Genomic DNA, 141,703 nt, shown 5'->3' with positions numbered 1-141,703 from the left:
TTGCCCACTGGACAATATCTAGTCCTTCCTCTCCAAAGTCCCCCACTGGTCGCCTACCGGTGATCAGCTCTAAAAGAACAACTCCAAAGCTGTAAACGTCGCTCTTCTCATCAACCTTCAGAGTGTATGCATACTCTGTTTGCAGATGAAAAAAAATATGGATAAATGAGCATTATTATGGTCATATTTGAATATTGCAATCATTAGATGTGATTAAATAACTGTCAATATTGTTTTTAGGAAGGGCAAAGTTGAAATCTTATATGTGAGATAACATTGGATTCTATGTCAAGAAAGGGAGGTTGGAAGGGTGAATATTTCCAAGTATGGAGACCAACATGACATGAGACATGGGCAATGGAGCACTTGTATGGGTAGAAAAAGCAAATGAGTTGCTGCCAATACTTTATTTTTTTTTGTTATACACACACACACACACACATATATATGCTTTTCTCTTCTAGGAATTGGAGAAAATATAAAGCAGGGATCCCAATCAGGATTCCTAAGAGACAGTGTTTCGAATCCGGAGTTTGTTATTGACAGAATGATGGGGTTGGGTCAAAAAGGTAAGGTTATTGTGTTGAAAGCAAACTGGGCATGGGTTTCCAAGGCTAGAGTTGGTGGCACCAAACGGTCGAAGGAGGGGAAAAGCAAAAGGAAGGGATGCTGCTTTCTTTCTTCGAGGAGTTGGGTCCTCAGTGTGCTCCTTCTTAGGACTGCAGCACATGAAGCTCATTGCTTTAGCCCCGTCTACTGGTGTATTTTACTCAGTATATCTCCTCCATCAAAAGAATAACTCAGAGAATATCAGAGCACCAGAGATGATTGGTCTAAAGGCAAGAGGAATATTCATGGTTTTGAGAGTCCACTTAAGGCCTTGTAATATATAACCAATAAGATATATTTTTCAAGGAATAACTAATCAGATATATAGATATGCAAACAGTTCCTCAGCTGGGATCATGGAAGCGCATGTTGCGCTGCCTTCTCTACTCATTAGCTAGAACATAAAGCACTAGAGAAGGTATGCGATCAAAACAAGTATAATTAATCGAAATTTTCAGATCAATTGGTTTGAGTTCGAGCTGCTAAATTCTAAACAAAGCTTCCAGCACTTACCTGGAGCAATGTAGCCATAAGAACCAGCGATGGCTGACATGCACTCGGAGGCTCCGGTGTCCCTCAAATATTTTGCTAGGCCAAAGTCCGCGACATGAGCTTCAAAGTCTGCATCCAATAAAATGTTGTTGGACTTGACATCTCTGTGAAGTATGGGAGGGCAGCAGTCATGGTGCAAGTAGCACAATCCCTTCGCTGCCTCTGTTGCAATCCTGAGCCTAATTTGCCAATTGAGATAGCCTCCTCTCTTCCCATGAAGCACTTCTCCCAAGCTTCCACTCCGCATGTACTCGTAGACGAGCAAATTAGTCTCCTTATTAGTGCAGAATGCCAGCAACCTGACAATATACCGATGCCTGATCTTACCCAAAGTCTGGATCTCCGCAGAGAATCCATTATCATGTGAAGACCCTTTGCTTATCCCTAGCAAACGCTTCACTGCAACCTGCTCCCCGTTTGGCATGGTTCCTCTGTAGACAATTCCAGCTCCTCCTCTCCCAATAATGTAGTTCTCTTTGAGGCATTCTACGATGTCTTCGCTCCCAAAATCTAGCTTTTGGAATGCTGTGAGCTTCCATGACTTGGAGTTCCTTCTTATCATCGACCGGGTCTTGATGACAACCGTTGCAGCAAAAACAATAGAACATGTTAAGAGGCCTAGCGAAAAGAGGAGCTTGAACTTTCCTGGGAGTTGTGATTTGACACCATGATGTTGGTCTGACCGGAGCTGAGATGCCACCGAGAAGTTGCAAGGATTTGAAACAGATCCACAGAGCTGAGGATTGGCGAGATAAGATGAGGCATTGAAGTAAGCAAACTGCCCGGTCTCTGGTATTCTACCGGAGAAATCATTGTGCGAGAAGTCTGCTGAAGTGAGACTCTTCATGCTTCCAATCTCCTTGGGAATGCTCTGGTTCAAATGGTTCCATGAGACATTGAGATAGTTCAGTATGCGAATTTGAGAGATTCGAGCTGGGATCGGTCCGCTGAGCTGGTTTTGGCTCAAGTCCAAGTATGTCAGCAAGAGGCAATCCCCCATCTCCGGAGGAATTGTACCAGAGAAGTTGTTCCTGCTCATATCTATCTTCAGCACATGCTTCAGGAGGCCCACCTGAGGTGGTACCGGCCCTGCGAACTGGTTACCGCCGAGGAGAAGAATCTGCAATGCCGAGAAGTTTCCGATGGATGATGGAATAGTCCCAAACAACCTGTTGTTTGAGAGATTCAGCTGGCCGAGTTTCGCAGGCTTCTTTGCTGGCTCCTCCGCTATCACTCCAGTAAGATAATTATTCTGCAATTCCATCAGTGACAGCTCCGGTAGGTAGAGAAATCCCCGAGGAATGGATCCACTCAAGTAGTTCTGACCCATACGAACCCTCGAGAGCGTGGTGCATTCTCCGAGATCATCCGGCAAGGGACCGAAGAGAAAGTTGTTGAGAAGAATTAATATCTCCAGCCTCCTACCGAAACAGAGACCTTTCGGGACTACTCCGGTGAGCTTGTTGTCAGACAGGTCGAGCTCTCGGAGCTTCCCGTTCCTCCCGAGCTCAGGAGGGATTGTCCCGGTGAAGTTGTTCTGCCAGAGCATCAAGGTCTCCATATTGGGAAGCTCTGCCATGAACTTTGGGATTTCGCCATGAAACCGGTTCATGAACATATGCAGCAAGACGAGCTCCTGGAGCTTGGAGAACTCTTTTGGGATCTCGCCGGTCAGAGCGTTGTTTGAGATGTCGAGGTATCTCAAACTGCTCAAGTTGCCTAACTGGGGAGGAATGATGCCAGTGAGCTGATTAGCATGCAGGAAGAGAGTGTCCAGCTTCTCGAGATTGCCCAACTGGGGAGGGATCTCGCCCTCCAAGCCGCAGCTAGAGAGGTCGAGATGGATCAGATTGGCCAACTTCCCAAGCTCAGCCGGGATTCCGCCGTCGAACTCATTGTAGTAACCCAAGTAGAGCTGCTCTAGACTACCGAGGTTACCAAGTTCGGTGGGTATGAACCCACTCAGATCATTTCCGGCGAGCGAGAGATAGCCCAGCGCCTTGAAATCGCCATAGCTCGTCGGGATGGCTCCTGAGAAGTAATTCCCGCCGAGGTCCAGGTGCCGGAGCTTCGGTAGCATGGAAAGGCCAACAGGAAGAGAGCCAGAGAAGTCATTATTGTAAGCGTCAAACACTTCTAGCTCCACCATCGTATAGAATTTCCATGCCAAGGTACCATTAAACTGGTTGTTGGAGATGTTGAGATGTCGGAGGCCCGAGAGCTTAGTGATGATAGGTGGGAACTCGCCCGCGAGGCTGTTGCCCGCGACTGACAGGTAACGAAGACCCTTGAGCTCAGCTACTGCTGGGGAGATGAAACCAGAGATGTTTGAGTTGGATATGTTGAGCTCAACTACTAAACGCTTGGCGTCGTCGCATCGGAGACCAGCCCAGGAGCAAAGGGCTGCATGGTTCGACATGTTCCAGCTCTCGAGTAAGAAGTCTGAAGCGTATAAAGACTGTTTGAGGGAAACCAAGATGGAGGCTTGCTTCCGTAGAGATAAACTCAGTGAATTGGTGGGAGAAGCAGAGGAAGCAGAGAAGAGGAAGAGGAGGAGGAGAGAGAGAAAGAGAGCCATGGTGAGCTTTGTGGGAGGGAAGAGGAGGTGGGTTCTCCGGAGGTTCTATCTTTCTAGCTGTGAGAGGTGAAGCAAAAGGGAGATGAGCAAAGCAACTTCAAGGAAACCTCCGAGAGTTGGGTCGTATGGAAATGGAGGTGGGTCTCGGCCCTTGGGCTCTCCTCCTTTTTCTTTTTGAAAAGAAAAGCTAAAGCGCTCGAGTGTGTTAAAAGTGGATCAAAGCAACCGTTGGCTCAGAGGGAGCCCTTGGTTGAAAGCCCCTCTGCATGAACACATTTCCTGAAACACCCTCCTCGTCCTCGATTGCTGGCTAAAGTAGAGCAGTCAAAATACTGGTCAGCTTAGTTCACAACTCCAAAACATGGAAGGAGGAACTACGTACCATGCATCCACTGTGTCATGTAAGCATTTTTACTCACAAAAAACAAAGCAAAAAGAAAAAGAGTCAGGTGCTCATTAATATAAAAAGGATCGCCAATCTATCCTTTGTTCATATATAGATAATGAGCATGATTTTTTTTCTGAGGTGTTCAAAGATTTTTAAGATTATTAGGCCACATGGCCTCTGCATTGAGTCTTTTCAATGCTTCATTATCAACATAACTGCAGATATTTTAGGTAATTTAGGCATGCATGGAAGTTTTTCTGATTTGAAGTTTAATGATTTAGGAGCACTGTGGGTTCCTATCATGGCAAAGAGCAGCTGTTGAAACCCCATTACTGAATCTTTATGATTCAGTATTGCGAGGTCAAAAGGCTGTTGAAAGGAATTATATAGGGAGATGGGGTCTTGATAAACCCTTTCGAGACCTCAAGCTATTATTCAACATTGACCCTGATGAGGGGTCTACGCTTGCAATCAATGATCCAAAGAATTATAATTATTCCAGACCCGAATTATGAGAGTCAAAGGCTAAATCAACTTTCAATACCAAATCATTTTATTAATGGAGGAGAGCAGTAGATGCTAGTGACTTTGCAAGGCAAAGCAAGTACTTAAATATTCTAGTGGAGCCTGGTTCAAGGTTTAAAGCTGGTCGTGGAAAAGGAAAATTAGTGCCATTAGAGCCACTCTTTGTTCACCCCAATTCGCAGACCAATATGCTTCTGATGCCGCGTTCGATGAGTTGTTCGAACCTTCTGAGTTGCGTCGGTGAATGAGGCAGTGAATTGAGTGGAACAAAGAGTTAGCATCAGAATTTTATTCTGATGTAATGAGATAACATCAGGTTATTTGGAATTATTTAAAGCTTATATGTACTTCTAGATGAAGGGAACTATTATAAAAGCCCAAGATACGAGTATTGTAACCTCTGCAAGAAATGTGTGCGCGCGCGCTCTTGGAGTTTTGAAAGTTTGGAATCTTCAAATGTATATTTTGCCACAAACAAGAGATAATCATACAGCCACCATGAATCTGTTGTAAAACAAATGCACTCTCAACCAAATTATAGTTTATGACCAGCACTAGCTAATGCCTGACTTGAAGCCTAACCAACCTGGAAGATGCAGTGAGGAACATGTCATGAAGCTTATTACCTTTCATTGCTTTAGGATTAGTTTGTAATTTCAATATAACCATTCTTCTATTTGCATGGATTAATATGTCTTTATGCCATGCTTGCTTGGATTCAGCTCTTTAATTTATTTCCTTTCCTTCACTTTGACAACACCCAAACAAAGCCTCAGCCACAGCAAGAAAAAAATAGTTCTTGTCTGTAGTTGGAACATGCAATTACTATGAACATCTGTTGGTTTATCACCCAAAATGAATTCACTTCTCCAATCGCTGTAAAAACTGCAGCAAAGAAAACAGAGGATGATGATGAGAAGAATGATAGTGAGGAGGATATTACCATTAGCTAGCAGAAAGCCGACATAACCTAGAGATTCACGTAAGAGAGCGTTATACAGTCCTATCCTCATCCACCTTGGCTGCCTTGGATTCAGACTACACAATGCAAAAGAAAAGATTGATGTTGGTGGATAAAAGGAATGTACTCATTCCCCGTCTTTAGTTAACATGGCTGGAAAAGAGAGCGTTCCTGCTGTCAGCCATGAAGAGATTTATTTGATTAATGAAGACTACTTTTGCCTTCAAAAATATATTAAAAACCCTAAAGCAATAGGTCTGATCCTAACGAAAAAAGCATGTGCATAGGCACTGGCAGGAAACAATCACCCATCATATATGTGTTCATTCATGTTAAAAAGAAGATAAAGTGAGAGGGTTGTGCACTGGGAAGCAATTTGGTTTGCCATGGATGACCATCTGAAACTAAAAATAAGATAGAAGGTGGTTTCCTCACAAGAGCAAAGCATTATTAATGCAAGGCGAACACTTCCTCACCCAAGGGGCAAAAGCTGCTTCTCTTCAAATAAGATGAGTAATACGATTAATAATCTATGATGTGCAATGATAAAAGAAAAAACTTGTTTTCTTCATCTCAACTGAAATGAAATGCAACATACTCCAAACAGAAGTCACACAACCCCCAATAGCTGCTCTTATAGGTGACTTTGTTTTACAGTAAAGACTACTTTTTATTATGTATGTTCCCTAAACAAAAGTTAGAAGTTGGAGCATCAACCAAATCACAAAGGGAAAAAATTATAGAAGAAAAGAAAGGAGAAAAGAGCAGCAAGAAGGCCATCCTCACCACAAGTCGTCGAATCAAAACAGACCAAGCACCTTTCACTGATTGAATACACAACTTTCACTTTCTCACAAAAAAGTTCTATTGATAAATCATTCCCAGGAGGATGCATAACAATGATTTTACTAATCTTTTAACTAAAACTAGTCAAAATATTTGGTCAAAAATACTCGAAATCAAGATGCGAAGAATCATTTGTATTGCCCTTACTTACGCCATTACCATTAATGCCATTTCCAGCGGCCTTCTTCCCAGCATTATGAACTTCCTTGCGAGCAAATCGTGCAAAGTCCACTGGTTCAGGTATATGATATGGTGTGGAGCTCCTCACCAATGCCCGGTTCGCCCCCTCAAAAAATGGATGCTGCTTAATATCTGTAGCACCTCTTTGGTATGCAATCTTTTTCTGTGGGTCCTTCGCCAGGAGGCTGCGAATGAGGTCTCGGGCAGCTGAACTCATGACTGGCATCCCTGGGAACTTCAATGGCTGGCCTACTACATTAAAAAGTGCATCTCGATTTCCCGACCCCTTGAAAGGGGTTGTCCCATGCATTAGCTCATATAAAAAGATGCCAAACGTCCACCAGTCAGCTGCACTCCCATGGCCCTCTCCTCGGATGCTCTCAAAGGCCAGATACCCATGAGTCCCGACGAATGACATTGAGCGTGCATTCATTGGCTCCGCCATTAGTTCTGGGAGGGCCCCTTTTTCAAGGCCAAAGTCTGATTTGGATTTCCGGTTCCTCTTAGGAAGTATGCAGGGAAAGAATGCAGTTGGTTGGATACAGCCCTGCACTGCATGCTCGCTATCAAGCATGCTTTCACTGATGTCAGCATGGGAGGAGGAGGACTTGACAAGGGTTGGGTTGATGGAGCACCACAGCGACAGGTCAAAGTCAGATAAAGAAGAGGAATTTTGTGACTAAAGAGACTGAGACAAGTGTATTTTTTTGTTATTTTTTTCTTTACTGAAGGGTGAGACTAGATAATTGACTTGTCAATGGGGGTTATCTTCACCAAGAAAGCATGATCCAGTTTGTGGTTTAAAAATACAATAATAATCCGTTTCTTTTGAAGAATGGAAATGGAGAGAAAGGAGAGGAAGATGAGAGGAACAAAACATTCTAGCATTCACGCAGGGAAAAGAAAATTCATGCTTCACACATGTACTACATAATCATGCTTTGAGGTTGTGAACAGGATTTGCCTAGCCTAACCTAAAACAGATTGTTGGTCTCAGAAAAGATCAAGCAGAAGAAGCAGCAGCAAGAAGAAGAAGAACCAAACTAAGATCCACAGACAGTTCTAACTCAGAATACGACTCCTAATCTAATCTGAACTCTATAATAAAATGCAATACCTAAATCAATTCCTATGATTGTTGAATTCTCGAGGATTTCGAACTAGGATCCACATAGACAGTTCTAACCGAAAATTTAACTCCTAATCTAATATAAACTCTACAATAAAATGCCACCCCTAAATAAATGTCTATGAACACAAAACTGTTGGATTCTCAAGGATTCCAAACTAGGATCCACATAAACAGTTCTAACTGCAAATATAACTCCTAATCTAATTTGAACTCTAAAATAAAATGCCATCCATAAATCAACATTTATGAACACAACATTATTGGTTTCTGAAGGATCAATTCAACAAAGGGGGAAAAAAGGAAAGAAAAAAAAGTTAGAGCTACTAGCCCAAAAGAAGCCACAAAATCTCAATAACATTTGAATACCCAATAAGAAATGCCTTCCCAATAATTCCATATTGTTTCTTATAAGGTATTTACCATCTCAGATTCAAGAAAAGCTTTACCATCACTGAGATATGATATATTCCTCGCCTTCTCTTAATATCATCCTAAAATTCCACTATGATACCTTTCTTGCCCTTTTTTATCATTAGAAAAAGGAAATTCCTTGCCTCTGTGGAAAGACCCACCTAAATTCCTTCCTTTCTTCAAACTAAAATAAACGAGCATCATGATATACTACCCCACTTTCTACACATTTAGAGATTATTCCACATGCACATCCCCCCAACCACCAAAACAAATTCCTAGTTCCTATAGAATCCTCTCCGCCACTCCCGTAATTGTTGGGAACCCGCCCATGCCGCTGATATTTCAAAACAAAAATCAAATGGCAGCGGAAAGGGGGCATGTGCGGGATCAACGTTCATCGCATGAACGTTGTTTCGAGACCTTTCGTAATTAGGTAAGAATTAAAACTTTTAAAAACTATTAGGAAGATCAGATCTTCACCTTGCGCGGGTAGATGATCACCGCAAATCTGAATTCATGGTTTTTGGAAGAGGGTTCGCTTGAAGCCGTTCAAACGTCCGGCCTCTACGGGTATCCACACGAAGTAGAGGACCGATCAAATCTTTCTTGTCTTCCCGGGGTGCTATCTCCCTTGCAAAGACTTCTTTTGATGGCTGATTTCCTCTCTTTCAATCAACCCTTGATTGTGCTTGAGAGGAGGAAGAAGAAGGATGAAGAAGAGGAAGAAGAACGAAGCCCCTTGCAGCCTTTCTTTTTCTCCCTGCGTTGGAGCCAAGGAAGAAGACCAAGAGGAGGGAGACGCCTCCTCTTCTTTTTCCCTTTGCTGATGGCGGCTGAACCAAGGAAGGGAGAGGGGTGGCCACGGCTTGGAAGAGGAGAGGGAGAGCTCATCTAGGGCGCCGGCCCCCTTTGCCCCTTTTTATAACCATCTAGGGCTCCTACAATCTAGGAGCCCTAGAGTAATTACCTTTCTCTTCTCCCTTCTCCACATGGAAAAGGGAGGGGCATATTCCCCTCCTCATGGTTAACCCTAATCCACATTAAGTAGGGTTTGAAATGCCCTAATGTGGTCAAGCCCTAATCCAATTAGGCTTAGCCCAAGGGTGAACCAATTAGGATCCAATCTAGGTAAGTCCTAATCCAATTAGAACTTAAATCAATTTTGACTCAATTGAACTCTTCAATCCTAATCCAATTAGGAGTCTTATTGATTCATTAGATTAATAATTAATTGTGACTTAAGAAACCCTAATCCAAATTAGGACATATTTAATTTTAGTCCTAATCCAATTAGGACTCTATTTGAATCCGAAGTCCTAATCCGATTAGGACTCTAGGAATCCTACTCCAAGTAGGAATCCAATTTTGATTCAAAACTCCTAATCTCATTAGGATTGCAGGAATCCTATTCCAAGTAGGAATTCCAGTCCTACTCCAACTAGGATTCCCAGTCCTAATCCAATTAGGACTCTAGGAATCCTACCCGAAGTAGGACTCTTGTTTTAAGTCCAATTAATTAATTCCCTTTGTTCCTTCTTCAACTTCTTATCAATCAAATTGATTACTTGTGATTTATAATCACTTTTCAACCATCGGATCGGTCAATACTTCTAGTGTGTGTGACCCCATAGGTTCTACTCTGACTGGTAGTGAGATATATTATGATCTCTATCACAATATCATTGAAAACTCCTTTCAATGGGTTGGAACGATTCCAACTCAACTCATTAGGGTTTATCGATCATCAAGATAATCCCTATGAGTCCCACCATCCACCAGTGACACCTAGCAGCATGTAGTGGCTACCCAGTAGAATAGAAAGATGAACCTCTAGGTGCAGTTAACGTGTGATACAGTCCTACTATCGTGGATCCCTACAGGACGGAGGTCATGGACAACTCGTCAAACCCCATCGTCTGTCATATGTCAAGATTTATTTGACTTGAGTTCGATAGTGGAAAACTCTTTTTCCACTTTATATTAACAAATCACATAGGATCACTCCTCTTCTATCAAGGTCGATAGATTCCTTATAGGTGCATACCCTACTCCTACAGTGAACTTACTGCAGCCAATCTACACTGCATGGACCCATATGGCTAGAGACCATGTATGTGTGCAGTCAAACTACAATAACCTCACTGTGAGTAGCCGAAGCACCGCAGGTCAAAGGACCAGTCACACTACTGCAACATCAAGCAAGTCACTGACGAGTGGATAGACATCCAAGTGACTTCTTGTCTTGGTCACGCTCAGTACCCTTGTTCTCTAACAAGCACCTGCACTATCACTTCAGTGTCCCTACACTGTGGACTCAAGTCTCGTCCATCCATAAGGAAAGTGATCTGTGCACTGATCGGATCGATCACCGTCCTCGTGATGATCCATTGATCAGGAGCATTTAGAAATTAATCACCAATGATACATGGCTCAAATTCTCAACTCTTGAGATATGTATCATCATCTTATTAATTTCTTGGATGATTCATAGACACATAAATAATATGAATGAAAAAGATGCCTTTTATTTATTCAATAATAAACAGTCAAGTACAAAATTATGTCCCTAGAATCAACAATGTGTCAGCCAAATTGGCTTCTAGGGCATACATCTAACAGTAATTACATTGAGACAGGTAATTCTACATATAGGTGGAGTGCCAAACATAGGATATGACATCAACTTCAGATCACTTATAGAGCATCTCTTCCATGGTATGAACATTCTAACCTTCTTGTGCTGGAAATGGGTTGGCATGAAGAAGGACATGCCCCAAGAGTATTTCTTTCTTCTTTTTCTTTTTTGATAGGAAATGGAGGAAGCGAAATGCCTCCCCCGTGATTCTATTGAGACAGGAATAAGTAGAGAATTAGAATGTACAAGTCAACAGAGCCTGCTGGTTGCTCTGTTAAAAAAAAGGGAAACAAAAAACTCTGTAGTTGATTGGAGCAGTCAGAAGAACACGGGGGAAGCCCCACGAGTATTCAACAGACTTCTCTGTGGACCGAAATCAGTTGAATCCAGGAAGCCCCACGAGTATTCAAGCCATGAAAGTAAAGATTCCATATCTTAAATAATATAATGTGCACAAGTTATTTTATTTACTAAAAGAAAATGTTATTCCATTCGCTAAGTCTTTCTAATTACTTCCAACATGAAACTTCCCATTTCTTGTTCGTCATGCAAATAAAGCATTACCACATAACCCACGCCAAATAGAAGATTCGTGCACAGTTGTAAAAAAAGCAAGGCAAAATTGTAATTTCACCTAGCAGAACTAATCAACAGTGAGTAGAACAGATCAACCAGAATCTAAAGCCCTTATATGCTTGCAAGTTGCCGGGTATGCAAAGATTATAATTACTGATTCAACTTAAGGATGCAGTATAGCATCAAAAGAAAAAAAGGAAAACTTAAAAAGGCAGTAAGTAGATAAGGATTACAATAGTGCAAGAAAAGGGGAAGTCTTATGCAAGCCCAAGGTAGAAACAAAAATTAGAAGATGCATACAGGAAGGTTCACTATGGGAAAAAATATTAAAAATATTTGCAATGGAATGACTTAATGCTACAATGTGCCTTCCACCTGAACCCTATATATCATTTTTTTTACATCTTACTATAATACATCATCACAGTTGCTGAAATCAATTAACATAAAATGCAGGAAATGGAAGCAGCAGAATAGAAGTTAGAAGCTCACCATGCAGCTTGCTCACTAAAATACTTGTTAGGCTGCTTCTACCAGAGAGAGTGCAGATTGCCGCTACAATACTCCATAACTAAGAAATAAAACTTGTCTGTTTCAAAATGAGAATATAAAGTTGGCAGAAAAGGGTGATCAAGGAGGCCGAGAATTTCCCTTTCAGTTTGTGCCCGGATTAGCTTATTCCTACTAACAAGTGAGGTCTTGTCCATCACCTTCATTGCAACATAGGTGCTAGCGTCCTTGAGCTCGACAAGATAAACATTGCCAATGTCTTTATAACCAAGGCGCTTGAGAAGCTTGAAATGGTTTAGGCCAAGAGGGGGTTCCTTGGAATTAACTGTCTGAATGGCCTTCTAACGAGACTCACTTCCAGTGTGCCGCTTGATGGATGCTGTGGTGAAACTGTCTAAGCTGTCACTACAGGTGCTACCAGTGCTAACTCGGATGACAGAGACACATGAATCGCTGATCCTTGCATCACCGGACTTCATGCATGATGTTGTCATTGAGGTTGACATGGGCATTGAAGTTGATGTCTCTGATTTCATTGGTATTTCCAGGTTAGGGCAGGGGCTTGGGGGGCCTGACAGTGGCCATGAATCCTTTGTTGTCAAAGCAGTACCATCTCTGGTGACTGGTTCCAATTTTTTCTTGTTCCTTGATGCTTTCTCCCCTGTCTCTGGTGTCGCTACTAGATTCGCAACAGGTACTCGGGCAGGGGCAAGAAATATAGGACACTGGACAGTTCCTGTTCCATGACCCAGACTTCTCATTGTATCACCATTATACTCTGAAATTGGATCCATTTTTTTGTTCTTGCACAATGATTTCATCCTACAGTCAATGTGAATATCTGCATCGGGCAACAAAATAGTCAATGTTACCTCACAAGCAGATAAATTAAAATGTTGCATGGTTATGGCCAGAAACAGGAACAGTACGCAATAACTGGTTTCTGAGAAAGTATCAATAAAGCAATCTAAAATATTACCAAAACTATAGCAACAAAAATTGCATTTTTACAACCATGTTATATAGTAAAATTTTTGACGAATTGATGTTCCCTTTGCATGCTGTTAATTCAATATCTATAAAATGTCCAATAATCCAAGAGTTGGGAAAAGAGAAACAAAACGGCACAATGTATGCTATTAACACCATAACTCTAATATTCTTTCTCTTTCCATGGGCTTGAGTTAAACTACTCTGTAAAACTTAACGAAAAACAATATTTTTTTAATGAATTCTATCAAGTTTTTTTTTCAGGGAATTCTATCAAACAGAGTTTAAAAAAAAAAAGACCAGTTAACAAGAAAAAAAATCACAGAGCGCAATCAATCCAAAATTCAATAACCCAACATGATTACAATATCACCCAATAAGTATTAAATAATTAGAGACAATTGAAGTTTCCCAAAGAATGCCTCCAAATGACAAATACAAAATTAATTAAAGGCATGACGCATATTTCCATGTCAAATTAATAATAATCCATTAAGCGAAGAGGGGGAAAGAAGGAATAACTTTATACCAAGCTGGTCCGTCAAAGAATTATACATAGAATCTGATATATTCTCCTATCACCGTCAGCTATTCCCGAGCAACTCCACAATCTCTAACCCTTTGTCGGATAAACCACGAGATGAAATTTCCAAGAACGAGAAGCTCCACGGACAATCCCGAATGTGATTTGGTGATGAGAGTCCGCCACGATAGCCATCGAGAATGTTGGTGGAGTCGTGGGGAGAGGAGAGGGAAGCGTGGAGGAGAGGGAAGAGGAAGAGGGAAGAGAGCGTGGAATAAATAGACATAGAGCTGGAATTAGAGCAGGGAATAAAGATGGTCAAACATAACTCCGAAATAGAGAAAGAGAGGCGACGTGGGGGTGGCGAACCGAGAGGCGAAGGAAGCGCGAGCCAATGGGAAAAAGAAGGCCTCGAACCGAACACCGAGCAGACGAAGCGCGAGGGCATTGTTCTGGCACGTGCGAGGGAAAAAATGAATGGCGATGGCATAACCGAAGATTTATGATGAATCTATACCTGCAGTACAAGCACTGAATTTGGATCTCCTATAATTTGATAAGCATCTTATACCCTTCTTATTATGTATGAAATTATTTAATTAGTTCAAATGAACAAAAATTATGTACAAGACTGCTTGCATAAATAATATTGTACACAAGCTATAATACTAGATATATTTATGGTATTTTAGACTTTTTTAATCATAATTAACACTGATTCTTAATTAATACAAACTAATGCTCTGTGAATAGCTTAATTTTTATGGATGTGATAAATAATGCTATTGGCTGTGCCTTTTCTTGGCGTCAATTTTCCTCACCATTTTGGAAGTTCGGTTATTCTTCTGGAATTGTCTTTGTTTTCTTTTCATTTATCTCTAACACCCACTATATAAAACATTAGGCTGTCAAGATGTCAGTTTACACCTAAATTAGATTCTTTGATTGGTTTCAAAGAAGAACCAGAATTTGAGATTGCTATCAGCTAAGAGGGCCACCGGTCTCAAGGTTTGTATTCAATAGGTATTCACTATTTTGTCCATTTCTTTGTGTTATTCCTTGCAAAAAAAATTTCTGTGCTTCTTTCCTCATTATCAGACTAAAGGTTGGATCTTGCTCTTCTTCTTCTTCTTCCTCTTCTTCTTGCTAAACTGGGTGATCTATACAACACGTGTACGGATGTACCCAATAAAGTCGGAAAACAAAATATCACAGAGCTCCCGAGGCAGCTTTCCGTCCTCTACCTATAGGGTACTACTGGCATGGTTAGCCACATACGTGGCCACCCAATCCGCAGCTCCGTTGGCTTCTCTAAACACATGCTTCGCCTGGACCACCCCTCCGTCCCTCATCATCATCCAGATATCGCGGATCAAGAGATGGTCGGCAGCACCGACCCTCTGACCCCCTGGATCCAACTAATAACCATGGCCGAGTCACCCTCCAAAATGACTGAACTAGCTGAGAGCACATACTGAGCATGTCGAAGACCCGCCCAAGCAGCTCTCAGCTCCGCTCCAGGGACTGTGTAGTCAAATAACTGACAGCCTCCCGCCACCACAACTCTGGAGTTCGGGTCCCTAATGACGAAACCCGCTCCACCCTTTGTGCCACCATCCAACACCGACCCATCAAAATTGACCTTGAGGAAGCTTGGGATCCTAGGCGAAAAACACCGTACGAGAAGCTGCCGAGGCAGAATGGGAACCCCAGATATCCCGAGCTATCAAAAATTCTTCTAAGGAGGAAACACCACTAATCTCTACCGCCTGCGCCCGGGCGCTCTCCGCCACGAGCCTTGGCGACATGCTCTGCTCGCCAAAGGTTCAAGCATTCCTTGCCAGCCATATCTAGTATGCTGTGCATGTCGCTCTAATCGCCTCTTGGCATGTCAATGGGTTGCCCGACCACCAATGGATGGTCCGTAAGAACTGGTCCCCCTGAGACCAACCCTCCTATAGCAGCCCCGCCGCACGCCACGCTGCCCTCGCCCAAGTGCACTGAAATAGTGCATGGTCCACCGACTCATTAGCTCTGCATGCCCTGCACTCAGGGGGCATCCTCAAACCCCGTCCGCTAAGTACTACTCTCGTCGGAAGCCGATCCCATACGACCTTCCATAAGAACAGTGCGACCCTCGGATGGAGGCCTAGGCGCCAGACCCAGGCACACTCCGGACCTGGCTCATGCTCTGGCCGGAGCACTCGGGAGAGCTCCTCCACCCTCACTCCGGTCCTACACGACGTGCTCCACACCCGGGTATCCGGACCCTCATACCCCGGAATCGGAAGAGACCGGACCCTCTTGGCTAAGTGTGCCCCAAATATGTGACCCAACCTAGACTCATCCCAAGCAACCCCGCCCGGGACGAGGAGGTCGCAGACCCGCAATCCCTCCACTGCCTCAATGTCAACCATAGTCGGCCAGAGTCTCAAGGATAGGGCACCCATCCATGGGTCGCCAACCACATCAATACTCTGCCCATCGCCTATCAACCATCTAGTATTCTCTCCGACTGTGGGAAGATATCTTGCGATCTCTCGCCACATGAATGAGCAGCGACGCCCACTGCGAATCGCCCCTGCAGTGCCCGTCCGACCATATCTGGAAGCCATGGTCTGACTCCAGAAACCCTGTGGCTCCAACATGAATCGAGCTGCATGTCGGGCAATCAGCGCCTCGTGCCGCTCCACAAGAGACAACACCCCGAGGCCACCCTCCCTCACTGGTAGGTAGAAACTCTCCCATGCCATTAAATGCATCCCATGACCCCCTCCATACGACCCCCACAGGAAGCTCCGAAGTAGCCACTCGTTCCTCATCAGCACTATTTTCGGAACCACTGTGTTGGCCATGAAGTGGACCGGCATGGAAGCTAGCACTGATTTAATCAACGTCAATCTACCCATTATAGAGAGTGAAGATGCCCTTCAGCCCTCCGGTCTGCTCTAAATCCTCTGTACCAGACCAGAACACTCAGCCACCCGTAACCTCCTGCCCGTGATGGGTACTCCCAGATAGCTCCAGGTCCCATCCTAAACCGGCATCCCCAATATCCTCCGAATCTCCTGTCTGACCCTATGCTCAGTGCTAGGGCTGAAGGAAATTATTGACTTCTGAAGGTTTACCTTCTGCCCCGACATTATGCAGTACTCCACTAATACTCTCCTGAGGACTCTGCATCTGCTGTCCGCGCCCTAGCCCGGAGTAGACAATCGTCTGCAAATAGTAAATGTGATATAGACCGAGACCCCAAGGCGGGAACAAACGCCTCCAGCTCCCGGTTAGCACAAGCACCCCGCAGAGCCCGAGATAGGACATCTAAACAGATGATGAACAAATATGGGGATAAAGGACATCCTTGTTTAAGCCCCACGGTAGACCTAAAGAAGGGGGAAGGCATGCCGTTGATCAAGATGGAAAACCTCGACCCCCGGACGCACCCTAACACCCACTCAATCCAGATCTCATGAAAGCCAAAGCACTCCAAAGCACGTCGTAAGAAACTTACCGAATTCTGTCGTAAGCTCGTTCCATGTCTAGCTTGACAACCATCTTGCTTCGTCGCTTAGAGGCCCGTCGAAGATCCCACATCATTTCTTGGGCCAGCACGACGTTATCAGAGATATTCCTACCTCCCACAAAAATATCTTGCTCCTAGCAGATGAGGCCTGGCAGCAAATGCTTCATCCTGCCCACCATTATCCTTGCCACAACCTTATAAAGGGTTGTGCACAAGCTGATGGGCCTGAAATGGTTGGGCTCCCTCGCATCCTGACACTTCGGTATCAGCGTGACAAAGGTAGCTCTCTAATCATCGGGCATTACTGCCTGACTGAAGAAATACCGCACAGCCTCTACCACTGCAACCCGAATGACGCCCCAATATCTCCTAAAGAAGAATGGTGGAAAGCCATCCGGCCCTGGAGCCTTGTCCCCTGCCAGGGCCCAGACAACCTCCTGCACTTCCTCCCCTATCACAAGTCGCACCAGGAGTGCGTTCTCCGACACTCCGAGTTGCGTATCTGCTCTCGGGAGCTGGCCGACATCCCCAAACTCCCTATCCTCCATCCATCTGGACCGAAAAAAATCCAGCAATACCTGACTAACCTCTGCCTCCCCCTCCACCTGCCGACCAGTCCCATCTCGCAAGGAACGAATCATGCTCCTCTGCCTCCTGATGACCGTCGTCCGGTGGAAGAAATTAGTATTCCGATCTCTCTCTCTCTCTCAAACCCACTGGATCCGAAACTTCTGTCTCCAGAAGATCTCATACTGGCGTAACAACGAGTGATGATCAGCAAGTAGCCCCCGTAAGCGCCTCATATCTGCCTCCGGGAGCTCACCCTCCTGATCTTCTCTGGTTTGAAGGTCGCTAATGGCGACCTCCACCACTTCCATCTTCCTAAAAATATCTCCCACCACCTCATGGTTCCAACGGCCAAGCCGCCTCTTAGTTAGTTCCAACATTCGTGATACCCTCTGCATGGCATTGCCGTGCGCCGACAGGGACCATGCCTCTTGAACAATGTCCCAGGAATGAGGGTAAGACAACCACACCTTCTCAAAGCGGAAGGGGCTATGATGGTCGGAGTCTGAGACTGTTGATAACAACAGTGGACAATGGTCAGAAGCAATGTGGGATAAATGTCTAACCTGATATGTAGGAAATCGGATGATCCATTCAGGGGTCACAGTAGCCCTGTCTATCTGCTCCCAAACCCTAGCCCCGCCAGACTGGTTATTACACCAGGTGAATCGAGGTCCAGAGAAACCAAGATCCACTAAACCGTTCCGTGATAAAAAATCACGAAACTCTCTTCGATCTACTGTATTGGTAAAGGGTCGTCCTCCTCTCTTTTCACTTGCATTCAGAATACAATTGAAATCACCTATCACCGTAGTCGGAAAACCCTGGGCAACTAGATTAGCAATCTCGTCCCATAGGACTCTCCTATTCCTATAATTGGTGCTCGCACACCCCACATAATACCCATGGAGCAGCATTAGGTTCTGTAACAATCATGATAACTTGTTGGGGGTAGTTGTGGAAGACATCCACTATCGCCACCCCCCGCTTCCACAACACCAAGATACCCCCTGAGAGCCCTCGGGAGTCTATAGCATAGGACTCCCAGTCGGCCTCCAAGCGGCGCTGCACTCGACGAAGTCCGTTGCCGGATAACCGCGTCTCACAGAGAAAACAGATCTCAGGGCTGTGGACCTGCCTAACCTCCTGAATGACGCCCTAAAAGATGGCTTGCCCGCCCCTCTACAATTTCATGCTAGAATCCTCATGGGGAAAAGTCTGAAAGGTCAGCCACAGGCTCATCCACCCCTGGGCCATCGGATCTAGCGCTACCTCGGGATACATCCCTCCACGCTAACCGTCATCCTCACTCGCTCCAGAGACAGCCCGCATAACTGCCGCTCGGACCTTCTGTACCACCGTTGGATGATCCACCGCCGGTCTACTGGTGGTCCCTGCAACCGCAATCCGGTCATCACTGCTCTCCCTACTGTCTCCCCGGGGTACCACCTCCCGGGTGGTCTGGGCCAGCTGCTCTGCCTCGAGGTGGCTGACCGACACCCGGTCCCCAGCCCCATGGGCCCCTCCGCCCAGGTCACGCTCGCCCGAGCTAGACTCCTGCGGGGGGCCTACTGTGACTCCAATGCCCGCCGGGGGGGGGGGGGGGGGGGTTCTGGCCTGGATCTCTCCCCTACCTAGGGCGAAGAACCAAACCAGAACACTATAGATGATCCCCGTGCTGGGTCCTCGATGGTATCCACCAGCCCAGGCGCACTCAATGCTCCTGGTGACCTGAACACCTCTAGTCCTAATGTCTCCGGGTCCATCACATCGTGCCTACTCTCCGGGTCCGTCCCCCTGCACGTGAGGCCAAACCAGAAGGGACCAAGCCCCGAGAGAGCGAGCCCAGGGTATGCCGGCTCACCAGTAGGCTCACTCGAAGCCGGATGCTTGCGAGGCCCACCAGGCGTGGGTGGCCCACTGGGCACGCGCGGCCCGCTGGGTGCGTGCGGCCCGCTGGGAGTGCGCGGCCCTTTGGGCGCGCGCTCCCAGCAGGCGCGCTTGCTGGGTTAAGGGCAGGCGGCCCAGTGTGGGTCGGCCTGCCCGTCACCCCAATAACGCGCGCGTCACGCGCAACGCACGTGCGCGCGCCAACCCCCCCCCCCAAACAAGCCGATCAGCCCCTTATTAGCCCGCGGCCCAGCGTCCCTGGGCTGCTTGCTGGACAGGCCAGCCGGTAGGCCGGGCTGCACAGTCAAGCTGGCCCGATGCTCCGCCGGCCCAGCCTCAAGCGGCCTGCCATCCGAGTCGACCAGGCCGTGTCGACTCGGCCGCTGCCGAGCTGGGGGCCCTGTGCTCCGTCGCCCACCCCCTCCACCGGCGCGGGTTTCGGCGGCGAATGGCGGCGGGCGACCTTGGTTGGTTTCTGCCAACCGTCGAGGTCCGGAGGAGATATGACCGAAGGGCTAGTCCGGTCTCCCGGAGAGAGCGGCCGAGGCAAGGGCGACTTGGCCTTCGGCTCAGCCGTCTTCTCCGGTCGCGGCGGCGGCGGCCCCCTCGGAAGCCGAGGTTGGTTCTCCACTAACCAAGGACCATAGGTCGGCCCTTGATCGACCTCCCCAGTTCCCGACTCCGAGCCTGCTTGAGAAACCCCCAAATCCACCCCCCCCCCTCCTCCGTCTGCTCCGACACCGACTGGCGGCACGCCATCGCCGAGTGGCCTATCCTGCCGCATCCGGTGCAGTAGTCGGCGATGTTCTCAAAGATAAAAGGCTGCCACCGCACCGTCGTCTTTTCCCGAATCAGAACCTCCGGAAGAAGGGGCTCAATGGCATCGATCGCCATCTTCTCCCGCGCGAAACCCATGGCTCGCCGTTGCTCGGTCACCCCGTTAACAGCGATCGGCCGCCCCGCTTAGGTTGCTATCTCTAGTATGGTCGCAGCCGACAAGTATTCCAGCGGGAGCCGGGGTAGCCGGAGTTTGCGCCGGGGGTGGTCGCCGTGAAAACGGTCATCGTATGGCTCTTGATCTTGCTCTTTAGGTAGCTTGATTTTTTCTTGTTGTGTCCCTTTTTTTTTATATAGTTTCTTTTTCTCTGTTTGTCACTGTCTTTTTCTATATGAGTTGTGTGGACAAGTTACTTACACTTTTTTTAATAGTTTACTATAGATTCCTATGTCTAAATTATATGTTTCATTAAGTTTTTATTGTCAGGGCACCGTTCTATATTTAACTTTCCTAAAATTTGGTTCTGAAAAAAGAACTCACTTTTTCTTTTTCCATCATATTTCCTTTGTTATGTTTATGTTATATTGTTACTACTATAAATTTCACAATTATATAGAAAAAGGAAAAATCTGATCTCCAAGATATGAAAGAAAAATGAAGAGCAACAATATCCAATTTCGACCAATAAATCACATACGATCAGTTTTCCCATGTAGTACATGTATCCTCTCACATGCATCAAACGACACAAACTAGTTATTAGTAATTCCAAAGCATAAACCTAACCAATGAGATAACATAAACCCAAGCAGTGCCATCAGCATAGAGACAATCGTTAACTTGAACCATAGACGCAAGAAATCATCGCTTACAAAACTAGATAAAGCCAAACCAGATGCATACCTCTTGTCATTCATTACATCAAAAAAGAGAACTCAGATGTAACTGGCTGTCGAGCGTTCATGCCTACTGGCAGCTCAAAAGTAAACAAAACATCCACCATTACAAACATAAAACTAAGCTCCAAAAGGACTGGGGAAGGTCAGCTTTTTCCGCATAACATCTCGCCAACTTCCTTCCAGTATTCAACTAATTTATGGTCTTGGGTTTCACCTGTTCCAGCTTGCCTGCAGCAAATATGGCGTATGCATCAGCAGCATACCGGTGGAGTAGAGGACAGCAGCAAAATATGTCAGCCCACTATGCATATGCTAGCCAGATGATGGGGAAATTGAACAAGGAACACAAAAATAACTTCAAACAATTTGATGGAAACAAAGAGATTAAAGTTAGATCCACTCACTTGCTAATGCCAGGGAGCTGGGTCACATGAGTCCAGTCACCTTTCAAGTAACTTTCAGAAAGATCAATGATCAACTGAGCGCGCTTCCACTGCAAGCCCAGGCTCCACAAGGACCACAACTTATCCGCTATCTGCTCCTTGAGATTCTCCTTCACAGACTTTGCATCAGGAAACAGAAGGAAAAAAACCTGACAATACTTCTCGAACCTGCACCCGAGGTGACCCGTGAATCGGCTGATGGCCATGACAAGTACAATCTATATGCATATTCAATTTTTGTTTGGAACCTGTTTCCCTTGTCATTTTTTCCACATTACAACAAGGCCTTTTGAAGTCTTTATTATGGGGGAAAAGGGGGATGTGGTCTCTCTACCGCTCAGCATGTATATATCAGCATTTCATTCTGGCCAGTCACTGAGGAAAGAGCAGCAGCAACCTATCTAGGAATCTAGCAAGCAAGAACACTGTGCAGGGAGAGAATTAATTCAAGCAAGAAAATCCAGTTCATACTCGGAAATCAGGTATGTTATATATGCAGCTTATTTTCCATCCTTTCTTTTCTTTTTTCTAAACTTTTAGGTATCCCATTAAGCCATTCAACTCTGCATCCAAGCTGTTTTCCCACTTTATCTTATCCTATTAAGATTATGTGTTCACCAAAGGTTCTATGACATATTTGCCCTCATCAGATTATTTCCAACAGGAGTTGGAGTATGGTGCAGCATAAAAGAGGATTTGAAGAACACTGAACATAAAGTTCCCAAAGATCTTGCCACTAGTCAATTTAGGAAGACCGAAAGAAAGGAAACAGAGCAAGTAACAGATCGGAACATTGTTTGTTTCTTCTTTTATGGTTATGCAATCACTTACGATGTGTTACTATGGTCAGAGTAACCAAATAATTTCTCAGCATCACCATTGCACTTGCATCTGATTGTAGGTTGGCTGTGGCACCATACATGCTCGCGTACTTGTATATCGAATTTGCTCCACCATGGTCAATAAGGAAGTCATGATCAATGTCGAAGGTCCGTTGTACTTATGATAGTTATGGCTATTTTTCTACTTTCCAAAGCTTTGACCTGAAGATCAAGATTGATCAATACCAACTATTCTTCCACATGGTCATGATCAATATCATGGAAATCCGAGCGAAAAAGCTTTGGCAAATACATTGCCTTCTTTTTGGGCTTTGCTATCAATTGGGATAACAGTTTGTTCCCTCCCTTTCTTCAATTTTCTTATAGCCTTCTTGGTTCATCAATTTGAGCAAATTAATATAGGATTTAGCTAGTAGCAAACTTCAACCTGCTTCGACATCAGCATCATCAAGATGGAACAAAGCCATCCAGGGTGAGTTTTTTCATGGTTTACAACCTTCACCATGCTTTGATTTCACAATCAAACAATAATGGAGTCAATAATACTTTGAACCATAACGTGACTACAAGAATTGAATAATTAGTGATACATCTTCTATATTAAACAATATCTTTCAAATCACATGGGTATACCTTTTATAGTTTCTTCAATTACAACATAAATAGAAAATAATCTTGAGCCATCCCCTGTTTCTAAAACAATTACTTATATGATATATACAAAATACGTAGAATTTATTGATATCTTCAATTATTTTAGATGGTAATTTTTTTAAAATATTTCAAAAGGAATGAAATAAAATATATTCATATTTTATTTTATATCAAATAGAAAAAGTTAATTCTTTGTATGAAAAGAATTGATAACTAAAATGAATACCATACCTGAAGTTATACGTGGACCTCTAGAGAGGTGTTACATTCAGCCTTGTCCAAATTATTGATGAGGAATTTTTTAGACATCTGGTAAGTGGTATATGCAACCTGATTAAAATTAACAATAATGATATAGGGACGCTTGGCCAATGGACCTCAAGTATTTTATGTGTTCTTGTTTATATCAGTAGGAAGAAGGCATAATTGAATGTATATGGCATCATTGAAGAATTCATACCACCTTGTTTGCACCGAAACTAACAAATGCCACCCAAGATGCCATAATAATCTATCCAAACTACCATAATAAGCCAAGTGATCCAAAAGGAGACCAAGCCATTATGGGAAACATTTTAAATATGGCAAGCTTCCATAATAAGCCAAGCATCATGGGAGACTTAAATTGACACTTATTAGGTTGTATATTATTGTTTACACCAGCTAAGACTTTAAGGAACTTGGCTGCGAAAGGACAAATATAAGAAAGGGCATGAGTTAAGGGTTTCATTATATTTGATAAGGTTGATCCGAACCAAACCCAAAATGTTCGGGTTCAGGTGAGGTCTAAGTTAGGTTGAATTTACAGTTCAAGTCAAGGATCTAGCTGTCCTTTTAGGTTGGGCAAGATTGGGTTCAAAATTGAATCAGCCCCATCCTTTCTTGACCCAAACTACACTCGAATGATATTAGGATTCAATTAGGTAAAAAAAAAAAAATCTAGATCTGACCCGAATTTTTAGATCGGGTCCAATTATCGAACCCAACCCAATCCACGAGTCTTCAAATATAGATTGAGTCAAGTCTAATCAAGTTGGCACCGTGTTGGCTCACAATTGACCAAACCAACTTGAACTTCTGATACTAAGATAAAAATGTCGAGAAGATAGAAAATTAATATCATTAAAAAATAAAAATAAAATATTTCTATTATATAATTTACAACATTTTAAGATTTAATTATAAGTCTATAAAAGACGCAATTATTGAAGAAATCTATTAAGAATTATTATTTTTGTTTACTCAGATTTTACATCATCCCTCGTGAAAGGCATTAGAGGCTATTCAATGATGCTTGACTACAAGTACTAATCTTTTGTAAATCCTCTAAGCCCACTATAAAACCACTACATACATGAATGCTATTCCACGCTCATTCCGAAAAAAAGGAGTGGGACATCCAGGACATGATTATTGGAAATAGCTAAACTAAAATCTTAATATATTGCACATAATCTACATGTTGCATTAAACAAAGGTTACAACTATCATTGCAAATTGTACAATCTACATTCTTGTTAAAAGAGATCGTTTACACGTATCTAGCAAAAGCAATGTTCATTATGGTGAATTCAAATTGAAGTTTGTAGCATGTCCATGCTAAAAAATATTTAAATGTTTTTGAACTAAAGCTAAAATCTAAACATTGTTCAGCAATATGACATAAGGAGAAAGCTCATGTGATGGAGATGGGGGAAATCTTTTAAACACCAGCATCCATAGAATGAAGAAGAAACATAGGATTAACAATACGCATTGTCAAGACAAAGACATAAAACCCAATAATAGATCTGATCCTTTTCCTTTTGTTTCTAAATCCTGCCCTAAGATAAAGCCCCTGAGTCAACCCAACAACCCGACCAACTTAAGTCCATATACAAGCATTATGAAGTTTGGCAGTCCTAATTTGAAGCTTTTTCATTTTGCCCCTTTTTCCCTTTTACAACAATAAGATCAAATATGCCACAGTCCTATAACAATTTACTGATACAATCACCCTCGTTCAATTTAAATCACTTCTTTAATTTCACCTCACTTATAAACCCCAATCCTTACAAACCACAACCATTAGATATAGGTCAAGTTGCAGAGACCAAATACCATCACCTTTGTCTCTTTATTATTAGCAATAAGAAAACCTAAAAACAACCCAAACTTCCATGGAAAGCCTTTTACCAGATTTCTTCAACCTTCCAACTATTTAAAAACCTCATGAAATCCTAACCTTAAAGATCCCTATATTTTCTCCTTTCTTGAATTATGCCTAAATCTATCAAAAAAGTTCAGAATTGCAAACAACATCTAAAGCCTATTTTCCGGAATTCCTAGGCCGCTTCATCGCATTTGTTCAAAACTCTAGCTCTAGGTCCTGCATCAACGCGGTATTCATTGCAAACCCAATCCATACAAAGTTTAAGATGCTATCTTCTTCAATGAGAAGAAACAATTATCAAACTATGAAGGTTATCTGATGCAAAATTATTGTTACAAGAGCATAATTCCAAGTATGGTCTTCCAAAGAAGAAAGATCAATCAATTAGACGACTAATTCTATAGTGAAATCAAAAAAGGGACATCCATCAAACCACAGGAAGGAATATTCACATCTTTTCCACCTAAAACTACACATCCCACATGGAAACCTTGTCCATCATACAATTTTAGATAGTGTCAGGCCGCCTTACACAAGAGTTGTGCATCCATTACTTTTAGGTGTGGTGAACGAACAAAATCAAACCTTCTGCCAATAAGGATTGGAAAGAAAGGGATTGATAAGATGACAAGGAAAGCAAGATCTTGGCTCTAAGACCTTTCAACAAGAAACCACTTTTGACAGAAAATCTTTTGTCAACGGACATTGTTCTTAGAGAAGCTAGTATAGGTCATCGTGAAAACATTGCTTCCAAAATCTCTTGATAACAAAGTAACAAACTACTTTTGATAGCGCAATCCATTCACATTGGTCCATAATGCGATGACCAGACATATATGGAGCTCCAAAACTCCCTATTTCCTCTAGGCACATCGTGTTTGAGCTTAGAGGCATCATTTATACATACATATATACATATATACATACAAGCGTGCATGCATGCATGCATGCATCCATACATGAAATGCATGCATGCATGCATGCATGCAAGCATGCATCCATCCATCCATGTATGCACATCATGCTTGCATGCATACATATAGTTTGAGCATTAGGATTTAGGGACATATCTACTAAGTATGAGATTTTACCATAAACCTTGACAAATTAACAAATATTTCATCATCATATTTTATACATGCATATATACATATAGATACATAGTACCAAGCTTTTAAATAACAGTGGAGCAGCTTGATGTCCACCGGGAATGGGCCGAGATGGGGCGAGTCGTCTACCATTCTGAGCGTTGGTATGAAAGGTGTCTTGTCCATGGAAAAAAAAAAATACGAGGACAACCTTATTCCGCCGTATTTAAGACCTTGATACATGCATCCATGCATACATGTGCATATAAATATATATACATACATATATGTTCTTGTAAATGTCTTTATTTAATCATTGTTATTAAATGATTAGATCACTAACTATAGATGTTTAAATCACTTAAAAGTTGATTAGGTGATTAAATAAAGGAACTTATGCATGTCTATATACATGAGTTGCTTCAGCTTCCAAGTTAACATGAGTCATAAAACTAAGCGTGCAAGTTGACCAAAGTCACAAATTTTCCAACCTTGTTAAACAAACTAGTTATAAAAGGTGAAAGTTAATTATATTAAAAAGAGAAACGGAGCTATTTGTTTAACTTTTGAGAAGGAAAAAAAAGCTTCCTTTGTTAGGTTGATTTGATTAAAGCAATATTAACACTATTTTGATGATCAATTGTATTGGAAGTGTAGTTAGCACTTGAATGAGGTGGATTTAAAATTTGGAAGGCCTGTGTGGTGTTCTATAACATAAGATGCATTGTTATCTGGACACAGGACATGGGTGTCAAGTGCCCATGTGTCATAAAGTGTCTGACATAGAAAGCTTTGAAAATTACAGGCATGGCACCAATTTCATACATATATATATATATATATATATATATATATATATATATATATGTATCCTCATGCGTATATATGTTCACATGTATATATGCATGCGTGCAATGACACACACATGATACACATATGTAGCACCTCACACACTAAATAAATAACAGGTCTGTTTTTGAACCACTAAGGGCAAACTTGAAGTTTCTTCTAAAATAAAGCCCAATCCTCTTGGCTCATGGTGAATCGGATCTAATAACCATTTGATCTTAAACCCACTTTCCATAAGATATGCGCCCAGATCTTTCTACATTCTAAATCCCTAAGGATCAATAAGGTTCCCGTGGCTTGCCTCCTATAGCAATGAAGATGATGGACATGCCTAAAGCAATGGGATGCCACTAAGTTTCTTGAGTAATATTTCAAAATCAATGAATATCTAATATTGGGCTATCATGTGAGAAATAAGATTCTAATCCCAAACACAAACTAATTAGATTCGTAGCTGAGGTTAAGACCCTCAATTATATGATCGTAACTACAGATATAGAAAGCTGATGATATATGATTTGTTTGTCACTCTATACGAACCAAAGTCAAAGTGCAATGTAAGGAAACAATATAGACATCAAGAAAACTATTTTGATAAGGTGATAAGGGCCTAGAAGTGTACGGAATGACCTTATGTGATAATTAGATACTAGCCAAGGCCAACAAACATAAGCATATTACCTTATTCTGTTATTATGATTGGAGGATTGCTTTGTACATAAGGTGATTCCAACTTGGGAGAAGCAATGCTACACAAACCATTGGTCCATGTTGGAAAATATGCCGGCACATCAAATTAGTAAATAGAAAGGCAAGGAAGGAGAGAGGGAAAGAAAGTAGATAGAATGAGAAGGGGAAGAAAACGAGGGAAAATCCCACAACCACCACCTTGCACAGCAATTGTTGACTACTATATGCCACTGCTGCATGGGCATTCCTACTGATCAAATAGGAAAGAAGAAAGAGACAGTCATATGGTGAGAACCTGACAAGAGTGATTTATGGCAACATAAACTTAAAAAATAATTAGGGCTAGAAGTGGGCCAGGCCGGGCCATGCCCCTACCCGAACCCGGCCTAAATTGTTTTTCGAGCTTCGGGGCAAGCTTAGACCCTAAAATTTTTGGATAATCCAGGCTCGATCCCAAGCCTGAGTCTGGCCCGAATTACCGTTTGGGCCAAGAATAGATTCAACTAGACCTGATTGATGTTTAATATGTCATAATATTGCTTCACAAGACAATGATCTAGTTAAAAATTTGGCTTTCTCCTATAACACAAGTAAATGATACATAACACATTATTCTCAGCTAAACTCATTTTAATTTGTCCTTTACTTTCTCATTATTCTCTCTAAATAACAACATACAAAAACAAATTGATTTGGGCCCGAATTTGGTCTCCATTTCAGGCCTTGTTCGAGCTCAAGCTTGGGTCGAGCCCGAGCCCGGCCAATGACATACTCGAGCCCGACCTACAAAAAAATAGGCTCTATATTTAAGCCCAAACTCTGTTTGAATATTATCGGGCCTAGCCCGAAGCTCGGCCCAAGCGCATTTCCAGCCCTTTCTATACCTTACCTCTACTCTTCCTAAGCAAGTTCATGAAAAGAGGCCATGCAATGGCATGTGGCAATTCGTCCATGATGTGGATTAATTAGTTTCTTTTTTGGTTCTAACAATGACCATTGGTTATACATTTTCACAAGTTCTGATAGGAACTTTGCAATTGTATGTTTCCATCAAGGAAACTCCAGGTCCAGTTAACACCGACGTGGGTTCGGATGATAAAATTTTGATTTTGAGAATCATGAATGGGCCCCATGAAGCAGCTAATTTGACATATCAGTGCAGCCTTAGTAGCTCTAAGGCTTCAAAATAAAATTGATATGTTTCAAGTAAGTCCCAAATTTTGCAAGATCTGAAATTCTTTTTATAAACAGGGAAAAAGAGAGGGGCTAAAGAAGAAAAGATGGAATACAGGAGGAAAATAAGTCCAAAGAAATTAGGCAAGAATTGATGAAGGGCATCTGAGACTAGCACCTTCAGCAACATCAAGAACACCTCAAATTTCGAAAATATATTTGGCAAAATCATGCAATGGTCGTACCAAAACAAAATTAGGAGAACATGGCGATGGCACAAGTAAAACATTGGCTTGGAGAGGAGAGTGGAAGAAATAAGGTTTGATATGATGACACAAAAGTGATGTTTAAGGCAACTAGAAAGTGATGAAATTCATGCAGCCTTCCACTCTTTCTAGAATAGTAAAATGTCTTGTAAATCTTCCCCCGATAATTCCAGAAAACAACAATGTGAATTCTTAAAACAAGCCAACGCTTCAAGAAACCAAATACAATCCTGGCTACTTTCCAAATTCAAGAATAAAAATGTTGCTGAAACTATCAAAAGAACTACAAAACTAATTTAATACAAGCTTCGATCAAAAGAGATATGGAAAAAAGAAGAAGCTTCCTAACTTCGCAAAATCTAATTTCAAAATGTAATCTTGGTTGTACAGTTCAATTGCTCTAATATTAGCTGCCAATCCGAAAGAGATTGATATTTGAAAATCATTCTATTTGTTTAAGATCAAAAATTAAAATATTTTCTTGCCTTTGAATTTTTAACTTTCACCACAAGCAATATATGTTACTTTCCTTGCCAATCCAAAAGAGATTGATATTTGAAAATCATTCTAATTTCTTGCCTTATAATTTAGCGTAAGCATGGAGGATCCGAATCTAGGTTTAAAAGTTTGAAGCCTATGAAATGTCATCAATATTCAGATACTTCTGAATTGGAACTGTATTGTAAGCATTGGTCAAGTGTGTGACATAATGAAAGGGCATCGTTTATGTGATATCGATGGGGAAGTCTTTTAAGAAATCAGGAAGGACATAGAGGAAGAAAAAACATAGGATTAGCATTTAAAGAGGTCGGTATTCTTGATTACTTGTCAAGAAGCAAAAGTGCAACAGCATATTCTGTCCATTTTTTGGTTCTATATTCAACCATAATATGTAGGGCTTGAGTCCACCCAACAGCCCCAACAACCTTAGTCCATTTAGTTGAAGTTTTTGTCTATTACTTTATTCTCTATAACTTTTCTTTGTTCTCTTTCAATTGTCCCTTTTATAGCAACAAAGATGAAATCTATCACAGTTTACTGATAAAATTACCCTAATAAGCCACGTCAGTACGAATCCTCTTTTAACTTTAGAGTGCTCATAAACATCAACCATTATAAGTTTTAACCATAAAATATATGCTGAGTCATCGATATCATGCACTTTGTCCCTTATTCTCAAATGTATAATGAGAATACCTAAACAATCCAAAATTGTGCAGAAAATCCTTTGCTAAATTTCTTCATCCTTTTAACTTACTAAACCTCAAGAAATCCTTTAACTAGATTTCTTTAATCACACCCTAAATCTATTCGATTTGGTATCATTGCAAATGAACCAATAAAACTTTTCTGTTATCTTCCTTATGCAAGCAAGGACAAGGAACAACCATCAAACCATGAAGGTCATTTGATGCAAGGGAAGTGTTACAGGTGCAGAGTTTCGAGAGCGTTATTCCAAATCTGGTCTTGATCAGAAGGCAGATCATTCATTGAGATGATTGATTCTACAAAGAAATCAAAGAAGGGACGTCCATCAAACCATAGGGAGGGGGCATTCGCATCTTCTTTGCAGAAATCTACCTACTTCACTCAAATAACCTTGTAAAGTTTTGGATAGTGCCAGGTCATCTTACATAAGTGTTATGCATGCATCACACTTAGGCGATGCGAATGGACAAAATTAAACCTTTTATAATTAAGGCCTGGAAAGAAAGGAATCGATCAGATTCCAAGGAAAAAGCAAAATTTTGGTTCTACAACCTTCAACCTTCTGTTCGTGCACTGACTGTTCCCAGACAAACTAGAATGGGTCATTGTAAAAGCAAAGCGTTGGGGAAGCAAAATTTTGTTCATGATGTTAAAATTAATTCCAACGGGTGTAACTAGTCTTGCCAAGAGGAGGAAAGGAAAAGCAATGTGTAATTTTTGGGGGAGAAAAGGGAAGCTACCTGATCGCCCGTTGTTACATTGAGCAGGATGCATATAACCAGGACCCTCCACGGATCGAAGCAGTGTCTTTCTTCAGTTTCTTGCAGGAGGGTGTGGGACGACCGCGGAGCATCCCACACATCGTGATCGCTGACTCTCCTGTAGGCGTCCGAGTACTTCTCCTCAGCAGATAGCTGGATGCTGCGCCGTTTTCTCCTCCCCTTGCTGCGTTTCTGCGGCTGCCTGTTTGCATCCGTGCTGCCTGTGTTGCCCGTCGTCCTTGGCCTCTTCCTGGCGGTCGCGCCACCGGAAGAGGCTTTCGCCTTCCCAGTGATATCTTTCTTGACATCAACGACGACAACCCTCTCGCCGGGACAGGGGAAGAAACGGGTGACCCGTCTGGCGGTGGTGGTGGAGGCGGCTGTCATCTTCCTTTTCCTATTCCTGAGAGACGGCGGTGGAGGAGGAGTGCCGGAGCTAAGGAGGTCTTCTCCCTTTCCTATTCTACCATCAACCCTTCTTCCTTTGTAGGCAAAGGATTCAATGAACTCGGCAGGCAACAGGCCGTCGAGGATTCTTCCTATTGGTAGTGCCCTGGAGCGACGATGATGGTAGTGGTGGAGGAGGAGGAGGAGTATTGTTGTTGTTGTTGCTGCTGCTGCTGCTGCTGTTGTTAGGGCTAAGTAGGCGCCATCCCTGTCCTACTCTTTTATCAACCCTTCCTCCTCCTCCTCCGCTGCTGCTGTTCCCCTTCCTGATACCATCGTCATGTCCTCCGCCTCCTCCTTTGTAGGCGAAGGATGCGAAGAACTCTTCAAGCGACTGGCCGTCGAAGGCAGGCTTGCTGCTGGTGGCCATGGTATTCCTATCGATCTCCTCCCCTTCTTCAAGGATTCAGCTAGGCAATTCAATTAAAAAAGAAACGGAACGAAAGAAACAAACCGCGGCAAAACGAAACTTGAATTTGAGACCAGGCGCCGAAGAGAGAAAATCGGCGGATTGGGCATGCAAGCTCGAAACGACGACCCGCCGTCACTCCCACCCTCCCCCCGTTGCCTTCTCTTCCTCTTCTTTAAAACAAATAAATTTTTTTTTGGCTGTATTCTGAGCACCGGTGTACCGAAAAAATAAATAAATAAATTTGATTCTCGATCCGATCTTATCATTTAATTCATCAAACTCAGCAAGATAACTCATCTCACCGGCCCTCATGCCCTAAAAATTTTTAAATTGCTAATATATCATTGTCCTAAGATTAAGAAACACCCATATTCATCCGATAAATTTAGAGCCGATCCATATTTCCTTTCTAAGTTGAGATGACCTGAGCAACCTGAAGAGGTATTGGAGCATCACCAGACTTGATAAAGAATTACTATTAATAAGTTTTGTAAATTGACGTACAGTCTGCAAAATAATTCGTACAAATTTTATAAAGAGGTTTGCTCTTAGTTTTCTTAACTCTATTTTTATTTCTGTTTAAGTGTCAAACGTGACCTACAAGAAGAAGGAAGAAGAAAAGGTGGTGGAGGAAACAATATATAAATAAATGAATTACTCGTCAAGTATAATTTGTTCTATCAAAAACTTAAATAGTTAAAAGATCCTTCAGTTTTTTATATTCCAATCCAAAACTTTATTTTTTAAAAAAGTTTTCTCACGTCTCCGATCCAAAATCGTGAGCCGAGAGTCGCAGCAACCATTGCATAATCATAGAAAACTCTTCCCACAAGCATGCAAAGTATCTCATCATGATATCATAACCAGGCAGCAAAAATAATTTAAATAATAGCATTCAAATTCTAATTAAATGATAAAATGATAAGTCTTACAAAACCAATAATATTCTAAAATCTTGCATCAATTTGTACCAAAAAAAATCTTTCATCAATCTAAAACAAAATCTAATCTAAATAAAAATGTCTATATCTTGTCTCTAATTACTCTCTCATCATAAATCTCCGAGTCAATCTAATTCTCCAGATATGTGAAAACAGTAATAAACCGTATAATGAGCTAAACAATCCAGTAAGTAATTAATACCTTCGCTAGACAATTCATATAACAGCATCAAATATAAATATAAATTACGATTATCAATATAAAGACAATCAATTCCGTTATGAAACACAAATCCATTAAAAATCCGTATCTTTCAAATATTCATATACGTAACCATAAATCTGATTTGAAATAAATTACATTCAACTTAACAACCTTTAACTATGGCCGCAATTATACCCCGTGATTAGGCTAGAAATATAACCGCATTTATATCTTACGGAGTGGATCATACTACCGCACTTATACCCTACGAAGTGGACTAAAAAAACCGCACTTATATTTTACGGAGTGGGCCAGAATACTGCACTTATACCATGCGGGGTGGGGAGAGAATCCTACATTTATACCCTATGATGGGCCAAAATCAACAATTGTTAGAGTACCAATGCATAACTCCCAATTGGCAGAATTCAAAATATAATCAGACTCAGAGTTCAAATCTAATACACATCAAAGTTCTTTTTATAAAATAATAAATATATCATAATTCAATTAAAATATGCATATACGATGTAAGAATGTAAATAATTTAACAATAATCTCAAAAAATATTACTTCAATTTATATATCTATATTTCATTCAAATCACCATATCGTAAAATTCATAAATCATATATAAATCCATTAATAATTTATTAGATGTAAAAATTGTTGGGTTTCCCAGTGCCCTAGGGCGCAACGGAAGATACAGGATTATAAAATTTTCTTATAAAACCCATTATATGAAACCCTAATAAGCCAAAATCATCTTAATAATATAACCAAATAATATAGAAAATATAATCTTGGTATAGAAGAATACCTATCACGCTATATCCAATATGTCTGAAGATGTCCTAAGGTGCCCAAATGTTCACCCTCCGATGTTGATCCACACAAGAATGGGTTCAAGACTCTAGCTCCACCAAAACTTGATTCTAATTGTTCAATCCTTCCAAAGAATTTAATTGGCTGATTTTCCTTCACTTCCTTCTTCCTTTCTACCTCTAAAACATTCACTAGCCTTTTTGTCCTAAAGAAGACCCTCTTGTCTTGGGTTAGGACAAAAGAGAGAGGCTTGTAAGAAAGAAGGGATAAGGGAGAGAGAAGGAGAAGCTTTTTCTTGGATGATGTTTAGAACCCCAAGGCACCTCCTTATTTATAAGAGATGGAGGGCTGCATCATAAAGGGATGCATCCCATTCACACACCTCATCATGATGAGGCATGTGCCAAAAGAGGCATCCCATCATGATGGGGTGCTAAGGAGAAGGGTGTATCAACTTCTTTCTCATGTCTCCCTCTTAAATCCTGATAATCCAAGGGCCCAAATGCAGTGAACCAAAGCCAATGGTCCAGATCTAGGCGCCATCTAATGGTCCAGATCAAGGCATCATCATCCAGGGTGCCATCCAATGGTCCAGAAGCAAGATGCCATCACCGATGGTCCAGATTCAGGCGCTGAGCAACGGTCCAGATCTTTCATCCAGAGAACCATCCAGTGGTCCAGATTCAGGTGCTGACCAATGGTCCAGATTCTTCATCCAGGAATCCATCCAATGGTCCAGATGAAGGCGCCAACCAGTAGACCAGATCCTTCATCCAGGAAGCCATCCAATGGTCCAGATGAAGGCGCCAACCAGTGGACCAGATCCTTCATCCAGGGAGCGATCCAATGGTGCAGAAGTGAAGGCCCTATCAAACCCAATCCAATAGGGTTTAACCAACTTAAAGAAAACATTAAACCTAATCAAATCAGGTCTAATTAAAGCCAAATGGGTTCCAACTCTTGGCTAACCCATATTAGGTCATGATCTAATCATATTAGATCAACCTAACCTAAGAATCATATTCGAATTTAATTTGAATCAGGAGCTATGGTTTGCAACACGTGCTAGCATGTTCATCTTGCAAACATGATCTAATCCAATTAGACCCTTAATCAATTCCCTTGTGTGTGACCCATTGGGTTCCTTATCTTAGCCAGCAGTAGGTGCAGGTGCAAGTTGACCTAACCTGATTAGAATACCTCTAATCCAATTTAGGTTCAATTTAGTGCTAAACCTGACTTAGCAATCAGAACCTTTCTGATGCTTTGATCTAATCAAACTCTTTGATCCGATCAACCCACAAGACATGATTGACGTCTAGCAACGTATCATGTCTACCCGGAAGATGAGAAATGTATTGGACAAATCCAAACATACCCTTCAGTGGCAAGTTACCGTGCAATTCAATTTCTCAGTCATACTACATCCTGAATAAGTGCATGAGTATGGATCAATATCAAACTCAATCACTTATCCAGGTCTCTCTCAATCTTTTATATGATAATTCAAACAATGAAACATTAGAAACTCTTTCTAATATTCATTTTGCTTTGATCAAAGGCTTCTTGAATCATCATAAGATTAGAGTAAGTAGGATGTTACTTCTCTTACTAGAAGTGACTGATTCCTTGTTGACCTACTCACAACCTTCGTACAAAATCCACCATATCCAGAATACCCCGTACACAACGCAATGTCGTGAATGAGGGTAAACCAAAACATAGCTTCAAGTGCACAAGGTACCATGGTGATCTCAGGTCTAAGGATCACTTGCACAACTCCCACTATGAGAACCATCTTTTGATAATTAAGTAAGACTCCATAAGATGTTCTCATGGCTGGTCATTTCAGTGAACTCATTCCTCTAATGAGCACCCACATCTTTGTATTAGTGTCTCACACAAGTGATTGTGAGATCAATCACCCTCTACATCGAGCATACATAAGATGTGCCAGTATTTCCGGTAATATTGATCCCCGACTCAATATACCAATTTGACTGGAAATATTCTAAATTAGAATTTTAGGATTTTAGGTCTCACTGGTATGATCTCATCATAACCCTAAAACCAATGTCCTAATTTATGGGGTTCATCATCCAATAATAAAACAGATAAACAGCAAATGATGAAACACAATGCCTTTATTGATATATATCAAGTGTCAAAGTACATGATTTGGAGGATTACAAAGAGAAACCTATCAAATGATTGGCTTATAGGGCATCTACTCTTTCAAAAATAATATTATATAAATAAAGAATTTAGAAAATGCATATCATTACTAATCTTGCAGATGTAATCCAACTAATAGATTCACTTAACTCCGAAAATCCTTCTTAGAATCTAATATTCCAAAATTATACTTTTCATTAGAATTTCATCATAATTATTTAAAAAATAAAAACTCTAAACTCCAACATCCTTATGAGGCTGATCGAGTACGACTGATCGAACTAGGGTACAAATGTTCAACAGAGATCGAGAGTGATCAAATCTAACAGTGTTGGCAATGACCAGGGTGGGGGCTAACGCCATTCGACGATTCTAGATCAGGACCTTTAACCTAGGTCGATCTAAAAATCACTATGAGTCATACTTATAGGGACCCATCAATTCTAGAGAGAGAAAGTGTAAATAGAGAGAAAAACTTTATAGAGAAAAAAATAAGAGAGAGAAAGATGGGAAAGAGAGAGAAAGAGAGGGACAAATGAGAAAGAAGAGAGAAGAGGAAAGAAGGAAGAGAAACCTCTCTCACTCTCTCTTCATGAATAGGGAAGTCATCTTCCCCTTCTCCTTTTCCTTTCCTCCCTTCCCCCCACAGCACCAAGGGGGTGGCAGCCATGGTGGCCTAGCCCCCGCTCGAAAGCGGCCATATGTGGCCGTAGCCCTAGCCAAACCCAGCGGCCGGTGGTAGTAGAATCGCAGGAGAAGAAGACGAAAACACGGCACCTCTATTTTGGACGATTTTCCGACAATTCGCCGGCTCAAATCAAAGTGGATCACGACTAGAGGACTAGAAGACGAAGACAAGAGGAATGACTTTGGTCCTACCTCAGTTCGGCAAAGATTTGACGACTCTTTCCGGCGAAAATCGGAGATAGAAACTCTTAGAATCTGCGGTGATATGTTGGTTGTCTCTTGGGGGGGGGGGGGGGGGGGGGGGGGGGGGGGGTGTTGAAGAAGACTCCCAGCCAAAGATTTTTTTTCCTACCTTCCTCACATGCATCGCCCATCAGGCTTGGCCCAAGAATTGGCTGAGCCAGTCAAGTGGACCGGGCCGAGTCCACAGGTTTAACCGTTCGTACATTCTCGCGATTTATATCCAAAGGCCAATTAAAAATTGAATAAAAAAGATAAAAATTATTTTGAATATGGATATGGAGTCGCAAAGCATAATTATTTGAATGAGATTAACTTTTCCAATTGAATGGGCAAAAGGGAAAATGATGCCAAATAGCTACGCAACAATGTTTTTGGTTGACTAGAACCACTAGCATATTGTTTCAACTTGATAGAAATTAGAATCCTGCTACTAGAAATAGGGAACGAAGTAGCTAGCTTCTAAATGGAACATGGATTCTTATTTATATTTGATTAAATATCTACCATATTCATTCAAGGTGGAAGTTCTGTACCTTGTACCTTCAGTATGAGAAATGGTTTATGATTTGGTAGGATTTCAATTTGCAAAGATCAAATTCAATTAGTTCAGGCACTGAACATTTTTCGCAACATGTTATGGGTAGCTGAATAATCCTAAAGTATATAATGTCGAGGTATCATATATCTAATTATATATATACTGTTTTGGCATTCCACATCTAGGGCTCATGATGGGTTGATCCAGGGCACTAGACCTCAAGCCCTAGCAAGAGATCTAAACAAAAACTGAAATGAAAATTTTCCAAATCAAAAGATCATATTTTTCTACCTGAAATCGGGCAAAATCCTATAATTTGATAAACATCTTATACCCTTTTTCTTACACATGAAATTAGTTATTTAACTTACATGAATAAGGTTTATATACAAGGCTACTTGCATAAATAAGTTTTGTATACAAGTTCTACTAGTAATGTCTATAATGTTTTAATTACAACTACGCTAATTTTTAATTAGCTTCCCAACCATTTTTAAAGATCTACTCATAAACAAGCTGAGCTTGAACCTATGAGGGACACCTGTAGCGAAGAAAACAAAAAAAAAAAAAAAAAAAGATTTGGCTTGGTTCAACTAAAGTTCGGATCAGAGCTTGGCTAAGCAGAGCTTGAACAGATGTTCTCAAGCTTGGCTTGGGTTCAAGTTGAGCTTGGATAGCTTATTTATTTTCTGCGCTGATCCTTAGCTGCCTGGTACTAGTAGGATTGTACATGTGAAGCCTAATAGTCCCACATCGGAAAGACTCGTTCCAGAGCCTGGGCATATGAGGCGGGTATCTCCAAATACTGCAGATGCGTTTTGTAAGGAAAATAAAACCGGAGAGAAGTGAAGGACGCTTGCGCGAAGTTTCAGAACCGGACAATATCTGGTAGGAGAGCCCCGTGTTTTCCCCCTCATGTGCCCCCCACGTGGGCACTAGGTGCCTCACGTGCCCGCTGCAGCGGAGGCGTAACATTTGGTATCAAAGCCGAGGACGGCTCTTGTCCAATGGTGGGAAGGGTGTAAGGCCCAATAGTCCTACATTGGAAAGACTCGTTCTAGAGCCTAGGCATATGAGGCGGGTGTCTCCAAATCCTGCAGATGCGTTTTGAGAAAAAAACAAAATCGGGGAGAGATGAAGGACGCTTGTGTGAAGCCCCGGAACTGGATAATATCTAGCAGGGGAGCCCGTGTTCTCCCCTCATGTGGCCCCCACGTGGGTACTGGGTGCCGCACGTGCCCCACGGAGGCGGGGATGACATTTGGTTTCAGAGCCGAGGACGACTCTTGTCCGTGGTGGGAAGGGTGTGAGGCCCAATAGTCTCACATTGGAAAAACTCATTCCAGAGCCTGGGCATATGAGGTGGGTATCTCCAAATCCTACATACGTGTTTTGGAAAAAAAACAAAATCGGAGAGAGGTGAAGATGCTTGCGTGAAGCCTCGGAACTGGACAATATTTGGCTGGGGAGCCCTATGTTCTCCCTCATGTGACCCCCACGTGGGCACTAGATGCCGCACGTGCCCCACGGAGGCGGGGCCGTGACAGTACATAGGTCGAATTCAAATCACACCCATGTAGTATCAACATCCAAAATTCATAAAAAAAAAATTGAGTTATGATTTGGGTTCGAATACTTCAAAATAAATAATTTCCAAACTCGTATCAAACTCAATTAATAATCAGATTAGAGTTCAGATTTGAATTTTTTTTGGTCCAATTTAGTACATGGTCTTAGTGGTGCAACTAATCAAGGGTTAACAATTTTCAAAACTTTAATGACTCTTATTACAATTGTCCATAGCGAACTGGAGTACAACATGGAAAGCTAATGATTGATTTTTTGAAAAATCTAATTACCTTAGAAATACAATTAGAATTTTATTTATATTTAGTTTGATTGAAACATAAACATGGTTGGAATTTTGGAACCAAAATCTATGTATAAAGAAAAGAAATTAATACAAATCATATAACCAATTTTCTTTATATTCCTATATTTACATTTACTACACACATGGTTTGTTTTTCAGTATTTAGTTGTTGGTTTTTCGGATTCAAACATAGCTTAATCCGAGTTTGTTTTGATAAGAAATTAGATCCTATACAGAATTCAAAATCGTTCCAATAAAATTATCAAAACTTAATTTGGATCTGTCCATGATTATTATAAAATAATCTGATTGGGTCACTAATTTTTGGTACTATCTACAACCTTACATGCTCAAATCTGCTCAGCTCAGCTTGTTTGCATCCCTGCTGCTATGTTTTTGTAATTGATTTAGAAATCATGAAAAATATAAAAAAGAGGTGATATTCAGCACAAAGAAAAACCTCATTTTATAAGATTCAACGACCGGCTAGTTTCTTGCCTCTTTTTGAAGAGTTTGAAAGTTTGAGTTGCTGCACTTCTCTGGATGATCCATACTGCAGGTTTTGTGAAAGATCAAGAGTGCACAAATTTTTTTGGCACAAACAAGGAGACCATATTCTATACATCCGAAAACCCACTAGGTCTCATCAACGGAGGCTTTTTTATGGCCTTCCAGTTCGATACTAGATTACGAATTGGTTGGTTTAAGAATGTGGACTTCTTTGGTCCGTGGGAAGGGCCTTAAAAAAAATCTATAAGCATAAAATTTTCATATTTTATTAAAAAAAATTATATGGGGCATTAAAAAGTCTAATTTTTCACTGATTAGAAATTAGAATAATTTTTTTTCAAAAATACTTTTAGGCTCTTAGATAGCATGAGATAAGATCTTCTTGTTATTAAGAGTATAACACATATTTTACACAACTTTTCAAAAAAAAAATAGATGCTCAACCAAACATAAACTTCTGTAGACTATGATATTTTTTCATAATAAACCAAATATGCAAAAACCAATTTTTCAGGCATCATATACTTCAGCTTTTTAGAAAAAATATTCCAATGAAAAAACATTATTCTCGCGAACCAAACGAGCCCACAAAAGCAAACCTTGGCCAGTTATGGAAATATATATGCATCCTACTTAGGGATGCAAATAGGTCGGATCAAATCGGCTCATAAGTGACCCTGACCCAATCCGATTTTTTATTCGAGTCCTAATGTTAAACCTAGATCTAGCCCAATAGAAGATCAGGTCCATGGCTAAAATTTCTGACCCATGGATCATTCAGGTCGAGTCGGATCCTTGTATGGCCCAGTCCTAACCTAAAAAATTTGGGTTCAGATCAAGTCTGAGTTGGATCCCTGTACTTGTTATTTCTTATATTTAATTTTTTTTTAATCCTATTTCAAGGTTAACTTGGCTTGGTTTTGGGTGGTGGTGGACAGTGAAGTGAGAAAGAAACATAGAAGGAAGAGTTGTACGGTGAAGAAAAGGGGTAGGGTGTTGCATTTGAGAGGGCCAGGTAGAGATGTATCTAGGGTCGTCTTTCCAAGACTTTAGCTTTGCAGTCACATTTGATATCGCATGGGGGTAATCTCTCTATTGGGACACCATGCCCCAGCATCAATCAATAAAGTAACTTGGTGGGCCTACATGGTTGCAGTTGAATAGGCCCATAATACTCACACTATAGTCCAGGTCGTGTGGGCTACAACATTAAAATTAGGCCTTGTAAGTTCCAAACTTTCCAAGACCAACAATGTACCAGGTTTGGGTTGGGTGGGATCATAAGGTAGGAAACCCAACATTGCCCCAAAAATCAAATAAATCAGATCGGGTTGGGTTACAATTTAGTAAATCCAACCTGGCCCGAAAAATGTAATGGGTTCAATTTTAGGATCTGACCCGATTTCATGGGTTATTTAAATCAAATCTAATCATGTCTAAAAAGGTCAGGCCGGGTCGAGTCACCAGGCAAGACAACCCATTTGCAGCCTTAATCCTAATAAAATTAAAATAAAGGGTTTTTTTTGCATAGATACCCTTCTAAATATCAGATTTTGCTCGAATACCCTTTGAAAATTGATAATTGCATGTATACCCTCGTAAAACTCTGTTATTGTACAAATATCCCTAATATAACGATTGTTCTAACAGTGTTAAAAAATCATATTTTTATTAATTAAAAATAAAATTAAAATATGAAATGACGTTATTATCCTTGCTCCCCCTCCTCCCTGGTCTATAACCCAACAGATGATAAACACAATTTTTTTCTGGTGACACTGTTTTTTTTTTTTTTTTCCTTCACTCTCTCTCTTCCCCTCTAGGCATTATCGTAGCTAGGAGCACTTAAGATTGCATTGGTGGGACTTTTACCCTTAGGATGTGTACCATTAAAAAAAACCCTAGCTCGCAGGAGAATTGCAGAGCTCCCTTAATCAGGCACCATTATTATTCAATTCTAAGTTAACGACAAAGATTAAAAGCTCGCTTAATCAAGAACTACAAAGCACAAATATCATAATTATGAGGTGCTGGGTGACCCATAACTTGAAAGGCTTGCAATTGACCTTCAGTCAGAACAGATGACCTATGACTTACCAAGCCAAATTTCATATCACACTATTTTTTATCTACATGACTGATTGGACGGAACTTGGCGTCTCCCAGCTCCCCTCTTACGAGGACAAAAAAAATCCCAGACCTTCTTCCAAAATTCAATTCCATTGCAGAAAACTGACACGGCCCATATTTCGTTCAGGGTTCCCTCACTTTCTCTCTTCAAAAGTTACAAGAAACAAAAACCAAAAAACAGAAGGGAAAAAAAAAAAAAGCCAGCTACCGAGACACCAGATGTATCAACAGTGTAATAGATCGAGAGAGAATCCTGACGAGTCGAGGTTCCTTTGGATTCTGTGAACCTATGTTTGTTGCCATCCTTCCACGCTTGAACCCTACTCTCCTTATAATATTAATCCCATCATCAGATCAATTGCAGGAGGTAAATCTAGATACAGCCAATTTGCAAATTCTATTATATATTTTTGTTATATTCATGATAAAAAAGTAGACCTTTGGTCGTAGAACCAAATACATTTCCTAATAAATACAAGATTATAAAGGCTATCATATTAATTAATGTATCTAAATTCTTTCCATCTACTAGGATTTTTTTTTGCGTAAATACTCTTCTAAATATAGAAAATTGTATGGATATCCTTGTAAAGTTACTATTTATTTGTATACCCTTATAAAAATTTATATTTGCACGTCTACCCATTAAGGATATTTGAGTCATTTTAATTTGAAACCGTTAATTTTTTAACGGCATTAGATGGCATGGGTATATATGCAAAAATAAGAATAAAAACGGATAGAATAGCAAAACAAGTATTTTTCGAGGGTATACATGCAAATATTAATTTTGGAAGGGTATTCACATAAAATTCGATATTTAGAAGAGTACCCATGCAAAAAAAATTCTAAAATAAACTAAGCAGCTGACCTTAGGCTTAATGTATAAATAAATGTTTAGCTGACTTTAAATTGATTAAATTGATGTAGAGTTGGTGGATAACCGCCGAGCTCTCCGCACCTTAAACCGATTGCTATGAGATTCGTGTAAACGTAGTCATGCGCCGATCCGGCCACTCCCCAATCCCACGAGTGAAAAAAAAGAAGGGGAAAAAAAAAATCCAAGAGAGCATTAGGGTTTTGTTTCCGGACATGTGATCAAAGGATCCTTTCGAATCCGCTGTTGAAGATCAAGAATCTCCGCCAGAATCGCCGATCCCGCCGGAGAAGGACGCCGCCGGTGACGAGGAGGAGGTCGACGCGCGGTCGCAGCCGCCGTCAGAGGGAGGGGAAAGGAGGAAGAGGAGGACGACAGCATGAAGGAGCTCGGCAAATTCCCCTCTGGCGGTGACCCCGACAAGATGGCCAAGGTTTAGTAAGTGCCCACCCCACGCTCTGCAAGAATCACTCCGTATACAAAAAATCTTTCTTTCCTACCGTTTATGTGGTCCCTTTGATTGATATCAACTGGATATTCGTCGCTTTCTTTTTATTTTTCACCACATAGGGAATCCAAGTACATGCAGGATCTCAGATTTTGATATTTTTCAATATTTTTTCTTTTTCGCTTTTAAGGAACTGCAAGGATTTTTATGGTTGGATCTTTACTTAGAAATTATTGTTGGCAAATGATCAATAATTTGGGACTACTTGTGTAAGTGTTGTTGCGAATGCTAGAATGCATTATACTGATTTGAAAGGTTTATAGGCATCGTTCAAGGAATAGTAACAAGAAATTGTGGAAGGAATGGTTATTTGGAGATTTTCTTTAGAAGCTTGAGAAATGTTCAAATAATAAGAGAAGATTCATGTCTCTTACCAAAATGAATGAATTGTATATGATAGGAATAGGTTTGATTCCTAGGAACTAATTTGCCACTACATGGCATGGGGGCTCTGGTTGGGGTGTTTCAGGTTTATGATTTGTCTTTGCTAACTTCTTTCATCAGTCTACATCATTTTTGCAAGATGAATCTTATGAGGACGGGACATTTTAAAACTGTATTACTGAGTTATTATACCATCCTTGTTGTTGAATAGATGTTCAACTAGGCAAATAGCTGATTGATAGTGTTCAGGGCAAGCTTATTATATCAGTGATTGAGGGAGGGCTTCCAATGCTGGCAGGCAAGCTTGAAGTTGGGGCCTTGAACAGAACTAATCCTCAAACCCTAGTTGTGACTGCAGGCTATAATAAAACTAGTGAGCCATAGTCAGGATGTATCTGATTCAGAAGGGAAGAACTTGTATCAGTATCTCAGTTTCAATTCAAACATGGGTTTGATTCACACTCCATATTCTGAGAAATATTTACTATCCAGAAAGAGGAAAAACGGAAACAGCTAGTCATGTTAGTTGCATAGCCATGATGATGCGCCTCAATCGTTGTTTACCGATGATATAGTGCTGAATGATAAGATGGGGCTAGAAACTGATTGATGAAAATATTACTTAGATGGTTGTATGCAGAATGTAATTGTCAAGAAGTACTGTACTGTGATCATTTTCATTATCTGAAGTCTGCTATGTGAAAGAATGCGGAGATTAACAAAGACAATGACTAGTATACCTAAAGCTAGGTGGATGAAGTTGACAGGTACTTCTAAGGTGATGTTTGATCAATCGATGCCACTAGCAATACAATAAGGCTCAATTTCACATGGCTAGATTGTAGTCACCTAATTTCTAAATATCTGTCAGATTGTTTATGGGCATGGAACTGAGAAGAGACAACTTAGATGGTATGAGCAGGTGTTATGGGTGTTTGAGGAGGTTTTGGTGAGGATAGGTTCTTGGGTTTATGTTGAAAGGTTGAAGTAAACCACCCAGAAAAAGCTATTTAGTACAATAATTTGGCAAAAGGAAATTTGAGCAAATGATATTGTTGTGTGCATGTTATATTTGTGCTTATACAAGGAATTCTGAATGTTATTCTTGTATATGTGCATGTGAATACTGTAACGGTAACCAAGCTGGTATCTGTAGGTTATAATTGTGTGTGTATTACCAATTTGGTGAGACTGGCATGAGCAAGTTACTGCTTGTGCATGTCTAGGGTAATTGCTCTGCATGTGCAAGTACACATCCCTGTGGTGTCTGTATGCAAATCAGTCTGACATGGGAAATAGACAATCTTTTATGCATTAGCACGTTTATGTCTCTATTACATTTAGTCTAATAAAACATCAACATAATGTTATATAAATTTGACTTTGATTTCTAAGTTCCCAAGTGAATTCCTGAGATTTTGACAATTTAGCAATCGCTAGTGGGTGGGGACACAAATATCATCTAACTGGAAGCTGCCCACTTCTTTTCTTTTTTTACCATTTGGATAAATGACTTAACTTTATTGATGATATTTACAATCATGATGAAATATATTGTCAATCATCATGATTCATAAGCTGGATTTTTTATTATAATGTCGCATATGATCTTCCATCTCAATTGCTAATATCGTTCAACATCCTCATCTATGATCTATCTGGATGGTGGGTAAATAAATTCCAGTTTGGTTGTTCTCACACAGCATTAAATTTGCTTAGTAGTGTTACTTGCATGTTGCAGATACCCTCTCTTCTTGAGAAGAAAGTCCATCTATATACATATATAGATACCCTCTCTATCTATCTATCTATCTATATCTATCTATATCTATCTATATCTATCTATATCTATATATATCTATATCTCTCTATACATATGTATATCTATATACATCTCTCTCTCTATATATATACACATATTTGTATATATCTATCTATCTATATATGGATGAATACTGATATAGATCTCAATATATATAGACACACATGTATGTATGTATTAGAAACTTTCATTGATACATTGCAGCTAGAATAGTCATGATAGAAAGAAAAGAGACTGGGCCCCTCAGGCCTTGTTGCATCAGGGAAGCATATAGAAGACTGAAGCTTGAATGGATTTCAAGGCTCTTCCAATAGAGGAGTTTGGATCATTATTGAATGGATTTATCAGGTTTTTGTCTACCAACCTTTCTTTTAAAGTAATGTCAGGCCTACATTTGCTTGTGCTTGATGGCTTCTGCTTAGGATTGCTGCATCTTTTGTGGAATTGGCCTCCAAATGCTTGGCTTATGTACATTTGATGATTTCTACTCTTAGATATCCATTGGAGTAAAATGCAAGATCAAATATTAGTAAAATTGTGTTTCAGAAAATGTGTAACTTATCTTTGTGCATCCTTTGAGGCTCATGGCTATAGCTAATACGAATCTTCTATAATGTTTTCATTAGCAATATGATTTATTGTACAGGCAGATGATTCAGTTCTCTTATGTACTTTAAAAAAAAAACTTCTTTCCCCCTATTTCTATATAATCTCCTCTTTGACTGCAAGCTAGCGATGCATAGTTTCTATATAACATTTATGTTATGATCATTACATACTTACTGCATTCAAAATTCTTCCACTCCATTCGTGGTGAAAGGTAATCAAACAAATTCAGGAAAGGGTAGTAAGACACTTTCAAACATCAGGAGTATAATTTTCTGTTTACTTCATTGTGGGTGGAATGAGAAGCTAAATAAGTCCAATTAGCAGAAATGAATAAGTCTGCAAAATGATTTTGATTTAAATTTCAGTTATCAACTACAGAATTACTTATACAAATCTGCATCATACTCCTGTATGATCCATTGAAATCTTAAGTATATAAAAGCAAACCACTTGCCTGTGATTTAGAAGAAAAAAATATAAACAAATTGCCCAAAAATGTTTCAGCTTTATCCATGGGCAATAATCATAATAATATAACAATAAGCAGCTATAATGCATGTGCATGTCATAAAACACCTTGAGACTGTAGGAATTATATCTGGAGAGCTTTGCAGGGATCTGAATCTTAAGACATTCACAGATATTACTTTTAATCACTCATTGCATCATTCAAAGAATTCATAATCTTTTGGAGTTGATATTTTTTGTTCTACCTAAGTCCGTCCAACTAGCTAAAGTAAATAAATTTGCAAGTTGACTTTGATCAAATTTCATCTTTATGTATGAGAATGAAACTCAAGTCATCAACTATGTGATTGCTGCTATAGATCTATATTACTTCATATTGTTGATCAGGTTTCATGTTTACCAATAAGTATTGCTGAAGCATTTTTGAACAATTGGTTCTTTATTTTCTAATAACTCACAATTGAGATTTCAGCGAGGAGGAAGAAGGAGATGATGATGATAAACAGGCAGATATGAAGAAAGAGTTTGTGCATGTTTCCATTTCTTGCTTGTTTGATTGCTTAAGAAATTCCGATATATTAGATTATTTTGCTCAAATAAGTGCAGTGTTTCCCATAATTCACAAAGTTTTGGGAGAGAATTTCTCATTCCATCTATTATTCTCAGTTATTCAATTAGTCACTGTGATGATCTTAACTCTCACCCTTAAGGCCTCTTTCACCTACATGGATTATTTTTCACAGATATCCTCCTGAATTTTGTTTACATGGGACTTGATTATGCTTTCTTTTCTTGGAATGTAGACCAAAAGTTGCTTAAGCTCACCTAGCTTTGCATGCAGAGAAGATGAACAAAGCTCAAAGATGATCAAAATTTAGACTTATCTTTGTGGTACTACCTCCATTCAAGCTTCAAATCAAGTGATTTTTGGTCCCATGCTTGAAGTCCCTTTTGAAGCAATAGCTTACAAATTAGGCATAATTTCTGATTAGTTTTGCCAGAATTAGTGTCCAACTTATTTCTTCATATTGCTGAAATAAGCTCTCAAAGTCACTTTCCAATTTACCTGCATATTGAAAATAACAAAAATGACTATTAGACAACTAAACTTAGATTTTGCGGGAGGTTCTTATTAAAAGCCTGGGATGTCATCATCTCATCGTGTTTGGAGTTTTTTGTTGAATTAACGGGATAAATGGCTATTTTGTAAGGCACGGTTCGTTGAGCACCATTGTAACAGAGTTGGGGTTAAACATCTCCATAAGGAAGTTAAATTAGTTGTATTGAGGTACTTAATTTTATTTGTTAAGTGTTGTCTGTGGTCTTGTCGAGATGATAATAGTGACTATTTCTCTGGCAAACATGAGAACTGAATGGCACCTGTAACATGAACTTCTTGTTTTAACATGGCTATATGGTCGGACATATTATGTTCAGTGGTATAATAACAAGTACTTCAATTGTGTGACATGCTGAGATATTATTAATGCAGCAGCATTTCTCTGCCAAACATGTAAAATGAATGATGATTGCAACATTGAACTTTGTCGGTCGTCGTCTCGTCATATCTTCATGTTTGGAGAAAGGTATGGCATTGCCGGTGGTAGAATGGTGTTCAGAAGAACCAGTCTATAAAGAGGTCTGAACCAGGTTTTCTATGATATGTTGTTGCACATTATCTAAGTCAAGCTGAGATAGTAATAATAGAGCAACTATTTGCATGTTTTTCACTGAAAAATCTTTGAGTCAGTATAAAACTGTAGGGTTAATAAACTACCAAGGATTCTGTCGGAGGGGACCATCCTCAAAGGAAATCCATGTAGAAAAATCTAATTAATAGAGAATCTGAGGGATCGTTTTTAGAGGCTATTATATTTAGAGGCTAGTTGCCTGTTAAGGTTTCAGCATTAGGTGACATCTGTGGTAGAGCTTGGTGCAGAAGGCTTTTATAAGCCAACCACCACTTGAGAATAAGGCTTGATACTTATGGTTTTACTAACTATTTGATTCTTCTGGATGGATTCGTATGGAAGGGAAGCAGAAGTAGAGGAGCATGCAGGAGACAATTGCAGTGTGATGAAATCTGAATCATGATCGGGAGCTGTAAAAGATAATTTCCATCTATCATGATCCATCTATCTCTCACTGGAAATTTGTCTTGGTCAAACCCCTCTTGTTTCTGTAAGAGGTTTTCTTGGCTCTCACAGATAATCATATTCAACTCGCCTAAGAATAATTTATTTGCGTTTTGAAGCAAACAAAAAAAAAAAAAAGCCTCATCATCCATGATATCTTTGTATGAATACTTTTATTTGCTTTAGGTTCTAGACTAATCTGGGGAACGAGATTTCTTGACCCTGCCGGTCCTTTTCCCTTTTCTCCCCTTGCCGGTAAAATGAAGTAGACGGCTTGCTCTGGAGATCTTATCAGAGCAAACATCTCAGTGTCTCCGAACATTTGTAGCAGAAGCGAGGTCCATCATGGACCCTCTGTTTGCAGATCATTTGGATCTTTCTGAAGCAAGATAGATGGATGGTTGTGATCTATCCATCAGCTTGTTTTATGTGCAGAACAGGACAAGGCCCAGGATTTGCATCGTATATAAGCTGGGATGCCCAAAAATTCTAATCTACTCTCCAACCTTCTACTTTGTATAAAGAATTCCTGTACAATCTTTGACTGCCATCATCTATTCTCCGCAGATGTATTAAAGCTTTGTCACGAGTCCGTTACTTAGTTAACGTTGTGTGGCCCATGCCCGTGACAAGGGGGGAAAAAAAATAAGGGTGATAACTTTCTATCTAGCCTTTGCACATGGAAACCCATTCTTCCAGTGCTGCTGCTGTAAGCTTCTTTTGATCCGGCCATATCTTTAGTACAGAGCTGCCGTGAGATGAAGAGAGTAATAAAAATGTGGTGGCTGCAAGACTGGTTTCTATCCTCACCTTATGGAGCATATGCGTGTGCTCAGGATGGCGTTAGTGACGTCTTGGAGTGAGTTTGATATCCACTTGCCTCTCTCTCTCACTCTCTCACATCAGGCTTTTTTTTTTTATGTAGTCTCGTGGACCCTGGCAAGACCATGAATCCTGTGAGTGGGGAAACGAAGTGGGTTGAGTCAGCCTGGACTCAACTGTGGGTCCTGAGGTTTGGGATTTGTATCTTAAGATTGTAGTGAGGCTACCATGGGGGCAGAAATGGGTCAGGGTTTTGTCCAAATCAGTTGGGTTCAAGTGGTTATCTGACCTTTTTTTTGTTTTTGTTTTTGGCGACTCTGCTTGAACATGAACTTTGATCCCCTTTTTGGAACTGCAACTCTGCAAGTCAAGAAGATTATTATTTACTGAAATTACTTTAATTTTATTTACTATAATTGCATTATAGCTCTGTATTTATGTGGAAGAAGAACATTATTTTTTGTTAAATGATATCCATCGGCTTTTAAACTATAATGAACTTTTTTTACAGAGTTAATTTCATCGAGTTACGTGGTGTGTGAACCGAGCGGATCTCCCTACACCCATTGGCTATTCGAAAAATTGGTTCATGGTACGTATAGTTTCATGGTCTCTTTGACGTGAATACTATTTCTTCCAAGATTTGTTAATTGTCTCCATGGTGTCGTAACAATGTTTTTTTTTTTTTTTTTTGGGTAAAACCGGCGTCTCACTATAGGCCCTTCGAAGCGTCAAAATGCAAAACAGTAGCAAAATCCTGCAGGATAAGGGCAGTCCCATGCCATACAAAAGATCCGATGTGATGTGCTGCAAAGGAGGCGACCCAATCAGCTGCACTGTTCGCCTCCTGTAATACATGTGTGATTCCAAACGAGTCGAGACCCACCAATAAATGGTATACATCCCAGACAAGTAGATGTAGGTCTGACCTTGTATGCCCTCTTCTGATTCAAATCAACTATTGTGGCCGAATCGCCCTCTAAGAGTATCCGCCGAGCCTCCAAGTGTACTCCAGCGTACACGAGGTCCTTCCACGCCGCACGCAGCTCCACCATTGGACCGCCTCATCAAATATCCGTCGACCTCCAGCCGTAATCAACGGGTTGTCTTCGTCCATGATCACAAAATTCACGCCACATCTATTTTCACTCTCCGAGACGCTATTGTCAAAATTCACCTCAAGAAAATCATTTCCCAGGATACCATGGAACATATTTTTCCAAACAATCTGAATGGGGAAATAAAAAACGTCCATTAGCTTTTTTTATGTGCAATAGATTTTTTTGAGTAATGACAATTTTCTTGCAATGTGGCAGGAAGATTCGTGAAACTGGCCGGATTTATTGCCATGCACGAGAGCCTACTGATCGTATAGTTTTGAATAGGAGCCGCGGGACCCTAGTTTTTACCAAAAGTCGCTGTTCTCTGCTTTCTCGTTTAGTGTAAACGTTAATCATGCTCACAATGTTGAACGTTAAAAATATGAAGCATAATTGTTGCGAAAAAAAGTTATTTGGTCATACTTTCAAAGATTGATTTGGTCCATTGCCAAATATTGAACAACCTCCACAGGTGTCGTTATGGTCGAATTTTTGGAAACACTCCTGCCCGCACACACACATATAAGAACGAGATTTGGGCTTGTTGGTTTCTATATCTTATTTAACAGATTTTCATACATATCTTTAGTCAGAAAATTTACTTTTGTAAAAATAATTTAACGTTCTGATTATTTGAAGAACTTACTACTATAGTTTTGAATTTTTTTTTAATGAAAATCTTTTATTTTTTTTCATCAATTTCATCACAAAAACAAATAATATTCTGTGTAAAAACCAACAAAAGTTTTTGAAACTTTTTGGACACAACTTGGATCGAAGAGATCGGTCTTCCAAACGTAGCCAATCGTCATTGGCGTGGTGGCTGTGATTCGATGCTCTATTTTGTCATTGTTGATCTTATCCAATCACGTCCATGAGGTCTGCCTTTCCGAGTCCAAGTAGAGATTGGAGAGGATTCCGATCCAACAAATCCGCAATCTCGAATTCTTATATATCATTTCAAGCTGAGGTAAATGGATCTGTGTTTGAAGTGGCTCGCATTTGGGTAGTATGATGTAATGGTGGGGCCACTCCACTGCGTCGCCATTCGGAGGAGAAGCCCATGTTCATCACACGATCAAGATCATCCATTCGGCGTGATACCTCCTACCCATAAGCGTGACAAAAAGATGCCTCTTTTCTAAATATTATTTTTTAAAGAGAACGTTTTTTTAATGAATATCTTTCTAAAAATTAAAATTTGCGTGAATATTTTTTTAAAATTTATATTTATTTCTGTATCCTCACAAAATACTATTTTTTACAAATGTCCCTAATATAATGTTTGTTCTAGCACCATTAATAAAAACTATATTTATTTTAATTAAAAATATAATAAAATTTTGAAATTATTTTTTTGTCCTCCATTATGATCGCTTTATAAATATTTTTTTTTTTGCACATCTATCTATTAAGGATATTTTAGTTATTTTAATTTGAAACTATTAATTTCTTAACTACATTAGATGGCGTGGGTACCTATGTAAAAATAAAAATAAAAAAAAGTATAATAGCAAAACAATTGTTTTACGAGGGAATACATAGAAGTATCAATTTTAGAAGAATATTCATAACATTTTTTTTATTTTTTTTAGCTTTAGGAAAGGGAAGAAGGGGGTGAGGAGAACCTCACCCGTATAGCAACCTCCACTGGGCCCCCTTCCCTGCTAACAGACCAGATGGTGACTCCATCAGGCAAATCAGGCGAAGGGCATCCAGTCTTTGCATTTAATCGACGCCCGCGCATTTCAAATCTGGGCCATCTACCATCTCGGTGGTTATTCATATAAGATTTGATATTTAGAGAGTATTTATTAAAAAAAAAAAGCCACGAGGAAACCCAGCAACATATTGGTTTTTTGCTTCCTCGTTTCCAAATCATGTTTACCAATCCGTCGTTGGTGGTGGGTCCCAAGTCGCGTGCTCCGTCGAATCTAACGTGCGGAGTTACAGTGTCCCGCGGGTGCAAGTAATCCAAAGATGGCACCCCCTTCTACGTCCATGGGAGCAGGTCCATCCGATTTGATTGATTCGCTGCTGAGTTCTTATCAATCTCGATCTCGATCCCTGTCCGTACGTTCGGGCTGTGGTTCCCATATCTTATTAATAAAAATTGAACCCAAATAATCGCGATCCAATTAGAGTCAAACAGCCCGCTCCGCGATTATCGAAGGAAATTATTTGGAAAGAGCCCCGTTTCCCTGAAACAAGGGGAGGGAGGGTATTTAAGTTATTCGCTAGATTTTTCGATCGGACGGCTGGGGAATGGGTTCTTGGATTGCCCTAGAACCGATGGATGGGATTAAAATTAAAATAGAAATAGGTAATCGAGGAAAATAAGTTTAGCCTACAGATCATATTAATCAGATCTAGGCCAAGTTTTGACAGATACCTCGGGTTAACCATGAAATGACAGCCAAGAAAATATCAACTATTCAACGTGTATCGTCCAGCATTACCATCAATTTTTTTTTAAAAAAAATTAAAAACTAAGATTTTTATTTTTATTTTTTAAAAATTTTATCAAAAAAATATGTTTGATTTTTTTTTTTTAAAGACAAGGATCATGGCAAAGGCGAGAAAGAGAGGATGAGGTTGGTGATATCGTGTCGAGGATAAAAAAGAGTTCGAGCAATGATACGGTCAAGCAAGTGGTAAAGAAAAAAGAAATAAAGAATAAGATGGGCGATATGGTCATGGACAAAAGATAGCTTGACATTGTATAGAAAGATGGCCGGCCAGGATCAGAGGCTGAGGATGAGACATGGCAAAAAAAAGGAAGGTTGACAGGAGAGAGGAGAAGGATGAAAATTTGTTTTTTAAAAAAACTGAAAGTAAATTTTTTTTATTCTCACATTTTAAAAAAGAATAAAATTTGTTTAACAAAAAAAATAACTAAATATATTTTCTGCATTAGATTTTATATTTTTAAAATATAAAAAATGATGCCAAAACAGGCGCTAAATCTTAGATTTGTATATTTTTTTAAAATAGATAGAAAATAATGAAATATTAGAGTCTTAGACAATAAGTTTTTTATTATAGAATTTAATCACGGTTGTAATAGGATGATATGACTCGGATTCCATCTTGCCGTGCTTCATGCGAGCAGGTATGATGCGGTTGGTTACGACCATCGGCGCCATCCGCATAATTTTCGCTATTATGTCATGTTTAGAAATAGAAACTTTTTATTTTAAACCGTTATAACGGCCGTTATAGTATGCCGCAGCCAAGTGCTTGTAGAAAAGAGGAGTGGGCTTTCCAATAACCGGTGTGATATTATAGATTGTCAGTTTAGCAAAAATATATCATAGATTGCCACATAAGCGACATAGAGCAACAGCAATTCCATCTGACGGTCACCATAAAGAGTCATACCGAATCGACGGTGATATCTGTTTCAGAAAAGATGGAGGCTGATCTCTCTGATCGCACAGGAATTCCATTAGTAATCCCACGCACGGACCGCAAGCGGGACCTTTCTTATTTCAGAAAAGCCCAGAGCAAACTATTCTAATTTCGAAAATGCCCCTGGGCGTCGGGAGGAAACTAGGGCGGAGCGGGGGAAGGGCATTTCGGAAATTGGATGGCAAGAATTGGGGGTATTATGGGAAGTCCCGTTTCGATAAAGCCGCTATTTTAACCCCATTTCTGCCTCATCGTCCTCGCTGCTGCCTCTGTTCCGCCCTCCTCCTCCCCCTCCCCCTCCCCTATCTCTCTCTTCTTTCCCTGTGCTCCTCTATCTCTAAAGCTATTCTTATCGTATCTCTTCTATAGATTTCTTCTGCTTCTCTGAATCTTTCTCGCATCCAAGTGCCAGAGGTTGAGAGACGAGAACTCCGGTTCTTTGGAGAACGCCATTGATGCGCTTCTCTCGAGAAAGCTATGCGATTTTTCGAGAGTTTTGAACGGCGACCGCTCGGTGAATCCCCTCGGCATTGGACATGATGAGGTTTGCTCAGATCTTTCGCTCTCGCCTCCTCTGTCTCTCCATCTGTCTCTCTGTTTTGGTACTTTTTTATGGCGTTCTAATTTCGAAGGTTTTGGATTCGTTCTCATATGGTCTCCTCGCTTGAGATCGATGTTTTGTTTCTTTTCTTGTTGATAAAGAGATCGCTGGACTGCGGAGGATGGAGGCCTTGAGGGCTTCGCTGGTCGAAGATTGCTTTCTATTCCTGCGGGTCTTTGGTTATAGATCGAGTTTGCTGGGTTTTGGGAGCGAAGAGCCGGTCGGTTCCGGCGCGATTTGCTCCCCCTTTGCCGAATCCGGCTTGGCTTTTCTTGGATTCCGGCAATTCGACTCTCTACCGTTCTTGTTTTAGTTGTTGTTCTTATCGGCTGTGGTTCTGTCATTTGAGGCTTTTGGCTGGAAAAGGAGAGCAAACGTCGGTTCCCGGCGAGCTTTTCTGATCTCCGGCGAGGGTTTTGGATCGCGCTGCTCCCCTGCGGCGCCTTTGTATCGGTTCTTGTTTTCGATTTTCTGGTGGTTTTCCCTGAAGGTCTTATAGTTTCTAGATCGACTAGCGCCGGATTTCGGCCCTATATTGGGAACAAATGGCCTCCGAGGCTTGGTTTTCCTCCGCCTCGTTTTTGGATTTCCGGCGGAGCGTTGCCGGATTTCGGTGTTCCCATGAAGACTGATTGAGAGGCGTATCAGGTTTCCCTCGAATCATTTTGGAGAATTCCAGGGTAGAAGGAAAGCAGGGCTAATATTTAGATGGAAGCCCAGAGCTATTTTTTCCTTATTTTATTCATCTTCTCCTTTGTTTCTGGTTTGACTTTTTCTTGGGATTTAGTCAAATTTGTTTTCCAGTGATGATTGTTGGAGATCTCCGGCGATGGCAGTGGACGGGCTAAGAATTCGCCGGGCGGCCATGCCTGTGGTTGTTCTCCTGTTTTCTTTATTCCTCTTGTACCCTTTTTCTCTTATGTTTTCCCTTCATTAAGCTTTTTTGAAGTGGAGAGATGAGGTTATTGCGGGTGCGGCTGTGTTTCCTTTTCATTTCCTTCTGATTTAGTTCTCAGAAGATTTAAGACCTTGTTTTTTCGTTTGTCTCCCCCTCTTTTACTACCTGCTCTTCTTCTTTACAAGACTAAGATTTGATTGCTTATATTTGATTCTATGGATCGAGTTCTTCGGAGTTCTATTGATCAAATTGATTTTCAACCTTTTTCTTGAGAAATTGCCTAAGAAATCGAGCAAAATCCTCTCCCTGCTGTAACTTTAGCAAGAACCTGGATTTTGCTCATCTAAAGACCTTGATGCTATTTGGTTCTCAAAGAATCTACATTTCTTAATCTTTTCCCTTCTCTGAAAGCTAGATTTGTTGCCTTTTGCCTGAATCCGTCTTCGATCTGCATTTCTGATCATTTTTGATAGCTATGGCGTTAGATCCTTCATATATTGTTAGTTCCGGTGCCATTGATGACCTCGTTTTTCTCTTCTCTTTGTTAGCAGATACAGAGTAAGCCCAGATTGCGTCCCGCTCAGCAATGGAAGGAAGCACAGCCTGAGAGCCTGCAAGGAAGAGGACGCCGACAACGGTGTCCGGACCCCAAACTTTTCCCCCCTCGAAGGCAAACCTTTTAGGCGCTCCGGATCGGGATCGACCGCGCATCAGGACCACCACTTCTCCCATGTCTCGTTCCCCTCCGACCCCTCCCACTCCGAGAATCAACCGCCCTCCTCCTCCTCCTCCGCCGCCGCCGCCTCCACTCCCTCGCCTGTAAAGGCCCAGAGCCACCACCATGAGATCAACGGGGTGTCGCCGGGGGGCGGGGAAGTGCTCCTCCAGTGGGGGCACAACAAGAGATCCCGGGGGTCGAGGGCGGAGAGCCGGGGGGCGGCCGGGGACGATTCCTCGGCCCACTCACGCGTCAAGATCCAGCGGAGATCGGCGGCCGCCGGGTCAGAGAAGCTCGCCGCCGCCGCTGCATCGGCGGCGATGCCCCCGCCCTGTGGGTCCTACACGCGCGGTGCCAATCTCCGCCCCTGCTTGCCCACCCGCGACACCATGACATCTTCGTTCAACAGGTATCCATTTTCAACGCCTCTCCTCTGTCTTCGTTTTTTACACAAAAAAAACGTATTTGATACCTTCTTCTCTGTTTTTTTTTCTACGGTAATCTGTGATTAAGAGGGGAAAGAGCGGATGCTGCCTTTTTGTTGGCTGCCTGGAGCCAAGAAGAATTCGTTCGTTTCTCTCTTTGGCTTTAATTTAGCGGATTTTCATTTTTAAGTCGTGGATTTTCTTTTCTTTCTTTTTTCTAATTCTTCTGGGTTTAGTTGTCGCGAAAACCCTATATGGAGTAAATGCAAGCTGCGTTATTCGGACATAACTTTTGGAGAATATCCCTCTGCATGGGATAGTCTATTTGTAGATATATTTTTTTTTAATTTTTGGTTTGAAAAGATAAGTAGAAGAATTGGTTTTATGATATCTAAGGTTTATTATAAAAATAAAATTACCTTCTTATTTTTAATGTATCTACCGATAGATAGAGAAAAGTGTTATTAAGAGAATTTTTTTTTTATTTGTGATAGAATAAGTGGATTTATTTAACAATACCTTCTCGCGATTTTTTTTTGGATATTTCGTGGGATAACATTCCACTTACTAAACGTAGCTGAGGCAAGAACTTTTGGGTTTTTAGTCTTTAATTACTTGTGCGTGCTTCCACCTTTGAGGTGGAGAGCGAAAAAGTGGGCGTGTTTGATATCATGCTTTGGTTTTTTGTACGTGTGGTTTCGGCTTATTTCCTGTGGGTTTTTATCTCCGATGGTAAGTGGTAAAGTTCTCATAGAAACTGCCTAATTTTTAACTTCGGCTGTCTTAGCTACAGATCTTGATTAGACAGGTGAGGGTTTTGTTTTTTTTAAATACTTTTTGTTCGTTCGTTCGTTGGGTACAGCGATGTTCCTTCTCTCCTTTGGGTCTTATCCCCATCGTTTCCATGTGATAGAAAGCCAGAATCCCACCTATATGATAGCCAAAAGTACCTTGTTGCCCCTATGCCATCCTTCTTTTTTTTTTATTTTTTTTTTCAGTTCACTGGATCTTAACCTGAGTGGTAATTTTGATCTTATCTCTACGGTGTAATCTTCCTCCGCTCTCTGGAAGAAATAATTTGGGCTCAGCAAACCCTAGCTTTTCTTCACTCAGAATTTTTTTTCTTTTATTTTTGGAAATTTCTTTTTTGAGAGTTTAGTAGCTTAATTTGTTGGGAAGGTGTTCGCTATGAGCGGAGGAGAGCTCATCCCCTACCCCGTTTGTATCGCGTCGGCTCGGCACAGTGACAAGGAGAGCTCCTGTGGGCTATAAATATTACCACGTCCCATTTCTTTTGAGTGTCATCGTGGCCGTTCCCTCTTGCCGTTCATTTCTCACCTGCTTTCCTTTCGGACCTCTAAAAAAAAAATTCCCCTCCTCTTTTCTCGCCATGATCAGGGGCGTCGAAGATCGATCGGGCGGCCTGTCGCGATCCGACAAGCGATCCCCGCCTTCCCCGCCGGAGAAGGCCCACAGGACGGCCCCCAACGGCACCGCCACGGACGCCAACCCGGCGGGCTCGAAGCCGCCGTCCGACCAGGAGACAGGCGGCAGCAACGCGGCCGCCCCCACGGTGGAGAAGTTGAACCTGGAGCACTTCGAGTGGCCCAGGATCTACATCTCCCTCTCGAGAAAGGAGAAAGAGGACGATTTTTTGGCCATGAAGGGCACCAAGCTCCCCCAGCGCCCCAAGAAACGGGCCAAGAACATCGATAAAGCCCTCCAGGTTTCCATCCATTCCGTTACCTCTTTGTTCTATTTCTTGTAATTGGAATCTACACCAAATTTATCTTCGCATTTTGTTACTTATTTATATTTATTTTATCTCTATGGTCTTCTCTAATTTGTTATATGTTTCTGGCGTGGGTGCAGTATTGTTTTCCAGGGATGTGGCTTTCGGACTTGACGAGAGGCCGATATGAAGTCAGGGAGAAGAAATGCGTGAAGAAGGTATTAATTATTATTATGATTTTTTTTTTTAACCTTCTTTGCTTGAATCTTCTGGTCCTGATTTATTATTATTTACACTGCTTCTACTTTAATAATAATACTACTGAACTATAAGGTACATGGACTTCTGGTGTCTAGCGCTATAACCGTCCTGTGACCTAACGAGTAATAAGAGGGCCTTTTGGAGCTTTCCTGGATGCTCCGCAACTCTGTGCTATTATTGCAGCCGTCCGATCGATTGGCCCCTTACCACGCTTTATTTCTTTTGCTTTTCCTTTGTTTTTTTTTTGTAAGGCCGGAGGACAAATAAAATGATTAAAATAATTTTGAATAAAAGGGTTGTGGGGAGATAATTGGTTGGCTTTCCCTGTCACGTGGGGCCTTGTTGTTTGGTGAGTGGTGTCCTCATCGATGGTCTCAATTAATAAAGGGTTCCTCCCCTTTTCTTTCCCCTTCGGCCTTTTGGTTTTCCCCTTCCCTCTGGGGCCCAAACACGGTTCCCCCCAGAGATGTTTTGTTATTATTATAATTATTATTATTATTTCGTTATTGTTATTTTATTTTGGAATATTGTGGGTGGCCGCAATAAATTTTTGCTGGTTTTGATTGCAGAAGCGGAGAGGGTTGAAGGGAATGGAGAGCATGGACAGTGATTCGGAGTAGTGATGGAGATGAATAAGAAAAATAAGAATCCGAAGCCAAGGCCGAAGAGAGAAAATTAAGGGGAAAAAGAGGAAGCGAAGATCGGTCGGTGGAGCATTTTGCTATGCTTTTGTTTTGAAGGTTCTCCTCCCAAGATGCTCTAAGTTTGGCATCTTGCTGTTTCTTGCCTATTTTTCTTCCCTTAAATCTTTGGCTTTTTTTTTTGTTGTTGTTGTTTTTTGTCTTCTTTAATCTTCTTGGTTGTTCTCTCAAGTGGATGAAGGAGCCGTTTAGCCCTTTCAATCCTCGAGTTATTGTACAGATCTTCCGTTCCCATTTTAATGAGAAGAAATTCATCGAATGCAATTAAAACAGTGTGGCTTCTTTAACGCATGTGATGCCTGTAGGTAAACTTTGCACGGGTTTGGATTTATTTTCTCCCTCTCTTTTTTTTCCTCCCTTCAAGGAGTCTTCTGGGACCTGAAGTAGGGGAGTGGGTAAAGCACTCCGAGCCCTAAACGGGGACTTCGTCTGTTCTTCTTCGCTTCTTCAATGGGATTGGGCTTATCTGTTTGACTGAGAATCAGCTGCCTGGTTTTGGACTTTTCCAACGCGTCCAACCTCGCATGCAAGTCAAGCCAGCGACAAGTTACAGTGTCGGACAAGTTTGTTGACATTTATCTGGAATAATTTATCCGCATCCCTCGGATTGTGAGGATAGGCTAGTCTGAATGCTGGGTCAACAAAGATAAATAACTTGAGTAGTTTTAATTCCGAGTTGCAACCCCTGCAATCTTTTTCCTTTCTGGTGGCGGGTCCCCGACCTGTCAAGTAAGGGCCTGGACCAGGCTCCGTCTCCTACCAATCTCTTCCAAAATTTTTATAAAATACAGATCCGAGCTTGATTGGATCAGCCCAAGATATCCATTTGGGCCAAAAACTGACCGGTCTGAACTTGATTAAAGCTTCCTGTTTCACAAGAGTCGCTCAAATGTTTCCATTCAAGTATAATCTAACATTAAAGTTTCATGTAAAGGGCAGAATTTAAAAAAAATGAATTTAATCATATGGTTAGCCATTTGTTATGCTTAAGTTTGATCCCAAGCTCAAGGACGACTCCTCTGCCTCGGCTGAACCTCCAGTACCATTCAAGTATAATCTAACATTAAAGTTTCATATGAAGGGCAAAAACGAAAAAAAAAAGAATTTAATCATATGTTAACCATTTGTCATGCTTAAGTTTGATCCCAAGCTCAAGTACTCCTCCTCCTCTGCCTCGGCTGAACCTCCAGTACCATTCAAGTATAATCTAACATTAAAGTTTCATATAGAGGGCAAAAACAAAAAAAAAAAATGAATTTAATCATATGGTTAACCATTTGTTATGCATAAGCTTGATCCCAAGCTCAGGTACTCCTCCTCTGCCTCGGTTGAACCTTCAGTACCATTCAAGTATAATCTAACATTAAAGTTTCATATAGAGAGCAAAAACAAAATTAACCATTTGTTGTTCTTAAGTTTGATCCCAAGCTTAAGTACTCCTCCTCCTCCTCTGCCCTTGCTGAACCTCCAGCATCAGCCACGCTGACCCCACCTTCGAGAATCGACTGGCCCAGCTCTGACTCAAGTACTAGAGTGACATTGGGATGAAGGTGGAGCAATGGCAGCGACGAGAACAAGGTGATGTTGCCCCCGATGCCGCTCGAGGAGGCTTTGGTAGCGGGTGGGGCTAGCGGTAGAGGTGGGCTTTGGTCCCATCAGCGAGTGGCTCAACCGGAGGGTAGCTAGGCTAGTCGGGTATTAGACATTAAGGTGGAGCAATAGAAAAATCAAAGAAAACCGAAGATGAAAGAGACCGAGGAGAAAGATCACGGTATGTCAGGTCCTGAATGGAACTACAGTCAGCCAATGATAGAGGGGTCACCTCCTCCTTGATTGGACCGAGGACTGGTGACTTGCAACGAGGGACAGGCTTCAGAGATTGCCGGATTGGACTTTAGAGTGGTGGTGGAGGCGGAGAGATGAGAAGCCGAGGAGAAGTGGAGAACTCTCAGCCCTAACGGAGTTTTAATTTGCGATCGATCGGGTCTCTTCGAGAAAAAAATGGACCCGAGAAACCCATTATGGACAAATTTATTTTGGAATGAGCCCTAAATGTCTAATACGCCTTGTTGGGGGAAAAATCCAAGTCATACCGCCACGGAGGCGCTCGGCGAAAGTCACAGGGACAAGGCTCTCTCCCTCTGGCTCTAATCTCTCTCTCGCTCCCCCCTCCTTCCTCATATAGACTTCTTGCTGACTTAAGCATCGGAGGGCCGGTGCCGGACTGCCCGGCCACCGGCTTCTTGCAGGCCTCTGGGAAGACGCAGCTCGCCGACAAGCCGCCGTCCGCCACTCAGGCAGCGGAGCCTCCCCCTTCCAGCCGACGGTCGCCCCGGGTCCAATTTCCAGCAACACGTACCTACCTAATCATCTGCATTTTTTCCTTCTTCGTATTTTATGGTGCCTCTCTACTACTTTCCCATCGTGGGCATTTCTTCCCACCACCTCTTCTTATTCCTCAATTTAATCATAAATTTTGAGACTTTCTTCTAGTATTTATTATTTTATTTGCATAAATTTTATTTTTTATCTAAAAATAAATATGATATGTGCGCGTGTGCCGCCGCATTTGAGTTACAACAACGTTATCGACGACACTCCAAAGAAATGCCGCAAGGTGTAGAAGTATTATTGTTTTCAGGGCAGCACAAGTTGTTTATGTAGCTAAAAAGAGTAGAAGCCCTTTTTTTTCTTTTTTTTTCTTTTTTTTTTTTTTGCTATAATGGCCGATCATCCAACTCTAAAATAGGTGCAGCCAACAGAATCATAAGTGAAAAAATAGCCTAAAAATGAAGGAGGAGTCTCTTGTTGTGTCCAAAGGTTCTCTCTAGAATGTTGGGCGGCGTAGGTGGCAATCTAGTCTGCCGTTTTGTTCGCTTTTCGGTATATATGTACAGCCTAAAAGGTAATGCACTCTCCGCCAACCGACGATGTCGTAAGGAAGAGGGGATTTCTCCCCTATCCGCCCCTCCCGCTAAGTCTTGTTGGAAAGATACGACGGCTAAACGTACAAATTTTCCCTGCGACGAGAGATTTGTGTTGCTGGAAATTGGACTTGGGGGCGGCCGTCGGCTGAGGAGGAGGAGCTCCGGGAGGGCTTGGCGAACGGCGGTGATCCAGCGATGTGCGGCGTCCTCCGGGGGACCTGCAAAAAGCCGGTGGCCGAGCTGTCCGGCGCCGGCCCTCCGACGCTCAAGTCAATTAGGGCAAGTGTATGAACGGAGGTAGTAGTTAGGATTTTTCTTCCCCCCTCAAAATGGAGAAATTCCCCTTTTATAGAGGGGGTTGGGTTACCTGTGATGTGATGGGGCAAACAGCATTTCGTACAATTGGGCATGCGGTAGAAATTAATACTCGATCGTGTGAGTCAATGCTGTTACTACAGGAGATTAGGCCAAAGCTCTCAAGCTCTTGTGGAGTCATGCTATCATTCGTAGCCAAGCGGGCTTGCTGTAAGAGGCTTGATGTCCGTAGGCAACCGAAGCCATACGCTTTAATTGTTGAGTGAGCTGAGTGCCTGCAGAGGCCACACACATTAATTGTTGACGAGGACAAAGTGTGGTCTTTCGGTCGCGCCGCAGAGGGGGAATGTGACCTCAGCGCGTAAGTCGGACGTCTCCGGGTTGGTGGAAGCGTTCGGCTGCTTCCGGGTCGGAGGGGGTCTGCTCGGTCGGCCCCTGCTCGGCCGGGCGTAGCGACATTCCCCTTCCGCCCCCCCCCCCCCCCCCCCCCCCCCCAACAATTTGGAAATACAAACGCGTATCTAGTTATGCCTTTTCTGCAGCCTGGTATTCGAGGAAGACACCCACCCTTGGCTCCGTTTGGGATATGCCAAGTTTGCTGTTCCGTCCAATCATAAATAGCACATCATTATTTATTTATTCTATTATTGCATCCTGTCATAATCCTCTTGCATTCCTTAGGGCAAATTAGTTTCAGGAAGTGTGGCCCTCTTTGGCAGGATCAAGCAGTATGGGTTTAGTCACGTAGACTGGGAGATACAATGACTTCTTCTTTCTGAAACCAAAATAAAAAAAAGGAAGCAAAAATCTCTCCTCAGCCCATGACTACAATTTGACAATATGACAATTTGGTTTGTGTCATCTTTTGTTTACATTTTAATCTTTAATGCATAAACCATACAACTTGTATCTAAGTATATACATGCTTATGCTTTTTTTTCTTTTATATATCTTTCAATACCTATTTTATACATAACTTGTCATAATGCACGTATCCATACATGTGGCTACTATTAATTAGATATTTTCCATATAAGATGAATTATAAAAAGATACTATTAATTAGATATTTTCCATATAAGATGAATTATAAAAAGACTTAAGCGTGGATTAGATGCTAATATGTTTTTTTATAAAATTATTTAAGATTTGTTTAGTATACTATATTATCAATTTTGATGAGTTTTGCTATAACCAACAAATCATTTATGAATTCAATCAATGTTTTAATTTTTTTTGTATTATTTTAGTATTATTTAAATCTCTGTGAAAGAAATCTAACGGTGACTACGGAAATTGAGAAGTTAGAAATTATAACTTATTATCTACATGGATCGAGGACTAAGAAAACTAAACAACCATCGATATGAAGAAATGAAGGACAAAACTTTGCCCGACAGATCAGTGATAGGTAAGTGCCCACATAAGTAGAAGTGAACTAAGCACCTTTATTTTATTTTTTGTAGAAAGCTTAGTACTCATTTGGTTGGTAGGAAGAGGAGGAAAAAAGTGTAATCAATATGAAAATAAAGAAATGCCTTATATTTAGTTGGAGTTTTCAAAAAAAAAAAAAAAGATAGAAAAGTAGATTTTTCATGAAAATAAGAATATCATATTTTATAAAAAAGAAAAACTCATATGGGACATCGAAAAACCTAATTTCCATGGCTGAAAATTAAGATATATATATATTTAAAATTACTTTTTAAGCTTTTAAATAGAATAAACTAAGGTTTTTTTAAAGAAAATAATAAATATTTTACATAATTTTTAAAAAAAAGTAGATGCTCATTCAAACATAATTTTTTTTTTCAGATGTTTTATATTCAGATATTAGTTTTTCAAAAAAATATTTCAGCAAAGATTTTTTTTTTTTTTTCTGGTGGGATAAAGCAAATGAACCATTTTTAAGATGCGCAGCACCCTGTGAGACGCTTGATGTGATTTTAGCCAAAGGTGGTCCCAGGATGATGCCATCTGTTCCTGTCGCATTGCGCTCCCAGTAGCCCAGCATGCCGGGGAACACCTGATCTCGTTCGCCTTCTGATTCCCCCGCCCCACAGACAAAGCCGTGTACGTCTCACCAAGTGGGCGGACAGGACGGGGCATAACCGTCTTTTTCCCGCCAGACTTCCCGACCCGATACTGACCCCTGGGAAACGCCTTTCTCAAAAAGCAGCACCGAAGAAGAATCCAAGAACTCCGACGGCACCTGCAAACGAAAAACCCTAGCCCAGGTTTGGCTCTTTCCCTTCTTAATTCTTTCCTTAATTTGTTTATAATTCGTTGTTATCGAAATTATCGTAGATTAACTGTCAATGCTTATTTTCCCTCCGTTTTTTTTTTCTGCTGTTGCTTTCTGTTGAGATCAACGGGGATTCCATATTTCCATTCTCTTGTTATGAGCTTGTCTAGCTTTAGGGATCGGGGGTCGAGTTTGGATTCTAGGTCGATCGATGAATTTGGTATCGGCACCGAATCTGAATTGCATGTATTAGCAGCTGCGCATGTTTGCTGGGGATTTTGATCTCTTTGGTGTTTATGGTTTTGATTTGGGGTGGCTCGATGTTGCTGGTCTTGGGAGTTTTCGGAAATCGGAACTGCAAGGATTTATGTTATTGAATGTTTTGCTAGGATGGTTGATAAATGTTAAGAGTGATCCTGGTAATCTATGAGTAAATATTCTTATAGTATTGCTTTCTGTTAAGAGAAAAGATATTTAATTTCTTTTTCTTCGATTGGTGCAACCAGATTTGCATTTGCGATCTTTATACCGAGCTACTTCTTGATAAACAATCAGAATTTATGGCGGTATTAAGACAGCGTGGCACCAAAAAGAAAAAAGGCAATAAGATGTAATTATTTTATGTTTAGGAAAGGAAAAGGCATCCTTGAACCTTATTGATTCCTCCAGATGCATTTGATTTGTGCCAATCAGTTATGGCGAACATAGAGAAGAAAACATGTTTTGCCTTTAAATAGAAACAGTGGAGGAGAGATGAGGAAAGACATAAAGGATTGAAGCAGACTGAGACAAAGAAAGAAGAGGGGGGCTAATATAGAGCCAATATACGAGGGCTACTAAGCCATTCTAAAGCAAAGATATCTACTCCTAGTGACTCTGGAAGTGACTTAGTCCATTATTTGACCAATTTAGTAACTTCTGACATGTGCAATCTTCAAATATGACATTTTAAAGATGATAAGATCTTGATTTCCACTTTGAATGAATTAATGAAAACTATGTACTATAATTTAACGTAGTTCTTGATGATCTATTTCTCTTTCAATATCTTGATATCATTTTCATTCTAATGAATATCTGGAGAAACACTGATGAGAGCCTAAATTGAAATTCTGAAAAATCTAATAATCTTCTAGTTTGCATCATTTCACTTTCGTGCTATCAAATGAAAGTTGGGCAGCTGATCCATCTTTAAAAAAACTAGATGATCATGATTTTAAATGCTCATTTCATTGAATTTTACAGCAGGATGGAATCTCCAAATAAAGGTTATCATAATGGATATGAAAACCAAATTAGGAATTTTAGTAGTCTTTTTGGAGAAGGCATGACATGCGCACTCCAGCTGAACTGCTTAAGACTTCAACACACCCGCATGGTATATGGATTCTAATGCACCAGGCAATAAGCATACGTGAATTTTCAGTGCTTATTCTACAAGATGAACCATCGAAATCAGTTGTCGAAGGGATCATAACAACAACATGGCTATTGAAGGACAACAAAATGCGTCAATATTAATCTGAGGCCATTTTAGTCATGATATTTCATACAGTATTCTGTCTAATCAGATAGGATCTCTACAGAATGTTTGTTTCTGATTTCAGTGATATGATAAAAGTTAGTTTCAATTTTTCATAAAATATGGGCCCATTACTGCTTCAGAAGGTATTGAATCAGAACACTCTTGGATCCCAATTTGGCAATTTGCAATTTGACAAAAAAAATCAACTTCATGCAAGGTCCGCCGAAACGGTACCGAGACCCGGTTCAAATTTTTCGATGATTTTAATTAATTGGTAATCAATCAAATTTGAGTGTTTCAAGTTTAATTAATTGGTAATCAATCTTTTTCAATCTTTTCAATGATTTTAAGTTTAATTTGATTTTTTTTTTCTTTTCTGATGTTTCTATGATTCCGATTTAACCTAAATGATGCATCTTGTTATTTTAAAGTGATACAAAATATAAAATAATTAGTGAGATATTGCATACTATAAGAAGCAACATGAAATATCCTAAAATCAACTAGTGAGATGAAAAGTATAAAAAATACAATTAATTACATATATTTAAAGTACAACATTCATTCCGATATTTAAAATCTCGTCAAGTGGCGATGACTCTCATAGATATCTAGATCATTTTCATAATCAGAAGGCACATCAGCCCACCCCTTTAATCAAGCAGTGTTGTAGTCTTGTATGTTCATCCCATAAGTAACACGCTCTGGGTTATAAGCACTCTCGAATCTCTCGCTGAAGCTCTGGCTCTAAGAGGTGCCCTCTGGCTGATAAAACGGCTGTAAAGGGGCCATCCGAATAAACTAGTAACAAAATTCGACTCGTATGATGCTCCCCGGATCTTAATTTTATAACGATGAAGATATTTTTTTACCTCAGAAAATACATTTGATTTATCTAATGCATAATACTATTTTTTCATATTTTTTATTCATATATATATTTTTAATAATTTTTAAATTTTAAAATATGTTTAAATATCATAAATTCTGAAAAATATATTTTTATTTCAGAAAATACTTCTGAAATATGTATTAAGTATTACTATTTTTCATAATTTTTGGTGTTAATTATATATTTTTAATCATTTTTTAGATTAAAAAATAATTTTTAAATATAAATATTTGAAAAAATTAATTTCAGCTCAGATGAATGTAGAACCCAATAATGGATGCTACATATATTTTTTAAACCTGTGGGCATGCATCAAAGGTTACCTATTTTTCACTTTTTTCTAAATTTAGGCCTAGGCCACTATGTGGATGATCGCCTCAAAACTTAAATAAATGGATAACAAATTTTTCTGAAGAGTAGCTTGCATACCCCTAAATAAGCTTCTAATTTTATATTTTTTTTGAATTATTATTATTATTATTATTATTATTATTTTTATTTTTTAATCTAAAAATACATTTTTAATTTTTAAAAATTATATATAATTTAGAAATTAAAAATTTTTATGTCATTGTGTAGATCATGTATAGATCTACAACATATCATAAAATCAAGCTAAAATTGAAAATTTTGGCATGATCTTCTCCTATTTTGTAAATTTCGAGCTAAAAGAAATAGAAAAAATGAGATAGGAGTGATGAAGCATACCTTATTTATTTCTTCAATCGTGCTGAATCGGTGTGATTTTTGCCATGGTGGAAAGAGGGAGAGCTGGAGAGGTTTAGAAAGAGAGCAAGGATGTTGGGAAGGCCGGTTCCCAACAACCTTTTGTCACAAAACAAAGAGGGGGGGGGGTGGGCAGTTCCAAATGGTTCCGGCCGATTCATGACCGGAACTGGTTTGCACCGAGCTCGAACGGAACCGGCCGGTTCGGGGCCGGTTCTAGCTAGTTCAGTCTGGTTCTAGCCGTTTTTGGCCGGTTCGGGACCGGTCCCGATTTTAATAGCCAAACCTTCCCGGTCTACCGGGTGGGCTCGGTACAGACCGATTCGGCCCGGTTCGGCCCGGTTCGGCCAACCTTGACTTCATGAATTCTGGTATCTACACATACAAATTTAGTTTAACATATTTATTTCATCAATGCTTGTTGACTTTTTGATCTAGTTGATTTGACATTACTTGTCTTGATAACATCAACAGTTTATGCTGCTTTTGGTACTGTACTTTTGTGTTGTCTTAACTAATAATTGGTCCCTCACCTGACAGAAAATTAAATAGTGTCTTTGCATTCAAATGTAATGGTTAATCTTAAAGTTCCTTTTTTTCTTCGGTATTGTCACTTGAAAGTTCACAGACTAAATTTGTCATCCCAATAACCATTGTTTGATTTTTTTGGTTACATATGATAAATTGATATTTGCAAATAGAGGGAAGTGTGAAAACTGATTTGTGCCTGTTAGATACTCTTCCTGCAGTTGTAAGCAACGCAATACACTTTTAGATGCTCGATTTTACGTTCAAATTTAGACACCCCTATGCAAAAGTGAGTTGGCTTAATGGATGATGTTTATGGAAAAATAGAGGTTTTCCCGGAGTACTTCCAGGCCAGAAAAGCATCTGATGACTGTCTACAGACAAGGAATCCAAGGACTGATCATTCATTGAGGTTTAAGTTATATCTGGGATAACATGAGCATATTTTAAATTTATTCACCTTTAATGATGTTATAGCATCTGTTTCTAGTACAGATCTTGTAGCCACTCGCCGGCTGTAAAAAGAGTGATGGGAGCTGCATCTTTGCTGAACTTTTTTTCTCTACCACGTCTTCATTGGTCATCTGGCAGTGATGATGATGATAAGGTTACCTGAGTGCACAGCTTACATATATACATGCATGCTCGGATGCATACATGCATATATTTCTACTTGTTGCTAATTATTTTATGTCATCTTATTGAGATGGTGGTTTTCATTTTACAGATTGTGCTGACTAAAGCTGAAGTAGAATCACTTCAATCTGAAATTGCAGATGCGGAAGAAAGAGAAGCTCATCTGAAAGCTCAGTAAGATATACTACGTGTTTGTATTTGTATTTGAGAAAAATCTATGTTCAGTGACTTTGTTGGGTATTCTGCTTTGCATATTCTGGATCTTTATCTTCACGTATGGGTCCTTATGGTAATTTTCTGAAATTCAGTTTTGGAAGTGATTTTTTGAGATGGAAAGACCAGGTTTGCTGTTCTCTTAGAAATATTCATGCAAGACTTCTGAGATTTAAATCTGAGACTAAATTTTTCTCTAACTTTAGGTTTTTTAGCATCTTATGGTAGTTAAACTGGACAGGTAACATAGCCTCAGTGTTGTGTTAGTCTTACTTTTAAACATAGATATAATTGGTGTGCATCTGTTATTTTATCTTCATTCACAACTCTACTGTTACACAATGCATGACATCAATTACCAACTACGAAAAGCTACATTCATAGAAAAGAGATCGTGATTGTATGTTTGAATGACTTGATTCCTCTCTTTTTCTTTCTTTCTTTCTTTTTTTGGTTATGGGGATTATTCAACATTCAAATTAGATGTTTTGAATATAGATTCTAAACTTGAAGAGTTGAAGGTTCTTTGCTGCTTGTGGCTATTCTTTTAACCTGATTGAATCCATCCTCTCCTTCCACTTTGCATTCTCTTCCTTCCCTAACAAGGACCTCCATAGTGTTAATTTGCCATGTATTGGGTTAGGGCCTGGCTATCCCAGGTCATCTTGATTCTTCCCATGTTGCCTGTGATTCCTCATCCCCTTGCAGCACCATCGCTCTTCTACCACTTCTGTATATTATTGACTGGAACCGTATCTCTACCATCTCTCCCTCTTTGCTCTTCAAGCCACTTCCTTTTATGAGGCGTCATCTTTTTTGTAATCACTGTAGTGCCTAAATCACCTTACTCCCTGCATCATGACTTCTTTCGAACCTAATATCCTGTTTTTGAAAGTTTATCTGCTCATTCTCTTGACATTTGTATTATGTCCAGGTTGGAACATCTTGATGAAGTTTTGAGGTCTGCACGACATTCTGGGTATCTCTATATTCGAACTGTACTGTCCACTTAACCTCAGATTGGTTATCTTATATCCCTTTCATATTTTCTGTAACTGCATATGCATTCCTCTGATGTGTGGTAAACTGGTACTACTTATTTGTCTTCCACCTACTTACATAGAGATGGACACAACTTCCTGGAGAACCACCTATTATAGATGATGCAGAAGTTGATGATTGGCTTTCACGCTTTGTTGTTCTTCAAGGGTCATGCATCTTCTATTATCTCAAATCTACAGGTATGATCCTTCTCCTAGTCAAAAATATGTTAATTCTTCTCCAACTCATGCACGTAAGACAGGCATGTTTGAAGATCTTGAGCTACTATAAAGATGTTGAGCGTAGAAAGCATATTAAAAAACTAGTTACCTTGTAGGAGTTCAGATGACTCATCAGCATAGAAAGCATACTAAAAAAAATATAGTTACCTTGTAGAAGTTCAGTTGATTCATATATTACTGAAATTGTCTACAACCATTTTTTATCTGGAAAATTTTGCTGGCAAGGAGAGAACAGTTGAAAGCTCTGGTATGAAACCATGTTGCTTCTATGTTGTGTGCACAGCATTTTGAATGAGGAAATGTACAATGTGGCACACAACCTATAATATTTGAACTGAAGACTTGTGATGACAATAGTTTTTCGATTGATGGTATTAGGAATCAATATTGTTGCATTGTCATTGTTCTGGTGGATTGGGGTTATCTTTAGGTTACTGAAATGCAAGTTTCCAATCAGATAGGACAGTAGGGATCTGTGTGTTGTGTAGTGGTTTTAGCCTTGCAATTGACAATATCCATGGTCTTCCAGGGAAAAAAAAACAATATATGCATTAATTATTTCCAGACGCAGCTCATTGGCTGGTGCTTTTAAATTTTTTTTTGTGCAGATTTGAGCCCTCAAGACTCCACACTATTATCTGATGTTGTTGAAGTTGGGTCATTGCCAAGCTTCATACAAGAAGATGAGCAAAAAAGATATTCATTTTACATTTTGACTTGTCATGGATTGCGATTTGAATGCTCAAGTGCTTCCAAAATACAGGTATATCCTATTTTTTAGGCTATTAGTTGACAACTGTTATTTTTCAACATCCAAATTTTCTTTCGTTAGCTGTAAAAGGTTTCTGTATTTTTCATTGATGAGGCATAAGCCTTATATTCCCATATCCAGAAGTAACTGAAATGACTATAAAAATGTAAAGGCTGTGCATTTGTGTTTTTGGACTTGGTAATGTTTGGTCAGGGTAACATACCCCTTGCAACAATTAAGCACAAGTTTTAGTGGTTTCTGTCAAATAACATGTATTATGATGCTAGATATGTAAATTAAATCCATGCATAATGTCACATATATTTCTGTCTATTATAAAAGGTGCTGATTTATTTCTCTCCGTTTTTTTCATGACTCATTCACTGGGTTAAGTCGCCCCCATAACAACAGTGATAGGTATTTATAAGAGTAGGTTTCTTTCCCCATTCCTATTCAAGCCTAGTTTTGGGCGAAGCCAAGTATGGGCCTATTTCTATTGGCTTGATAATGTTGAATCAAGCTAAAATCAATTCAAGCATGTCTCAAGTTTAATTAAAGTTTAAAATGTTTCTAACCATTTAAATAATGCACCAGTCAACGCCTTAATCATCAGAATTCAGGAAACAAATGTGAAATATGCAATCAAATGTATCATTACTCCCCAAAATATAATACTAACCGAGCCATCACTTAAAGTTTTTATGTGGTATCAGTCAATGAAGCATTTAGTATCACCCAGTTTTGAGCCTTACTTTAGCTGGGCCTGATCAAGCCTGAGAATCAAGTTTAAGCTCAGGTCAATTAACTTTGAGCTGAACCTGATTGAGCTTATTCTTGAGCTGAGCTGAAGCCAAACTGAAGCTGCTCAGATCAATTGACCACTCTATTGTTGTTGTCACCTTTTGGCATTTATTTGATCTCCTCGGTTGATATTCGTTCTATCCTTTTATCCTGTTACTGGGATAATTGTTAATGGAGTTAAAAAAAAAAGTAAATTGAAAAATGCAACCATCCTCTCCATGTCAATATCAGAAAATCTATTATTTGTGAGTTTATGTAGAACCTCTTAGTTTTAAAATTCATCTGAAATTTAACATACCAATAGAGACACGTTGTTTCTTGTATTGAATTGTATTCTCGTTTCTTCCCCTTCATCAATAACCTAGCTATTATGGCCATTTTTCTTTTTTTGGAAAGAATAACTTTTCTTGCATGTTATCAATCATCAAATTGGTAAGCCTTAATTTTGATGACTGGCTTACATCACCATTTGATTGCAATGTTCGAGTGAAAAATCAATATGAATCTACTCTGAACATCTTAGCATTCAATATTTAAGAAATTTCTCTTTTGGCTTGTTTAAGGTGCTAGGACACCTCAGAAGATTTGCAGCCATCATTTATTCTCTTGGACTGGGTACCTTAATATACAGATTGGTAGTAATATAAATGTTGTATAGACTGAACTGTCCTTTGCTACTTCCACCTTGTAATTCTGTAAGTATTCTCTGTTTTCAGGTGGATTCATGGTTGGCAGCGTTAAGAGCTGACTGCAAGTTTGAATCTGACGTGACATCCCAGGACTCTGTCAAATCATAGCTGGTGCATATGATGTTGTGATCATTGTAAATAACTTAGTGAGAGCTTGGATTTAACTGCGGGTTTTATATTGTTGTGCAATAATGGTGTTTGTACAACTGAGATTAGCAATATTTTTTTTAGAAACATGACTAAGCATAGCAATGTAATGGTCCAGATGTGTAAGCACATCCTTTTCTAACCAGCTATGTGAGATATGATTTACCAATAGTGTTTTTGGAGAAAGGGTGTTCAAGTGCTCTGATTTATCAATAGTTATTTGTACAAACCAATGCATATCCTTCAAGTCCTCTGATTGGTGTCTTTGCATTCATTCATTTATACCAATCTTTATAATCTTTACATTCTAAGATTTGTATGGTGGAACTATGGAATGATGGAAAATAACCACAACTAGGAGTTGGCATTTGTTCACATGGCTGATGAAGGTTTGGAATTTCTCTACTTTTTGCTTGTTAATAATTGGTTCCTTTTTAGCAGGGATTAAGAATTAGCCTGTGTTCTGTATACAGCTTTGTCAGGCTAGACTTGGGTATACATTATTGATTAGACGAAAGCAAGAGGAACCTTCATTCACTTCCAGTTGATGATTGTTGCTCCATAAGGAGAAACCGGCATGAGACTGCTTGCGAAGTACCAATCCCTGTCCAGCCTCACAGAGCGCCAAAATGATGTCGAAATTGGTGAATTGAGGGAAAGAAATGAGGGGGGAAAAACAAAAGAGTAGATAAACTGTGGTGATCAATTCTTTGCCAACAACCATTTTAAGAATTTTAGATAATTCTTTTCTGCTTCACAATTTTCATGCATGCGAGGTGCAAGCTTTATACTTCCATATGTTGACCCAAAGATCTTTCGGTAACTGCCCATATATTTATTCGTGCACTGGTTTGATAGTTGGATTGCATCTCTGAAGGAAAAGTCTTTCAAACTCTTCTGCTGGTTTCTAATGTAGCTCTTTTTTGCATCATGATATCATCCACTTCCAAGGGAAGCTCTGAGTTTACTTAGTCGCCGGCATCAGCATCGAGACCGGACGACCCATATTTTCCGGGAAGGCAAATCTGATGTAGATGCTCGGAGTTTACTTAGTTGCCAACATGAGCATCGACTCCGGGTGACCAATATTTTTCATGAAGGCAACTCTGATGCAGATTATCCGGCAAGCATCGCAATTTCTCTTCCACATTCAATTACTTTGGTTTTCTTCCTTCCCTCCTGCTCTGCATGTGCTTAACTCTGATGCAGATTATCCGGCAAGCTTCTTTCTGCTATTAGCAAGAAAGAAGAAAAGACTTTATACCCGCAATCAAATTTAGTAATGGTGATAAAAACTAAAAATTTAAATTATTGGATATGATCTAGAAGGTCTAAAGTATCTATTCATGTAAAATCATATATTTTGTGAACCCCTGTCCTATATATCAAGTCGCCTCTAAATCAATATCCTATATCATCCCATTACACCAATATATTTGGGATGGCTTAATGCTAATATAGGCTAGATATTTCTAAAATATGTGATTCTTCATATATAAAATATTTTAAGCTATCCAATGGTTTATATTTTTGTTTTTCAATCACCAATGTTGATTTTGACGGTGGGTGCAAAGTCTTTCTACACCCTACCGCACCTTTTCAAAAATATAGATTGTTCTACAGGTAGTAATTGTTCTAGTAGATTGGAACCATTTTTGGCAACTAAGGTACAAATGGGACTAAGATTCGCCGTTCTGGTACTGGATCCTATCCCGATGCCGCACTAACACAATATCGATATGGTACGGTATCGAATTTTTTTGGCGTACCGAGTATGGGTATACCATCCATACCGGGTATCGGTACCGAACCGGTACATACGGTATGCTCTGTACCGTCCAGTTCAGGTTAGTACGGCGTAGCAAGAATGAAATTCATACAATATTAATAGAAAAATCTAGACCGTTCATGAAGGAAGTCAGCATAGTTGGGTGCCCAAAATTCGAAAGATAAATATAAATCATATTTCAAAATTGTGGACGTTTTTTTACTGATGAAGTGATGTGGTATGGTTTTCTTTGCAATTTATTAGATCAGGGCTGCAAGGAGAATGGCTTAAAACCACATCATTTTTTATATGCCTCCGATCAGGAGAAACCTTATGATGAAATCCTGAAATTTTACGCCCGGGATGGGATGCATCCCTTGATGTCATCTTTCGGACATCGGATGTAAAAAGGATTTCAGATACCCGCTTAATTTCCCCAACAATCCAATCCTCTCCACTTGCAGCGACAAATTTTCCATTCCTTTAGAACTTTTTTAGGCATCCATGCAGCTTATTGTCACCGTTAAAACGACTAGGCTAACTTACACCAGCAAGTGAGGTGCCTATCGCTATGAACCGGAAGTAACGGAATGATTTTCAAGGAAGTCTACGATGATAACACTAAATATTAGACACATCATTAGCCAGATGCAATTGCAAAGTTTACTTTGAAGTTTTACAAGAATGTCATTTTTCTGGGAAAAAGGAAGTTCCGCAGGAGAAATATAACGAGAATATATACAGTAAAAGATATACAACAAAGTGCTAGATTTATTCTTCTAAAAGCATGACTTTCTTCGGACGATAGTTGCCAAAAGATCTTTGACAACAGGAGCAATATGTGGCTTTCCTTTCGTAATTGCTGCATCTGTCAAAGTGATTTATTTCTCTTGAGAACCATCATCTTTCTATTTTCTCTTGATCAATCTTGATTAGGGGTGCAAAAAAGTTGGGTCAGATTGGGTCACGAGTAACTCCGACCCAACTAAGTTTCTTATTCGGAGCCTAATTTTGGATCCAGATCAAACCCAATAAAAGATCGAGTTGAGCCGATTTGGGTTCACGGCTACAATTTTTGATCCAACGGATTATTCGGATCGGTTTTATGTATAACCCGGATCTAACTTAAAAAAATTCGGGTCTCGGTTGGGTGCGAATTTTGGCAAAAAGAAAAATGTTGAATTTGCTATCTAGCCAATATGAATCCAATAACTATATTATTGATTAGAAAATGGTATTCCATGATACTCAATCGCTCTAGCATCTGAGACAGTAATATAATAAATATTGTACGAAAATCACATGCTGGGACAGTACATATAGTGTTTATAGTGGCTACTGTAGGAAATAGGAAGATCGTTGAAAGATCAGCATTTTGATCGGAATCAACAGTCCAGGACCCTTCTTATGCACAAGGTCAAGCAGTGCCTTTTTCCTAGAAACCAATGGATGAGGCCCAGACTTGCTAAAAAAAAGCTGTAGTCGTATTCATATGAGTATTTTAAAAGAAGAAGCCGTTGGTCAGTTTGATTCCCCAGGCAATGATCTCAGAACCCAGGTAAGATGACCAATAGCCATATAAAAATAAACAAAAGAAAAATACTAAACAAAGGATTGGAGCTCTCTTTAAATTCTGAAGCACCACCCAACATCGCATCTCAGACCATCACTGCCAACACGAACAGAGAGTTTTTGTCTTCTTAAAGCATTTGGAAAGCTATCAAATAAGATCCATGGATTCTAAGAAGCCCAACATGATCACAGAGATAGTTAGGCTTCGGCAGATGCTAAAGAAGTGAAAGAAGCTTGCAGTTGCACCAAAGAGCAACAGCAAGAGCATCAAGTTCCTGAAGAGGATCCTCTCCTTCTCCGACACTTCATCGGCACTCCCCAAGCTATCATCTCACTGTATGTGCTGGAGAGGAAATAGGTTTGGGTCACCAAGCCTTCACAATTCTGCTCAAAGAAGTAAAGAGGAGTTTGGGTTCCAGCAGTTCTGCTATTGTTCCTCTAAGGCCGGCATTGCTCAGACCCATCACTCACCGAAACCAATGTGCAGGTGAATAAAGAGAAACTATGGTCGGATTAGGGCGAGTCGTAGTATTGAAAATTCAAAATTATCCAAATTTCAAATGGGTCAATCGAATTGGGTCTGAATTCAATACTCGGGTCTGACTCAAAAAATAAAACGAGACTAATTTTAGGACCCGATCCGACCCGACCCCACAGGTCCTCTAACATGGGTCGGGTAGAGTCACAGCCTTAATCTTGATGGTAGTGTTCTGGAGAGAGATGAACTAGGTAGGGCATATTTTGTAATTTGAAGTGACAGTGGTGCTTTTGTATCTGCCGAATTGGGACGATCAGGTCGATTGAGGGCAGCAGCACACCAATAGGTGGATTGCCATTCTTGTACTGTTTGGGTAAAGGGCAGGAGCGCTCTTTCCCTCTCACCAGTACTTACTATAAGGGGTGGGGCGGAACCGGTTCAAACCAAATATCCAACAGCCGCTTTCCTTAATGGCTACCCGCTTTCGAGTGAACTGAACTCTTGGACTGGCTGAAAGGGAAAAGGGAAACTGTACAAGGCATTTTTCACTCGTTTACGGGACCAGTGCCAAAGGACGATTGAGTTGAGAGCGGTATGGAAGGATCTCAATTATACTATACATATATTATAGGCTTCATAGATTCATTTAGAGAATGACTCTAATGGTTATTAGATGGCTTTCTGACGCAATTTATTCGGAGCATAAGCATCATCCAATTGCTGGAGACTATTGTAATTATTATAATCTTTTGAGATTTTGTATATTTATAGAGAGGCCCGGCGTTCCCATCAAGGTCGGAACCCGCCGAATCAATTCGTCCGCTTCTTTCCAGCCCAGCAAAATCGGTGCTTTCGAGTTTAAGCGGCACCGATTCCTTCCCCGCGATATCCGGCAACCACGCGGGCCCGTCGAGGAGCGGGACCGCGGGACTCCATTTACTTCCAAAATGCCCTAAATACCCCTATACTATTCCCCGTCAACGCCATCGAGTGGCTTGTAATTCTGGAAAGTGTAGGGGTAAATACGTAATACAACGCCCCATCCGTTGCCTAACCCGCACCCTGTAGAAGGAGGCCCCACGGGACGAGAGCCGCGGGAGCCCAACCCTATCCTCGGCGGCACACCTCGTGATCGAAGATGAGCTCCCGGGTCTACCGATCGGCTCCCCGGACGGTGAGGGCTCTCCTGGCCGCTTCCCGGAGCTCGCCGCTCTTGTCCGGTGAGTAGTTGTGGGCTCCTTGCTGCTTCCGTCTTTCTTGGAATCTACATTTGTCTGTTCTGGAGCCTGGATTTCAATTTTCGACGTTTTATCATGGATTGACTGTTGTTTCAAATTGGAACTTGAGTCGCTGACCAATGGCTACCGATGGGGCCACATCGCCAGAAGATTTGTTTATCAGACTGTACTCGAGTGGTTGTTTTGGGGGTTAAATCTATTCCGCTTTGGAATGTTTGATATTGCTAGTTCGATCATACTACAAAAGTCGACAACTTGTTTCAGAAATTCAAGCTAAGACAGAGCACGAGAAGCAAATGTAGGTTGTTTTCTGGGTTTATATATTCAAGAAAGGGATAGAAGTTTGATGGTGCCGTTGATAATTGAACCAAATTTTATGGAAATGGCTGTTTTCATGATTAAGCGGTCGCTTAGGTGGTCTTGGGGCAGCAAAGCAATTAAACAAAGAGCTGCTATTTATGCTGATTGATTGTCTAAGCACTCTTCTAATTCTAAATGGTTAAATGGCTAGTCGTTTTGCAACTTTGAAAGATCTGGTGATGTGAGAATTTGAAACATATATAGTGTCCGCTATTTCTACGTCTAATCTAATGATGGATATGAAATGTCTCTCATGTCATCTAGCATCATACAAGAACCATACTGCATCTTACTTTTTCTGTAGCATTACTTGACCAGAGACTATTTGTCTAACCATCAAAGCTTTCCTTGACTGTGGGTGGGTCCTATGAGTCTGTATTTTTTTAAACTGTTCATGTTAAAGGCTAACTGTAGTGTATCTTCAAGCATTTTCAAGTCTTTTGATGCAACTTTTATCCATGTCAGTTTAGGTCTTTCCACATGTTTTAGAGTGCCAAGCTCAAATTGAAACACCTTTCTTTACTACTTCCTCCTTGGATTCTCGTTGTACATCACTTTGCCTTCTAGTGGTAGTTTGGTACAACTTCTATGCCTGTAGTAGATTTGCTCCTCATCCCTACCTAGTTCTTTTTTTGCCCTTTATTATATTTATATTAAAGTGTTCGCATTTTGCTCCATCAAGTACACTGAGATTATTAAAATAGAGAATCAAGGTCCTTTTCTGTTTTGACGCTCAGCCCATACCTGTGTCCTCGTAGGAATAACTTATTCAAGTAGCCATGCTAGGAAGAAAATTACCTTCCTCCCTTTGTAGCCTATATGATGTCCATGACCGCTTTTCTAAAATCTTACATCTTCCCATTCAGAAATGAAGTAGGAGCTCTTTGTGGGGATTTGCCACAATCGTTACATGTTAAGCTTCTCTATATGAAGGGCCGCTTGGTAGGTCTCTTATAATATCAAAAATGTTGAAGGGTAGTGATATCATCATGAGTAGAAGTGTTTTAACCAGCATGTACTCGATTATGCATAGCCTTACAAACATCAGCTTTCATAGATGACTTGAAGGGATCATTGTTGCATTCAATAATTCTCTTATTTAATTCGTTGATGCAAGTTATGTAGTGTTTAATTGGTGACTACCAATAGTCTACTTGAAGGAGCTTGAAATGACTGTCTCTTCCCGTTTGTCGTGGCAGCTGCCCAGCAGCATTGCACAAGGTGGGTCTTTGACTGCATAGGTTCTCAGGGATTCCCTCCAACTAATCATCCCTTTCATGCATTATTTTGACAACCTGGGTCACGATATAACATTATACCTATAGCTTTGTGGTGTACTTTTTTCCCCTTTGGGCCTGTTTGAGTAATCCAGCAGGATTTGGGCTGAGTTTCCTATTAGATTTATGGACTAGAAAATCTATTTGAGCATGGCCTATATCAACCTAACAACCCCATTTTAAATCCCGCGGGTTCTTCCCACTGACCAACAGGTCCACATTCTAGGATTTGGGCTGGAACATATCAACCTGACACTCTCCCAACTCGAATCCTATGGGAAGAAAAGAAAAGATCTCCATGGGTCTTTTTTTCTTCCTACAGACCAACAGGCCCACAGATTATGATTTAGGCTAGGACTTAGGTGGGCCATTAGAAGATGCAGGTTGAATGGCCTAATTGACCCGATTCTTGCAGAATATTCCTGTAGAAATATCCAAACGGGGCCTTAGGAGGCATGTTGATAGGATATTTGGATTTTTAATTCTTCCATCATCACGTAATTTCTACTGCATTATGGATTGAATTACAACATGAACTATCAACTATCTCTGTTTTTGTGGATCATCATGTGGCGGAATTGATGTTCTTCTGCACTTTACTGTTGTTTCAGAGTTAACTTACTATAGTTTACTACAGAGAAAATGTAATTTTGCTGACCTGCATAAATGGCATAAGACAATTACCTATCCTTCTATTGGATTGCAAATTATTCATATGCCAATATTCCAACTTTAACTATGTGAAATGCTTTTCTATGCAGAAGGGCGAACTGCAGCAGCAGCTACAATAACCACGCTCGGAGGAAAGCCGCTATCAGTATCTTCATTTTATGAGAAGGCTGATCTCAGGAATACACCAAGGGGATGGGTTTCTGGTCTTATTTCCATTCCTGCTGCAGGTTGGTGTTTCACTTTATCTATCAGATTTCTTAACGTATCCCTTCTATAGTTTATGTTTCAGTGTTAGGTTTTAAGATTTCACTTCTTTGGTCACTTCAAAGTTAAAGTAGTTAATATTATAAGATTCTATAACTCTAAAATTATCTGCACATGGCTCGACACATCAGTACAATTTGAGTGAAACTATTGCCGTTCAAGTTATTGTTTTAATTTTGTGGGTTCCTCTTTGCATTGAGTGTCGGCTCTTCCACAATTTCTCCTTACTTGGTTTTGGATTATGGTCTTTGTAGTTGTATGGAAAAAACTTTTTTTGCTCCATAGATAGCTAACTTTTGATTCTGATCTTACAAACACAGATGTTTTAGGGAGTAATATTATACAACCCTTCATCTTTTAATGTTTATGTGGATTTTTTTTATTTTATAGCTTCTAAATTTGTCTTCATATTTACATTGAACTTTTTTTATTTATTTGTATTCACTTTCTTTTCTCCCAGCATACATGTTTCAGGACCAGGAGGCACATGCTGCAGAGGTAATATTACCAAACAATCATTGTTAAGATTCCTTCTGGTGTCCTTCAATTGAAATTTGTATCACAATTTTAAAAGGCTATTTTCCATATATTTCAGCTAGAACGCACATTTATTGCAATTAAGCCTGATGGAGTGCAAAGAGGACTGGTAAGACATTAATTTCTTGTATATATTTATTTTGAGGGGATATCTTTTATATATCAGTACATGAAAGTGCAAATATGGTTGAAATCAAGTTTTGTAGATGAAATATTGACTCAATCAACATAGTCTGGATCGTGCATTGCATCACTCCAATGCTGTCTTTTGCATTTAAAGGAATTAGTTTGTGTTTGCATCTGCTGATTTCTCAAGGAAGTGATGTATTTTTTTTTAATAATAGAAGAAGACATGAAGTGCATGACCATATCCATTTTCTTACTGCCGATTAAAAAAAATGTGCTTTTCTCGCATCATGTACAGTTTGTGCAGTCTATTTTATCAGTTACTGTAATCTTATGCTGGCTTGTCCCATGTGTCAGCAGATTCACTATTAGCTAACAAACCCATGTTTATCAGCATTGCTTTGCAACAATGCTCTTTTCGACTCATCCTCTTTTTTGACACAAAAAGGACGGGGAAAAGCCATATGTTATTGAGGTTTGTTCATTTTATTTTGGTGTTTCCTTGGTAATGGGGATTGTTGCATCTTTACTGAATGGCGAACATCATTGCTGGTCTTTTGAAGCTGTTCCTTCAGTGTTAGCTTTTGGAATGGGAAAAACTGTAATTTTTTAAAGAATCTATCCAGTTACTGGAATGATCAAAAGGCTTTCCTTTCTGAACTTGCCAAGTTAGTCTCTTGATTTTAGATTACTGATAAGCTTGATAACTTTTCCTTTACTGTGTTTGACATATGATATGTAATGGGAAGGTCTTTTGATTGAGTTTTTTGGGTTTATTTTTTTTTTATATTGATCTTTTTTTTGGGGGGTGCATTTGATGTTCCAGACAATTGAATTTTTGATTTGCATCTGATTAGAGTATACCTGATAATGGAATTGCATTTTTCAGATTGCAGAGATTATATCACGTTTTGAGCGCAAAGGGTATAAGCTTGTTGCCATCAAGCTGATAGTTCCTTCCAAGGAGTTCGCTCAGACACACTATCATGACCTCAAAGATAGACCTTTTTTTAATGGCCTTTGTGATTTTCTTAGCTCTGGTCCTGTGCTTGCCATGGTAAGAAATGTGGATATATTCTTGTGCTATAAACATTTTGACCTAAAAAGCTCTCTTTCTCAGGCAAAAGAAATTGGTTCTTTTTTTGTTTTCTTTGCAGGTTTGGGAAGGAGAGGGAGTTATAAAATATGGTCGAAAACTAATTGGCACCACAGATCCACAAAAATCTGAGCCTGGAACAATCAGAGGAGATCTTGCTGTGGTTGTTGGAAGGTATTCCCTTGAAACTTATTTGAGCGTTTTTGTCATGATATGGTCCTCTCTTTTTGTTAGGTTTGAGTGAAAATTTTCTGAAGTAGAAACTCTGAAGTGAATGAAGCATTATAGCACTTCTATTTATTTTTCAATAACTTTTGTAGATAAAATACGGGAAACATTTCAAAAATAAAGTGACCCTATATGATATCTAATTGAAAAGAATGGATTAAGGTGAGGTGAAGGTGATGAATTTGCTGCTAGTCAAAACCATTTCTCCTTTTCCTGGTCTTCTCGGCTGGAGTCTACAATGGTTCTCTCCCTCTACTCTCGAACCAAAGACTATCCTACTCAAGTGCCAGCAATTTCTCTCGACTATTAAGATCATAGATCACCCCCACCCTAACAAACTATAAGCTTCTAGTACAACATAGAAGGAGCTCCAGCATTGTCATGGAACAAAGTAGTTCAATTTCAATTTTATTATCTTGCACATTGCTTATAAATTTAGCAATCAAGCATTGATTATAATTTGGGATAAGTCAATTAATGTGTTGAAATTTCAATCCTTTGTGCTGGTATTGGTCAAAATAGCTTAAATCTGAGTGGTCTTGCAAACTTAACAACTGGGGAAAAAAAGGAAAAAACAAAAAAAAAAAAATTACTCAGGAGCATCTTTTAGGTCAGGGAAAAAAATGAGTGTAAGGCCTGTTTGGCTTCAATTATGTGTTGGCGAAGCATGCTTGTTCCATATTAGTTATATTATTGTCTTTTAAAAGCATGTAGACAGATGGCATCAAGTCCAAACATTTACACAATTAAATAGCATTCATTAACATGTTTTAAGAATGTTTGGTAGAAATGTGGCTCAAATTGACAAGCTAGAATACCATTTTATGGGAGAAGGAAGGTGATGCAAAGATAGAGTTACCTTAGAAAAGTTATCTTCCTTGAGTAAAAGCAGTCTGTTGTTTTTCTTAGAGTTCTCTCAGGGGAAAATTGCTTTTCTGAAAAATTTCTAACTGTAGAGCCTAAAGTTTTCCTAGAAGAGTCCAAAAAGTTGTTTGGAGTTTTATTAAATGTAATTGTTTATGGTAGGACCAGGAGTTACTTATGTGGAACATAATGTGGATGGGATGTCAATATGATATGAACCTTACCAGCAGAAAGGCAGAATGTAAGAGCATGAAAGGGCATAAGTTGAAAAGGAGTTAAAAAGCAGTCCGGCATTGGATAATCTGCATAAAAAATGAGACTTTATGTGCAGTTTAGATTGCCGACAATGGAAACACATTTGTTTTATTTGGAACCTTCACTTTTTTTTTTCTTGTTGGTTGTACTCTGACATAAAATGGGTTTAAATAAGAATCTTACTTATTTGATGTACTCTGTATTTATATTTTATGGGCGAAAGATATAGTATTTTAACAGTTTATGGAAGTTCTGTTAGATTTTTTGTTCCATAGGTGGACTTCTTAAGTTGAACTGAGAATCAAGATTTTTATTGAGGGCTAAGAATTTATATTTGTGGAGGTGAGGCTTTGCTTTAAGCATCAAAAAGACTTGCAATGAGTGCATTTTATGTTGCATGGACTTCATTTTTTGGTATGTAATCTCATGTAGGTCGGATTTTTATCTGTAAGCAAGCATGCACTCATTGTTTGGTTTTCCTTTCATGTTTGGGGGTTCTTTGGTGTCTTTATGTTGGACTGCAAACTGGGACTTAAAACATGCCAGTATTTATGCTATATTCATGTCTCAGCCTCCTGAGACTGAGAGTAGAATTCAGTTTTTGGTACTGTGGACTCTTCAGCTTAAATTGAAGTTTAGCTGATTTAAGTGTATCAACCGTTTCTATATATTGTTTCCTGTGCTTCTTGGCCTTTCGTTTCGATACACAAAGCAGAATTCTGACTCATAAAAAGTGGGTCAAGGCAAGTTTTTAAAACAACTTAGGGCCTGTTTGGATAGTCTTGTGCAATCCAACCGGACTTACAAGAACACAGGCTAGGCAAAGCCCATATTCACAGAATTCGCTAGAATTTTTTCAGAGTGGGCCGGCTTGGATCCTATAGGGATAAAAAATGACCTAATCGAGTCTTTTTTTTTTCCATCCTATAGGAATGGACTGGAAGAGGTCTAGTTGACAAGGGTTGGGCCAGGCCTCAAATTCTATAATACTAGACATAATCTGTGCACATAGTTTAGAAGATATGTGCTAGACAAGCCTGGCCCGATTTCTGCAGGATTTTTAGTCCAATCCTGTAGGAATATCCTAATAGGCCCTTATTAGGATACATTCTGGCAATAATGTGCAGGATGTGGTAACATCAGGGGTGATAATAAATTATGGTGGAATATATTTTGCTAACAACCCTATGATTAGATGGTTGTCAGGGCATGTTTTCTTCTAGAGAAAGATATAGGTTCTTGAATCCTTGTACTGGTTGCTCTTTACCTGAAATTTCTGCCATAAGGCTTCCAAGAATCCTCCTTTCGGTAGCCTGTCCATGTCAAATCTCTGCATGTTACATTTCATTAACCATTTTACCTGTCAAATTAAAGATCAATAAAAAAAACATAAATACGGAAACTTTAAGGAACTCCTCATAGAAGCCTGTCTGTATGGCAAACTGTCTGCATGGTATAAATCATGACCAGCAACCTAGTTACCACTGGCAACCACAGGTCAAGTAAGGGCCAAAACAAATCCCTCACCTTTTACTTAGATTATTCAGCCTTGTATTCTTGCGTACATTTGAACATCTAGTATTATTTTTTCCGCTTGCCTGACAAAAAATCATTTGGTTTTCGATCTTTGGTTATATAACTCGGAGAGATTTCCCAAGTATGTGAATTTTAGTCAAGTGCATGTTGTGATTACTTTTCAATGCATGCTATGTATTTTTCAGACATAAGTTCTGAGTTTTGTGTATGGTTTCATTGCAGAAACATAATTCATGGAAGTGATGGGCCTGAAACAGCCAGGAATGAAATTGCTCTGTGGTTTGAACCTAGCGAGTTAGTTTCTTATGCCAGCAATGCCGAGAAATGGCTCTATGGAGTCAATTGATCAGTTTCTTGGTTTTTTGGTATCTTTTGGTGCTCAATAATTATCAGAGGTTGCAATTTTTTTTTTCATTTTATAGTGAGCAAAATCCACCTGCTGGGAAGTACTTGTCATTAACAAATTTTCTGAGACAGGGTTGTGATCTGGGATATGTAACTTTGGCAATAATAAGCTGCACACTTATCATTCAAACAACACTGATTGTTCCGTTTCATCATTTACTGGGCAAATAAGGTCCTCCCTTTCTGTTCTGCATCTTGAATTAGAAGAGCATTGACACCCTTATTGATACTCCTATTACTAGAAGGTGAGCTGAATAACAGTGTGTGTATGTATAGATATATGTATATAAAACTGGTATCTGACTAAAACTTCATGCGACACAAGCACCACATGAACAGTAGATCATGGCACTGATTTAATCTATAGTAATGCAACGTATTTTATAGCCAAGGCTTGCTTATTTCTTATAGCTAATTGCTAAGATTTCTGTGTTATACCCTAGTCATGAGAAAAGGATCAAGAGTCGTTGAAATTTTGTGCTCTTATGGTTAATAAATTTGCGGTAGTTGGTGGATGAAAGTTTTGTGCATGGTTGCAACTAATTCCTCGGCAACTAGTGATTCTTTTTTAATCAAAGAGCATGAAGCTCGACTCTTCCCTTTCAGTCCTTGGTCTTTTTTTTATGCTATTTTATTTTTAAGGTCATTTTCTATTTGAATTAATGTATCTCATTAATGTGGCATGAATGCAGAATAAAGAACAGGTCTGTTTTATATTGAACCAACTGCGTCATGGCCACGAGAAAAGCAGGTCTTGGGTTGTAGTGGTTGGTGGCATTCGTCATTCTAAGGTTCTGAAACGTTGTGGGGTTAATGATTATCACCGTGCATTCATTCATCTCCTAGTTTAGTAGCTAATATGAAGTATTCTTTTTCGTTATGGTTTCCCCCGGATTGTGTCCTCAAGCGCTCTGCTGAGCTCTGTTGTATGAGTCTAATTAGGATGTCATGTGGATTCATGCACGTAGCCCAAGACATAACGCGATCACGTAGGAATCTATTTTGTGATTTATGCTATGGCAAGGCAAATATACCATGGAAAAGGATGCTCATTTAAAATGCACTCGGTTTTTTGTTTTTTGTTTTTTGTTTGTCGGCACCATTGTTTGATTATATATCTATAAGGACCCATGTGGGTATATATTTAGTCCCACATTGGTTATTCGCTAAGTAGATCTTTAGTACTTATGCAGGATCGGGAAACTAAATAATAATTTTCGGCTAGCTTTTTTAGGTGAGGTCCTAGGTTGTTATCAAATACCGACTATCTAATTTAGGTAAATGGTGTAGATGGCACAGTACAATGAACTTGGTTTCGTATCCCACCCTCCTGGCCTCGATACCGGCGGGAGCCGGTAGGTTGCGAGCGGCTTTCTAGAGTGGCCCTTCGGAGATTGAGCTCGTGTTACCAGCTACCACATGCCACTGGTTGGGCTAGTAGGAGTCTACGGCCGAACCAACCGCAAGCAGGCGGGGTCTGGATCCGACTGGATACTGGACTTGGGAATGACGACAAATCAAATTTATGTTTAGTTTTGGACTCGAATCTAACCTATTATTTGATTGGTCCGGATGTGAAGTCTGGTCTAAGCAAAGGGGCTAGAGTTGGCTATTTGTACAAATATTTGATGGTTTAGTTGACACCGTTTGAGTCCACTAAGATTGCAATGAATTATTAAAAAATTTTATTGATTTAATTGAAGGGTCAGCCTTAATTTTAGAGCCATACTCGGATTGTACATCTTAACTTTTATCATGGCTCAATTTATTGGATGGATTGGAAGAGTATCAATTGGCTCGGTTGGTTAGGTTATTAGGTATTTTTTGGTGAGTTCATTTTAAATTCCAAAAAGATTATAAATACACCCCTCCAAATTTGGGCTGTTTGCATTTTGGAAGAGTATCAATTGGCCCGGTTGGTTAAGTTATTAGGTATTGATTTTTGGCGAGTTCATTTTAAATTCCACAAAGATTATAAATATACCCCTCCAAATTTGGGCTGTTTGCATTTTGAACCCAAATATTTAAAAAATATCAATTAGCTACAAAAATTTCAAATACATTGTAATGTGGATTAGGCGTCTATCTTCGTTGTAAAATGTTATCATGCGAGAGTCGCTTGATAACTAAACTTTTGTAAAATTTTAGTACTGTCGTTCCTACTAACTTAACAAATGACTCTCGTTTTAGTATGAATTGAAAGGGAGTGCTTTCAAGATCTGCACAAATAGATGAATGACAGAGGATAGAGTGTTTTTAAATCTATGTAAGCAGATGGATGATAGAAGATGAAGTGCTTTAGGATTTATATAGATAGATAGATGAAAGAGGATATGGTCCTTTGAGATCTATGTAGATTGATGGATAACAGAGGATGAATTATTTTGAGATCGTATAAAAGTCACAATTCGGTCTCTCTGAATTAAAGGTATTTTAGTTCTTTTTTTCTCATTGTTTTAATTGTGTTAGAATTCAGATAGACGACTAAGCTATATTTTAATAAAAATAAAGATTTGGTGGTTAATTAAAACTTTTAAAACTTTTGAGGTCTCTATGTAACTAAATTTAAAGGATTGTTATAATTTTCTTATTGCTCGATTTTATCCAGACTTCCTACCATCCTAGTTTCTGAAAATAAAAATGGCTGCGCATATATCCAGGTCAATTTGAAATCAATAGGTTAGAACTATAGTGCCAACCGGATTGCAGCTGCCCAAAATATATCCACGTCCACGTAACTTCTGGAAGGGTGCGACGAGAAGAGACAGAGAGCATGCAACTTGCGAGCAATCCAAGGAAATCTTCAGTGTGGATTACGCGTTTACTCTGAGTCCCGACGCCGTGGAAACCGAGAAGGTAGCCAGAAAGGGACCGAGAAAGGAGCATTGGAGTGCTCCTAATAATATACTTTTTTTTTTTTTAATCAAAAGAGGGTTCAGTTGTCCGAAGCATTTGCAGTAAAGTAACTCGATGGCGTCGACTAGATTCTTCTATGAAGTCAAGCAGAAACTAAACGATAAATACTATCAGTATGTGCGAGTCTCAAAAGGATTCTACACGGCAAAACCATTTAAAATGATGAGGAAATGAGCAGTCCTGGGGTGCAGCACAAGAAGGGATAATATTAGAGGTAGCACGCTTCAAAATTGTTATATTAATAAAAAAAATTTAACCGACAATGCGTGGAGCTACAGATTGGGTTGGTTTTTGGCTCCTAGCATGGTAACGGACTGTGGAAATGCAACCCCACTTCAAGCAAGGACAAATACCCAGATTGTTTTTTTTTGAAACCTGCAAAAAATAGAGTGCCATATCTCCATAAAGGCCAATGGGGCTGCGGACTAGGTGGCCTCCTATATAGCCAACTACTCCAAAGATGCCTTTTGGGTCAGAAAGAGGAAGTCATCTATAGCACTCCATAATAAATACTTTTCAAATACTTTTCAAAAGATGTACCCCTTTTGTCGCAGTCGTTCGTTCTAGCAAAATATTAAAAAAGAAGAATAAGAGAAGAAAATTATATTTCTGCTTGCTATTACAGTATATAGGAGTAACCTTTATATAGTACTAGGAGGCTGACAAAATTTGATAAGGACAACTAAGTTTGGCACAATCAATCACAAATCAATCAAAATAGAGTTTGATAAGACCGACTAAGTTTGGTACCGTCAATCATAAATTAATTAATGGTCCTATAATAATTCTAACATTCCCCCTCAAACTCAAGGTGGTAAAGTGGACATCAACTTGAGTTTGAAAACAAGAGATCGAAAGATGCTAGAAGGATGAAGTTTAGTGAAGACGTTCGCAACGAGGACAGATCTCAGAGAGAAGGCAATTGAAGCTCAACGATGCTTGTAAATGAAAGCACTATAGAAGAAGAGCAAGACCTCGAACTGGATCATGAAAAAACCAGGGGCAGCAAATAAAATTGGAGATTGAGGACTGGGGCGGTGCCATGCAAATGTAGCCTCCCTGATCGAGAGCAGGACCGCGCCTGTCAAGTTTATCTTCGTCAAACTTTTGACGGTATGGTGTGGCATGCTGTTGCATGCTCCCCTAGTCCTCTGAGGTTTGGAGTGGGACTGTGCCTGCCAAGTTTACCATCGCCAAGCTTCTGATGGTATGATGTGGCGTGCTGTTGCTGAGGTTGGAAGCAAGATTGCGCCTGCCAAGTTTACCTTCGCCAATCTTTTGATGGTACGGTATGGCATGCTGCTCTGTGTAATCGAGAGCGGGACTGTGCCTGCCAAGTTTACCTTCGCCAAGCTTCTGACGGTACGGTATGGCACGCGTCGTCGCCGTCTCCATAGAGAAATAGAGCATCAAAAGTGGGTGTTTGAGGAGCTTAACCCTCTCATCCATGGAGAAACAGAAATCTCTGCAAACGACGTTTCGGCACTTCTCACAGTCAAACTGATGAAGGTTGTTACGCAAAAAGGTGGCCTCCATCAGATCTCAATAGTCACCTTGCATGTCATTAGTCAGAGAAAGTGCAGAGGTGAGAGACGAAATCGGAGGTTTCGATCCAAAAATTGGCGCGCCGAATCGCCTCCTTCTCTGCTTCCTTCTTCTTCGGCCCTGTAATCATATCCAGTATGGAATCCGTGCGAAGCCTCGACTTCTGAGTATTCCCTAGAGCAAGAAGAAAGGAGAGAAGTGAAAAAAGAAAATCCCGTGATAGATTTGCTGCTCGTAGCTTGTCTTCAAGAAGACCTGGTGGAGGGATGGCCGGCTAACTAACTCAGCCAAGAGTTTTGAATAGCGGAGAAAGGACACCATGAACCCTAGAAGAAGAGATGGAAGGAGAAGAAGCGCCTCAGAGAGACGCCATGGTCGAAGGGGACGACTATCTCGTTGGAGGCTGAGCGTTGTTCCATCGCCTCCCTTCCATGCTCTCCGTCGTCCAGGACGCCCTTGTTCCCATTGTAGAGCGATCGGACAGCCAGATCCTCATCGAGGACACCGTGCCCCCGGGCGGCTCGGACGCGTCTAGCCGGGGGCGTTGACGTTGGCCCCGGATGAAGAGGAGGTCTTGGAGCTACTGATTTGGACCGGACGAGATCGGCGACGCGGAAGGCCGCCGCGGAGCAACAGAAGCCGAGATGGGGACCAAAGAAAACAAGGGATCCATAAAAAGAAAAAAAAGGGCAATTTTTTTTTTTTTTTGCTAGGCCCTGATACCATGTTGAAAGAGGAGAACAAGAGAAGAAGATTGTATTTCTCTATTTAGTAACATCCATTAAGTTTGACAGATAAAATTTGGCAAAACTAATTAAGTTTGGCGCAATCAATCATATATCAATCAATGGTTCTACAATAATCCCAGCACAGAAAGTAACAAAGGGGAGTGTACCTGTTAAAAAAAGGGAGCGAATATCATACGGATCTCAAATTATATGAAATTAGCATCGGTAATTACTAGAGTCGGTGAATTATAGTTTTTGTGCATGTTACGTCCGCCGACTTCAGCCACCTATAGATAACTGCAATTTGCGAATGGCGATAGACATCTACTTTCTGCAAGCAAACGCGCGAGCGCGTGGGAGGGTTTTCTCGGCTCTTGAAGAGCCGTATTTTTTTGTTCTTTTTATTTTTTTGGCGGAGCTGCGAAAAATTTCGTTCCCCCTTCTTCCCTTCGCAGCCTTGGGAAACCTATCTCTTAGAGAAGCTGCGAGAACGTTTCCAGTACTTCTCTTCGAAACCCTACGTCGTTGAGCGAGAAGTTCTCTTTCTTCTGCGGATCCGGTGAGTTTTCTTCATCTATCGATCTATGCCCTTTTGTCCTTTATTTTTTCCGTATTTTTCTTGATTAATTTGAAGACATTCTTCTCCGATTCTATCTTTCTGTAGCTTCGATTGCTCTGATATATAACAAGCTTGCTTCTTCGAAGAATTTATTTGGAAGCCCTAGGTTTTGTTACTGACCCTCTCTCGGTTTTCCTTTTCATTATTTAGCGGTAGATCGATCAAGATCGCTGAGATTTTTGTTTTTTGAGCATGATTTTTTTAAGCGCTCAAAATTGGTATGCTGATTGATGGGCCCCTATGAGATTGATGTTCTAGGGTTTTGTATTTTAATTTTCTCAGAGCGTGGGATGGTTTCTTGTTAGTTTGTTTTTTTAATCCGTTTATTCTATTGGTTTGATGAAGGGATAAGATAAATATATATCTCAAATAAGGCTTTTCGAGGCGTTTTCAATTTTTTTTCCTTTTTTTTTTGTTTTCAAGATCACAGGACCAGATTATATTATGCTTTAGTCTTTTTGAAGAGTCAAATTTCCTTTTAGATTTTGCAGAGTATGCATGGCCCCACTTTCACTAGAAGACACGGATTCAGTAAATCATGAATCAATCAACCAGTCTTTGACCCATGTTCTTTGATTCAGAAGATAAGACCACTGTTTGAACTCGAACTATGAATGACGGAGTACCTTTTTCCCATTGCTTCAAAGGCTCGCAAGCCTTACTTGTACGACAGTCGCAAGCCAGCCATGTTCATTGTTAAGTGTATTGGAGAGTTAATCAGAATAATTTGGACGGATGGTGCTGAAAAACGTGTAGGCAGATTTGATTATTATTAGGATTCTGGCAAATAAATATGGTTTTATGTAGGGAGGCAAAAATTTAAACTAGTTAGCAATCGATTTCAGTAAAAAGGATGTGGTTTGATGTTGAGATTCAGAGTGATGCGGCTCTTTGACACTGACCGACTAGTTGTGTTTATGTTTTCCTTCAAAGATTGACGTTTTGCTCCATGCTCCTTGGAAGAGAGACAATTTTAGAGGTTGTTTGAATGGTGTTTAAAATGAATTACCCTGATAGTTTGATGGTAGAAGGCTTGGATGAAGATTATGGTGATGATGAACCATATATTCTATTTTTGCCACCATATGTTCTCAAATCCTGCTGATTTGCCAACAGTAGTGCTTCAGGGTCGTTTGGGGTGCTCTCATCTGTGAAGGAAAGTTTTCTTGGTACGCTATTCACGGTTAAGAAGATGTTGTTTCACTTAAACTGATAGGAAAAGCATGTTGACTACATGCTGCTTTAATAGATAATGGTATACTCAGATAACTATGGAGCACAATTTATGAAAAATTAAAAAAAATATCCCATATATTTGAGCATTTATTATATGCCATCCTTTTAATAGGCATCAATATGATTCTTTGAGCTACAAATATGAGTGTCTTGATATATACATAATTATAGTCAGGTGAAGTATGTTCAGGAAGGGTAAATATTGATTGAATATTTTTATAGTCCAACTGGCTTTGATTTATTAAGAGGGTAAAGGAAGGTACAAGATGGATATTGTGTTCTGTAGTTCTTTAGAATTCCCAATCAAGAAACCACTGTCAAGTGATGATTCTTATGAAACCATAGTTTTCATTAAGGTGCTTAAGCTTCTAAGGGAAAAAAGACCGTGTCTAGCAAAAGTTGGTTGGTTATATTGATATGCATGAGGCAAAGATCTTATGGATCCTAACCTGTCAGTGTAAACTCCTTTCTTTATGGAAAAACAAACATCAGTTAAATGCCAGTTCTTTAAAAAAAGCTCCCTTCTGTTTGAATCATCACTTTTTTCATTGTATTTGCTGTTTGGCATTTTGTTGGTCTAAGATTAGAATGTTCATTACATATTTCTTCTAGATCCTTTAAAGATAAGATAAAGTTAGTCTCAGTGAACAACATCTAATTGGTGCTATCTGCGGCTCTCAGTTTCTTACCGTCGTCCATATCTATAATATTAAAATAGATAAAATAAGGAGACGGTGTGGAGAGCAGAGGCATGGTTTTGTTATCCATTTTTGTTGTGAATACTGAATACACAATTATCTCATCTTTGGTCTCCAACTCCACACCTTGCTTCCAAGAAAGGGAGAAAAGGAAAGATATTTCGGAGCAGGAAAAGCTCCCAGAGATATGGCATAAAGCACTCTTCGAATAGAAGAATCCCTTGATCAATCTCTGCGTAAAAGTTTTGATGGAGACATTAGAGCCATTCATTTAGATGATCGTGCCACCAGAGCCACTTGCTTGCGTTCGCATCGGAGATTGACGTCATTGTGGATGGGAGATGATCTTGAGCCACCAAATTGACTTGATCAAACAAAAACAAAAACAAAAATGCCAAAAATAAAATGACGACCCAATCCGGGGTCCGACTCAATCTGGTGGCTCTGATGTCCTCATCAACTCCTTCCAAGTGGAAAAAACTCGATTTTTTCGAGTGCGGATTTGGCCGGCTATCGTACTACTCCAGGAGATCAGGGTCAAGGCGCTGCAACTTGGCTCTATCGTGAAGCAGACGACCAGAATCGTTCGCTCGAATCGGATTGGGGCGACGATCAAAGACATGACGCAGCAAGTAGGCTTGTCGAAAGCCGCGAATCGGGCTGGTTGTAGCAACTTGTGCGCCTTAGTGGCCTGTAGATGAAGAGGAGGGTCTGTGGATTGGGCTTTGAAGCAGTGGGCGGGCTTGATGAGTATATTGGGCCTGCAGGTGATGCGGTGGATCTTGGCATGGTGGGCTGGCTGATGAGACGGGGCAGGGTGCCCCAAAGGGCCCGACAAAGGGGTGGGCCAAGAGCGGGTGTTGTCGGGCCTGTTGGGCTCGAACTATTGATGTGAAGAGGGGTTTGTGGGGGTTTTGGTGTGTTGGCCCGAGGGCATGTTGAGGAGAGAAGTGGGAGGTGTGGGATATGTGGTGTGGTTTTTGCCCGATGAAAAAAAAATGGGGAATAGGGTGTCGGGTGAGATGCGGCCGAAAGGAGCAGCAGAGGGAGAGGAGATGAGGGAGAAGAGGGGAGGCGGAGGGGTAGTGGGCTCATGAGAGGGCTCGGAGTAGGCCTTGGAGGAGGAAGCAAGGAGGAGCAATGGCCGACGGGGCAGGGGGGAGAAGGCCGAAGATGCGGTGAAGTTTGGGCGGTGACGGCTCAGGTGGGGTGCTCGGCGGCCCCGCCACCATGGCGGAGGAAGACTCGTGGGGAGCGCCACCGCGCTCGAGGTCGCCGTGGAATCCGGCGACGGTGAGGTCTCGGCGGACGCGGTCGAGGTAGGCGGCGTTATCCGGCGTTGACCGGCAGAAATGTGCACGGCGGCGAGGGGTCATAGCAGGTACGTGGCGCCAAAGTGGTCTAAGGCAGGTGCGGGTGGGGATGGCTGGCGGCTTGTTGGCAGAGACGAAGGCGAGCAGGGAGCTGTCGGGGAAGATGGCAGCCGCAGGGCACTGGGGTGGCCGATCCACCACGGTCCGTCGCCAGTGATCCACCAGGGAGTCAATTTGGTCATTTGCTTTTAGTCAAGTTAATTTGGTCAATTATTTTGTTATTAAACAAGTCAATTGAGTTAGCTATTAAATCATGCAATTGGGTCGAGTGATTGAATCAATTTTGGTATGTAATCAATCAATTGACTTGGTCAATTGATTGAGGGTCCAAGTTTGGTATGCCGTCGATTGATTGACCTGATGTAAGGCCTATATAAAGGCCACCCCTCTCATGAATTAGGACATTGATGAATTGAATAAAACCTAGCCTCCTTTGCTTCTTTCTCCTCTTCTCTTCTCCTTTCTCCTCCTCTTCTCTTCTTCTCTCTCCTCTTCTCTTCTTCTCCGTTCTCCTCCTCTTTTCTTCTTCCTCTCCCTTCTCTCTTCTCTCTGTAGTGGTCCTCCATCAAGTTCCATCATGACCAATATTTATCTTATTGCCACCAGCATTTCCTCTTGTTTTTTCTGCTCATAGCCATTCCTGGACTCCCCTTGTTCCCCTCAAATCGCCATAGAACATTTGGTCAAATAATAAAATTTGACAACATCAATGATAATCATGTTGCCATGATAAGATCGTTGAGACAGGTACATTCCTGTTGATTGCCTTGTCTATGGCCTTTCCAGAGGAGGCCATAAAGGGGAGAGATAGCTAGAGGATGGGGACACGAAGAAAAGAGGCCCAATTACACTAATCCCAGATTGGCAAATCTGATTACTCCTGGGTGAGCAGGGTAAAGTGGCTGTATAGGGAAGAGAGCTAGGGGACAGGGATGTGAATAAGAGGGGCTCTGCATACTTCGATATGTGAACTCAATCTTCTTTGGAGGCTCACTAAAGTAAATTGGCTATGGGAAGAAAGAATAGAAATGGTATCTTGCATATAGAAAGATTCCATAGTACTTCATTTTATTTGTCTATGCAACCATACTAATTTTCTCTGAACACATAACTCTATTTCATTTTTCTTGATTGTTCTTAGTTGTTTAACCAACATGGCCAATGGATCCCATACATATTGTGTTGTATATTTTGTTTAGCATTTAAAACTCCTCTTTGGTCTCGCATGCTAATGATGCACAAATGTGCTTACTCTGCTTCTTCAAGCTGATTCTTAGGAGACTGCCAGTGATTGAAACAAATGCTTTTATTATTGTAATGCATTGTGCCTCTTGATCTTATTCAATACTGCTGGTAGTTATTCTTTTATTTGTAATTCCAGATGGCAGCTAAGCCACTAACAACAGAAGCAATTGCCCTTACTGAAAAGAAAATGGACATGGCTTTAGGTATGCTTGTTACTATCATCCATCTTGCATGAAATTGCGCAAGCTTCATAACAGACAAAAGGCTGACTTTGTGATCCCATGCCTTTATGCTGGTTGTAGATGATATCATAAAAATGTCAAAGACAAATAAGTCTAAAGGGAAAAGACCTCCAAGGCAGTCGGTGAGTGATTGGTTTTTCGAAGGGTTCTATTTGTGCTGGAGCTCTTCTGTCATAAAACTGTTGCAGCTAAAACTTTTGAATTTCTAGATCAAAAGCCGGGGTTTCCAGAATGGCAATGCTTCTCAGGGTAGCACTAAGGCTCGGCGATTCATGGATTCTAGATCATCAATTAGACAGGTAAATTAGATTAAAATATATTCTTGTCTCTCTTTTTTTTTTGATTTCCTTAAACCACTAACTCATGTTTGTTCTCTCCTTGTGATACATGTTGTGTTTTCAGGGTGTACTTGCACAGAGAAGGTCAAATTTCCATGGGAATCAGTTTCCTGTAACAACAGAGATTGCTAGGAAGGCTGCTATTATGCCAATTCGTAAAAGGGGAGTTAACTGGAACAGGCAAAGGTAATTATGTTTTGTACTCTTTCTGTATGCTACTTTCTAACATTTTCCTTTTCTTCTCATCATTATTCTTTTATCAACTTCTTGTTTGACCTGTATTTCTACAGGTAAAGAATGGTTCCTTTCTGTCAATTGTGGAAAGTCTTTCCACATGCATGCATTGAACTATTATGGTTGTTAGTGGAACATCCACATGTTAGATGGGTTCAACATACATGAGGCAGCTAGTTTATCTATGGGAAATCCCACTTCTCAGGATGCGAGATGAGATGTGTTCTGTTGTTGATTTTAGCTCTGAGAAATGGCACTTATCTTAGAATGCTTATGCTGATTCATTTTGGATGTATTTCATCTATATATTGAGGGTGCATGTGCTGGTTGACTATTGCCTGAATAAGTATGGTTGAGTAGCTGCTTTAGTTTAACGACTACCATAAGTGATGTCTGGTTTGCATACAGCCTATTCTTGCACAAATAGATGTGCATTTGGTATTTCACTAGTGAATCATAGATGATGGATTGGAATTTTGTGCATTCATCCTTTTCTGCATTTGGGAGTTAAGATATGTCATCAAGGACTTGATATCTCATCATCTCTCAGAAGGTATAGCCTTAAACCGAGCAGAACGGATTAAAAGGATTCATGTATCCGACCCAACTAATTTCGGATTAAGGCTTGGTTGAGTTCAGTTGGCCGATGGTTTCATCTATTGTCTTGGAAGGAAGCACTTGGATCCTAATACTTGAAGTATGGAATTTTGTTGCATAGATTTTTTTTTTCGCATTTTCTGAAGGGAAGGTATGTTGTGCATGGCATGCTTCTCTTACCTCTGCTTATCTCGGATTCTCAGATCTCTTACTGTTCTATAAGATTTGCTCCTGTCAGATATAACCAGTTTCTACATGTAGACCTCCATGGTGGTTAGACATTCTGCATCCATGGATTCTGCAACTTTAGTTTTATCTGAGGAGTTGAATCTCAGGATTTTTGTTGCATGTGTTTAATTTATCTGAATCTCATGAACTATTATTTATTAGTGTTGCTGGAAATGGGACCCGGGGGCCGCCGCGAAGCCGGGGAAGGAGGAGCTCCGCTGCTGCAGGGGGCGGACGACGGTGCGCCGGCCGGCTGCGTCCTCCACCGCAGGGGGCGTGGGAGCGTCCGAAGAGGGGTGGTGCGTCCAGTCCTGTCCTGTCCTGCAAAAAAGCCGGTGGCCGGGCTCCCCGGCGCCGGCCCTCCGATGCCTAAGTCAGAGGGGACAAGTATGTGGAGAGAGCAGGGAAGAGAGTATATGAGGAAGAAAGCAAGAACATTTGGATAAGATAAAGAAGAAGAAGAGGATGATGTCCTCTATTGCGTCTGTGCTTCCCTCGGCGGGTTCAGTCCCGGGGATCTGTTTCCGTTTTTGTTTCTTTTTCCCCCGGTCTAGGAGGGTTCTCTCCAGCTCCGGGTTTTTTCTCTTGCTTTTGGTCCCCTCCCCCTTTTCCCTCCAGGTTTCCTTTTATAGGAGGATTTTTGTTACCTGGGAGGTGACAGGAGGTTTGTCCTGTTTTGTAATAATTGGGCACCATGTGGCCCATTAATGGCGTAATGGAGAACGGGACCGGATCAGACCGGAATCAGGGAGTTGTCACGGTCGATCGGACCTGTTGGAGTGGTTGAACTGCCGGCTGCGGCGGGTCTGGGGTCCGTAGATGGTAAGTGCATTTATTACCGAATGAACCGGCGGTCAGGGAGAGCCATACGTTCTGATGGTTCAGTGATCCGGAGATCGTCTTGGGCCGTGTTCATTAAATGCCTGAGTGCATCGGAGACTTGAGGGAGTCTCATGCATTAATGGCAGGTCGTGCCGAACGCCTGAGGAGATCTTATGCCTTGATGGCTTGGAGATAGTGGCAGGTCGCGAGCCGTAGGAGTTGTCAAGTCCTTTGGACTTTAGGCGGAGGTTGATCATTTGGTCAGGGCATCGGCTCGGCGAGGGTGCCGAGCCGAGCTGATCGCCCAATGGGGCGCCCTGTGGCGGGGCTGCTTTGAGTACTCCTGGTCGGCGCCCTTTAGGCGAGCACCTTCTAGCAGAGCGCCTCGGCGCTGTCTTTGGTCGGCACTTTCTAACCGAGCAGCTTATTTTGGTTGGGCACCTCTTGGCGCGCACTCTGGTCGGCGCCTTCTACTCGAGCGCCTTCCTGGTCGGCATCCTTTGGCCGAGCAGCTTTCTGGTCGGCGCTCTTTGGCCGAGCGCCTTTCCGGTCGGCGCTCTCTAGCCGAGCGCCTCCGTGGCGGTATGACTTGGGGTTTTTCCCCCAACACTACCCCTCGACTTCCGAGTTCCAGTTGGCTACCAGCTGGAGCGTGGGAAGTAGCTTTAGTTGGGGCACTACGGATTCCGAAAATTTTAATTTGTTGCGCGTTTTGAATTATCGAGCGCTTTGAGGTGCCTTTAATAGGCGGCGTCTCTCTTTTCCCGAAGAGTCTCATTATTGGGGCACTTTTTGCGAAGCGTCCTCGCGTCGTGGGCTCATGATGGGGCCGCACGATCTTCGATTGCGGACGTCTTTCCGCACGATCCGATGGGGCGCTTCGATGTTCGAAGCGCTAGCCCTAATTAAATGCGTCGTTATGTCTTTTAGACCGACACGTGTTATCATCTAACCGGGACGCAGCGTTTTCTTCGCTGATCCGGGCCGTTGGGGAGGTCTATATAAACTCTCCCCCGGCCCCCTGTCCTCTTTCTATTGCTTTCTGCTTCCAGCTTCCTATTCTTCCAGTCTTCCTCAGACCGAAGTCCCTTTTCTCCGGCATCTTTCCCAGGTCCCCCTTCTTTTTGATTTCCCTCTCTTGTAATGGGTTCGTCGCCTAGCGAAGTAGTATCCACCATGAGTGTCCTGGAGGTCGAGATGACCGAAGAGTGGTTTTTCCCTCTTCACGGGTTCCGTTTGGAACCCGCCAGGCGAAGGGATCGGGTAACCGATCTTCCGGTAGGCTGGATCGGAGTGCACTCGGAGTCACTCTGGGCCGGCCTCCGATTTTCTCTTCACGGCTTTGTGAATGAGTTGCTGGCGGTATGCCAGTTGGTTCCGGCGCAGCTCACTCCAAACGCTTGGAGGGCAGTGATGGGTTTCCTGTCACTGTGTTTACTACAGGGGATTCCTACCTCTGTCAACGTCTTCCGGCGACTTTTTATTTTCAAGTCGAACCCGGGAGACGGGGAGTGGCTCTACATCGCCCTCCGGGTGGGTCGGCCACTTTTTCATGGTGCCCCCTCATCCATTCATGGTTGGAAGGAGAAATTCTTCTTCCTGGGTTCTGAACGGTCCTGGGGGTTTGACCCCAGGTGGAGGCCGGCCCAACTTAAATCCATCAACAGGCTCCCCCAGCTTTCTCCGCGTGAGCAGGAGATCTTCGATATCATCCGCAGCCTTGGGGACGGGATTTGGCTGAACGGCCTCATTAGCGAGGACGCCCTGGTGAACGTGGGCTTGAGCTCGGCACGTCCTCAGGGTAAGGATAGTTATAGCAACTTCTTATTTCCTTATTGTTCTAATGTTCTAATTTTGCTTATCTTTGCAGACATCGCAAAAATGGTGACCAAGAGCGAAGTCCTTTTCGCCCGCTTCCAGAAGAGGGCGGCCGAACTCTCAGGAGAACCGACCGAGCCGAGGAAGAAAGCAAAGACCTCGGCTAAGACCTCGACGAAGACCTCGACGACCACAGCAGTTGAGGCGCACGCCTCTCGCCCCGTGCGCCCTGAGGCTGGTCGGGGAGAGGGCGTGGGCTCTGGTGGAGCCACGACGGCACTTCCATGTCCGGTGCCGATTTCGCAAGTCCCTGGTCGGCGGGAAGCTCCAAATTCTGACCAGGGAGGGAGGACCTCAACAGATCTGGCACTCGCACGCCCCACCTCTACCACGCAGCGGTCCGGTCAGACGTCTACTCGACCCCAATTCCCCAGCTCTGAGCCGGGGAATAGCCAAGAAGCAACGGGGTTGGCCGCACCCAGGCCAGCTGAGGCTGGTCTGGCGGGTTCTTCGGGTCCTCAGGAGCGGGTGCCTTACGCTCCTGGATGGGCTGTTTTCGAGGGCGACTCGGCCCTCGATAATGCACAAGTGGCGCGCGAAGTTCTTCGGGTCGCGCTGCTCCCGGCCGACCAGGCCAAAATTCGGTCCATGAACTACGGCGAGTTCATGGACTCCGCTATTTGCTCTTCCATCCGAGTAAGTCAACTTTTATCTCTGTGCAAATTTGTGTTTCGGCTTAAAACTGTTTCTCACATGTCCCTCTTGCAGCGCCTCCACGAGACCGAGACGATGATTCACATCATCCAGGACTATCGGGACCGGGCCCGAAGGCATCAAAGGGGGCGCGAGGAGGCCGAAACAAAGTTCCTCGCGTCTGAGGCCGAGCAGAAAGTGCTTCAAGCGAAGCTAGGGGCGGCCGAAGACGAGGTTCGGACTCTGGTCGCCGAACTTGAAGAGGAGAAGGGCGCGCACTCTTTGACTATGTCTGAAGTGCGCGCCGCGGAGGCCCGCCGGACGGAGGCCGAATCGTCGCTCGCTATACGCGAGCAGGAGGTGGGGGAGGCTCGAATAAAGGTCCGAGATCTCGAGATCCGTCTACTTGACGTGCAATCTCTGCTCGCGGATCGCGAGAGAGAAATAAAGATTTTGGAGCGGAAGGCCGCCTACCACGAGGCTCGAGAGGAGGCCCGGGAGCAGGCCCAGGACGCCGTCAAGCTCTTCCGCGAATCGGAAGAGTTTCGCGACTTGATGGAAGAGGAAGGCGTCAATGGTCTCATCCAGGGCTTCAAGGACTTCCGCAATCAGTTGCGGCGACTTCTCCCAGATTTCGACCTTAGCCTGCTTCAACCAGGCGCTGGGGTCGAAAACCCAGAAGCGGAGGCGGAGGTAGAGGTTCCAACCTCTGGCGGGACCGACCAGGAGGATCAAGCTGAAGAAGGCGAGATCGCTCTCGAGGTCACCGAGGCAGCTCCCAAAGCCACCGTGGGGGCCTCGGCCGCAGAAGAGCCAACTATTCCTGAAGTCGCCGGGCCTGGGCCCTTGGTGTAGTTTTCCCCTTTTTCCTATCTTCCTTTTCTTTTTTGTAAGCCGGAGCGGCCTCTATACTTTGTTAAGGCCGGGTCCGAGCTCTTGTACTAGGCCTCCGGGCTTTTTGAAATGAATATTCATTTGTGTGGAAATTCGTCTATTGTAGTTTAAACAAGTTTCTCTGCTCGGATCTGTTTTAGGTTCCGAGGATATGGGCTCTAGGGCCTGAGCTTTTCCCGCCACAGGGTTGAGTTAGAGTTTGGCTTGCCGAGCTCCATTGCTCGGTTCTTCGACTAATGGTGTAGCAACGCTTGTGCTTATACAAGGGTTTGGGCTCGGAACGTTTTTCCGAGCCTAGTCCAGAATTCGACTAAGCCCTAGGGCGGTCGTTAGGACTTGGGACTTCTTAATGCGACGAATTTCAAATCCGGGCCTCGGGTTGCCGGGGCGAACCGGATTCTTTTCTTACAAATGGACTGCATACCCGTCAGCCCGTGACGGAAATTCACCGGACTTGCAACAATGTGTCGGTGTCATGAGCATCCAATAATGGGTAATGTAAAAACATTAAATAAATGGGTACTTTGTACCGTATGCGTCCTTGCGCCGAGGCGACTGAAGACGCTTCTCTGCTCGGACTCCGTTCTTCGAGGACGTCGGCAGAGAAATCCAATAATACGTAATGTAAAAACATTAAATAAATGGGTACCTTGTACCGTATGCGTCCTTGCGCCGAGGCGACTGAAGACGCTTCTCTGCTCGGACTCCGTTCTTCGAGGACGTCGGCAGAGAAATCCAATAATACGTAATGTAAAAACATTAAATAAATGGGTACCTTGTACCGTATGCGTCCTTGCGCCGAGGCGACTGAAGACGCTTCTCTGCTCGGACTCCGTTCTTCGAGGACGTCGGCAGAGAAATCCAATAATACGTAATGTAAAAACATTAAATAAATGGGTACCTTGTACCGTATGCGTCCTTGCGCCGAGGCGACTGAAGACGCTTCTCTGCTCGGACTCCGTTCTTCGAGGACGTCGGCAGAGAAATCCATCGATGAAGGGACGAGCCGAGCTCATTGGTTGAAGCTGGTAAAGAATGAGCCGTGCTCGTTTGGCCAATAAAGACAACATCCAAACATATCGGGGCATCCCGATGAACCGGGGCGTGTCGACGTCTCGAGGCATCCCGGCCGAGGTCGGGGGAGGAGCACGAGCCGAGCTCAACAATCGATGGAGCACGAGCCGAGCTCGTCCGGTCAGAGAGGACCGCTACTCAATAGTCGATGGAGCACGAGCCGAGCTCGTCCGGTCAGAGGACCGCTACTCAATAGTCGATGGAGCACGAGCCGAGCTCGTCCGGTCAGAGAGGACCGCTACTCAATAGTCGATGGAGCACGAGCCGAGCTCGTCCGGTCAGAGAGGACCGCTACTCAATAGTCGATGGGGCACGAGCCGAGCTCGTCCGGTCAGAGAGGACCGCTACTCAATAGTCGATGGAGCACGAGCCGAGCTCGTCCGGTCAGAGAGGACCGCTACTCAATAGTCGATGGGGCACGAGCCGAGCTCGTCCGGTCAGAGGACCGCTACTCAATAGTCGATGGAGCACGAGCCGAGCTCGTCCGGTCAGAGAGGACCGCTACTCAATAGTCGATGGAGCACGAGCCGAGCTCGTCCGGTCAGAGAGGACCGCTACTCAATAGTCGATGGAGCACGAGCCGAGCTCGTCCGGTCAGAGAGGACCGCTACTCATGTCTCGACGCCTCGAGCTTCCCGGTAACCGGGGCGTCCCGACGCCTCGGGGCATCCTGACCGTGGCCAGGGTAGGAGAACGAGCCAAGCTCGCTGATGGAGAGCGCACCATAAACTCATGGACATCTTCAGGGAGTCCACGCAGGTACTCCATCCCGAGGTATCAGGGCATCCCAACCGTGGTTAGGGAAGAAGAATAAACCTGATGCCATGGGATAATCAAGAAAATTGGTGAGCTCGGAATAAGTCCGCAAACCATCAGTTTATCGTGAAATGAAATTCATAGAGTGAAATTCATAGAATGGAATTTAACGGTTGAATAATGAGGGACCCCTTAGGGTTCTACTGGTGGTACATGCGGAGATTTTCAGAGCTCCAGCTCCGCGGAATGGGAGTCCCATTTAGAGACTCCAATTGATAAGTTCCGGGTCGGCGAATGCGCGTGACTCGGTATGGTCCCTCCCAATTCGGGGCCAGCTTCCCTCGCTCAGTTGGTTGGGAGGTTTCAGCTCTTCTTAGGACAAGGTCCCCTGGTCTGAAAGATTTGACTTTGACCCTGGCGTTGTAGTACTGAGCTGTCTTTTGTTGGTACCTCGCCATACGCACTCGGGCGACCTCCCTTGTTTCCTCGATCAGGTCGAGGTTGCCTCTGAGCTGCGAAGAGTTGGAGCTAGCATCGTGGTGCTCGACTCTTGGAGAGGGGAGCCCAATCTCTAGTGGAATGACGGCCTCCGTCCCATATGTCAGGTTGAAGGGAGTCTCGCCGGTGGGGACGCGGAACGTAGTCCGGTAAGCCCACAGGACATTGTATAGGTCTTCGACCCATTGTCCTTTGGATTTGCCGAGCCTGTTTTTGAGACCCTGCAAAATAGTACGATTTGTTACCTCGGTTTCTCCGTTCGTCTGAGGATGCGCGACCGAGGTGAAGCGGTGGTCAATGCCAAGCTCGGAGCAGAACTCTCTGAAATGGATGTTGTCGAACTGGCGACCGTTGTCAGAGATAAGGATGCGGGGGAGCCCAAATCTGCAGATGATGGATTTCCAAACGAAATCCCGCATCTTCTGCTCGGTGATCCGGGCGAGGGGCTCAGCTTCCACCCACTTAGTGAAGTAGTCGATGGAGACGACCAGGAACTTCCTTTGCCCGGTGGCCAGAGGAAATGGCCCGAGGATGTCAATTCCCCACTGGGCAAAAGGCCAAGGAGAGCTGATAGAAGTCAAAGGAGCCGAGGGCCGGCGCTGAACATTGGCGTTCCTTTGGCACCGGTCGCATCTTTGGACGAAATCCATAGCATCCTTCTGGAGTGTCGGCCAATAATATCCTTGGCGCAGAATTTTATGGGCCAAGGCTCGTCCTCCCAGATGGTTTCCACAAATTCCTTCGTGGACTTCGCGCAGGGCATAATTAGCTTCCGTTGGGCGAAGGCATCTGAGAAGGGGAGAGGTGAAGGATTTTCGATAGAGCTTTCCCTCGTATAGTATGTATCGGGTGGCGAGGCGCTTGATTCGGCGAGCCTCTCGTACATCAGCGGGGAGGGTTTCGTCTTGCAGATAGCTGATGAGTTCATCCATCCAGCTTGGCTCGAGCTCGGTGCAGAGGGTCTGCTCGGGCTCGTCTGTGCTGGGCTTTTGGAGATATTCCAGGACTGCCTCTTTGGGAAGCTCGCTCATGCGAGAGGACGCCAGCTTTGATAGCTGGTCGGCCCTGAGATTTTCCGACCTGGCAATATGTTGAATGTGGAAAGAGTCCAAGGTCGAGGCGAGATCCCGTACCTTCTGGAGATACTTCTGCATGGTCGGGTCTCTAGCTTCGAAGTCGCCCACAATTTGGTTGACGACGAGCTGAGAATCACTGAAGGCCTTCAAGTCCTTCACTCCTAGCTCTTTGGCTAGCTTAAGCCCGGCGACGAGCGCTTCATACTCCGCCATATTATTGGAAGCAGAAAACTCGAGGCGCAGGGCCTGCTCGGCGACCACCCCCTCCGGGCTGGTGAGAATAAATCCTGCTCCACTACCCCCCGAGTTTGAAGAGCCATCGACATGTAGAGTCCATGTCAAACTTGGGGTCTGTTCCAACGGTGGCTCAGGTTCAGGCTCGACCTCATCTGGTATGGTGCACTCGGCTATAAAGTCTGCGAGTGCTTGTGCTTTGATCGCCGGTCTGGGCCGGTACTCAATGTCGAACTCCCCAAGCTCAATGGCCCATTTAGTGATCCGACCCGCACGATCTGATCTCTGCAGGATCTGCTTGATCGGCTGGTCAGTCAGCACAGCCACTGTGTGAGCTTGGAAGTAGGGTCGGAGCCTCCGAGCTGAGATGACCAAAGCGTAGGCGGTCTTCTCAAGTTTGGAGTATCGGGTCTCAGCATCCCCTAAGACCCGGCTGGTGTAGTACACCGGTTTCTGAAGTTTCCCCTCCTCTCGGACCAGGACCGAGCTTACTGCTACAGGGGAGACAGCTAAATACAAGTAGAGGAGCTCACCCTGTTGAGGCTTCGTGAGTAGGGGAGGGGAAGCCAGCAAGTGCTTGAGCTCTTCAAAAGATTGCTGGCACTCGCCCGACCACAAAAAGTTCTTCGGCTTCTTGAGGGCTGCAAAGAATGGAAGACAGCGCTCGACTGAGCGGGAGATAAACCTCCCGAGGGCTGCCACTCGGCCCGTGAGCCGCTGTACCTCCTTGACCGTCCTGGGAGGCGTCATCCTTTGGAGGGCTCGGATCTTCTCTGGATTGGCCTCGATTCCTCGTTGTGTAATGATGAAGCCGAGGAATTTGCCGGAGGTGACCCCGAATGCACATTTAGCTGGGTTGAGCTTCATCTGGTACTTTCGGAGTGTGGAGAATGCTTCATTGAGGTCGGCTATGTGGTCTTGCGCCGCCTTGCTTTTCACCAGCATATCATCCACGTAGACCTCCATGTTTCGGCCTATTTGGTCTTTGAAGATCCGGCTGACCAGCCTTTGATAAGTCGCCCCGGCATTTTTTAGACCGAATGGCATCACTTTGTAGCAGTAGGTTCCCCCGTCGGTGATGAAGGCTGTTTTTTCCTCGTCTTCTGGCGCCATGCGGATCTGGTTATATCCGGAAAAGGCGTCCATGAATGCCAGCAGCTCGTGACCCGAGGTGGAGTCCACGAGCTGGTCAATGCTGGGAAGTGGAAAGCTGTCCTTCGGGCAGGCTTTATTCAGGTCGGTGTAGTCCACGCACATACGCCACTTTCCGCTAGCTTTTTTGACGAGGACCACATTGGCGAGCCATTCCGGGTAGGATATCTCCCGGATGAAACCGGCTTCAAGGAGCTTGCCGACCTCCTCGGCCGCTGCTCGTTGTCGTTCAGGGGCGGCGCCTCGCTTCTTTTGCCCCACGGGCTTGCAGGTCGGCTTCACTTGAAGCCGGTGGACCATGACCTCCGGGTCTATCCCCGGCATATCTACAGGCGACCAGGCGAAGACATCCATATTGTCCCGTAGGAAGTCGACGAGGCGACTCCTCTCGTTTTCGCCAAGGCCAGAGCCGATCTGCACGGTTAGCTCGGGAAAGTTCTCTCGTAAGGGAACTTGAATTAACAACTCACCAGGCTCTACCCGCTCTTTCTGGGGGTTGACCCGTGCCTCCATAACTTCAGTTGAGGGCTGGTCAGTCGTTGGGGCGGGCACCTCGGCTGGTCGTCTTGCCTCGTGGGTCGCTAGGTAGCATCGCCTTGCCATCATTTGGTCCCCTCGGACTTCACCGACTCCCTGGCTGGTGGGGAATCGCATCAGCAGGTGGTGAGTTGAGACCGCTGCTCGGAGGGCGTTGAGTCCTGGCCTTCCAAGGATGGCGTTGTAAACCGAGGGCAGGCGTATCACAAAGAAGCTCATACCCACGGTACTTTCACGAGGGGCGAGCCCGGCTGTGACCAGAAGGTCGATCTCGCCCTCTACTGGGACTGAATCCCCAGTGAATCCAACTAGCGGAGCATTCATCCTCCGTAGCTGTTCTTTTGTCATCCCCATTTTACAATAAGCATCAAAATACAAAACATTCGCCGAACTTCCATTATCAACCAGGATGCGTTTTACATCAAATTTATTTATGATCATGGAGATGACCATGGCATCATCATGGGGAGTTTCGACTCCCTCTAGATCGTCATCTGAGAAGGAGATGGCTTCAGAGGTGCGCGGGCGCTTCGAGGAGGCTCCTTCCCCTGAGGCTTCCCCAGCCGAGGTCCTTCCTCGGATAGTGTTGATGACGCCGGCGATGGGCCTGTTGGCATTAGAACCTTCAGGCTGTGCTGCTCCTTCGGCTGGCTTCTTTCCTTCACGCCGGCCTTGTACAAACCGATCGAGCACCCCTCGGCGAATGAGTGCTTCGATCTCATTTCGGAGCTGATAACAATCCTCGGTATCATGGCCGTGATCCCGGTGAAAACGGCAGTACTTCCGGAGATCACGCCGGATTCTGGTGTCTGGCTTTGGAGGGGGGAGCCGGATGCAATCCCGACTCTCAATCTCCATGAGGATTTCAGCCCGAGGAGCATTGAGGGGAGTATACTCTTCATACCTCCCTTCAGGTGCACGGGCCTGCAGTGGGAACCTCGGGCGGAGTGACCTCTGCTGCGGCGGTTCTCTCAACCGGGGTGGACTTTTCGGGCGGGGCGGATTCTTAGCTCGTCGTGGAGACGGGCTTCTGGGTCGGCTGCGTTCCTCACGGCGCCTCTTCTTGGGGTTCTGCTTGGTCCCGCCCCGCCTGACGGCCACGGCTTCCTCAGCCTTGGCATACTTCCGGGCTCGAGCGAACATTTCTGTAAGATCCGCTGGGAAATTCTTCTCAATCGAGAAGAGGAATCTGTAGGACCGGGCTCCAGTCTTCAGCGCCGACATGGCGATTGACTGGTCAAGCTCCCGGACTTCCCATGTTGCGGCGGTGAACCGGTCCAAGTATTCCTTGAAGGATTCTCCCTCCTTTTGTTTGATATCAAGGAGGGAGTCAGATGTCCGCCGCTGGGGCTGGCTGGCGGCAAAGTTGCCAGCAAATTGTCTGCCGAGCTGCTCAAAGGAAGAGACAGTACTCGGCTTCAGCCCGGTAAACCAAAGCCGGGCTGGTCCTCGGAGTGTCGCCGGGAAAGCCTTGCACATCATGGCTTCCGAGGCTCCTTGTAGGGCCATTAAGACCCGGTAACTCTCCAGGTGGTCAAAGGGATCTGCCTTGCCGTTGTAAGGCTCCACCTGGGGCATCTTGAACCGGAGGGGAACCGGTTCATCTTCAATCTCCTGGGAGAAGGGCGACTTCGTATTGAACTCGAAGTCGCCGTTACGTCCCGATTTTCTCCCGTGGAGTGCCTGGATTTGGCGCTCCAGCTTTTCGACCTTCTTGTCGAGTTCATCATTCTGGAGGATCGCTACAGCGGTTCCTCCGGGTGCAGGTTGCCCTGGAACCGACTCAGCTTCTGAAGGCTGTGGCCAGCCTCCGTGATTTCTGACTGGGTGCTCTCTCCAGAGGGAGGCCTGGACTTGAAAGTCCTGACCTCGAAGAGGAAGCCCGCTTGTAGGGGGCTCCGGTTGAACTGGAGCCGGGGGAGGCGGTGCTGCTGGGATGCGCCTGGGTTGCAAACTTTGGACGGCGGTAGCCAACGCCTGCACTTGCTGCACCAGGGCATCAAATTGTTCCGGTTGAACTTGAGGTGCTGGCTCAACCGGGGGTGGTGAGTTCCGAACGGAACATTCTGGGCTTGGTGGAGGACGTCGAGAGGCGTTGGAAGCCCCTTTGCTTCTTAGCTTCATGGTAGCGAACTCGGGCCCTTCCTCTAGCGCCAACTGTTGCTGGAAATGGGACCCGGGGGCCGCCGCGAAGCCGGGGAAGGAGGAGCTCCGCTGCTGCAGGGGGCGGACGGCGGTGCGCCGGCCGGCTGCGTCCTCCACCGCAGGGGGCGTGGGAGCGTCCGAAGAGGGGTGGTGCGTCCAATCCTGTCCTGTCCTGCAAAAAAGCCGGTGGCCGGGCTCCCCGGCGCCGGCCCTCCGATGCTTAAGTCAGAGGGGACAAGTATGTGGAGAGAGCAGGGAAGAGAGTATATGAGGAAGAAAGTAAGAACATTTGGATAAGATAAAGAAGACGAAGAGGATGATGTCCTCTATTGCGTCTGTGCTTCCCCCGGCGGGTTCAGTCCCGGGGATCTGTTTCCGTTTTTGTTTCTTTTTCCCCCGGTCTAGGAGGGTTCTCTCCAGCTCCGGGTTTTTTCTCTTGCTTTTGGTCCCCTCCCCTTTTCCCTCCAGGTTTTCTTTTATAGGAGGATTTTTGTTACCTGGGAGGTGACAGGAGGTTTGTCCTGTTTTGTAATAATTGGGCACCATGTGGCCCATTAATGGCGTAATGGAGAACGGGACCGGATCAGACCGGAATCAGGGAATTGTCACGGTCGATCGGACCTGTTGGAGTGGTTGAACCGCCGGCTGCGGCGGGCCTGGGGTCCGTAGATGGTAAGTGCATTTATTACCGAATGAACCGGCGGTCAGGGAGAGCCATACGTTCTGATGGTTCAGTGATCCGGAGATCGTCTTGGGCCGTGTTCATTAAATGCCTGAGTGCATCGGAGACTTGAGGGAGTCTCATGCATTAATGGCAGGTCGTGCCGAACGCCTGAGGAGATCTTATGCCTTGATGGCTTGGAGATAGTGGCAGGTCGCGAGCCGTAGGAGTTGTCAAGTCCTTTGGACTTTAGGCGGAGGTTGATCATTTGGTCAGGGCATCGGCTCGGCGAGGGTGCCGAGCCGAGCTGATCGCCCAATGGGGCGCCCTGTGGCGGGGCTGCTTTGAGTACTCCTGGTCGGCGCCCTTTAGGCGAGCACCTTCTAGCAGAGCGCCTCGGCGCTGTCTTTGGTCGGCACTTTCTAACCGAGCAGCTTATTTTGGTTGGGCACCTCTTGGCGCGCACTCTGGTCGGCGCCTTCTACTCGAGCGCCTTCCTGGTCGGCATCCTTTGGCCGAGCAGCTTTCTGGTCGGCGCTCTTTGGCCGAGCGCCTTTCCGGTCGGCGCTCTCTGGCCGAGCGCCTCCGTGGCGGTATGACTTGGGGTTTTTCCCCCAACAATTAGCATCCTCGGAGCTGGAGGAGTTGATACTGGAAGTTCTTCGATGTTATACTTAAGTCCTTAGTTTCTAAAGGAGAGTGGATCTGCTGTCACTATACATAGACATGCAAATCCTTTTTGAGTCAATTTTGCCCCTGGTATCTTGAGCTACCTACCATGTTGAATGGTGGACAAATATGAAAATGATTTGTTCTTCTGAGTCACACTTGTAGGTGAAAGCCTACTTCAAAGATCATCAAATAGATGACAATGGATATTTCGGGTACAATGATTAGATTGCAGTTGTATTGTCCCTTCAAGTGCACCTAAACTACTGGCAGTTTTGATGCAGGCAAGGAGTCAAGGTAGTTTCGTAATTTGTTCTAGGAGTTCTTCATCGGTCTTTAATCTTTCTGTAACCTTTTGGTTTGCTGGGTTGTGCTACCAATGTTAATGAAATATGGTTTGGAGAGGAACCCTCAGACAATAGTTCGAAGTACTTTTGCAATGAATGATGGTGGACTTATCACTCATGGTACGGCATAATTATATGTATCTATTTGGCTGCCAATAAGATAGAACCTTGGATTCCTGGAAAACTTTCCATACCTCAATATTTATGAATAGCAACAAACTGCCGATTGTGGATGTAAATGAGCCTGACCATGTTGGCGATAGAGTATTGAGATTCTTGGCTGTTACATCTAGCGATTGGTTGTTTATACAATCCCTTATTAGAACTAGTTTTTAGATGATATGACAGTAAGTAAACCTCAGACTTTGTCTCTACAGGCAATGAGTAAATCTGCTTTTATGTTCACCCATTTTGTTACAGGTCTTTTGTAAGCAGCGTTGTTGAATTTGCTGATTTTTTTTTCTATTACTAACAGTTGTTTGCTATGCAGAGTTGCAGTCGCAACAGTACAAAGGAAGTCAGCTGATGGTAGCTTTGCTGGAAAGGTAAACCCGAATTTCCAATTACCTTCAATAAAATAATATGTGCAATTGATGATCCTGTTTCGCTTTCGAAGTCTGATCTGTGTTTGGTAATATGGTTGAATGATGCATGTAATAACTCTTCACCAACAGGCTAGTTCCAGTCACATCTAATGATTGACATAAGAGCAGACATTGTGCCTGTCTTTATCCTTGTATTTCATGGTAACATTAATATTATAATAGTTGTGACTTGTGAGGAAGATTCGAAACTTTGGTGATTTCTGAAGGCTGAAACTGACCAGTTTTTGGTGGTTTTGGCCAGCCAAAACTGTCTGGAATTAGATATGGATTCTTTTTGAAAGTTTTTGTTTGTGGTATTTACTATTTCATAATATTGAGATTATTTCTTGAGTTCTTTATGCATATAGAGTAGTATCGATATTCTGAAAGTTTCCTTCTTTTTTCAAGTAAAAGGGGCAATAGATGATAAACATAATCTTGATGGACAAAGGCCTCCAGAAGGGCCTTATTATAATCAACTAATTCCAATAACTAAATATAAGATGTTGCCATTCATGTCATACAAATACAACATTCTAAACTACATGCATTTTGTTAAATAGTCACTTGACCTAAAAATATGATGAAGTAATGCTCAAATTCAATATACTTGTGAATTCCACTTAGGTTAAAATTGTAAATAGAAAGATTTGAATTCCCTAGACACTGAAAAGCTTCACAAGTTGCTTAATAAAGTGAACTTTCAAAGAATTGAAGTGCAAAAATTTTATAATTTGTGTTCACAGTAAAAGCTTAAAACAGTTGCCAATACTCTTTTGTAAGTGTTTTATATAATAACTTTTTTTCATCTCTTTTTTCTTTTCCCCTTTTTTTCATTTTTAGGATTTTTCCTGATTTTTTTGTGTAAAATTTCGAAACTTAAAGTTAAACTATGAAAACTGCTAAAACAAAAAAAAAAAAAGCTCAATTGAAATTGTAAAAGTAACCAAATTTTTGAACTTAGATTTCGCTGTGATTATGTTTTGCAATTGTTCTATGATTCTCTTTGAACTACCAACTTGAAAAGTGATTTAATTAATCTGAAAGTAAGATGGTAATTTGTTTTCAGGTATTTTTGGAACCTGGACATTGCCTAAAATTTTAATTATTTTACATATTTTTCCTCTACAAACACTAGGCCTGCTGTAAAATGTGATGTTTCATCGTGGTGTATGTGTAAAAATGATATCCTCTTCTAGATTTTCTAACTTGTTCCTTGCAAAATTTGATAAGTATAGATAGTGGAAATAGTCTTTCAGTTTCTGATTCTCTTTGCTGTTTTGCTTCCATCCATGACTGATCTGAATGGAAGTTAGAGTTGTCTTTACCTGATGGTCCATGGATTCTTCTAAACCACATATGCAGAATAAGGTGGTTTCCAAGCAGAGGCCCCAGACCTTGGATGCACTCTTTGCAAATATGAAAGAGCAGAGGATGATGGCGATGTCCCAGCAGACAATGAATGGTAATGGCAGTCAGACTGCTCCAAGGCATCGTGCCCAGCGGCGGGGCAGGGGTGGAGCTCCACCTGGTGATACTGGCCGCCGGTTTGGAAACTATGTCAAATGAAAGCAATGGTATTGCCTCGTATAGGTTCATGTCTCTCCTGTTTCCATCGTATCCTTCTTAGTGATGCATCTATTATGTTATCCTTTGAAAAGGTTCTGTTGGTTGCATGGAAGAAGAGTGGAAGGGCCACTGTCATTCCCCCTGTATTTGCATCTTCTGCAACTTTTAGCTGCTTGAGTATGCTGTGTAGTCCTTTGTTACGCTTTAGAAATTGTCAATGAGATTGCCTTGTATGAATCTTGATGGAGATTTGTAATTAATGGATCAGAATGATTGGTTCTTGTTGGTCCCCTTCAGCTGCTGGTGCTATTTCCAGGAGCCGGGTGGTAGTGGTAGTAATACTTGGGGAGAAGCTGCATCAGCTGGAACTATAATTGTTTGGATCTTATTCTGGAATTGCATTGTATTGGGGTTTCTTGGAGGAGCTCTAATGATGGTTGAGAAGTAAATTTCAATGGTGTGTGAAGCTATTTTAGGGTCTCTAGACTGTTTTTAAAGCACAAGTGGCATATTCCTAGTTGGTACTCGGCCGGCATATCGGAGCAGCAGATGAAGCTAAATAATTGAGATCATAATGTTGGAAGCTCCACTCTTGAAGTGTAAGGATTGTTGCCAGCTGATAGTGGTTTCAGAGTGGTACAATTCTTCAATTAAGTTGATTTCTGTTGGTAAATAATCTGTAATTACTTGAACGATGTTTCTTCCTTCGTGATGGACATCTTTTTCTGTGTTTAGGGCCTGGAATCTGGTGTTGATTTAGCGATTTCGGGATGGTGGGTAAGACGTCGTGTGCTCTTCACTAATATGTTCATTGACAGGCTATGCTTGTGGATTACAAGTTCCTGAGGTGTCTTTCCCAGTTACTTGTCTTTCCGTGACTGCCGGGGTTGCTGATGGTGCATTTAATGAACAAAGGAATCATCAGCGCCATAACTGCCAATAAACGAGAAGAGTTGTAAAATTTTGTGACCTGTGGCTATCTTTGCATTTGCAGCTCTCTCAATTGTTTATGTTTTTTGTTGGCTTTCTCGATGTTGGGAGATAGGTTCCATTCTCAGGGTCTACGGTTCGGCAGCGATTTGCAGGGCAACCGGATCTGGGTAATCCAGTAGAAAATCCTATCTCATCTTATTAGAGTCGTGGATTCCCCCAACTCCATCCCAGCCCTCGCCCTATAGGAGAGAGAGAAAAACCTTATTGGGTCTCTCTCACTCTTACTTTTTTTTTTTCCTGATTCTTTCCTGCATTGCTTGGTGTCTGCCCCTCGGCCTCACTGATGCTCCGCCCTCCCCCTCCGCCTCCTTCCAATCCGCAATAGGCCTGTGGTAGTGACAAGCCCATAAGCTACTGCATTTATTTCGGTTGTGGATGTCTTGAAGTGTAAATTCGTGTGCATTTAATGTTATCAGAGAAGCTCTAACTAGGTGTTTCCAAGGCAGGTCGATTATATCGAACCTGTTTTGAGTGGGTCGGTTCTTCATATTTACCATGAGTGAGTATAATTGTTTATTTTGCACCAGCCGACGTGTGTGGATATGTGGCCTAGGTGGACAGGAGCAGGCAGCTTCCCAGCGTCTCAAACCTGCTCAAGGTCTTGGAACCAAGGGGGCTTAGGTGAACAAAACGAGCATCCAAAACCTGCTAAAGGTCATTCAATTGGCTAAGGGTCTGTTTGGGGATGTTGCTGCTTTTGGTTAAAAAGCTATATTTTTATGATCAAAAGTTGTTTTTGGAGAAGAGCAATTTTTTTGAAGCATTTGGTTGTCAAGATCCAAAAGTTGTTCTAAAGCTGTAAAACTAGTTTGCTGTATGCTTGGTTGTCAAACCCAAAAAATGCTTTTGAATGATAAAATGACCAAAATGGACAAATACCTAAAACGATTCTATAATTATTTAGATATAACATAAATGGGTACTATGATGCAAATAAATTTAATAAAATTTATAAACACAATTTTTTTTGCATATTGCTAATGTGTAAAAAATAAAATAAATAATTATTAAGCATGTTTTATTAAAAGAGCCTTACACTAACATATTATAATACCTATCTATACATTACCACATCACGTGTGCTATCACATACTTGAGCCATGAAGCAATTATTTTGTGACAGAATGTTTAGTAAGGGCTCTTATGTAATATCCTCATGGCTAATATTATCTGCACAAATGGTATATAATCATCATCATTATCAGTCTTATTAAATTTCTCAACATGTTTTGCATGCTTTCTAATATAGTTGTGGATTGCTATGCTAGCAATAATGATTCTTGTTTGGTCAAGGAATATACGTATATCATGAGCAATGCCTTCCCATCCAGCCCATATAAATATAAAATACATATCAAACCTACATACTACTATATTATTCTGTGCACAATAAGAACTCATCCCTATATATGGAATATGCTTATCCATGAAAACTGATAAGGGGCAGCATGGATTGTCCTGCTCAGGACAGAGGACCACCCCATTCCGGCCAAGTAGACTTCGACGCCGATTAGGTGGGACCTCGATTCCGTTAAGAGCTAATCCGACCTCCGACCTCGCTGAAGGCCAAGCCGACCTCGGCTAGATCTCTCCACTGCTACGACCTGCAGCAAACTCTTTTAGAGTCTACAACGACGACCCGCCCCGGCCAAGTTCGGGGTGCCCCATATGACGACGCACCCCGGCCCGAGCTCGGGGCGCCCTGTGCGACGACGCACCTTGGCCCGAGCTCGGGGCGCTCTGCTGAGCAGACCTCAAAGTCAACGAGGCTAGGCCGATCTCAAGGCCCGCCTAGCTGACCTCATCAAATATATGGTGGCCTTCAAGTCGGCCCGACCTCAACGCCTACTGAGCTGACCTCACCGAATATTTGTCGTGGCCCTCTGTGTCGGCACGACCTCAGCACCCCGCCAAGCGGGCAAGGCCGACCTCGGTCCCCGCTAAAGGCCGAGCTAATCTCGCCCAATACGCACCGCGACCATACCCTGTGGCAACCTCGCTGCACCATGCTTCGCTTAATGATCATGCCAAGACACGTCGACAAAGGACTACGCCTTGCTGCCCCAGCCATGCCTGCTGACAATGGCCATATCCTGCGGTACATGCCAGTGCCATACCGCACGCAGGGACAACTCAAACAATGTACCTCAAGCAAGCCTTGGCCGCGCGCCACCTGGCCAGCACCATCTCCTCCCATGATGAGGATAGGCTATAGTTCCGCCACTTGGACACCTCCGCGAAAACTATAAATAGCCCCATCAGGTAGCGCCTAAAGGACCTTTTGGCCAATATAAACTCTACGCTAACTTAAGTATCGGAGGGCCCTCACTGAAAATACCGGTGAGGCTTTATGCAGATATGCCGGTGCGCAGGAGGTGGCGTCCTTTCTCCGGCTCGACCAGCAGTTCCCCCGACTCTTCCAGTGTAGTCACCCTCGGGCCAAATTTAAACCACAACAGAAACCATCACACTAACGTACATTCCACCAATAGCACCAATACAGTCCTACGCGTTACATAATAAGCAAAGTCACAAATAAACATAAAAAATGCACAATTCAAGTATACAAGAACGAAATATTGTGTTCTAGATGTCAACTTTAAATAGGTGATTATTTGATTACAAGCTGTAATCAATAAATGCATTATTCACTAACAATGAAATAATTCATAAATAAAAATAAAAATAAAAGCAATATATTCAAGTTTAATCATGTAAAAAACATTCTTATGCTTTAAATTATCATGTTTATATGCATACATATTCCACAGATGCATATAACACCACTCATCTTTGACCATTACTATTCTTTCATAGATCATTGCCACAATTACAATAAAAATCATGTCACATAATTATATCTGAAGATGCAAAATCCACTTCTTCTATACTAACAGTTGGAAAAGGATGCACAATCCTAGAATTATATCTGAAAATAAATATGAGTCACGCTAAACAAAAAAGAGAGAGCAAAAGGTGTTCAAATTGGACCACTAACAATCCTGTTTTCTTCGTTGACAGTAATGTGTTACTTTTCTACATGTTCATCTAGTGGAGTACTAAATAATGCCATAAGAAGGAGAAAAGTATCATGTTTTCCTCTTGAACGTCAGTATTGATAGTAAGCTATCAAAATTATCACAATATTGCTTAAGTTGTAATCAGAACATAATATATTGTGCTTAGAACCTAAGTAAAATAGCCTGAAAATTTTAATATACAAGTAGAGAGAATTAAGCAACATTCAGTGATTCTAGCAATATTGAAGCACTAGTACGATTTCATAACGGTTGCAATACCAGGTTCGGATTTTTATTAAAGGGCTTGGTTTCAGATTCATGATCAAGCTTCAGAGCCTTCATTATCAGGCGGACAGAATTTTGTTTCAGCATCTCTGTTATAAGTTTTAAAATAACTTGTCTAATATACAAACTAAGTTTCAGAGCCTTTTGTTATCTACAATTGTGCTGTCTCTTTGCCTCTTCATATGATCAGATGATCTGTGGCAATGAATCAGACTTTAAACTTTCTGTTGGGGGTTCAATCCTTGCTGTTCTGTTACTAAACCTTACAACCAACCTCGGTATGATGTCGCTCGCCCTAGCATGTCCCTGGTCCGCCCAATCATAGTCGCCAAATCCCCTTCCAGTTGAACCCAAGTCGCCTCCAGGGTAAACCGCGTATAGGTAATACCCTCTCAAGTAGTTCTGAACTCAGCTCCAGGAACAGAGCTATCATAGAGCCGACTACCTCCAGTTGCAACCAGTCTAGAATCAGTATCTTTGATCCAAGAGACGAAAATCGTCTGAGACACTCTAAGAGCTAAATGAAAATCCCAGACGTCCCTTGCAATCTCAGGTCCTCCAAAAATCCGCACAGTAGAGAACTTATCAACATGGAGAAGCGCTCTATCACCCACCACCATGCGATTCTGACAAAGCTCCTTAAAGATCCTGGAGTTTCTGTCTAGCAAAATATGATAAGCAATATAAGCAGAACTGACACCCTTATTATTAGTAATGAATCTCTTCAGAACCTTTCAAGTAATCAAGAAAGACAGCAACCGGGCTTGAAGACTACAAGAAGCACTAGTTGGATCCGGCCAACTGCCACACCTGGACTGCTCTTGGGAAACTAAACAGGACGTGCTCGATAGACTCCACTATATCCCGGCACCCATCATAGGTAGGGTGGAGCCTCAGACCCCATCTACTCAAAACCTCTCTGGTCAGGAGGCAGCCTATGTCACCTTCTACAAGAACAAGGCAACCGAGGGGTGAACACGGAGCTTTCACAACCAGGCGTCATCCATCGACCGAGATGCCTCAGCTGTGTATAGCTTTCCTATAGAATCATTTTTTGAAGAGTGCAAACACACTACCAAACATGCACTAAATAGGCTGGGTCTAGCAAAAATTTGATCATGATCCAAGTTTCTGATCTGTAGACACTAACAATTTTACTAAACAAGGCTAAATCAGAGAAGAAAGCGGCTGAATGCTCCTATCGCCCAACCAAAAACAGAGATCCACGAACGAACATGAAATGGTCGCAGCTGCTGCTCCAGTCTTATGGTCAGGTGGTAAGAGCCTCTGGGCAGTGCTTGAAAGATATCCCAGCTAAAAATTTTGAGGTAGCAGAACCAACTTCCTGACATATTTGATCGCACCAGGGGTCCAGGCAGTCTCAAATTCCTCTTAGCTTCCAGCAGAAGGCCGGTGGTTCGCTCAACCTCCAGAACAATAATAACAGGAGTTCGCACTGATCTGACAATCCAGTGTTGCAACCATGGAAAGAAGAAATGCAGACATCAGAATGCACATAAAAACATAGTAACTCTATTTGATGGTCTGAAACAAGTCTTGGATTCCTGTTGGAAAGCTCAATGGTTTAGGGTTGCAGGAATTTTTTTTAATCACCACAAAGAAACACAAGATTCAAGGCACGGATAATGCTGGAGTCAGAATCTCATCCAGATGCAGACAGGTTTCATGGCATTCCAACACAAATGACTTCATTTCTGTCATTCAAGCCCAATATGAGGTAGAAAATTTCATTTTATTCAAAACTTTTTACAGGAGCACAGCTCCATGTCCGTCGAGCGACAATTATTTTATTACATCAAAGCAGATATCCCAACGACAGAGGTTTCCTTCAGTAATCCAGAAGCCACATACGGTTGTTGACCTCTGTTGAGGGGCTCGCACCCTTGTAACTCTAACCATTTCCCAGTGGAATAATATACATTTACTTGTTCGGCCTCGAAACCTCGCATTCTTCAGTCTTCGCAAACCTTCCACGTACCCTTGGCTGACTATCTGCTAGGGCCTTCCTGCAAGCATACTGCAAAATACAAACTTACCACCTTACACAGTTTCACAAACAACTTTGGGAAAAAAATGTGACCAGAACCAAATTCGATATATGTGATAATTTGCAATAAAAGTAATCAGTTAATTTCATCGATCAATACCTTACATATTAGCCCAGGGCAGGCTTCATTGTCTAACTAATTATTGCACAACAATCCTGTGATGCTTCTTAGGAAGACATTAAATCACTATAGAGGTAATTAATAAAGATTAGTCATCAAATGGGTTAATTATAGTATTTGATGAAATGGGATTGTAGTCCCTGTCAACAGGGCCTAAGCAAGATGAGGTTTTCAGTGATGAAATTACTAGATAAAGAGGCAGCATGGAAAAAAACACACACACACACACATATAGAGGCCCTTGGTTTGTGTACCTTACCTTTTCTTTTCCTTTTTCTTTTTGGTGGGGCAGGGAGAATTTGGGATTGTGCTCATCCTTGCCAAAGCAAAAGATGGATTCTAAAAAGTGAAAAGCGAAAATATTCCAAGTAGTCATTGCAAAGTATTTGATGAGTTATTTCATTGACAAGCAGCTACATGCGAATAATGAAAAAGTATAGTGCAAGTTCTTTTTTTTTTTGGTGAAAAAGTGCAAGTTCTTTCAACCTTAGGATGATTGCAGTTCTTATACAAGCTTTTATATGTTGTAATCCTTCGGCACGCTCACATGTGAATTGCATACCATGTTGGTTGAACTTGGAGGTGCCACTGAGGAGGCCGAAGGATTTCTGTTTGGGTGTCACAAAGCAGCAGGAGGAGTGGCAAGAACATGTGAATAAGAGGTGGTGGTTATGAGTGGAAGAAGTGGGTGCTAAAGCGGCTAGGGAAGAGAGGATGAGGGTGGAGTAGTGGCTATGCAGAGACCATGTTTAAATTTGATGGAATTTTTGTCAAATGAGATATGCATTTTCTTAATTCTGCCCAAGGACATAATCTATATGATATCAAGTTTAAATAAGCAATTTATTTTTTTTCCCAATATAGGTAATATCCAATAGACCCAAAGACATGAACTCCCACCAGCAACGTAACTGGGAATTTTTCCTTTGTACATCAAAACATTGTTGGGAAAAAGTCTCTAGTTTTTTCGTGGTTGTTGGTTCATTTTTCTCCTAATGGTTTCTACTCTTCAAAGTTCTTTTCTCTTACATCCTTATTATCAAATACCTAAATAAATATATAAAAGATACGAACTTTGCATAGAATATTTAGATATTGAAATCTTGTATGTGAAATAAATAACCTCATAGAAACCATGACAAGTTCTGAACAATAACAAATTTGTTCTTCCAGAAAGTGATTGTACTCATCTCTGTCTGTCTTTTTTGTTTCTTTTTTTATTAGTATAATCATCTCTTTGTCATATTTGTCAAAGGTAACAAAGTAACAACTTTCAACATGGCTGAATGGAAGCAAATATCATATTAGCTACACTTTACCCGCTTGTCTCACTCATCATTTTTAAGCTTTAAACTCTTAAAAAGAGGGGGAAGTTGAAAAGATGGTAGTCATTTACCTTGATTTTCCTGCCAAAGTTTCTCTTGGTCTTCTTCTTTCTATATCTGGAAAGCTTTTGCCTTCGTTCTTCACTCTTGAGGTCGCTGATGGTTAAAAGCCGCTCAAATGACGAACGAACAGCACTTGTGCTCCCAAAATTTGTATTATTATTGCCAAGATTCTGTCAGAAAAACTCAAAATCAATGACCTCCAACATCCTGTGGACATTACAGGCACATCTAGACTTCTTAGTATACTTGGCATCAAGCCAAACAATACCTAGCCGTAGGCAGATAATTATTTCACGGGCATGCAGTCAGGTGTGCTGGAGATTTGCCCATTGCTGGCATATCTTGGGAAACACATAATATTTTGAAAAGAAATATTCTTGATGGTTGGATTTTTGCATCTGGAATGTGTGCCCATGCCCCATAAAGCTACAAGTACTTAAAATGTTGTCTCTAAAATAAGTTTTATACAGAGTATATTACAAAAAAAAGCATTTAAGTTTTTCAAAACTTTTTCAAGAAAAATCTGCAATGATCTTTCTGCACATAAATTTCCATCATAGTAATGACTAATGCGCTACTTTCTGATAAATTTCCCATGAAAATCATTATAAATAATAAGAGTTGTAGAACCAATTGAAAAATGGCAGCAACTTAGCACCTCAATTTGCACTCACTTTCAAAGAAAATTGATGCACATTAGCAAATGAGCATCATAGGCATTTGTTAAAGCAGGTGCATTTCCTTTTTTAATAAAAATGCAATATTCGAGTTTGAAGTAATGTAAGACAACTAAACTGTTTGATGGAGTTATTCTGATATAATTCATTTCAATGTTGAAGCAGAGAACTCTGCTATAAAACTGTTCTTAAGAACTTAGCTTTTGTTTTCCCCTTTGACTTGGGAGAACTTAGCTTTTGATATGGGTTCCTTTGTCCACCGATTTTGCTTGCACAAGCCAATCTGAGCTTAATTATATTATTCTGCATTTATGAACTCTGTAGAGTGGGCCTGAAATTTAAATTCAAATAGTGGCACAGATAGTTCAAGGGATCGCTCATTTTAAAAAAGGGTTTGTTAAAAAGAAATTATCATGTTGATTTCTTGTTCTTTAATGTTTCTTATGAAAGCAAAGTCAACATAAACAAAGAATTAAAAAAAAAAGGAAAACAACCAGTCTAGAGAACTGGATGGATTTATTCTGACCTGAATATCCCCATCACTGTATGCTCTCCTCAGCCCAAATGCAGCTTCAAAATCCAGTCCTTGAAAATCAAGAAACTTTGGTATAATTGTGCTCTCGTGGATCCACTCCATTGAGGTTAGACACCCAGAGCTGATACTTTTCTGCAATGGTCCTTCCGCAACTAATCTAATTTTCTCTGTATTTGAATCTTCTTCTATTTGCACTGCAGGAAACTTTACATCTAATACCTCAGAAAATGACTCTTCAATTGCAGATTTCTCTAGGAGGTCCTTCTTGCACTCATAGAAGACATCATTCAGTAGATGATCAATTTGGGTCGACTCCATGTCCCCAACCTTAAATGTTTCTGTGATGACATCATCACCTCCAGATATAGTGGACATGGCAAATGTCATGGGATCAAGCGGAAGTATTAGTTCCTCTATGATGGGTTTAGGAGCTTTGAATAGATCCCCTTCTCCACCCAGGTCATAATCTGATATAACAGAGCTGTGCATCATGTTACCCTATAGAAAAAAACCAAAGAGTTAAGGAAATTATGTTCCATCCTCAAAAACTACTAGCTTCTTCCACAACATATGTAGGTTTTTCATGTTCTTGTTGGTCATATTGTTGATAAGTGAACAAAGAACATCTGAAAAAAGTACATCTTGGTTAAGACAGAAACCATGATATAGAGATAGACATGGTCCATATATTGTTTACACCAATAAACAAGCTTTTATTCTTAATTTATATTGATGGTTCAGTACTTCAGTTTATGTTGTAATTTTTCCTTTACATATATCATTGTAGCAACCGAAGACAATTAGTGGTATTGCATTTGAAGATTTCTTGGAGATTGTTGATACAGAATTGATGATTATTTTTTGTGTCATATGTAGCTGTCCAGTGGAAGTTTCAATTATTCAAGTAAGAGATTTAAAGTTAGGTGGAGAGCATAATGCTCTAAATGTGTTGCTTCTGCCGTTCATCTAATCAAATATGGAAGCAAAGAAATTTTTATTAGTTTAGCATAGTCATCAAGCATATGAAAATAAATGCATAAATTTAGTAAACTAAATTACTAGTCCTTGGTCTGAGGCTTATGTGATTATTTGATGATATAAACTTCTTATGTTGTTCACTGAATTTGCTAGAAATATCTGAAGGAAAATGTTGAGGCATAAATAATATCAGATAATTCTGCAAATGGTAATATGGTATAGTTTAAATCTTAGATGCAGGGGTTGCTGTGTTATGGTGTCAATTTCATCCATGAAATGTGCTTCCAATGCTCCTGTTCCATGTGACACTTCAGATTCTGAGCAGCATATAGTTTATTAATCTGTACAATGACTGAAGTCTATTTTGCATAACAGGAGAAATTCATATGTTGATAACAGAAATATCAATATTTTCATGAAATAGTCTCGAAGCTGAGGTACATCATCCCGGTACTGAGCTCCATATTGATGCTATCTTGTTACTATGTTGGTACACCCGATACAGAAGCCGGTTCGGCGTAGCGAGTGTCGATATGCCCCTCGTACCGCATACTGGTACCGAATCGGTACGATACCCCCCCTACCGCCCGATTCGATGCGGTATGGCGTACCTTGCTCAAAGTCCTGATTAATCCTTAAGACTACTCTTGTTACTACAAACACTGGATTCACGTCGCCTTAATATCCAAGGATTTGACTGTATGGATGAAGTCTCTATTTTTTTGCCTAAAGTGGAAAGAATATGAACTTAAGAATTGGAAACAAAGCATGTTCTAGTGTGATTTGGCAATAAACATGATAAGATCACCAAGCAAACAATGAGATGCAGCAAGAAGCCAATTCAATTTAATATATATACATTAGCAATAGAAATGGCTGTTATCCCTTAAGCATTGTGAGAGAAATCAGTACTCAACCACCACGACTTGATAGACTAATACCATACAACTGAGAGAATTCATCCACCTTCAAAACCACCTAATCATGGCCATCTATTTCTGAAACCATGTCTTAAAGTATAAAGTGTTCTATATACATAACAAGTTTATAGCTTTTATAATGAGAGAATTATAACTTTTTCTCAATCTCTCTTTTTCTCTACTGTAGAATGTAATACATAGTGTTAATTCTTAAGCAAGGATATTTATAATCTTTTGAAATGGATCTCCATTCAGCCAAACATAACATTTATAAAACATATCAATAAAGAACTTGACAGAATATCCTTAGTCAAAAAAAGAAAGGATAACTAATTGAATCCTTGGCAACCATGCACCGAGTACCAACTTCTAGCATTCACTAGTGCCTTACCACAGTAGAACTTGTCAGTCTTCACACGTTCACCAACTCAAACCACAGAACACAATGCAACCTAAACCTACAAGTAGTTTAAAACAAAAAATCTAAATGAAGGAAGCACATGAAGAAAAAGAAGCAAAAGAACGAGATGTAAAAGAACAACAGCAGGTACTTATATATGACCGTATTTATACCGCAGAATCAAAATTGATAATCCCAATCAATAATTTGGTAGTTGTTAGTAATAGTTATGTTATCCTGCTACCAGAAAAAAAGAGAATTTCTTATCTGAGCACCCTTTATATCCAAGACCAATGTCAAAGGATTTTTCATGGAATAAAGGTATGAATAGATTCTTGATAAGCACAAGCAGATGGATAAAATTAGGATAGCAGAGAATTGTTCAAGGAGTTCAACTTTTTTTCCTTCTTTTTGATACCAGAACCTGTGAAGCGCAAACAAAATAACCAGTAGGAACAGCTTGATTTATTAAGCACCGGAAAATATTCATATATCAAGACTCGATAGATATCAGTGGTAATCCGTATGAAACATTATTTAGCGTATATGTTGCATTCAAGCTACAAGCATTTGTCGTATTAGAATGCATAAAATCAATGGAACATAGCAAAGAACCTACACAAGATCCTGACTACTTAGTAAAATCTAAAGAGTAATCTTACCAAAAAAAACAGTGAGTAGAATTAGATCAACGGTCAACGGCATGCAGAAAAAACGCAATAACCAACTAATAGAAAAATTTGCTTGACACCAAACAAAACTACTCTTGAAATATCTTTATGTTAGTAACCAATCTTATCAGTTGCCGAATCAAAGGGAAAAAATGGCCGCAGTCCAGGGGCATTTCAGTAATCCTGACAAAGACAGTGGGCAATTCTCGCCTTGCCGCGCGGTGCTTCCCTTCTTTTACCAAAAGACCCACAACTATCTCCAAAACACCTTTTCCGCCTTTCCTCTTGCACATTTTTTTTCCTTTTTGGAAAAGAAAAAAAAAAGAAAGAAAGAAAGAAGAAGAGCGGAGCAGCCTTCAATTCTCATTCCAGTTAAAGAGAAAAAAAAACAAAAATACATCAGATATTAAAAAAATTAGAAACAAAAGATGAAGAGGTGCGAGTAAATTACCATGTGGGGTTCACCATTTGGAAGGCTGATGCCCAAGGGTGGCAGATGGGAGTAGTGCTGAAGCTGGTGGGGCGGCGGCGCCGCCGCCTCCGGCGGAAATCCCTGCAAGAAAGGATACTGAAGCCTTGCCTCCGCGTACATCTCCTCCGCTTCTTTTCCCGTCTCTGCTCTCTCTCTCTCTCTCTCTCTCTCTCTCTATATATATATATATATATATATATATATATCTTGTCTTTCTTTTCTACCTACACTAATAAAAGAGCGATGGAAAGAGGAGAGGAAAAAGAAATGGGGTGGCAACCTTATATATAGGCGAGGACTTGGGCGGGCCGGTAAATCCCAAGCGTTTCTTTTCCTTTCCCTACGAGAGCTCGTTTGGTTCGCGAGAAAAAAAAAAAAAAAAGGTATGGCCAATAAAAAAATAAAAAAATAACTTTTATTTTATTAAAATTTTTTCTAAAAAAAATTTATATTTTTATATTTTTTTATGATCAAAAGTATTTTTCCAAATATTCTTTTCTCACTTCTTCTCAAAAATTATATTTTTATGAGATAAAATGCTTTCCGCGAACCAAACGAGCCCCCAATATAAATACAGCTACGTGAATCACTATAAAATTGTTTGGATCGCAGAAAAAGTTGTTTTTCACCAATTTTTTTTAAAAAAATTAATTTCTGAAAATACGTCAAAAAAATAGTTTTAACATATTTTATGGATCATAATAATATTCTAAAATGATCTATGTTTATGTTTTTCGGAAAAAAATATATAAAATATCTATTATATTTTTTATAAAAACAATTGATTCATAAATTTTGATGGCCTTTTCAATTCACAATAGGTAGAAAATAGCTTTTTCTTATGTCTCTATTAATTTTTTTTCATAAAATATAATAAAATCATAAAAATATTATCTTTTTATTTTTAAAAAAACTTTAATATTTTTTTTATAAATTATATTTTTTTTCTATGCTTCGATGAGCAACTGTGCCACCCGGTGCGTGAGACAGCATTTGCCTTGGATCTCCACTTTTGGAAATGTGTCATGTAAGCGATGTCTTTTTTAGTTAACAAACGAGGAGGGTGTAACTTGGGATGTTGGTCTCTGTGGAAGGGGTATAATTTGGCGTTTTCCTCCTTACAAAAATTTGGATCATCTGCAACTTGGCATGTTGATACTAACATGGGGGAAAAAAAATGAAATCCTATACAAACAAAAGAGTATTTCTCATGTTACTATGATTCATGAGTCGTGTGCGTGTCTGATGTCATGCTAGCAAAAATGGGTTGTCCCATATATCATATATGGTTCCAACTAGTAGCAGTATTGTGCAGATATAATTAAATTATTATGTATCAATCTTTATATTAGGAGAAAAGAAATACTCGGGCCAGTTCTTAAAGTCTTGAAGTGGCTATGATAAAGTTCGTCGTCTCGGTACCGAACTCTATACTAGTATCACACTGGCACAGAATCAATACAGTACAGAATTTTTTGGCATACCAAATATTGATACACCGTACCGAATACTGGAACCAAATCAATACGGTACATTTTATACCGTCCGATTCGGCTCGGTATGGCGTACCATGAGCTGTGATATAGCACAAACAGGAAAAAAAAAACAAAAGCGACAGCTACGTCGGTGCTATATCAACATATTATGAATATGAACAAATGGTTTCTAATTTTTCAAAATTTTAACAAAAGTGAAATTTCATCCGTTCGATTCTTTTTCACTTGTTTGCCTTCATTTTCACTAATATTATACGGTAATATTATGGGTGGATAAACAAAATGATCCTCCATCTTTAAGGGATATAACAATTATAAACTCTAAGTATGAAGATTATACAAGCCTTGATGCCATGGACATCACATCATATGCACCTCTACTTTATTATGTTCATTAATTTAATTTAAAACAATATAATGAGTTTCCTCCATTTACACGACCCTGTCATATTAAAAGAACAAACTACCAGCCACTTTGGTTTATCTCCAAGAAACAAATATATTGCAAAGCTCTCTAATTTTACCATTACTTCTCTTCACTAGGTATCGCTACCGACAAATAAGTCGATTACTCTCATTCGTGCTGCGAGCGATTGATCGGCTTTGACACAAGAATAAAATTGATAAGGGCAGGAAGACAGATTGCGAAGCAGACGAAACCGAAGTTGATTGTTGTGAGCAAAATTTTGTATCATAGTTTAAGTTCAAGGATGCATACCTTTGGGCCAGAGGCAGCGTCGACACTGCCTTATTTTAGTTAAATTTAACCTTGAATACTTCTCGGGTGTGAGCCACTAATAATAAATAAAAAAATATATGGTGAAAACGTCAGGGCCTACGTAAGCCCAACAATCAATGGTTAAAATAAAAAACAATCAAAGTAAATGGAGCTAGAGCACTTGGAAAGTTCAAAGACCGGCAGTGGAACGACACTAAGAAGGCAAACGTAAAGAAAATATATATATAGAAAAAAAAAGATTTTAAAAAAAAAAACAGAGGGAGGCATATCCTGTCTTCCAGTTCGTCCAAATGATTCAGATTCGCCTACCAACATGACCTAATCCCTTCACGTGCCCCATCGCTTCTCATAAATCTAATAAAAACAATAGCGAAAGGTGACACCACCCTCCATATATTTAGACCTTAGCTTATTTAATTTGTCGTGGTAGATACTAAATGGGGAACCAACTATGCAATAAAATAGCCATCCACCACTTGGAAAGCTCTAGAAGAATAACTCAACAATGTCACATGTTGTGTGGGGTCGAACTGGTGGCGGGACGCGAATGAAATGGAGATGGAAATGGAAATGGAAATTTTGGTGGGCTGGTAAAAGAAAAGGTGGCGAACGAGCTCCGTGGACCATGCAAGGAAAGGAGGGTGATGAAGTGGGAATCTATAATAGGGCAAGCCACTAGTGTAAGAAATGGAAGGCATTAGCTGTTATGGAATTGATGGCATGACAAAGAAGACCTTAAATGGCATTACATTAGCCACGCATCGATACTCCCAAAGGACTTGAAAAGAAAGGTCATGCTTCAAATCCCAGCAGTGGCGATCTCTTTGCTTAGTAGTCTTGGACTTATGTCCTCATACTTCCAAATGAAGCATGGAAGATAAAAATGCGTGCTAGTGAAAGTTGATTAATCTCTGGAAGGATTCTTTCCGAGTAATCATAGGTCGGTCCCAACTTATCTCGATTATATTGCTCGAGATTAGGTAACATAATTTTGTAGCTTCATCTGATATCGCCGTCCATAATTGTATTTGGAGCACAAATATGTCCCTAATCTTCCATGTGACCATAAGTCACCATCTCTTTGCTGGCCACAGTGCTCTTTTTATTGTTTCCAAATGAAGCACGTAAGATAAATTTGATGCTAATTAATTTATTAATGGTTGACTCTGTTAGTGTAGCTGCTGGTAAACACCACTTGTGGAACTTGTCGTGATATTGAAATCTCTATTAAATCTGGAGCACTAATGTATCCCAAAGGAATACGGATGTGTCTGAGCACCCAAGCAACCTTTTACTACACAGTTACTCTTACATGATGTGCGAGTTTCTCACCTATTAGTATCAATACTTGCAGGAATATTAGAGAGGTTTCACATATGTAACATCATACTTCTCAGACCTTTCACCATTAATTATAGCATTGAACATTAAGTTCATTCCACTGATCTATAAGTCAACGATTCCTTTTTTTTGTTTTGCGAAACATTGGTTTGCCTTCTAAATCTATGACTCCATGTATAACTAAGTTGATGCGATGTCCTCCTATCAGAAGCATGCATGAAGAGAGGAGAAATGCTTCAGTAGTAGAAAGTTCATTGCAAGAATATAGCACGGACTAAGATGTGAGTGTCCTAGTGTAATCTACAGCCTATCTGCAGCTATATATATTTATTGATGAAAGAAACAATAGAAAAAAAACACATCAGCTATATATATATATATATATATATATATATATATATATTGTATGTGCGCGATTAATTACTGAGTTGAGCTAACGCTGCTTTAAAGGTTTACGGGGGGTCATTTTCTTGAGCAATATGCTTCCGGGACTGTACCTGCAAAAGGTGCCAAAGCAAGGAGGAGAATCTCCCCATGGTATATTCTTAAAAGAGTAAAATATATATACTTAATTTGTATCTAAGCTGGAGAGCATCCACGCCGCCCTCTTAATCCACATTTCAATAAAAGTACTTCATGTCCCTAATGACACCTGGCCCAACAAGAATGCAGCACGTTGCACATCCCACCACGACCTATGAACCAATTTGATAAAAGGTGGCCGGGTGCATAGAAAGGGAACCACATCCCTTGCTCATAATACTTTATGAAGTGCTGCTACCTCCCAAAATAATAATAATAATAATAAGTGCTTCCACGTTCGTCCAAGAACCTTCAAAGAAAGATGTAAATGCCAATCACTGTTTTACAACCATTTGAAGGATGTTTTAGAATTCTCTTTTAATGCGTCGTTTACAAACCAGTTAACCAGTGGAAACGAGAAACTTATCCTGTTTTATCCCCAGGATACATATCAAACTGGCAACGAATATGGACAGAACCCCGGCCGCCGATAGTACCATCGAACCAGGATTATCCTCATGTCTTATCCCAAATATAGAGGATAACCACAAAAAAGGCATAGTTATCTTTTCATCTAAGAAATAATTACCATCATATTAACTGCACTCCAGGACAAAGTAATATGCTATCCCGTCTTATCTTTGAAGGAATTATATAATATAATACATATATATTCTAAATATAACAACCAGTTATCCCTCCCCCTCTGCGTCGTAGTTCTCTCATCGCTATCCAAAGAGGAACCAGGGGGAGCTTTCGTACTTGGGAGCATTTGGAGAGATGCCGAGGGGAGCTTGGCCCCACCCCTGCCAATGATTGGTGCAGCTTTGGGTAGGGGGAGAGGCTCGCTTTGGCTCGGGGCTTCCAGAGGCGATGCCGACGGCCGACACCAGCTGGAAGTGGGGCGATGGCTTTGTCTCCTTGTGTGGACTTTTGGCCAAATACCCAACGGCGGGCCCCGCCGTCCCGTCCCATCCCATCTCGGATCGCTCCACATTATCAGTGGCCCCTGCCCTTCGCTAACTCCTCCTTCCCCCCCCCAACCCGAGCTCCGTTCATTGCATCCACTCCTTCTCCGGTGCCTTTCATTGGCGTAGCATGGTGAGGGAAGGTAAAAGAGCGCCGAGCACCAACTCTCGAGAGGCCACGGCAGCCTCTCTTTGGGTGGCCAATTAATAACTCAACTTGGGAGCACCATCGGTCGTCATGAACTGGTCGCCAACATGCCTGTTCCTTTTTGTTGGGAGGAGATTAATTCTATATGCGAAATCTAACTAAGATTAATTATTTTCTACTATTTCCTTGATACAATTGGTGGCGCCGGCATTATTTTTCTGCAACACCAATTGGTCTTTCCAAAGGTTTAGATTTTAGTTTTCAATAATAAATTGAATGGTGATCTCTAACAATCAGCATGTCTGCCATCGCTGTCAATTTTTTATGTTTGGTTCTTTAAGAATTAGTAAAATTTTATGTGGAACTTTGCATGGAAGACAATATTCTCGCAAAATTTCTGCTATTTATTAATTCTATCATCGCTTATTTGCGAAAGTGATGTAGTTTTTCTTTCAAAGTCTTCAAAACTTTTCACTGGATAACCTAAAATACAAAATAGAAAAAATAAAAGCAATGCCAAACAGGCCTTAAGTTATAGGTTTCAGATTCAAAGCTTAACGGATTATGAATTCTTGCGTTGATTTTTTATCTTGTTTGTGATGTGACATATTTTACATTGTTGGAGCACAAATAATTGGCTCTCAATAGGTATTGGAGAAGGCGTTATTCAGGGGGTCAATGTGAGGACAAACCTCTCACGAGTTACTGGAGCACCAAACCCAGGCCACCATCAGTCCGTATGGTCTTGTCCAAATCGAGATTATGCCGGGTTCAGCGATGACCTTAATCATAAATTGTACTTTTCCAATCGATGAAGACATGAACGCATCACAAATCTCGACAAGAAGGCCCAGTAGCCCAAGCGGGTACAAAATTACCCTGTTTGCGACGCAGAGCGAGTGGCTTGGGCTTCCATCGATGTCGATGCTCTCTCCCTCTCTCTCCACAGCCGAAGGAAAAAAACAGAGGGTCTCTTTCCAGTGGCCTATTGGAATGAAGGTCATGCTTGGTTGCTGACAAGAGCCAGCGGAGGTGGAGTTAACAGTAAAACTTGTTACAAAATTAACTAAATTCATTGTTTCTTTTGTCGCAATTTTTTTTAATGAACAGGTGACGGTGAATTTAGAAAACACAGTTGCCTAAAAGCTAGAAGATTCTTATGTCCATCAAGCCACTAAGCCACACCATTTTAGCATTTGAAATATTTCAGCTTTTCTTGTTAAAGAATGACTCGCTTGGTTTGCTTGCAGGTTGCACCACAATTCGAGTACTCTTTTGTGATCTAGTTAACATGTTCCATTTTACAGTAAATTCTATCATTGATCGCGAATAAAGGTGGTAATTTATGATCCGACTCATCAATTCTTGGGTTCAGGGTTAAATCTTTGACCATTTAACCCGTTTTGACCCATTGAGTAAGTAGATCGGGTTATGACCTGACTCGTTTAACATGTTTAAAATTTATTAATTTATTTGAAACTTGTTTAACCTGATTCTGACCTGTTTAATCCAACCTTCTTAACCTGTTTAATCTGTTTAAATCCATTTAACTCATTAGAAATTCGCCTAACCCATTTAACCTGTTTAATAAATAGATTATTTGGGTCGAATCGGATTACCTATTTAACAAACAGATTGGATTCAAATTTGTAATTTTGATCTATTTAATAAACAAGTTGAATTTGAATCGATGAATTTTTGATCCAATTTGTATCTGATTTGACCCTCGATTGCCACCCTAATCAGGGAGCCATGGGCCCTTGCAATCAAACACGAAAAAGAAAGAACCATAACAATGGTCTTCCATGCAATCAACAGGCTTTAAGTCCTTTCAATCGAAAAAAAACAAACAAAAAAAAAAAGCTTTAAGTCCTTCTAAAAGCAAACAGCGTTTAGATCAGACGGTAGGCCTGCTACAAGTGATGAAAGGAGGGAACGGACCCATGAAAGATTACGATCAGGTATTTTTCCGATAGATCCAAACTGTCCATTGAGTGGACCCATCTTGGAGACCTTATGCTGGGAGGAGACAAAGGGGGTCACCGTCGGATAATTGACCGTGCTCCTGACCTCGCATGAGGACACCTGTTGTGGGCCCCAGAACCTTTTCGCGGAAACCGATCATGTCACTGTACTCATGTGGTGATGAAGCTGTCGTGGGCTCCAGATCATTTGACGTAGTGATAGTAGCCACTGCTTAGATCATCGCTTGACAGCTGGTGAGTTTCTATTGTTAGCCAATCCCAGTGTGACAGCAATCACCGGTTTCTCTTAAACCTAATATTGATTCTGCTTTTTTTAGTAATATGCTTATCATTAATTATCTTGATAATAAAATAAAAGAATTATGTGAAACGCTTGGAAAAACACCTGCAAAGATCACACACTGAGCTTTCTTTACTTGGAGGTTTCTACGATTGGACTCTGAGTTGGTCTTGTTTCCAATCCAAATGTCAATCTGCCTCTCTCTCTTAAAAAAAAAAAAAATGGAAATTCTGAATTCAACTCATAAAGTTCCATTGATCCTCTTTATAATGGTACTTGAGATTTCATTGTTAAACCGAAGATTTTGCTGATTATTCTTGGTGAAGTTACAATGAGCAAAGAGCAACTCTTTAATTGGTTTTATTTAGATGTAGTTGTTCGGTTAATGATTTAATTAGTTCTAAAAAAAATAAATAAATATCATTGATAAAGAGATGCATGCACAAAAAAGAACCAAATAATTCTCAAACTCGTCCAATTTTTATAGCAACACAAATGCATAGCGAAGCTAACCAGATGGCTGGCTGGATAGAGGAGCATGCATGAGAGCCTGATGTCAAGTCGCAGGCTGGCAACCAGTTTTCTTAGTCACTACAGCATATTCTTATAGCTGATGCCCAAGGTCTTTGTTTTGTGAAAAATGTAATTTTGTACAAGCTATACCTCCTCCTGTGCAACACCCCTCCTGTAAAAACTAAAGTTAATAGAAGGAGTAGCCTGTGTAGATTGAAGGTTATCTAAAATCCCTTACCTATTTTCTGATGTGAAACTATCCCACTCTCTAACACAAGGAACTGAGATTGTGAAGCACTCTACTGGCTTCCAAAGCCTAAACATTGAGCCAAAGGAAATACAAATCACTAGGCTAAGCCCCGGCCTGCTCCTTCCAAAGTCCTGACTTTATTCCCTAGAATTGCGCTAAAATTTGGTCTTAAAGCAATGATAAATTCACCATACTTAGGTGTTCATCAGTGTACTCATATGTTCCAACTTCATTAGCTGGTAGGTGGAATGGAACTTAAGGCATGCCACTAGTACCAGCAATGATATGATGATACTTAGGTGTTCATCGTCTCCTACCATTGGTGGTCACATCAACTTTTTGTGGTTAAAGTGGTTGGTCATACACTGGTCATTAAGCTCATAAACTCGACTGAACAAATTCATTGTTTTGCAGCAATGTGATCTTCATTTTGTACCTATTAAACTCCAAAGTTATAGGTATTGGATATCACCTGAGTAAACAACAAACTTCCAAATTTCTACATATTTTGCTTGCATCTTCATTTCCGTGCTCCTAGTAAGAGAGATTATTCGGATTTTTATCCCCGTACTTCCACTTGGAGTAAATGAACCTTATTAATCAGTAACAATTGGGTCATTGTATCCTAAGAAGACAACTGCATCTTGAATAGATAATAATAATCATATAACAACAACAACAATAATAATAACAAAAATTTACAAGCTCATTCAAGAGATACTCTGAAGCTCAAGTCAAACATTTACAAATGAGGTGAGTCAATAAATGATTTAGGAGGAAGCATTTACTGAACAAAGTTGGAAGAAATATCACCAGTCTGATGGTTTCAATCATCAAACCTGATTATATGTCATACTAGTCTGTAACTAGTTTCAGTCTTGTTATCCTTAAATGAGCTGAACTTAATCAGACGATTCTTGAATCTTTGCAATGACTTGCAACTATCTTGCCCAAAGCTGCTCGTAGGTAGAAATTTTCATGGCCTTCATGATTTTATTTCATTCAACAAATCAACTAAACTAACCATCTTGAAAGCACTAGAGCCAAACAAATGCGAAATCTACCAAATGAAAAAGAGCAAGAAAATTTACGATTCAATGCCAAATCAAGGATTTATCAACTTTTTTACGAAAATAGAGAACAGGTAGGACCACCGATACTGACCATGATCACTAATGAAAGCCATCAATTCATCAAGTTGCTTCTAGTATGTCGTATAAGTACTGTTCTCTTGGACCATCTTGTCCACAACAGGACTTCCAGAATGATTGATGCAATTAGCAGGACAGCAAGATTGAAACCATAGCCAACTTTCCAGGAAGACCCTGCATCTCCAACTTTAATCCCAAGAACGATATTAACTTCTGCACAAAAAAGTGCAAGCCTCCCAGTCCAGTGGTGGTACCAATTCCAGTACTTGCGGATTTTGGAGTCTTTATTGGGTCGTGAAAAAAAAGGCATCACCTGTATGGTGGGAATTACAATCAGAAATTCAGAACAAGCATGAATGGAAGGATAACAGAATGTATAAAGTCTGTTTATGGTCAAAACTTATTTGCAGAAAACCAGCTTTCATTATATTTCAGATGGAGTAACATCCTGATGCATACAATTGAAAAAGTGGGGAAAAAAGGAAACTAATATCTGCAGATGAGGAGCTATAACCTAGCTAGGATAGCAATTGCAAGCATCATCATTTCAGATGTGAACAAAATAATAGTCTAGATGCCTACATCATACGCATGGAGGTCGCAACTTCTAAATAGAAATAAGATTGATGATAACTGGATAACTGTGAAAACCTGGAAGCTTGTTCATGTGAATGTTACAACTAAGCCATGTTGAAGATGCTGGAACGGTGACTTATGTCCATTTAGCTTCTCACTCCAGTGCAAATGCAAATGCACCATGCATTCACTCTAAGCTTCATATATATGTTGTACCACAATCAAGTTGTTTATAGGCAGTGACAGACGATGCTGCATATTGAAAAATGTCAGCTTGTATGCCGAGTATTGGAATAGATAGACTTAGAAGTTGCCCGCAGATATAATTAAATGGATGTTTCCAAATTTTTCTTTCATGAAAGCTAGAAGTTGAACTTAAACCACAAGGAGTGGAACCCGTAAAAACCTAGGACCTCACACAAAAAGATCTTGTATAAACACCTAATCAAGATCAACCTAGTATATAGCCGATGTGGGACTAAATACATATATATCCATACGGATCCTCACATACTCCTCATGTTTAAGTTCTAGCATCCTCATCAAGTTAAGGATCCAAATTCATTTGAATCTGATCATAAGTAACACAAATCCAATCATAAATACCATGATCAGCCTGTGGTCAGCTTAAACGGGCCCTTATTGCAATGTTCCCTAGTTCACATGGGCCAAGAACTAGATCTACTTTGATACTATTTATAACAACCCAGGATCTTACCTAAAAAGACTAGTTAGAAGGTATTAATTGGGTTTCTTGATCCTGTATAAGTATCCAAGATCTATCTCCAGTGCATAGTTAATGCAAGACTGAACACATGCCTGTACGGATCCTCATAGAACCAATACTGTAGAACTTGATATTTCATGATATACAAATAATTTATTAGAAAGTACTATAAGTAAAAGACAGCATAATTTTTGTTCCTTGCTTCTTTTTTTTCTTTTTTTGTTTTTTGTTTTTGACCCCTTGTTTTCTAATAACCATAACTATAACAATTACAAAAGGGCTTAACCTGGCTGTCCAAAATTTCCTCTATTATAAATCCTTCTACCCAATCATTCTCACTGCTCTAGCTTCCCCAATGCATGGTTTATTATATCCTCTCTAACAGCTCTCATCTAGGATATCTTGGCTGTTTTTACCAAAAAAAGGATATCCTGTGTGTCTTCCTCTCATCTTTTATGAGCTTTTTGACTCATGATACCTTTTCCTTTCTAGGGCCCTCTTGATCCTTGTTGTGCATGTCTATGGTCTCCATTGCTATATGATAACAAGTACAACTCTTACTCTTCTTTGATGTTACTTGTTCCAAATATCATGCATATTTTCTACTTCTACCCTTTATTATAAAGTAATGATTGGTAACTTTCATTACAGAAAAGGTTCCCTTAATTCCCTCATTATATTGAAAATGTTTATTAAAGATAATGTTCCTACAATCCTATGCACTCTTGTTTTCTAGTTCCCTGCTCAACTTTGGCAGCTTATGAGGTTTTACCAAACATATAGACTCACTTCATTGTTGAACATAGTTATCCACTATAGTATTTTCGGCAGTGGCGTTTCCTATAAAAAATTGTTTGTTTCAAGGGCATCTGACAATCACATGACACCCAGAGAGCTCCTCTTAGCATCAGCAAACTTTCTTTAGTTCTATTAATAATGTCATTTCTTATCTTTCCACTCTTCTACATAACAACTGAAAATAACAAAAGAATACCAGACGTGGCCTGGTATTTCTTAGCCATCATTATTTAGCATCTCATCCAGCAATTTTCCCAGTAAGATTGCATCCATATACTCAGTCTTTTCAGTTAAGATGATCTCTATATGCATCTTTCACTAATTTTCCCTATGATGCTCATTTAGTACATCATATAGTAAATATTGCACCACCTTAATGGCTCCTCCTAAATGTCAGCAAGTAGTTCATTTTTTTTATTACCAACTGAAGAGACAAAAGCATAAAATGACCCCATTATCCACTATTATTACTCTTGGTTGTCTCAGCATGAATACTCCTGAAGCATCTTACTGTTGTGTCAAACACATCCTTGATGATCTTGATGCAGATCTTTCATATGTCTTTCCTATGCCTGCAAGTTTGATCCTAGTGTATTCAGTCTTATTTGCTTTTCAAGTCAATATAGTAAATATTTTTTTTTAGTACATATAAAACATAGTGCAGCACCTTAATGGTTCCTCCTAAATGTCAGCAAGTAATTCATTTTTTTGTTACAAACTGAAGAGACAAAAGCATAAAATGACCCCACCATGGAGTGTTATTACTCTTAGTTATCTCGCCATGAATACTCCTGAAGCATCTTACTGTCCTGTCAAATACATCCTTAATGGTCTTGAAACAGATATTTCATGTCTTTTTTACGCCTGCAAGTATAGTTTACTGAACCGAGCCGAACTGCCCGATTTGGATAGTGCCGAATTGATCCGGTACAAAACTGGGTCAGTTCGATGTTTATTTTCGTTTCCGGTCGCGAACCGGCGGAAATCGGAATCGAACCGACTGAAACCGGCTCCAAACCGACCGAAACCAGCCAAAAAAGATTCAAACCAGCTAGAACCGATGTGATCCGGTCGGTACCAGTCGATTCCTTTTGAGCTAACTGTGTGGTCCGCACCGAGTTCGAACTTAGAAAAAGTATACGAATAGCAAAAAATAATAATAATAAATAATAAAGATTCAGAAAGATTCTATGAAATATTCAGCCCTATTGTTCCCAAAACCTGAACTCTAAGAAAGTTGAAATACCTATATTAATGATAGCACAGCAATATTGTGATGCAGTACTATTGTAAATTGAGCAGTATTGGACTGTTAGCGTTAGTCATGCGTACTTCTTTTTTTCTGGGAAATTGTTGTTACCGATGCCTTTCTTTTATTAATAATCAACTCCTGTCCTAAGTATGGAGACATTAAGATACCGTCATAAGAGCACCTGCTTGCACTGAAGCTAAGATGAATCCGTGGGTTTTATTTAGTCCACATGACCGAGTGAGTAAAAGACTGAACAAACAAAGTGTTCCCTGTGTTTGTGGCCATGTTTTAATAGTATCGAAGGCAAACGGAGCCGTCGATTGGGTCGCCGTCTATACTGTCCGGCATTCAGGAGAGATTTTTCGAACAAACCAGGGGCTGTCCAACAGTGTTGAGTCATCGTCTTTTTTTTATTCTACTAGTTGCACCTAGCCAGTATAGCGTGAGCAACTATTGTGCCCCCCCCCAAAAAAAATAGTAGTTTTTTTTTTTTTTTTTTTTTTCTGGGAATTGAACACTACTCCCACGAGTTATGCGTACTTCTTTTCAGATCTCAACATTCGTGTTATATATGTTAGGCTTCATTTGACTTAACTCGTGGGAGGAAAGGGGAACATAACAATGGAATTATACAGAAAATGATTAGCTTCTTGATGCCTAGGATATAACTATAAAAATGCCAGATGTCGCTTGATGATACAATTTTTCATCACTCATCTCGGTTGCCAACTAGTCCTAGACAAGTGAGATGCAGAAAAATACTAACCACCTTCCTAGTGCATTGTTTCTTGGTTGGAGTCCCATGCAATTTTCAAAGTGTCTTCAAATCAAGATCCATGGAAAGGAGCCACTTATGCTATAATTAAAAGTGGACCAGCATTTGTTTTCCTCAGTTTTATGCTGAAACTATAGGATACCAAGCAAACAGTGGAGTGAGGAGGTTTTTGTGGCATGCCACTGGCCTGTTGTCGGAACTTTAAAAAAAAGAGATCAGATCCAGATGCCTGGACTTTTTGAGGATAATGAAATGCTGCATAAGTATATTGTACGTCTACAATAAAAACTAAAGCAAAATAAAAAAGATAACATAAAAGAGATTTCATTATTCTGAAAAATGGTTCTCTTTCACGGTTACAACCTATTATTTATAAGTGCTCTAAACTAGTAGAATGGGTGCTAATAGTTAGCTTTGGACACTTGTCTTCACTATTGTGTACCACATGGACTACTATTTCTAAAGTAGGTACTGCTTCCTTTCTTCTCATATTGTAAGTAGTGAAAAGATGAGAACCACTACTCATTTTAGACACTTATTTTTGCTATGGTATGCCACATGGGCCCACTTTTGCTACATTTAGTGGGTAGTGCTATCCTCCTCTCACATGACCACATCATGGGAAGCGGAGAGTTGAGTACCACTATTCATTTAGACATTTGTCCTTTCTATTGTATGCCATATCGATCATTGTTTCCATCCTTGTTAAGTAATGTGCCTTTTCTCCCACATCATAAGTAGCGGTAACAATTGGCTGGCCACTATCCTAAAATTCTACTCCATTAAGATCTTATCCTAGGCCGATGACTCTCGCTTTCTAAGTATATATCTCAGTTACTCGGCCTGCATACTTGGCGTATTAGTCTCCGCCCTTGATGTATCTGTCTACATTTTTGGTATATCGGCCTACACTCTTCGAGTATTGGCCTACATGCTTAGCGTATCGGCCTATACCTTTGGTATATTAACCTACGTTCTTGATATTTCGATCTGTTTTTTCTGATACTTGATTTAAGATTGGCATCTTTCTAGTAGTAATCTATTTAGTAACTATGTATTTCATCCTATTGCCCAAGCACTTTAGTTTGCTTGCCGAGTATAACTTGGTCTACTAGCCATAAGGTTATAATTAATCTAGTGATCGAACCCTTCCTTTGTTGGGAACTTCATTAATGTCTTAGGTTTTATAGAGCTCCTAATGGGAAATTTTTTCTGGTTAGACCTAGTAGAAGTGGAACCTGGCCCGGCATGACAGAATTGCATACCTAATCCATATTTCATATCGATTAAATTTCTCAAAAAATTCTCTTAAAAAAGAAAAGAAAAGAAAAATCATTTTATCTGTTTCGAAGAAGAGTCGCTCGTTCCGTTACATCTTCTCTGAAATAATGAAAGATCATGGCTGCATGCAACCACCGTCCATAACCTCATTATGCCCTTGTTTCCGCAAGCCACAACGTGAAGCCGAATACATGCATTATAATATTACCATACGTCAATGGACTGCTTAATCAATCATGACATGAATGTAATCGGCGCCTTGCACGTACATTCCGGCACAAGATCATTTCTACGAAAGCCCTTTTGATTTCACTAACATATAAACGTTATTATTTCATTACCCCAACCATAACATCCTACAAATCAAATTATATTCAGACTTCTCTGGTCGTGTCTCGGCCCACCGCCGAGTGTAGCGGGCCAGCTTCTTGTTGCACGCACGTCTGGCTCCTCGCGGACAAGCTTCCAGACGGCGTTGTGGGCTTCCATGAACTCGCGGGCCATCATCTTGCAGCTGCCTTTGCTGCCTGTGGACGAGACGAGGCCTGGAGGCTTTACGGGAGGTTCGGTGGCTTCACCATTGGTGCCGAATGCTGGAGGCTTCGCGGGGGACTTGGCGGCTCGACCACCAGCGTCAGCGCCGAGGCTGCCGCTCCGGGGAGTAGAGGTGAATGGGGAGGATCTGGACACAGATGGGAGGGTGGAAGGAGGAGAGGAATGTGTTTCTAGGGAGGGGAGGAGATGGGTGGTGGGCGGACGGAGGTAAGAGGAGGAGTGGAAGCTGTTCGTGGAAAGGAGAGGGACGGGGAGTGGACGGAGATAAGAGAAGG

General features: G+C 41.3%; 9 protein-coding genes and 2 long non-coding RNA genes across 23 annotated transcripts in view; 6 read left to right on the top strand and 5 right to left on the bottom strand.

The window, feature by feature from the left end:
- Positions 1-5,794, bottom strand: part of LOC103714188 (leucine-rich repeat receptor-like serine/threonine-protein kinase BAM3) — a 6,233-nt gene extending 439 nt beyond the window's left edge. The window contains exons 1-2 of the mRNA XM_008801357.4: positions 1,123-5,794; positions 1-135 (exon numbers count right to left, since the gene is read on the bottom strand). The exon at positions 1-135 is cut by the window's left edge and continues 439 nt beyond it. Of these exons, the coding sequence (XP_008799579.2) occupies positions 1-135; positions 1,123-3,739 (2,752 nt within the window). The 5' untranslated portion in view covers positions 3,740-5,794. The remainder of the gene's footprint in view (positions 136-1,122) is intronic.
- Positions 5,795-6,438: 644 nt separating this feature from the next.
- On the bottom strand, positions 6,439-10,955 carry LOC113460934 (serine/threonine-protein kinase AGC1-7-like). Its single transcript, XM_039126184.1, has 2 exons — positions 10,917-10,955; positions 6,439-7,318 (listed from the first exon to the last, which is right to left on the bottom strand). The coding sequence occupies exons 1-2, from the start codon at positions 10,953-10,955 to the stop codon at positions 6,557-6,559; spliced, it is 801 nt and encodes a 266-aa protein (XP_038982112.1). The 3' UTR covers positions 6,439-6,556.
- Positions 10,956-11,710: 755 nt separating this feature from the next.
- Positions 11,711-13,776, bottom strand: LOC103714217. The gene is made up of 2 exons (XM_026807318.2): positions 13,426-13,776; positions 11,711-12,747 (listed from the first exon to the last, which is right to left on the bottom strand). The coding sequence occupies exons 1-2, from the start codon at positions 13,451-13,453 to the stop codon at positions 12,248-12,250; spliced, it is 528 nt and encodes a 175-aa protein (XP_026663119.1). The 5' UTR covers positions 13,454-13,776; the 3' UTR covers positions 11,711-12,247.
- A 7,226-nt stretch (positions 13,777-21,002) lies between these two features.
- LOC103714189 lies at positions 21,003-32,701 on the bottom strand. Its single transcript, XR_005511425.1, has 3 exons — positions 31,183-32,701; positions 21,481-21,687; positions 21,003-21,304 (listed from the first exon to the last, which is right to left on the bottom strand). It is a non-coding gene; the product is annotated as an uncharacterized LOC103714189 (long non-coding RNA).
- Positions 32,702-43,079: 10,378 nt separating this feature from the next.
- Positions 43,080-50,260, top strand: LOC103714190. The gene is made up of 3 exons (XR_003386976.2): positions 43,080-43,504; positions 45,985-49,851; positions 49,918-50,260. It is a non-coding gene; the product is annotated as an uncharacterized LOC103714190 (long non-coding RNA).
- Positions 50,261-54,573: 4,313 nt separating this feature from the next.
- On the top strand, positions 54,574-59,933 carry LOC103714191 (trinucleotide repeat-containing gene 18 protein-like). 2 transcript variants are annotated; one of them, XM_008801359.3, is made up of 5 exons: positions 54,574-54,869; positions 56,376-56,951; positions 58,366-58,693; positions 58,840-58,917; positions 59,530-59,933. In XM_008801359.3, exons 1-5 carry the CDS (start codon positions 54,862-54,864, stop codon positions 59,578-59,580), a joined length of 1,041 nt encoding a protein of 346 aa, XP_008799581.2. In that variant the 5' UTR covers positions 54,574-54,861; the 3' UTR covers positions 59,581-59,933. The 2 variants fall into 2 exon arrangements, with proteins under 2 accessions (XP_008799581.2, XP_008799580.2); XM_008801358.4 differs by having other exon boundaries at positions 54,589-54,869; positions 56,373-56,951.
- A 5,108-nt stretch (positions 59,934-65,041) lies between these two features.
- LOC103714194 lies at positions 65,042-73,592 on the top strand. Of its 8 annotated transcripts, none has more exons than XM_017844521.3 (9): positions 65,042-65,140; positions 69,041-69,231; positions 69,315-69,426; positions 69,547-69,629; positions 70,603-70,666; positions 70,792-70,909; positions 71,560-71,714; positions 73,067-73,118; positions 73,220-73,592. In XM_017844521.3, exons 2-9 carry the CDS (start codon positions 69,122-69,124, stop codon positions 73,249-73,251), a joined length of 726 nt encoding a protein of 241 aa, XP_017700010.2. In that variant the 5' UTR covers positions 65,042-65,140; positions 69,041-69,121; the 3' UTR covers positions 73,252-73,592. The 8 variants fall into 8 exon arrangements, with proteins under 8 accessions (XP_017700010.2, XP_017700016.2, XP_038981386.1 ...); XM_039125458.1 differs by having other exon boundaries at positions 65,056-65,140; positions 69,147-69,231; positions 69,310-69,426; XM_039125457.1 differs by having other exon boundaries at positions 65,058-65,140; positions 69,026-69,231; positions 70,603-70,647; positions 70,794-70,909.
- Positions 73,593-78,224: 4,632 nt separating this feature from the next.
- LOC103714193 (nucleoside diphosphate kinase 3-like) lies at positions 78,225-86,170 on the top strand. Its single transcript, XM_008801361.3, has 7 exons — positions 78,225-78,377; positions 80,794-80,931; positions 81,429-81,466; positions 81,564-81,614; positions 82,521-82,688; positions 82,789-82,901; positions 85,833-86,170. Exons 1-7 carry the CDS (start codon positions 78,296-78,298, stop codon positions 85,954-85,956), a joined length of 714 nt encoding a protein of 237 aa, XP_008799583.2. The 5' UTR covers positions 78,225-78,295; the 3' UTR covers positions 85,957-86,170.
- Positions 86,171-91,521: 5,351 nt separating this feature from the next.
- Positions 91,522-114,277, top strand: LOC103714195. 2 transcript variants are annotated; one of them, XM_039125455.1, is made up of 8 exons: positions 91,522-91,763; positions 91,869-91,929; positions 96,512-96,578; positions 96,678-96,739; positions 96,827-96,916; positions 97,020-97,141; positions 111,881-111,935; positions 113,340-114,247. In XM_039125455.1, the coding sequence occupies exons 3-8, from the start codon at positions 96,512-96,514 to the stop codon at positions 113,541-113,543; spliced, it is 600 nt and encodes a 199-aa protein (XP_038981383.1). In that variant the 5' UTR covers positions 91,522-91,763; positions 91,869-91,929; the 3' UTR covers positions 113,544-114,247. The 2 variants fall into 2 exon arrangements, with proteins under 2 accessions (XP_038981383.1, XP_026663121.1); XM_026807320.2 differs by lacking the exon at positions 91,869-91,929 and having other exon boundaries at positions 91,536-91,763; positions 113,340-113,551; positions 113,636-114,277.
- Positions 100,754-102,767, top strand: LOC120110448. Its single transcript, XM_039125454.1, has 2 exons — positions 100,754-101,350; positions 101,423-102,767. The coding sequence occupies exons 1-2, from the start codon at positions 101,303-101,305 to the stop codon at positions 102,200-102,202; spliced, it is 828 nt and encodes a 275-aa protein (XP_038981382.1). The 5' UTR covers positions 100,754-101,302; the 3' UTR covers positions 102,203-102,767.
- A 5,298-nt stretch (positions 114,278-119,575) lies between the features above and the next one.
- Positions 119,576-126,328, bottom strand: LOC103714196 (two-component response regulator-like APRR9). 4 transcript variants are annotated; one of them, XR_005511424.1, is made up of 6 exons: positions 126,268-126,328; positions 126,051-126,235; positions 122,622-123,128; positions 121,427-121,588; positions 120,010-120,096; positions 119,576-119,879 (listed from the first exon to the last, which is right to left on the bottom strand). XR_005511424.1 is itself a non-coding variant. In XM_039125452.1 (5 exons), the coding sequence occupies exons 2-5, from the start codon at positions 126,189-126,191 to the stop codon at positions 119,784-119,786; spliced, it is 906 nt and encodes a 301-aa protein (XP_038981380.1). In that variant the 5' UTR covers positions 126,192-126,237; positions 126,270-126,294; the 3' UTR covers positions 119,576-119,783. The 4 variants fall into 4 exon arrangements, 3 of the variants coding, with proteins under 3 accessions (XP_038981380.1, XP_038981381.1, XP_026663124.2); XM_039125452.1 differs by lacking the exon at positions 120,010-120,096 and having other exon boundaries at positions 126,051-126,237; positions 126,270-126,294; XM_039125453.1 differs by lacking the exons at positions 120,010-120,096; positions 126,268-126,328 and adding an exon at positions 124,920-125,900 and having other exon boundaries at positions 126,051-126,185.
- Positions 126,329-141,703: the final 15,375 nt, after the last annotated feature.

The sequence above is a fragment of the Phoenix dactylifera genome, chromosome 4 (genome assembly GCF_009389715.1).
Source record: "Phoenix dactylifera cultivar Barhee BC4 chromosome 4, palm_55x_up_171113_PBpolish2nd_filt_p, whole genome shotgun sequence".
In the NCBI taxonomy this organism is placed as follows: Eukaryota; Viridiplantae; Streptophyta; class Magnoliopsida; order Arecales; family Arecaceae; genus Phoenix; species Phoenix dactylifera.
This window is presented reverse-complemented; position numbering and strand designations above follow the sequence as displayed.

What these genes read in the sequence shown, in the direction of transcription:
- LOC113460934 (XM_039126184.1), bottom strand. Translation starts at nt 10,955, where the DNA reads ATGTCCTTCTTCATGCCAACCCATTTCCAGCACAAGAAG. An exon ending in CCCATTTCCAGCACAAGAAG is followed by an intron (nt 7,319 to 10,916) that starts GTTAGAATGTTC and finishes CAGTCTCTTTAG; the next exon opens with TCACAAAATTCCTCTTCTTT.
- LOC103714217 (XM_026807318.2), bottom strand. Translation starts at nt 13,453, where the DNA reads ATGTATAATTCTTTGACGGACCAGCTTG. An exon ending in TTCTTTGACGGACCAGCTTG is followed by an intron (nt 12,748 to 13,425) that starts GTATAAAGTTAT and finishes TGCCCGATGCAG; the next exon opens with ATATTCACATTGACTGTAGG.
- LOC103714191 (XM_008801358.4), top strand. An exon ending in ATGACATCTTCGTTCAACAG is followed by an intron (nt 56,952 to 58,365) that starts GTATCCATTTTC and finishes CGCCATGATCAG; the next exon opens with GGGCGTCGAAGATCGATCGG. An exon ending in ACATCGATAAAGCCCTCCAG is followed by an intron (nt 58,694 to 58,839) that starts GTTTCCATCCAT and finishes GCGTGGGTGCAG; the next exon opens with TATTGTTTTCCAGGGATGTG.
- LOC103714194 (XM_017844521.3), top strand. Translation starts at nt 69,122, where the DNA reads ATGGATGATGTTTATGGAAAAATAGAGGTTTTCCCGGAGTACTTCCAG. An exon ending in GAAGCTCATCTGAAAGCTCA is followed by an intron (nt 69,630 to 70,602) that starts GTAAGATATACT and finishes TATTATGTCCAG; the next exon opens with GTTGGAACATCTTGATGAAG. An exon ending in CTATTATCTCAAATCTACAG is followed by an intron (nt 70,910 to 71,559) that starts GTATGATCCTTC and finishes TTTTTTGTGCAG; the next exon opens with ATTTGAGCCCTCAAGACTCC.
- LOC103714193 (XM_008801361.3), top strand. Translation starts at nt 78,296, where the DNA reads ATGAGCTCCCGGGTCTACCGATCGGCTCCCCGGACGGTGAGGGCTCTC. An exon ending in GAGCTCGCCGCTCTTGTCCG is followed by an intron (nt 78,378 to 80,793) that starts GTGAGTAGTTGT and finishes TTTTCTATGCAG; the next exon opens with AAGGGCGAACTGCAGCAGCA. An exon ending in ATGGAGTGCAAAGAGGACTG is followed by an intron (nt 81,615 to 82,520) that starts GTAAGACATTAA and finishes TGCATTTTTCAG; the next exon opens with ATTGCAGAGATTATATCACG.
- LOC103714195 (XM_026807320.2), top strand. Translation starts at nt 96,512, where the DNA reads ATGGCAGCTAAGCCACTAACAACAGAAGCAATTGCCCTTACTGAAAAG. An exon ending in AAAGACCTCCAAGGCAGTCG is followed by an intron (nt 96,740 to 96,826) that starts GTGAGTGATTGG and finishes TTGAATTTCTAG; the next exon opens with ATCAAAAGCCGGGGTTTCCA. An exon ending in GTTAACTGGAACAGGCAAAG is followed by an intron (nt 97,142 to 111,880) that starts GTAATTATGTTT and finishes TTTGCTATGCAG; the next exon opens with AGTTGCAGTCGCAACAGTAC.
- LOC120110448 (XM_039125454.1), top strand. Translation starts at nt 101,303, where the DNA reads ATGAACTACGGCGAGTTCATGGACTCCGCTATTTGCTCTTCCATCCGA. An exon ending in CTATTTGCTCTTCCATCCGA is followed by an intron (nt 101,351 to 101,422) that starts GTAAGTCAACTT and finishes TCCCTCTTGCAG; the next exon opens with CGCCTCCACGAGACCGAGAC.
- LOC103714196 (XM_039125452.1), bottom strand. Translation starts at nt 126,191, where the DNA reads ATGTACGCGGAGGCAAGGCTTCAGTATCCTTTCTTGCAGGGATTTCCG. An exon ending in CAAATGGTGAACCCCACATG is followed by an intron (nt 123,129 to 126,050) that starts GTAATTTACTCG and finishes TTTTTTCTATAG; the next exon opens with GGTAACATGATGCACAGCTC. An exon ending in ACAGTGATGGGGATATTCAG is followed by an intron (nt 121,589 to 122,621) that starts GTCAGAATAAAT and finishes TTTTTCTGACAG; the next exon opens with AATCTTGGCAATAATAATAC.